The sequence below is a fragment of the Bos taurus genome, chromosome 5 (genome assembly GCF_002263795.3).
Source record: "Bos taurus isolate L1 Dominette 01449 registration number 42190680 breed Hereford chromosome 5, ARS-UCD2.0, whole genome shotgun sequence".
NCBI classification, from domain to species: Eukaryota; Metazoa; Chordata; class Mammalia; order Artiodactyla; family Bovidae; genus Bos; species Bos taurus.
In genome coordinates this window covers 101034628-101178806 of record NC_037332.1, presented here as the reverse complement: position 1 = coordinate 101178806, position 144179 = coordinate 101034628, and the positions used below count along the sequence as shown (strand labels likewise).

The 144179-nt window shown below is 41.1% G+C and overlaps 3 protein-coding genes and 1 non-coding gene across 15 annotated transcripts; 3 read left to right on the top strand and 1 right to left on the bottom strand.

The window, feature by feature from the left end:
• Positions 1 to 6023: 6023 nt before the first annotated feature.
• Positions 6024 to 16486, bottom strand: LOC132345391 (basic proline-rich protein-like). Its single transcript, XM_059887277.1, has 4 exons — positions 16470 to 16486; positions 15695 to 16035; positions 14508 to 15551; positions 6024 to 7935 (listed from the first exon to the last, which is right to left on the bottom strand). Exons 1-3 carry the CDS (start codon positions 16484 to 16486, stop codon positions 14728 to 14730), a joined length of 1182 nt encoding a protein of 393 aa, XP_059743260.1. The 3' UTR covers positions 6024 to 7935; positions 14508 to 14727.
• RIMKLB (ribosomal modification protein rimK like family member B) lies at positions 14452 to 62142 on the top strand. Of its 9 annotated transcripts, XM_059886595.1 has the most exons (9): positions 15253 to 15611; positions 30936 to 31166; positions 43473 to 43703; positions 46446 to 46532; positions 47740 to 47943; positions 51531 to 56083; positions 58286 to 58363; positions 58809 to 58968; positions 61284 to 62142. In XM_059886595.1, exons 2-6 carry the CDS (start codon positions 30992 to 30994, stop codon positions 51992 to 51994), a joined length of 1161 nt encoding a protein of 386 aa, XP_059742578.1. In that variant the 5' UTR covers positions 15253 to 15611; positions 30936 to 30991; the 3' UTR covers positions 51995 to 56083; positions 58286 to 58363; positions 58809 to 58968; positions 61284 to 62142. The 9 variants fall into 9 exon arrangements, with proteins under 9 accessions (XP_015326759.1, XP_024847745.1, XP_059742578.1 ...); XM_024991975.2 differs by having other exon boundaries at positions 15253 to 15311; positions 15529 to 15611; positions 51531 to 58968; XM_005207069.5 differs by having other exon boundaries at positions 58286 to 58968.
• Positions 62143 to 88070: 25928 nt separating this feature from the next.
• On the top strand, positions 88071 to 138330 carry A2ML1 (alpha-2-macroglobulin like 1). Of its 4 annotated transcripts, none has more exons than XM_010805531.2 (36): positions 88071 to 88262; positions 89365 to 89551; positions 90062 to 90224; positions 90939 to 90991; positions 95743 to 95763; positions 96495 to 96654; positions 97813 to 97897; positions 98591 to 98717; positions 99582 to 99696; positions 100482 to 100591; positions 102297 to 102464; positions 104154 to 104378; positions 107064 to 107124; positions 107659 to 107804; positions 108492 to 108641; positions 109180 to 109374; positions 110913 to 111006; positions 111397 to 111517; positions 112467 to 112695; positions 113239 to 113365; positions 115438 to 115559; positions 116516 to 116567; positions 116928 to 117011; positions 119887 to 120063; positions 120228 to 120309; positions 121086 to 121242; positions 124086 to 124160; positions 126945 to 127107; positions 128988 to 129202; positions 130401 to 130616; positions 130990 to 131117; positions 131263 to 131353; positions 131877 to 131945; positions 136456 to 136558; positions 137334 to 137375; positions 138192 to 138330. In XM_010805531.2, the coding sequence occupies exons 1-35, from the start codon at positions 88198 to 88200 to the stop codon at positions 137372 to 137374; spliced, it is 4377 nt and encodes a 1458-aa protein (XP_010803833.1). In that variant the 5' UTR covers positions 88071 to 88197; the 3' UTR covers position 137375; positions 138192 to 138330. The 4 variants fall into 4 exon arrangements, with proteins under 4 accessions (XP_010803833.1, XP_010803835.1, NP_001178230.2 ...); XM_010805533.3 differs by having other exon boundaries at positions 88155 to 88262; positions 111400 to 111517; NM_001191301.2 differs by having other exon boundaries at positions 88161 to 88262; positions 89368 to 89551; positions 111400 to 111517.
• MIR2284R (microRNA mir-2284r) lies at positions 91593 to 91655 on the top strand. The gene has a single exon (NR_031047.1). It is a non-coding gene; the product is annotated as a microRNA mir-2284r (primary transcript).
• Positions 138331 to 144179: the final 5849 nt, after the last annotated feature.

Genomic DNA, 144179 nt, shown 5'->3' with positions numbered 1-144179 from the left:
CACCTCCCCAAAGGTGAAGAGCTTGGGATGTTTATGAGACAAAGAAGCAAGGTGGCCTGAAGTGGGGCTTCCTAAGGGGAAAGAGACGGGAGGCAAGGTAAAGATGAAGTAATCAGTGTTCTGTGCAGGTGTATCTGATTTTCGTGCTTCTCATGGGATGCTTGTTCAGAAAACGGCAGCAGCAGCATGATCCCAGGGTGGGAGTTTTGACCCCCTGATGTCAAAGGTTATCAGGGCCAGTGGTTGGTTTGACCTGGACAAGACTAGCTCCCTGTTTCTGAAAAACAATTTAAGCAATTGTAGTGTAGCATGCATACATCAGAGGTGTAATTTATAAGGGCTGTTAAAGAAGTCTTGTGATGTTTCATCTAAGCTACGTGAAGTTTTGAGCATATGCAATCTGCAAGAACAATTAAAGCAAGCTTGGTCAATGAAGGCAGGTTACGGGTTATCATTTATTAAGCAAGTTATAGTTCAAAGGATCTCAATAGTAAATCGTGAGGTCAGTTAGTTTCAGTCCTCCATTTTGTTGTCTGTTCTTGGTCTGGGTCAATCTGTGGACATTCAGAAAATAACTTGCTGGAATTTTGATTGGGATCATATTGAGTCTATAGATCAACTGGAAAGAACTAACATCCTGACAATATTGAAGTCTTCCTATCCATGAACATGAGATAGCGACTCATTTAGTTTTTCTTTGATCTCTTTTTTCAGAGTTTATGGTTTCCTTTGATCATTTTTGTATTTAGGTTTATACCTGTGTGTTCAGTCACTCTGTCGTGTCTGACTGTTTATGACCCCATGGACTGTAGCCCACCAGGCTCCTCTGTCCATGGGAATTTTCCAGGCAAGAATACTGGAGTGGTTGCCACTTCTTCCTCCGGGGGATCCTCCCCACCCAAGGATGGAACCCTCTTCTCTTGCATCTCCAAAGTAGTTTATTTTATTGGGTCTCTGCTGCCCTCGTCTCCCTCCCTCCTAGTACACAGCACATAAAACCCTGGGAATATCAGAAGTTACTTGTCTATTCTAAGCTAATGAGATGACTGGTGCTGGGGACTCTAGGATCATCATGGGATGAATGTTCATTGCTGGGGTAATTACCCATGTGATGAGAAGGTTGGAATTTTCAGCCATCTCCCCATCTCCAAAGAGGCGTGAATTATTGTTGATGGACTATGATTTAATCCTCCCCCATGTAAGGGAGCTCCATAAAAATTACCTGATGGAAGGGGTTTGGAGAGTGTATTTTGTGGGGAATACATCCCAGTGCTGACACGGTACAGTGCCCAAGGATGGCACAAGAGCTCTGCATATTCCTCCCTTATACCTTGCCCAACACGCCCCGTCCCTTTGGCTGCTCCTGTTTCTAGCCTTTACAATGAATGGGTAATACTGAAAAAGTAAAATACTTTCTTGAGTTCCGTGAGTCATTTAACAAAATTATTGAACTTGAGGAAAAGATTGTGAGAACACTGATTTATAGCCCGGTGTTCAGAAGTACAGGAGGCAAGACTTGTAACTGGCAGCAGAAATGGAAGCAGTCTTGTGGCACTAAGCCCCAGACTTGAGAGATCCAACGCTAACTCCGGTTACGTAATTTTACAGTCTAACTGAATTGTAGGATACCCAGCTAGTGTTTGGAAATTGGGAAGTGTCAGAGAGCCAGACCCACACATTTGGTATGTAGGAAAAAAAAAAAAAAGTTTCTTGGAGTGAGACTTTTGTAGAAAAAAGGCAGAAGCAAAGCAAGAGAATTATTGCTTGGCTATAACTTAAGGCCTATATGGCTGTTTGTGGTTGGCTTACTCCTTGGAAGAAAAGCTATGACAAACCTACACAGTGTATTAAAAAGCAGAGATGTCACTTTGCCAACAAAGGTCTGTATAGTCAAAGCTATGGTTTTTCTATAGTCCTGTACAGACGTGAGAGTTTGACCATAAAGAAGGCTGAGTGCTGAAGAACTGATGTCCTTGGTCAGCAAGGAGATCAAATCCTAAAGAAAGTCAACCTTGAATATTGATGCTGAAGCTGAAGTTCCAAAACTTTGGCCACCTGATGGGTAGACCTGACTCATTGGAACAGACCTTGATGCTGGGAAAGATTGAAGGCAGGAGGAGAAGGGGCAACAGAGGAGGATAAGATGGTTGGATGGCATCAATGACTCAATAGACGTAAGTCTGAACAAATTCCGGGAGATGGTGAAGGACGGGGAAGCCTGGTGTGCTGCAGCAGTCCATGGGGTTGCAAAGAGTCTGACACAACTTAGCCATTGAACAGCAACTACGCTTAGGTTTCAGTTTCATAACCTTGAGGCATTTACAGGCTTAGATTTTGGTTTGCTTATATACAGCCACCTTGGAATTAGAGCCTCCAGAGTCTAATGGCTCCCTGCTTAATTAATTAATGATTTCTCCCTTCTGACCATCCTCTTGTACATGGGAGATTCACCAAAAATTTGGTATTAGCAGAACTTCTCAGTCACCATCAGAATTAAGTTGCTTTTGTCTCATTGTGATACTGATTAAGATGTCAGGTTCACAGAAGAATTTGTTTGGGGGGAGTTCCCTGGCACTCCAGTGATTAGGACTCTGTGCTCTCACTGCCAAAGACTGGGGTTCAATCCCTGGTTGGGGGAACTACTAGCTGCATGGCCCGGCCAAAAAGGAAAAAAAAATTTTTTTTTGGTTATTTATCTTGTTTCTGTTATGCAAGCACAATGAGACCATTTGACACGCAGCTGATGGCTATGAATGTGCATTTAAGACCTGTGAGAGAACACAGTGCACCAAGGAACCAATCATGGTTATTATTCAATTCAGTTCAGTCGCTCAGTCGTGTCTTTCTGACTCAACCCCACTGACTGCAGCACGCCAGGTCTCCCTGTCCATCACCAACTCCCAGAGTTGACTCAAACTCATGTCCATTGAGTCGGTGATGCCATTCAACCATCTCATCCTTTGTCGTCCCCTTCTCCTCCTGCCTTCAATCTTTCCCAGGATTAGGGTCTTTTCAAATGAGTCAGTTTTTCACAGACTATAAGGAGGATAATACCAAGAGTGAGAGGTATATTCCTAATCAGAACTTCCTATGAACCAAACCAGTTGTTATCAAATAAATCACGGAATGTACCTGAAGGGTCATCAACCCACCAAAGGCAAGTGGCTTATTCATTAATCTTGTGTATTTAGCACAATACCAGAGTGTAGTGGTGTTGATCCAACTGTGACAGGAGGCATTCTGCCGTGGCACAGTTTCCTCCTTGTTAAGCTGACAAGTAACGTCAAGCAATTCTATTATCCGAGACCATCCTAGCAAGAAAGCGTCAGGACTTTTGTTGTGCAACTATGACCTGAGTTATAGATTTAGGGATAATTGCCAGATTTGAGGGCCTGGCAGGAAGTGACCTTCCTTCACCTGCAAAGGCTGCCAAGAATCCTGTAAACAGGTTAGCAGACCTGTTTTTCCCAAGGGGCTTGACTGACTCCACAGAGTGGAGTGAGTCTTTACTCTGGGCTTTGAATTCCTTCCAGAGGCGAATTTCTGTTCTTATAAGGACTTACTTAGAAGGGCAAGTATGGTTGTTTTTAATCCTCAAAGAATAGGGCTGAATGAAATCAAGAGGCTGATACACCCACCCAAATACATGAATTAAGATGGAAATCTAGATTCCTGTGTTCTAGATTTAGAGCTGTGGGTCTCTGGAATGTTTTCGTAAATGCTTCCACAATGACCTCAGCATGTTTTTCTTTCCCTTTGGGTACATAGTTTCATTTTAGCTTAGGAGAAAATGCCTTTAAAAAAAAAAAAAAAGGACTTTTAAAGCTACTTCCAATTAGGCCAACTTTTGACCACAGGCCTACTTTAAAAAAAATGTAGATCTTCTCCTCCCCCCCTTCAAATATTTTGTCAGGTTTCAGCTGGGACAAACAGTAAATTTTCCTGGTAGTTTGGAACAATCCCAGGGATCCAAGAGGTGTTTCCAAAGAGGATGCTAAAGATAATACCTTCCCAGATCTGGAGCCACTTCGAAAAATAACCCAAAGACATCCAGCAACAGTAAGTAGGACCCTAGCCACAAACAGCCCATGTTTCTGTCCAGCTATATTTTGGGGCTGAAATGCCTGCATATGTCCCTAAGAACCGAAAACCTGAGTGCCCCAGGCAGGCAGAGAAACTTGTTGTTTAGTTGCTAAGTCGTGCCTGATTCTTTTGCAACACCAAGGACTGTAGCCCACCAGGCTCTTCTGTCCATGGGATTATTCAGGTAAGAATACTGGATTGGGTTGCCATTTCCTCCTCCAGGGGATCTTCCCTGCCCAGGGACTGATCCTGCATCTCCTGCATTTCCTGCATTGGCAGGCGAACTCTTTACCACTGAGCCACCTGGGAAGCAGAGAAACTGTAGAGGAGGATAAATAATTTTCCTTCTACTCTTGAGAGAGGCTGGGAGTCCTCGTTGTCTAGGGTATCTCTTGACTGGATCTAAAAGTTAAAAGATCCCCCACTCTGGCCACTGCAATTCAAGATTATCTTTGGTGAGATTAATATACTTGTTCAGTCTTAAAATTTATTCACCTGCAGGCTCACACTGGACCCAGTTGAGTTTAGGTCAGATCCAATCCCATCCCCAATCCAGTCTGGTTTTAAGTTGGACCCAGTTTGACTTTGGCTGGTTTCTGGACCCAATCTGGAAAGATGAAATGCTCAGATAAAGTCTGACAGCTCATAAGCAAGGATCCAAGAGGGTTTCAGCTACATCCTCCAAAGAAGCTGTGCCTTAAAGGGGCTAAGTGAGTACTTCTACATGGTTTCTCATTTCTCTAGGAGGCCACTCAGGAGCTCCTTCTGTTCCCTCAGCTGACAACAGAAAGCTAAGAGACCAACTGAGGCATATTAAGAGTATGTGAAAATGTTAGTTGCTCAGTTGTGTACAACTCTTTGAGACCCCATGGACTGTAGCCCTCCAGGCTCCTCTGTCCATGGAATTTTCCAGGCAACAGTAATGGAGAGGGTTATCATTCCCTTCTCCAGGGGATCTTCCCAATCCAAGGATCAGACCTCCGTCTCCTGCATTATAAGTGGAGTCTTTACTGTCTGAGCCACCAGGGAAGCCTAAAAACAAAGACACCAAGGCAAGCTACAGTCATGTGCCATGACTCAGATTTTTTAAATCTGAGTATTTTACGAGTATACATGAACAAAAATCAATTCTAATTGAGCAGCTTCAATGGGAGTTGGGGAGATTTTTATAGGGGAAAGGGAGAAGCAAGAAAATTATTGGTGGGATGTATTATGTTGGTCAAAATGTTAAGACCTTACTTATATTCTACTTGGTGGCCTTTCATCCTAATGGCCCCCTAATTTAATTAACACATGCAGATTTAGGGAGGGCTCCATGAAAGAATTGTGAGGAAGAGTGGTTGTCAAGCCTTAGTACATCAAAATAATCCAATGTACATCACAATGAAAACTCTTGAGTTTCAGTTTGGTGTGACTGGCGTGACTGGCGTGGGGATTACAAACTGCAAATGGGGTAAGAACACCTCCAGGTGGAGGTGTTCCTAAAAGCGAGGACTTCAGACTTCTTCATACCAGTATTTCTTAAACCTGAGAGCCTGAGTCAGAATCCTCTGAAAGTGTGACTGCCAGAAAAAAATGCACGATGGTTAAATAAATTTGACCTGCACTAATAATTTTAGTATATCTCAAAAACTGCACTATTTGGGATAGATCATCTGTTAGTTTAACTGAAATTCAAATGTACTTTCTTTCCAAGCATCTTTCAAATGAGTAGTTTGTGTTCCTGTCGTGACTGTTGTCTGTTTCGTCTTTTTCAGAAATTGCAAACGATACAATCTCATCAGGAGATTGTTTTATCTCTGATTCACCTACTGAATCTTCTGACCTCCTTCTAGAATCACCTCAGTTACTCAGTGGGTAACAAAAATTTCAATAAACCTTTATACTTCTTTTTTCTTAGTTTCTCCGTTTATTTTCACACTTCAGTTTGGTCTCTCCTCTGCTGTCCCCTCCTAACTCTTGTTTCTCTGCTTTTGTTCAAGTTGTCTTCATGGAAATGCCTCCCGCGGCTTTCTCTCCTTCCTTCCCTTCTGTTTCCTTTCTCCTTTTTCCTTCTCTCCAAGCCTCCCACGGCAAAATTAAACTGTGCAAACAAGTTAGTACACTAGGGACCAGGCCACAGTATTGTGTTCCAGAAGTTTCTGTTCTGACAGTCCTTTTGCAAGAGCAAGTTCCCAGTCTGGGGAAAAGAGAGCGTCAAGAAACAATCGCTTCGCCCGAGGATCTGCTGGGGGAGTGATGGATGGTACCGCAGTTACTAAACTGCCGGAAAAGGAGGGGAGTCACTGCCAGGCAGCGGGAGGGGCGGAGGTGGCTGGGAGAAAGAGCCAGTCAGGAAGAGCCATGAAAGGGGGCGGGGAATGCGCTCCCTGTGTATGCTGCCTGCAAGACCTTTCTGCAGATACTGTGTCTTTGTGAGCTGACTGCGGAGGCCATGTGCATGCAGAATGCATGTGAATGTATGCGTTGCTTATTTCAGATCGCGGGTCTATGTGAACTGCTGACTGCAAGAAACAGGAATGTACCGTTGAAAGAATTTTGCAGTCAGAGTGCTTGTTTGTGGTTGTGTGGTATGTGTGACTGACTTTTTGCCAAATGCGCTGTTTCAGATTCCAGCTCTGAGTGGAGTGGAAGTCTGGCTGACTAAGCCAAGGTGCAACAAAGTCAGAAGGAAATATGGGGGCAACTTGAGGTGGAAATAGAGAAGCTTGTTGCAACAAGAGAAAGAAAAAAAAATTGGAGAAAGGAGAAATGAATGAGAAACAGAATATAAGCACGAAAAATTCCTTACTTGGAAGAAATTTGTAAGGAAGCGAGAAAGAAAAGCAACATTCTTCCCGATGTAGGAACTATATATATATATACTATATATATCTTTAGTTCCTCTGGTACCTTGATGAGATTATTTCCTAGTTTTTCCTCCCTTATTTCTTTCTAGACACAATTCATCTTGGCAGGTACATTACACATATATTTTGGTTACACCAGGGGATAGTTTAAAACTTAACAGTTATCCAGAAACGAACATTATCAGTTCTTACATGAGAGATAGGGGCTTTTTTTTTTTTTTTGGTGCTGTTGTTAGATCAGAGAGCTATTGGCTGTAATGGAAAGATGTCCAGTTTGGGGGTTTTTTTGGGGGGAGGGGCATCCCTGGATAGGCTCAAACCAAGGACATTCAGTTTTGATCAGGAATTTGTTTCATTTTAATTCTTTATAATTGTTTAGTGATTGAAATAGTTCATGAAGTCCATGATATTTCAAAAACAGGGGTGTTGAAATACAGTCTCTGCATTCCAGAAGTAGTTATTGTTATTACTATGATTATTAACAATTTGACAGGGACTACCTACACCTGGAGTGAGAACTTCTAGATCTCCGTGGATAAATAGCATAACTTTGAACTTGGAGGTGGGCTGGGGAGGGAAGTCTTAATTGGGACCCTATTTGTTTTGCTTTGTTGCAAAAACACTACATATTTTGGATGGCTTCAAATTGCAGTCATTACGATGTCTTCCTCAGCTCTTTGCTTGCTTCATTTTTAAAACATTAGAGATTATTATAACTGTATTTCCGGTACTACTTGTCCTCCATTCATTAATATGTCTTTTATTTTATTCAGCCATCTTCTCCCTTTCTTTTCATCTGCCTTGCTCCTTCTTGTTTCTCATCATGTTTCCCTGGATTTGATTAAAATTCTCTTCACTTCTCTCCTCACCACTCTCTCCTTTATGGAAATTATTCCTTTTCAGGCTTGTCTTTTCCCTCATTCCCTTCTCTGGTGTCTTTGTCTCCAGCAGAGGGGGTCTGATGTTGATCCGAGGTAGGGAATAAGGCCTGGGAGAAAGCAGCCTGGGGGAAAAGGAGGAGGAAGCAGAGATTCAGCTGTTTCTGCCATTATCTGGTGAAAGGCAGGCTTTAAGCCGGCCTCTGTAAATTCCTCCCCTCCCGCCCCCACAGTTCCCCACCTCAAAGGGTCTCTCCACTTCTCCACCTTAAATTCCATTCCCCACCCCCAACCCTCCCCACCCCCTGCCATTTCTCGGGTGACATTACTCTCTACCAGCTCTGACTGCCAGGGACACTGACCTACTTTCTGCCCTCTCTGTCAGGCATGAACCCTGATTTGTCTAGTAAATCCTGAGTTTCTGCTAAATCCTTTTTTGCCCCAACCTATTAATGGGTCCCTTTTGAACCTCAAAGCATTTCACAATTTCCCACAAAATAGTAGTTTTTCTGTTCAGCAACTGAAGTTTGAGAAGCTTAATGATAAAAAATCTGTGACTTTAGCAAATCCATCTATGACAAATGAATTGGTACTTTGTTGATCACAGTAGAACCTATACATATTCAGACAGTAACAGTAATAGTTTTTTGGTTGAATCTTTATATGTTTGATTGATGGATTCCTAGATTCTTTGTGACAAATTCTAATACACACACACACCGTTATTTATCAATTGTATGTTATGTTAGAGACATGTCAAAATATCAGGCATTGCTATCCTAATACTACTTTACATACTAAGTAGTAGGAGGAAACTGCTGACGAAATCAACTGTGCAGTCATTGAGGGTTTATAAGAAGTTGGTTCAGAGTATGTACTTTGATGCTTGAATTCAAATCATGGCTTTGCCACTTGCTAGCTAGTAATAGCTGTGTGAGTTTGAACAAGTTATTCAAACTCTCTGTTCCTCAGATGGTTCAGTGGTTAAGAATCCGCCACCAATGCAGGAGACACAGTTTTGATCCCTGGGTCCGGAAGATTTCCTAGAAAAGGAAATGGCAACCCACTCCAGTATTCTTGCTTGGGAAACCCCATGGACAGAGGAGCCTGGAGGGCTACAGTCCATGGGGTCGTAAAGAGTTGGACATGACTGACCAATTAAACAACAACAATAATCTTGGCCTAGCTTGTCTGTCCTAATTGTCCAGAAAACTTTTGGAAAACTAGCAGGAAGGTTTGGAACTTTTATATTAGAGATTTGCCTAGTAATTGCACTGTCACTCGACATAAAATTTCTTTTTCCTTTTTTCTTTCTTTCTTTTCAGTGTTTCCTCATGCTGCCAGGATGAATCCCAAACTGAGTTTGGGCGAGTCAGGTAGAGTTTTCTATTTAACCTAAGAGAAAAGTAAGGAAGATTAAATAAATCTAGCTTAATGATCACTACAGGTTTGAAACCCAAGAGAGCAAGAATGATTTAAAAACAAAATGAAGAAATAGATATTGTTCTGTTTCTTTGCATAGAAGATAATTACATGAACTCAGACTAATGAATGGAGCTCCCCAGTCCAACTTTTTATAATTTTATTTATTTATTTACTTAGTGGGTGTACTAGGTCTTCGTTGCTGCTCAGGCTTTTCTCTGATTGCAGAGAGTGGGTGCTACTCTCCAGTTGCAGTGCATTGGCTTCTCATTTTGGTGGCTTCTTTTGTTGCTGAGTGCTCTAGGGCTTCAGCCGTTGTGGCTCCCAGCTCTAGAGCACAGGCTTAGTAGTTGTGGTACACATGCTTAGTTGCCCCATGCTACGTGGGATCTTCTAAGATAGGGATCGAACCCGCATCTCCTGCATTGGCAGGCAGATTCTTTACCACTGAGCCACCAGGGAAGCCCTAGTCTAATTTTTTAAATGTGAAAAATGCAGCAACAGGACCAGAGCAATCAAGATGGTGCCAGGTCATTAGAATGATCCCAGAACTCATTCATTCTTTCATCCATTCAATCTGTAAATATTTGTTAATCATTCAAGGTGCTACTGGTGACATTCATGGCAGATCCAACAGCTCATGTGTGGTTAGATATCATTTCTATGGTTGAAATGTCACCAAATTCAATCAGATGACTCTCTGCCCTGAGTGGAGGGTTCTCCCCTATTTCTTTTTCCCCCTATTATTTCTTTAAAGAGAACATGCTGTTACCTTTCCACATTTGCTTAGTCCATTCTCTCTTCTTCCATTCTTCCTAGACTGAGATACTACTAATAAAAGTTTACTTTTATTATTTATTACTGGGTCTTTATTGCTGTTTGGGCTTTTCTCTAGTTGCAAAGAGCGGGGACTACTCTCCAGTTGCAGTATGTGGGCTTCTCATGGCGGTGGCTTCTCTTGTTGTAGAGCATGGGTTCTAGGGTGCACGGGCTTCAGTAGTTCTGGTTCCTGGGCTCTAAAGCATGGGCTCAATAGTTGTGGCTCAGGGGCTTAGTTGCTCTGTGGCATGTGGGATCTTCCCTGCCCAGGAATCGAACCCATGTCTCGTGCATTGGCAGGCAGACTGTTTACACACTGAGCCACCAGGGAAGCCTAGATTGAGATACTTTTAATAAACTCCAGTGGATAGAGAATCCGGAGACTGGGAAATTGGCACCAATGATGTTACCTCATTGCCTCAATTTTTTCTTCTGTTAGAAGAGACTAACAATATTTACTCAACATTACAAGGTTGCTTGGGGCTTCCACTGAGTTTATAAATGCCGAGTGCTTTAAATTAAGAATATTTTACAGATGGCTTGTTTCTTTAAGACACTATTCTCAAACTTTCCTGTGTCTAAGAATTACGTGGTAAGCTTGCAGGCTATTGGCTGATTCTATAAGCTTTGTGTTTGGCGCCCCCACCCCCCCAAAAAAAATGCAGATCCTCTGGCAAATTCAGAAAGTCAAAGGTGAAGGCTAAGGAATCTGCATTAAACATTCTGTGTACTCTTGTGTAGTATAGTAAAAGAGACAGTGGGCAGATACAACTAAAGGAAGGGGACAAAAAAAACCTATATCGTGCTCTTTCTAAGTCTTTTTCCTTTACACTTTTTCCTTCTGTGATTCAGCCAATGTACCGTCTTTCCTGGCTCTTCCCACCCCATCCTCCTTTGTGTTGGCATTGCATTTTCTTAGCATAGTTAGAGGCGCTCAGCTTACTGTGCAGAAATGGAGTGGAGGGAAAGGAGGAGGGACGTGGGTGGAGAAAGGCTAGATCAGGGTTTAACTGTGAAGACTGTTGTTGCCAGGCTGGTTCTAGCCGGCTGACTCTGGGAGAGGAAGCCTGAGGAAAGCTAGACTGACTGCAGCTGCTGCTACTGTTCCTTATTTGCTTGTGTCCATTCTGATAGAAGACTCACTACCTTTTCTCCACCCACAAAAATCACATTAGATATCCTACTGGTGGACACTATTTTAGGTACTGATAACAATCCTAGATTCCTTCCTGTTTTCTCTTTACTACTTTGGGCCTTTCATTTTGATCAAATCCCAGCTGGTTTCTTTGTCTTTAACCCCAGGAGGTAAAGACATGCACCAGATGGTGGCTATGGGGTACTTAAAGATTTTTGCTTGACCTGCAGTCTCCGTGGTAGATGAGTTATGCTTTTCTGACTGATGTAACTATACACTAGGGCAACTCGAGTGGAATCAGAGAGAACCTGGGCAACTTGGTTGGGAGATTTTGTTTCATCAGTTTTATGTGCCTCCCCCATTACTGTTTTCACATTGTCCACCAAGAGCATTTTAATAAAGTCATACAGATAATTCCAGCATCTCTGTTGTCTAAACCTTGGTCTTTAGAATTCCCAGAAGTGTGTTAGCAAATACTGGTGTCTGGACCCCAACCCCAGATATTCTGATGTAAGCTCCCCAGTGGTTCTATTATGTCTAAGAACAAAAATCTGGAAATGTTTTGCTTTATGAAAAGGATGTACTTTAACTTTGTCTCACATATTATTCAGGGTAGAGTTGGTCTCACAATCAAAGGGACATCAGTAAATATGTATCTTTGTACTATCACCACATGTCTGAACATTGTATAACTTCTCTTTGGTATTTGACTATTTTGGTATCAGCCATGTATAATAATAGCTAATGTGCAGTTTCTATATAGTGCATTATATTTATGTTACCTCATGAATCCTTGAGTTTCCCTGGTGGCTCAACTGGTAAAGAATCCACCTGCAATGCAGGAGATTTGGGTTCAATCCCTGAACTGGGAAGATCTCCTGGAAAAGGGAATAGCTACCCACTCCAGTATCCTGGCCTGGAGAATTCCATGGACTGTATAGTCCATGGGGTTGCAAAGAATCCGACACGACTGAGCCACTTTCACTTTCATGAGTCCTTAAAGTTCAATGAAATAATCTTCATTTTGTTGACAAGAAAACTGAGGTGACGATCCCATGACACCAGTAAATAAAGCTAGGATTTCAAATCAGATAAATCAGATTTATCTGACTCCAGAGATGTGAGGTTACTAATAATATGGCTTCTCAAGGGAGTCAACTGACCCTCTTCTGAAGAATATTAATTTATGGGTTAAAAACGAATGGTGCATGATTAAATCAAGATAAACTACATTGTTCCTGAAGAGATGAGTCCTTACCTGTCCAGACATAACTACCATCAACCTATGAAACCTATAACTACTTCGAACTTATGATTGAACCTAAGAAACTGAACCTTGCTTTCCCACTATGGAAATGCTAAAAATACAGTGTCATGCCACTAGCTTTGTGCTTTCTTTTTTTAAAGTTATGGATTTAATTTGGCTGCACCAGGTCTTAGGCCTGTGGGATCTAGTTCCCCGAACAGGAAAGGAAGGCAGAGTCTTAGCCACTGGACCACCAGGTAAGTCTCTCACTGGTTTTGTTTTTTAAAAATATACTCCCAGGTTTGTTTTTTTGTTTCCCTGACTAGGTTACGTGAAAGCAAAGTTGCTGTGTTTTCTGAATTTCTTAGGATGTGTCTGGCACATAGTGATAGTGTATTGAATGATTGATAGCATTTTTTAAAAAGATAAGCAGCTAGTTAGTTACTAGTCTAATACTCCCTATCCACACTTTCACCTATACAACCTGGTTTTCCTGGATGTTCATGGCACTGTGAATTGGGATCCTCTGTTGGGCATGTCTGCAACCTTTTCTCTGTGCCAGTTTCCCTGGGTTTCTTGGGCTCATTGTGGTCATATCTCTGTGATCAAGCTTTGATTGCAAAATAATTCTCTTTCCTCTTCAGACTGAAGAGAAGTACTTTATGTTCCAGGAGATAGTATCACAGTGGACTATATAGTAACATTTTAGTTCTGTAGACCTTTCCCCCTTTCTCTTGAAGGTAGTAGATCATATGTATTTCCCTGTTGGCTCAGTGGTAAAGAATCCACCTGCTAATGCAGGAGATGTGGGTTTGATCCCTGAGTCAGGAAGATACCCTGGAGAAGGAAATGGCAACCCACTCCAGTATTTCTGCCTGGGAAAGCCCATGGACAGAAGAGCCTGGTGGGCTACAGTCCATGGGGTCGCAAAAGACTGTCATACAATTTAGCAGCTAGACAACAACAGGTCATATAGCACTTTTGCCCCTCTACGTGTATCTTTGATGAAAATTTGTTCACTATCCTAGGTTACACTCAGTGTCATAACATATAGTAACAGCAGTACAACACCCTAAATCATGCTACATTTCTCAGTCAGGGGACTCTGTGGTAAATAAATAAAAAAGCAGACTGTAAAGATTGGGGAAGGAATGCTGAAAAGAATTTGTTGGCTGAGGGGACTGAGAAGCTATTGTGATCTGCAAGAAGGCTGACTTGTCAGGACACAACTGTAGCACAGCTGGCGATATCTGGGGGTAAGAAATAAGTAAGGTTATTTGGAAATGACTATTTTCCATATAACTGTGGTTTATCACAGGATATTGAATATAGTTCCTTGTGCTGTATGGTATGGTAGGACCTTGTGTATCCATTCACTATAACAGTTAGTAACTGCTAATCCCAAACTTCCAAGCCATCTCTCCCCCAATTCCACTCTCTGAAGCCTGTTCTCAGTCTGTGTTTCTCTTTTGTAGATAAGTTACTTCATTTGTATAATATTTTAGACTCTGCATATAAGGGATATCATATGGTATTGGTCTTTGGTTTGACCTCTAGGGTCATCCACCTTTCTACAAAGGGCACTCTTTCATTCTTTTTTATGGCTGAATAGTATTCTGTCCTATCTATACACATCTTCCTTCCCCACTCACATTTGGGTTGTTTTCAACAGATTCATATTCTTACGCTCCTTTGCAGAGGAGTTTTTGGACCTTCCTCACCAGCGTGAAATTACCAGCACCATCTTTTAAAAAATCTGTCCCTTCTCAGCCATACTGTGAAGAAACATACTGAAGTGAACATTCCTTTTTACGCAAAGCTTGAGAATTTACAAAATGCTTTCAAGTGTATTATCACATTTCATTCTCACAGCAACCTTGGAACATACGCTGTTCAGAACAAAGCCTCAGAGAAAGTTAGGTCACTTCATTTGCCCAAGGTTTACACTGGTTTCTAAGTGGTAGAGCTGGCTGTGCCACGCGGCCCCGCCTGCATCTTAAAACCTGCCAAAAGCCCTGAGAACATAGGATATAGTTAAAAATTGGCCTCACACTATACAGAGGCATTGTCCTTACTCTGAACACGGAGAAGGACCTCAGAGGTATTTACGATCTTTGTCCCCAGATCTTTGCCTCCTGCCTCCGGAGTGGAGACCACCGTTTGAAGGGACTCGCGGGGACCGGGGTCGGCAGGGGAGCGCGGGCGGTGGGCGGGGCCGGGCGGGAGGCGCCGAGGGGTGGACACGCACACCGCCTACCGCGTCCGGGGACTCGGGGGGCTCGCGTCAGGGGTGGGCTAAGTGGGGCCCGAGGAGGGGCTGTGAGGGAGGGGAGGGTATGTACAACGGAAGGGATTCACCACGCGGTTTCGGGTTGGGAACAGACCTCGCCCCTCCACCGGTTTCCCTTTCTCAGTGAGGACGGTTTGGGGGCGGGTGGGGAAGGCGCGTCCTCGAAGCGCTCTCGAGCTCCCATAGCCCTCCGGGTGCGCGCGCCCACCGCCTCGCCTCGACCCCAGAGGCCGCAAGGGCTGCGAATGGGGACGGGGCGCCTGAGGGGCGGGTCCCGACGCAGGTGTCAGATCCGCTCGGTCGGGTTCGACTGGCTGGCTAGCTGGCTCAGCCCCTCGCTCGCCGGCCACCGCCCCCCGGCCCGCGGCCGCGCCGCAGCAGCGTCTGGAGGGCGGGGCCGGGTGTGCGCGCGGGTCCTCGGCACGCGGGCGGGCGGGCGGTGCGCGGCGCTTGGGTCTCAGGGAGCGCGGGGCGGCCCCCGCCGGCGTCGCGCGCGCTGTGTGAGAGCGGGGTCGCGCGCGCAACCGCGCGCACGCCAGGCAAGTGAGGGAGTGTGAAGGGAGTGTGAGGGAGAGAGGAGCGGCCGGGGGTGAGTGTGCGTGTGTGGGGTTGAGTGTTTGCCGGGGTGGGGGTGAGGGAGAGCCGCACCAACCGCGCGGCTGTGAGCAAGGGGGCGGGGGGTGAGTGGGCGAGGGCGTCGGGCCTGGCTGCTGGAGCCGCGGCGGCGGCGGCGGCGGCAGCGGAGAAAGGAGGCGGCTCCCGGCATCCCGACCCCCCTTCCCCTGCCCTCCTTCTCGGACTTCCAGCCCGCCCGGCCGCCCGCGCTGCCCTCAGAGGCCGCCAGCCCGGCGCCGCCGTCCAAGAGCGAGGGAGGAGCCGCCCGAGCCAGGTGAGATGGACCCTCGCGTCCCTCCCAGGGGGTCGTGGCGAGAGGTGGAGGCCCTCCCGCCCTTCGCCTCAACCCCCGCCCACCGCGGCCGAGTTGGGGCGGAACTTGCTCCGGAGGAGCGGGCCGGAGCCCGGGAGCCGCCGGGGACGGAGTCTTGTGGAGGCCGGTGGTCTCCTCAGAGCCGGGGGCGGCGGGCGTGAGGCGGACCCCGGGCGGGGAGTGCGCGCCGAGAGGGGTTGAGGATGCCGGTGCGGCAAGCTGGAGGGAGGGAGGCGGCGGCGGCTTCGGGCGCGGAGCAGTGCGGTCCCCTCGTCGAGGGGGTGTGGTGAACCGGGAAGGCGCGGCCGAGCCGCACACGCGTGGCGCTAACCTGTCCCCGGGAGCCGGGTAATCGCTGCCTCGCCTGGTGCCATCAGACGGATTCCTGTGGTGTGAGACCGAGGCGGGCGGGGGTGGTGATAGTCCTGCAGTTAATTCTGTTCTGATTTCACGTTTTCCTCCTCACGTTTTAGAAAAAGTGACAGCTATTCCCCCTTTTCCTTTTGACAGTCCTCTGAATAAGAATGGGGTGACATTTAATAATTGGATGTCCTGGTTTTTTTTTTAAAGGCATTTGACCATGATGCAAATCTTTTAACCCCCTCCCCCCATAAATACAAAATAGTTAAGAGGATAATAACTTCAGATTTGCCTTACTAATTTGTCCTCATCTCTGGTAGCAGATTTGTTTTATCCCCCGTATGTGTGTGAATAGAGATGAGGCGTTGATTCTCTTCTGGGAGTGGGATTTTTGTACTAACCGTGCTCCATGTAACCTCCTTGTAAATTCTTTCATTGTGCTGTTTTCCCATTAATTACCAGACTTGTTCCCACATCTTTGTGGAGTTGGGTTAGATTTGAAATCTGTATGGAAGCTGGGCCGCCTAATATGGAAGATTTTCTTTTTGTGGGCTTGATAGGTTGATTATGTTTCTGGAAGACTTAACTTTTAACTAACCATTAAAATGTAAATATTATTTATTTTAAACCTCACTTTGATAACATCGCATAGTTTCAAGGTCGTTGAAAAATCAGTTGATTGTCCACACACTTTAAAATATTCATTTGGATTAAAAACAGCCTCTGAAATTTCAGTCATGGAGAGTCACCATTCATTTTCTAACTTTCGGAATGAAAGGCTCTCATATAGTTGTAAGGTAGTTATAGTTTAAATTTCTTCTATATTGTTTGGTTGGTGTGTCAAAGGGAGGAGGCCTATTCTGTTTTGACGTGATCTTTTGTTTATTCCATTCTGTCTTGGTTAGCTATTAGTTTCCTTCTTTCGTGTCATGGATTTAGTTGTTAGTTTGGCAACATGGCTGATGTTTTTCTTGCTCTGTCTGCCTTGTTTTCTCTCACCTTCTCTTATCCTTACCCCCCGATGCTGGAGTCTCCTTGTTGGGGAGGTGGGCAGTGTGTGATTCTGAGAACCAAGAAGGGGAACAGCAAATTCAGTCTTCTGTTCAGTAACATTCAGAATCCTCTACTTAGTCAAGAGCCAGTTTTCTCATCCTGCCTTTCTCTCTGCAGGGGGTAAGGAGCTGTTAAAATCAAACTTCAAGACTTGTGGCTACCAGCTAAAATTCCACTGATCTTGGTTTCTGGTTATGATATCCATGCGTGCTGTGCTGTGTTCAGCTCTTTGCTGCGACCTCATGGACTGCAGCCCGCCAGACCCCTCTGTCCGTGGGATTCTCCAGTCAAGAATACTGGAGTAGGTTGCCATTTTCCACTCCATGGGATCTTTCTGACCCAGGGATCGAACCTGGGAAGCCCAATTCCTGGTTGGATAAGTTAATCATTTCTCCTGTTTCAGGGATGGAGGGGAGAGTAACAACAAGAAATTGTCCTTTTTTTTTTCCCTTTTTCCTTCTCATTCTGTCCGCTTTTGCTCACCAGAGGGAAATTACCAGCAGTATGTTATAAACATTCTAACACTTCTTAGCCATATTGTAAAGAAAATTCTAAAGTGAAGGTTCATTTTTTCCTCTGAACATCAACCAAGCTTAGTGCATTACTTTCTTGGGACACAAGATGAAACATACCTTTCAAATTATCTCCCAATTCTTACTTTCCCCTATTTGTAGTTACCTGGAATTTGCTACTGGTTAAGTCACTAGAGTGATCTCAAGTCCTCTCTCCTCCCTCTGAGCTGAAGGACTGAACACTGGGCCAGGTCAGAGGAATGGAACAGAGCAGAATTAATTGTTCCACACTTTGGGACATAACACTTTCCTCTGGGAGGCAGACAGAAAGCTAAATATAGAAAATGGGTGGAGAAAGAACTTCTGTACCCATGAACAACCCACGAAGAGAGAGAAAATTGAGTTTTATTGTATGTTGTTTGCTGATAGCTGTTTTCTTGGTGGGGGAGTACATAAGTGATGTAGATTTGTAGAGACTTTATGTAGAGACTTTATGTAGATTTGTAGAGACTTCAAAAACTGGTTAGTTTTTGAAGAGTGCTCTCTGAAAGTGGGATTATCATAAGCATTTGAGAAAAGAACTTTTAGAAGTGTTATTTAATTGAGGGTGTAGATTATGATAAGGACAGTGAAAAAAGTAGTACTATTCAATGTTAGCTGTACTGGCATGTGCAGTTGTTTCAAGAGAGGTTGAATAGGGGAGATTAGGCGCAGAGGTTGGGTAAATTGTCTTTCAGTACTTGGGAATTTTCCTGCTTGTGATATTTTTAGGGTCATTAAGAAATAATACCTTCAAAAATATCTGTATATTATATACTTTAGATTTATGTGCCGTACATATCTGTGTAAATGTTCAGCTTGCAGACAAGGACTGATTTTCTGGCTTCATCGTAACTGATGCCATGGTGTTAGTTTCAGTGTTTTCTTTTCCAGTGTTTTTTCCCTTTCAAAATTGGCTTGGAGGACAAAAGCCACAGAGCTAGCCAGCTCTACTCCCTTAGAGTCTGGTCTGCATGGAACCCTGCTTATATCTTTTTTCCTCTCCTTTCTGACCCTAACCCTAGCCCCTACTTTAATTGTTAACAAAAGTAATTATTTCAATATCAGTTGTATAACAAGAATGGGAAGTAGCAGTAGGTTTGGGTTGTTTGTTTCTTATGAGAAACTGAAAACTTAAATTTCTAAGTTACATTTAGATATTATATGGCCGTTTACTTGGTATTGGTATTTAATATTGAAAATAGCTATGTTTTTTTCATCTCCAGTTATACTTCAGTAAAACAAACTTCTTTAAAGTAACTCCCTCTTAACCCTGTCCTTTCTGAGGTTTTGTGCTTCCCACTGGGGATATTAGTTGAGAATAAAATAGATGGGGATTCTGTCCTCATAAAGTGTATAGTTTAATTTCATTGTTCTCTGTCCTTTGCCCTGTCAGTCACTTCTCTCTTCAATGTCTTGAGGAGTCTACTCTATCTGTGAATTGATGAGTTAGCAGAACAAATTTGTGTGAATATTGTTATGCCAGGTTTTTTTTTTTTTTTACTACTTTTCTTTCAAAAGTGACAGCGCACCACAAAATGTGATAGAAACAAACAAACAAAAACTGCCCCTTAAATGTTTTTTTCCCATCATCTTCTTAACAGTCCTCCTTTCTTTCTGTCTTTCTCTCTTAACCACTTCTAATACTAGCTCTTACCTTCATGTTATTAGAAATACAAAGATAGAGCATGGATTGGCTGTATAAGATCAGACCTGTTCTGTCTTACTGCTCTGCTGTCCCGTATTTGGCATTATTTCAGTCTTTTGATACTTTATCAGAAAACTGCATCTTGAAAATACATGTGAGTTTGCCCAATTATAGCAGCATTGGAATTCTTCCCTGATGTTTTGGAGTTCTCAGTTGTTAGCTTATTCCTTTGACATGTGATGTAATTAACCATATCCATAAAGTCTTCTTGAATATAATAACAGTTTCCTAATTGTTTTTTTCAGCATAGTGTCCAGAAAGAAACTTTGGAAAGAAGGCCCAACATTTAACATGTTAAATGTGATGAACTTTGAACTGTTCTGTGCATTGCATCTCAGGAAACTTTTGAAATTTTGTGCCACGTCCAGAGATACTCTGATGTAACATTTCTCTGTTAAGTGAAATCATTAGAAATGTTATTTGGATTCCAGAGAAAACATAGGTTTTCTTTATACCACAAAGTATTCTAGGAATTTTAGTAACTAACCTACAGATTATTTAAAGGTAGCATTTCAGGCCCTTTAGTTGGGAATGTGTGAGCATTTGCATGTTACTTTGTCCATGACAATTTTTTCTTTTTCCAGTTTTCTTTTTACGGTATAGTATACACCTAAATTTGACCATCTTAACAGTTTAGTGGTATTCAGTATACACATATTTTGCAACCACCACCATGGCCATCTCCAGAATTCTTTTCTTTGTCCTGCATTATTGACAACCTGTACCCATAAAACATTTAACTCCCCAATCTCTCAGTGCCCCAGCCATTAACAACCATCATTATGCTTTCTGTCTCTGTGAGTTTGAGTACTCTAGTACTGGAGCATAAGATTCATTCATGTTAAGCATGTAACAGAATCTGATGTCTTTCAAAGGCATTGTGTGTATACTGCATTTTTATTTATTCATCTGGCATAAAGGTGGCTTGCATCCACCTTTGAGCTCTTATGAATAATGCTGCATGTGTGTACAAATACCTCTTTAAGACTCAGCTTTCAGTTCTTTTGGGTATATACCTAAAAGTGGAATTCCTGGATTGTGTTTTGATTCTATTTTTAATTTTTTGAGGAACTGCCATACTGTTTTCCATAGCAGCTGTACTGTTTAACATTCCCACCAACAGTTTGCAAGGCTTCCAGTTTCTCCACATCCTCCCCAATACTTGTTATTTTCTGTTGTTATTATTCTTTTTTTCTTTTTGATAGTAACCATCCTGTGTGGGAGGTAGTTTCATGTTTTTGTTTGCATTTTCCTAGTGCTTAGTCATACTGAACACTTTTTCTTATTCATGACATTTTAACATCAGGTCATTTTTAGTTCTCTGAGGGCTCAGACTTCATTTCTTACCATGATTTTTAGTGTCTTCAGATAAAGTGCATAGTAGACACTCATTAATTAAATGTATTATGCAATTGAATGTTTACTTTTGTATATTTAGTAGTTTATCTTTTTTGACTATAAAGGAATCCCCAGATATCTTTGACATAAGTTAAACTTATTTCTTCCTCATGAAAAAGAGATAGTAAACAGCTTAAGGCTATGGCACTGGGCAGTCAAGGTCTTCTAACATGTAGCTGTGCTTTTTAGAGTTGACTTACTCCAAATGGATGTTAGAGATACATAACAACCATGGAGCAAGGATCAAGGAAGAGTACATCCCTTTAGTATGCTTCCTGGAAGTTGGAGTGCAATACTTTGACTCAGTGCTTTGATCATATTAAGTTGTTGAGAAAACCTAGGGAATACAAATAAAGGTTCTTAGTCCTATGGCACTTTGCTCAGCTAAATATCAGATACATTATTGCTGAGGAGTAAGTAGATAGTGGATATTGGGAAGCAAGTGGCAGTCTCTGCTATTGAGTATGTAGAATTTGAAGTGACTCTGGGCTCTTCCTCTTTCTAATTTAGACAAGTGACCTCTCTGCTAGTTTAGCTTCACCTGCCAAATGATGATAATAATGTGTCATGAGGATGGTTGTGAGGATTAAATGAGAAGATACAAATAAACTGTCTTAGCATTGTATTTGGTACGTGTAATCACTCAAAAGTGAATTTATTTTCTTTATTTAAATTCCCTTCGATATCTTTAAGTATCAAAATAGTTCAGAGAAATTAAAAAACTTGAATCCCGATCTTGGATCTGCTATTGTGATATCTTGGGCAGGTCGTTCCTTTAAGATGGGATATGTTATGTCTGTGTTTCTCACGTAATTATGTACGGACTAAATGACATTCACATAATTGTGTGCAGATTAAATAACAAAATATAGGGACTTCCCTGGCAGTCCAGTGGTCAAGACTTACCCTTCCAGTGTAGGGGTGTATGTTTGATACCTGGTGGAGAAGTTAAGCTCCCACATGTCTTTCCACCGAAAGACCAAAACATAAAACAGAAGCAATATTGTAGCAAATTTTCAATAAAGACTAAAAATAGTCCACAACAACAACAAAAATCTTTAAAAAAAAAAAAAAAAAGGCAAAGTGGGAAATGTTTTGTGAACTATAAATGGAGAATGTTTTTAACCCCACTTGTATGCATTGTTTTGCTTTTGTCTTGCATATGTATAAAAAGGGGAATTTATAGATGCTTGTTTATATATTTCAAAGTGTTCCCTTTCTTTATTACCTTCATTGTTTTCTGTTTCTGTGTAGACAGTGTTTTACTGTTTTTCTTATGTCTTTTGATGGAGGGTCCCTATTGAGTCTGTACAGAAAAATGGCTGTCCTCTCAATTTTTCACCCCCCAAATCATGTATATACTTTTTTTAAAAAGGGGTATTACAGATTAAAGAGCTATATGGAGAGAGTATGAATGAATGAGTCATATAAAATTTGGAAAATTAGCTATTTGCTCTGTTTTTGAGGTATACGCTTTGAAGAATAATGAGGGGACTGTCATACTTTATATCACTGTAATCTTTGATTAATACCTAACCTCCTGCTCCTGCTTTCAAAGCATTTCAGTCTACCTTCAAGTTAATGTGCTAATGAAAACGGTGTCCAAACAGTGATACTATTGTTAAAGTGGGATCTTAACTAAAGGATGAGATTGTAGAGGAAGTATCTCTACAAGTTTCAAAGGGACAGTCGTTTTGTGGGTAATGGGGTAACAGGCGTATTTCAGAAAACTATATTTATTCATTGATTTGGCTGCCCTGGGTCTTAGTTGCGAAAGATGGCATCTTTAGTTGTGGCATGTGGGATTTAGTTCCTTGACCAGAGATTGAATCTGCGCCCCCTGCGTGGAGAGCACAGAGTCTTAGCCATTGGACCACCAGGGAAGCCCCCAACACTACTAACTGATTGTTTGAGACTCTTCTGAGATTTTCATTTTATCATTCATTTTCTTTTGTGGTTGTTGTTCAGTCTCTTGAGTCGTGTCTGACTCTTTCAGACCCCCTGGACTGCAGCACCAGGCTTCACTATCCTGGAGTTAGCTTAAATTCATGTCTGTTGAGTTGGTGATGCAGTCTGACCATGTCATCTCCTACCGCCCTCTTCTCCTTTTGCCTTCAATCCTTCCCATCATCAGGGTCTTTTCCAATGAGTTGGCTCTTTGCATCAGGGTAATAAAGCATTGGAGATTCAGCATTAGCATCAGTCCTTCCAATGAATATTCAGGTTGATTTTCTTTAGGATGGACTGGTTTGATCTCCTTGCTGTCCAAGGAACTCTCAAGAGTCTTCTCCAGCACCACAGTTTGAGAGCATCATTTCTTTGGTGCTCAACCTTCTTTATGCTCCAACTTTCACATCCATACACGAATATTGAAAAGACCACAGTTTTGACTATTCAGACCTTTGTCAGCAAAGTGATGTCTCCGCTTTTTAATATGCCATCTAGGTTAGTTATAGCTTTTCTTCAAAGAAGCAAGCATCTTTTAACTTCATGGCTGCAGTCACCATCAGTTCAGTTCAGTCACTCAGTCTTGTCTGACTCTTTGTGACCCCATGGACTGCAGCATGCCAGGCCTTCCTGTACATCACCAACTCCTGGAGTTTTTTCAAACTCATGTCCATTGAGTCGGTGATGCTGTCCAACCATCTCATCCTCTGTCCTCCCTTTCACCTCACTCCTTCAATCTTTCCCAGCATCGGGGTCTTTTCAAATGAGTCAGTTCTTACCATCAGGTGGCCAAAGTATTGGAGTTTCAGCTTCAGCATCAGTCCTTCCAGTGAATATTCAGGACTGATTTCCTTTAGGATGGACTGGTTGGATCTCCTTGAAGTCCAAGGGACTCTCAAGAGTCTTCTCCAACACCACAGTTCAGAAGCATAAAGTCTTCAGTGCTCAGCTTTCTTTATAGTCCAAGTCTCACATTCATACATGACTATTGGAAAAACCATAGCTTTGGCTAGACAGACCTTTGTTGGCAAAGTAATGTCTCTGCTTTTTAATATGCTGTCTAGGTTGGTCATAACTTTTCTTCCAGGGAGCAAGTGTCTTTTAATTTCATGGCTGCAATCACCATCTGTAGTGATTTTGGAGCCCAGAAAAATAAAGTCGGTCACTGTTTCCATTGTTTCCCCATCTATTTGCCATGAAGTGATGGGACCAGATGCCATGATCTTGGTTTTCTGCATGTTGAATTTTCAGCCACCTTTTTCACTCTCTTTGACTTTCATCAAGAGGCTCTTTAGTTCTTCTTCGCTTTCTGCCATAAGGGTGGTGTCATCTGCATATCTGAGGTTATTGATATTTCTCCCAGCAATCTTGATTCCAGCTTGTGCTTCCTTCAACCCAGCGTTGTTCCATGTCCAGTTCTAACTGTTGCTTCCTGACCTGCATGCAGATTTCTCAAGATGCAGGTCAGGTGGTCTGGTATTCCCATCTCTTTGCGAATTTTCCACAGTTTATTGTGATCCGCACAGTCAAAGGCTTTGGCATAGTCAATAAAGCAGAAATAGATGTTTTTCTGGAACTCTCTTGCTTTTTCGATGATCCAGTGGATGTTGGCAATTTGATCTCTGGTTCCTCTGCCTTTTCTGAAACCAGCTTGAACATCTGGAAGTTCACAGTTCACGTATTGCTGAAGCCTGGCTTGGAGAATTTTGAGCATTACTTTACTAGTGTGTGAGATGAGTGCAATTGTGTGGTAGTTTGAGTATTCTTTGGCATTGCCTTTCTTTGGGATTGGAATGAAAACTGACCTTTTCCAGTTCCGTGGCCACTGCTGAGTTTTCCAAATTTGTTGGCATATTGAGTGCAGCACTTGCACAGCATCATCTTTTAGGATTTGAAATAGCTCAACTGGAATTCCATCACCTGCACTAGCTTTGTTCATAGTGATGCTTCCTAAGGCCCACTTGACTTCACATTCCAGGATGTCTGGCTCTAGGTGAATGATCATACCTTTGTGATTATCTGGATCGTGAAGATCTTTTTTGTATAGTTCTTCTGTGTATCCACCTCTTCTTAATATCTTCTTCTTTTAGGCCCATACTATTTCTGTCCTTTATTGTACCAATCTATGCATGAAATGTTTCCTTGGTATCTCTGATTTTCTTGAAGAGATCTCTAGTCTTTCACATTCTATTGTTTTCGTCTATTTCTTTGCACTGATCACTGAAGAAGGCTATCTTATCTCTCCTTGCTATTCTTTGGAACTCTGCATTCACATGGGTATAGCTTTCCTTTTCTCCTTTGCTTTTTGCTTCTCTTCTTTTCACAGCTATTTGTAAGGCCTCCTCAGACAGCTATTTTGCTTTTTTGCATTTCTTTTTCTTGGGAGCGGTCTTGATCACTGCGTCCTGTACAATGTCACAAACCTCCGTCCATAGTTCTTTAGTCACTCTGTCTTTCAGATCTAATCCTTTGAATCTATTCCTCACTTCCACTGTATAATCATAAGGGATTTGATTTAGGTCATACCTGAATGGTCAAGTGGTTTTCTCTACTTTCTTCAATTTAAGTCTGCAGTCACCATACACAGTGATTTTGGAACCCAAGAAAAGAAAGTCTGTCACTTTTTCCATTTTACACCCATCTGTTTGCCATGAAATGATGGGACCGGATGCCATGATCTTAGTTTTATGAATGTTGTGTTTTAAGCCAGATTTTTCACTCTCCACTTTTACTGTCATCCAGGGGCTCTTTAGTTCTTTATTTTCTGTATCTTTAATAAATCGCACACTCCACCACCACATATACATACTAAAGTGTTTCTTCCTTTCTCTCATCCTTCTTAATGCTTTTGTCCCTCTGCCTCTTATTCCCACTCTTATTTTTAACAGTAATACAGTCCCACCTCTTATAGAGACCTTTGGATAAGACAAGGAAAGGGAAAAGGATAAATTTCATATATATTCCAAATTGTGTTTTGTTGGGCTTGGAGGGGAGGAGGGAAGCATTAGAATTTATTGAGAGAAAAGCATTGATAATCAGATCATTGGTTAAAAACCTTAAGCATAAGAAAGTAGGTGTTAAAAGTTTTAATTGAAGTCAATATAGGTAGGTAGTATGATTTGGGTAGTATGATAGGTGGGTAGTATGATTTAGTAGGTTGTTGGGACTGAAAGAACATCTTTGGATATTCAGGCTATGCTGTTTAGTATCACTTAATAAAAAAAAAATAGGTGCATTTCTTAATTGTATTAATGTACGTTTCTTAATCTGTAAATGGTTACTGTAATCAGTTCAGTTTAGTTGCTCAGTTGTGTCTGATTCTTTGGGATCCCATGGCCTGCAGCACGCCAGGCTTCCGTGTCCATCACCAACTCCCAACTCCCGGAGCTTGCTCAAACTCAAGTCCATCGAATCGGTGATGCCATCCAACTATCTCATCCTCACTTGTCCCCTTCTCCTCCCACATTCAGTCTTTCCCAGCATCAGGGTCTTTTCAAATGAGTCAGTTCTTCCCATTAGGTGGGCAAAGTATTGGAGTTTCAGCTTCAGCATCAGTCCTTCCAGTGAATATTCAGGACTGATTTCATTTCGGATGGACTGGTTGGATCTCCTTGCAGTCCAAGGGACTCTCAAGAGTCATCTCCAACACCACAGTTCAATAGCATCAATTCCTTGGCTCTCAGCTTGCTTTATAGTCCAACTCTCATATCATACATGACTACTGGAAAAACCATAGCTTTGACTAGTAATACCCAAGGTTTAATTTGAAGGTAGTGTTCATTTCAGAGAAGGCAATGGCACCCCACTCCAGTACTCTTGCCTGGAAAATCCCATGGATGGAGGAGCCCGGTGGGCTGCAGTCCATGGGGTCTCGAAGAGTCAGACAGGACTGATCGACTTCACTTTCACTTTTCACTTTCATGCATTGGAGAAGGAAATGGCAACCCAATCCAGTGTTCTTGCCTGGAGAATCCCAGGAATGGGGGAGCCTGGTGCGCTCCCGTCTGTGGGGTCACACAGAGTCGGACAGGACTGAATTGACTTAGCAGCAGCAGCAGTGTTCATTTAACTTTCAGTTTTAAAATAATTCATTATTCAATTTGGAGTTTGATAAGGCATGCCATTCAACATCTTTAAACATTGTGATTCTATTAGATCATCTGTTTATAATATATATCATCACACACACACACAGTTAACTCTTAAACAGCATGGCTTGGAACTGTGCAAATCCAGTGATTCAATAAATATGTACTATAGTTCTTTGCTTGCTTAACTGAGGCAGTAGTGGGAGCACTGAGTTAGGGATGCCCATTAGGCACATTAAAAGATGATCTGAAATTCAGTTCAACTCCTGGTTGGAAAAATATATTTAGTAGGTCAATGATAGTAGTTGAAACTGGGCTGAGAATGACTTTTCTAGAGAAGGGAAAGAAAGATTTAAGAATGAAGCCCTGGGGATTATGTACAGGAGGAGAGCTGACAGGAGAAAAGAGTTAGAGAAGATAATAGGCAAAGACTGACTGTTCACACATTTGTTATTTGTGTGTATAAACCGGATCCAGCTCCTGTATTTCACATCCAGGACAGAATGATGTCATTGAAAGCACATCTGTAGTAATTGCCAAATGGAGTAAATCCTAGTTTTTATGTAAGTGTATATATGTTTTTTCCAACATTTTTTCCTTTTCTGTCTTTTTAGTCTGAGTTCATTTGATGTATCTTATCTGGAATAAAGAATTTTTCTAGTAGTAAAAAATGTCCTTAATATAATCAGATGGTAGACTGTGATTTTGCTTTTTCCTTAGCAGAATAATTACCATTGGGAAGAGGCCTCTCAAGAAAAATGAATGAAGAAGCATCTTAGGATTCTCATTTAATTAGCCTTGCCTGGACTATTGGAAGATAGCAGATAAAGATAAATTTGTGTGTTTATCCATAATTTTCACAGGAAAACTCTCTAATTTAAAATTTATAATAATATTATAATTTTATAATATAAAATTTTATAAATTTCTTCTATTTCAAAAACACTATTTTAGCATTCACTTAGGATCTGATATTTATATATCATTTTCCTTGGTACTTTTAGATGAAGAGGATGAGAGTTAGATCTGATTTTACATTCTAAGAGGAAAAATAAGCTCCTATGTGTATGTGGGCATTTGCAAATGCTGTGTTTATCTTACACTTTTGGAGAATAAACTCTTCTCATACAGATATGTTATTGGGTAGCCGGACTTACTCAGTTAAATGTCAGGGGAAAAGGGGGAAACCATTTTATTTTACAAGGGACCCTTTCTTGTCATTGATTGATTGATTGATTGCTATGTGACACAGCTTGCAAGTTCTTAGTTACCCAACAAGGGATTCACTCCGTGCCCCCTGCAGTGGAAGCAGAGTCTTAACCACTGGACCGCCAGGGAATTCCCTCCTGTCTTTTAAAATAGTGAATATGATTTGAACTTCAAGGTAGTCCTTCTATTGCCATATTTTGGGCTCCTAGACTATGTAGATTTACGGTTATACTTTTGACTTTTTATCGTTTTCCTTCATGTTAAGAGGTTGGGAAAAAGGAAAAGTAGATGTTTTAAAATAATAGGGAAGGAGACACCAATCTATTGGTCTCTGGCCCGTAGGAATGTGTTGGTGGCCTCTCAGGCCAGGAGGGGCCATATGGGTGGGGACAGTTGGGGACACAGAGCCTGTGCCTTTGTGGTTGGCGTCTCACCTGCCTGTTTCCTGGGTTACACTGTCACATGGTTAGATGTAGACTCCAATGGAACAGCCTGAAAAAGACCAACAGCCACTGTAGCAGCATCCCTGAGCACCAAGCCACTTACCTTCCTATGAAAACCGGAGTGGACCATTGGGCAAAGAAGAGGTTGTACCCTTTGACTCCCTGGCAATAAGTGGTCTCTGAAGATGACTAATATTGTAGTAGGTAAAAATCTAGACAGGTGTCATTTGAAGATACCAACACCAATGGAACAGTAAGCTAAGGATGGTTAAGCACACTTTGCCTTTTATAACCTGGTGATGCCATTTACTTGGTGTACAGGAAGACTGAGTTGGAACACAGTGTTACCACATACCTTTGCAAAACTTTACAAAAAAACCAGGGCATAACATAATATTCTGAAGATTTTTAAGTATTCTGCATGAAGATACATCAGTGCAGCACAGGCTGATAACCCCCATGTTGTCTGCCACTTAGGTGGGCTTTGAGGATCCATAGCCATTGACATCATCAATGTAGTCTCTACCTTCTTCTGCAGGGTAATAGCATTCTTCCAGTTCTACATTAGGGGGTTCAAGCACCCCTTCTTGAAAAGCTGGGGTCCAGTTTTGGCAATCTTTACTTCACCTCACCCTGACAGAGAGGGAACATCGTTTTCTTTCTTAGAACCCTGGGTGCAAGAGGATTTAGAGCCTCTTCATTAAAAAGAAAATGAAAAGAGATAGGGAGCCTAATCTGAGCATGTAGTTAGTTGTTGGTTGTGTACCAGCATAGAAACACCCAAACTTTACTACGTGAGGCTGTCAGAGCTGTGGCCATGAGGCCAGACAAAAGGTAGGCTCACAAGCACCATCTCTTAGGAGTCTGCAGACTGTATGAGACAGCAGTCTTGGGATGCCTTTTATTGTGTGATTATAGAATCATTGGAAGCATCGTGTATTACTCTTGTGGCGTGGGCATTTTCCTGAGAGCTGATTTTACCATAACTGCTTCCCACTTACCAGTGGCTACCACAGCCCCATCCTGATTTCTACTGGGGCCACAACTGAACTAGTAATGCAGGGCAGTTTCATGCAGTGAAATCAATCATAAAAACAGACAGTGGTCTAGACTTCAGCATGAGTCGAGGCACAGAGATATTGAGTATTGGAAGTCAATGAGTGGGTGTTTCAAATGTTACCATTGTAAACACTTTAAGGGCATTTTTATATTAATAGTTTCCCTCTCATTGGAAACTGGGCATCTCTCTGGTGTGACTTGTGGAGCTTTTTCTTCTAAGTGAGACCTTTTCCAGTGGTCTGGAAGCCCACATTCCACATTCCTAGTGTGTAAATTGAGCTCTAAACCTCTTTCTTGTGCTTATTTACTGGTATCCAGTGATTGATGCCTTTGAGACGGTGGGTCCTGGGGCAGGTGGGTCAAGGTCTTGACAGAGTGGGTGGTGTGAGTGTTTTTTGTGTGTAAGCATATGGTAGTGCCTCTGTCCCTTGATGTTCTGCTCTTACTGTGTGCATCTGTGGAGCAGGCCCTTCTGGTTTAGACTGGCAAAAGCACACGAATGGTACCAGTTGTAGCTGCTATGAAGCAATCTATGTGTAGGGCCATTGCTTCCCCTTGTTCTTTCCTTTTGCGTTAGTTTTGCCATGTCATGTGGAATAATACTAGAAATCTTTTATTTGTTAAAATCACCTATTAATGCTTGTTAGTAAAACTTGTAACTTTTTGCTACTTTTCATGAAAATGATTTCTAATTCTCTTACTCATGATATAAACTCTTGAGAAGTAGCACTCTCTTTTTTGGTGGCATTCTAGTAAACAAGCTATGTTTGTTTAATAAAAATTCTATTTAAAGATAGAATAAAAACATTGAGTAAGAGCATGCTGTCTCTTGACTGAAAAATAAATTTTACTGAAGAGCTTTGGCATTTATTTTGGTTATTTAAAAATTTTCCGCCACATTCATTCTCAAATTTTAATTTTGATTAAATGGTGATTGACATCAGTAGTGATGCTCATCTAGTAATATAGGTACTACCTTCTCATTTTTAAACATACCTATAAAGATGTTTATAATAAATTATACACGTGCTGTGTGTGCTTAGTCGTGTCCAACTCTGCAACCCTGTGGACTGTAGCCCACCAAGCTCCTCTGTCCATGGGATTCTCCAGGCAAGAATACTGGAGTGGCTGCCATGTCCTCTTCAAGGGTACCATCCCGACCCAGGGCGTAGAATCTGAGTCTCTTGTGTCTCCTGCATTGGCAGCCAGGTTCTTTACTACTAGCACTTCCTGGGAAGCCCAGCAAATTATACATACATGTATGGAATAAGGAAAGCAATTGAACAGTAACTGCACAAATGTACATTATTTCTTTGAGTTTGTAGTGATGGAAAAGATACAGGGATATAGTTTTTCCTATTTTTTTTTATGGTTAGTATATAATTGTAGTGTTTATTTGTGTGTGTGAGAGGAAAAAAAAATAAGATTTCTTGATTTACTTTGTATGTGTATTATTCTTTTCCATCTAGGAGGAGTCTATATTTAGGACGAAGTAATCCCAGGAAAGGAAGAACAGCAGATCAAGATGTGTAGCTCTGTGGCTGCCAAGTTGTGGTTCTTGACAGATCGTCGAATCAGGGAAGATTATCCCCAAAAAGAGATCTTACGAGCGTTAAAGGCCAAATGTTGTGAGGAGGAACTGGACTTTAGGGCTGTGGTGATGGATGAGTTGGTGCTAACAGTTGAACAAGGAAACCTGGGTAAGTCTATAGTTAAGTAACAGTTTGGATTTTTACCTAGAATTTGGTGATTCTTTTTGTTTTAGGAATAATTAGGTCAAAGGATCTGATAATAGGCTTTATCATTACTGAGTATCATCTAGTCTAAAAATCTAGTATATCTTACAGAAGAAATGAAAACAGCAGTATTTATTAAATCCCTCATTATATTATTTATTAAATAGTTGTGAGGGAAGTTAAAGATAACCTACTACTTTTTCCCCATTATTATTGTCCTCTAGTTTTTTAAAAGCCTTGTTTTTAAGATGCCTCTAAAGGAATCTGTACTCCAGTCAGTGGTCTGTCTAGTAAATTAATCAAAATCCATGTGCGATTCTTCTTTTCTTTTTTCTTTAGCAAATACTTTATATGTATAGTGTAAAATATTAATAGTATTTTTAGTGAATAAAAGTGTCTTAACTGATGAGTTTTTAAAAAAATATTTCTAATAGTTCATATTGTTTTCGGATTACAAGGGGAGGATATTTTGGAAATGTGTTGGAAATTCTTTGGGACTATCTTTCAGGACATCTTTCCTTTGGAAAAGTTAGGATTTGTTACAGCTAAATTGGTCACCTCTGTTAGGGAAAGGTGGTTACTGGTGGTGCTAGTGGTGAAGAATCTACTTGCCAATGCAGGAGATGCAGGAGAAGTGGTTTCAGTCCCTGGGTTGGGAATATCCCCTGAAGGAGGAAATGGCACCCAAGTCCAGTATTCTTGCCTGGCGAGTTACAGTCCATGGGGCCACAAAGAGTCCAGTTTGACTGAGCAACTGAGCTCGCACAATAGTAAAGCAAAGTACAGGTCTGCTATTGTAGGGTAGTTTCATTCATGAGCTAGTTAATAATAGATCCAGAATCTTGCCTGATTTATACCATGGTCTCTTGGGTTTAAATAAGTAGAATCTTTTAGCAATCACTGTCTCTTTATCTAAGTCCTCTTAACATTTTTTATTGCATTCTCATTATCTTTCGGCAGTTATTGTTTCTGTACAAATAACTGCATTAGAAATATTTCTAAATTATTTCACTTGAATTAATAAGTAGTTACTACCTTTATAAGAAAAATGCATACCATGTTATTTTCAGTCCAGTTTTTTTTTTTTTTTTAATACATGTGCCCAGTTCCAGCACCTTACACAGATTCAGAAAAATCTGGGGTAGAGCGTGTGTTATTCGTTCATTAAATATTGAGTACCCACTTTGTGCTAGTTAATTGGTATGGCATGTAAAATTAGACATTAACATTCATCAGTTGATCACACAAATAAATGTAAAATTATTATGAAAGGAATTGGATGTCACTGCACCCTCCTGTACCTATAACAGATAGATTTCTCTTGAAATCTTTTATCTAGTATCTGTTACATGCTTTTACAACTTTATAATTGTAAGGCCCATACAACTGTTGTTGAAAATAAAAACTCAAGATACTTTATGTTAGAAGCATGTTCTTGAAGTCTGAGTGAGAAGAGATCTCAAGGACAGTGTGGTATTTAGCTCACTAAACACAACTTCCACAGGGTTCTGGTGTATGTTTCTGTGTTTTAAAGGTTGAAATACTAAAGGCTGCATTTCCAAGAGTCCCCTGTGTTCCTCATGTGACCTAGCTTCTGTCAGATAGGCACATTACAGAAAGATTTGGGAGGTTAGAAGATCACTATTTTTCAGAAGTTTCATAGGTTGAAAACCATTGTGCTTGGTTTTTTCTTAGGTGCCTAATGGACGTTTTTACTTTGTTCTCAACTGTTTCCATGCCAGTCTGTCAAAACCGAATCCATGTTTTCCCCCTAAAACAGTCTTCTTATTTCAGTTTTTCTGTCTCTCTAACATTGCCTTTTGGCCTTTTAATCCATTCTTAAGAGCCATTTATACCACAAAATATTGTTGCTTTTTCCTTCTAAGCCACAACTATTCTAACTTCAACTTTTCACTGTCCTGGATCAGGGTCTTAGGGCCCAACATTTTCATGACACAACAGCCCCATATCTCTTTTTCACAGTCTTTCCTCTCCAGCCCTCTGTCATTCACAAATACTACCTTTATCATCTTAACATGATAAAATCTTGAGAAACTCTTGTTTCCTTATAACATTGAATCTAATTTTATATTAAAGACTTCATTGATGTACATCATATGAATCCAGGAATTCCTAGTTGGTTTTTTTTTTTTTTTTCACATTTTGAATATTTTTTAATTATTTAAATATCGTACCATCTTATAAGGAAGGTAATAGTATCATTTTATAGATGAGGAAACAGATGAGGAATTAAGTGGAGAAATAATAACTTAAAAAAAGAAATAATAATAAACACTATTTATATACCTTTATTGAGAGATTTATTTTTGCATACTACTTTGAGTTAACTGACACATGTCCTGTCTTTTCACTTTGCAGCTCATAAACTCATTCAATGTTTGCTTTTCTGTGAATGCGTCTTTTTTGAATTAGAATTTTGCTGGGAGTCTTAGTTGGCAGTTTTTTCTTTTAGCAGTTGGAAGATACAAACTTCCTATCTTCTGGCCTCCAAAGTTTCTGATGAGAAATCTGCCAGTGATTTTATTGAGGATCCATAGAATGTGGTGATTTGCTTCTCTCTCGCTTTTTTCAAAATTTTCTTTGTCTTTTGAAAGATTGATTATAGTGCATTTCACCATGTGTCTGTCAAAAGGTGGAGATTGTTGAGCTTCTTGAATGTTTATATTCATGTCTTTCATCCAATTTGAGAAGTTTTCAGCCGCTATTTTTTCAAATATGATCCTCCCCACAGTCTTCCTGGGAGTCCAACAATGCATAAGTTTACTGATTGTTCTGTCTGCTCAAATCCACTTTGAATTCCTTTATGTCAATTTCATTTCTGTTATTGTTCTTTTCAGCTCCAGAATTACTTATTGGTTTCTTTTTATGTGTTCTGTCTGCTGATATTAACATTTTGTTCACACATTGTTTCCTTGCCTTTTTTCATTCTTTGAGTATCTTTAAGTAGTTTCCCCCCTTAAAAAATTTTTTTTATTAGGTATGCTGCTGCTGCTAAGTTGCTTCAGTCGTGTCTGAGTCCATAGACGGCAGCCCACCAGGCTCCGCCGTCCCTGGGGTTCTCCAGGCAAGAACAGTGCCATTTCCTTCTCTAGTGCATGAAAGTGAAAAGTGAAAGTAAAGTCGCTCAGTTGTGTCCGACTCTTAGCAACCCCATGGACTGCAGCCTACCAGGCTCCTCCGTCCATGGGATTTTCATAGTTGATTTATAATGTTGTGTTAGTTTCAGGTATACAGCAAAGTGAATCAGTTATATTATATATAAATATATCTGCTCCAAATTTATCTCCACCGCCCCCCATAGTTTCTTTTAATGTCATTGTCATGCTCAGTTACTCAGTCATGTCCAACTCTTTGCAACCCCATGGGCGGTAGCCTGCCTGACTCCTCTGTCCATGGGATTCTCCAGGCAAGAATACTGGAGTGAGTTGCCATGCCCTCCTCTAGGGAATCTTCTTGACCCAGAGATCAAACCCAAGTCTTTTATGTCTCCTGCATTGACAGGTGAGTTCTTTACCACTAGCACTACCTGGGAAGCCCAGTGGAGGGAATGGTATAACAAAAAGTACTATGGCCTCTTTGTCTGCACCTCTGTGATCAGAAGCTGCATCCAGCCATCAGAGCAGAGATCCCAGATATTTTGAGGGCAGGTCATTGTACCCACCCTGACTCCTGCAGGGTGTATCAGCTGCTCCAGAACCAAGTGCACAGTATGGCTAGAGAATGGGGGATGAGTAGTTGCTGCTGTTCTGAAATTGATCAAAATTTAACTGCGTTTATGATCCCAGTCTTTTTCTGAAAGTTGTGGTCCTTCAGCAAATTGACGAGGGGTTGTCTAGATGACGAGACAGAGTCCTGATGCTTCCTCCTCCTTTATCTTCCCAGAATCCTCTCTATACTTATTTTTGATTGAGGTGTATCTTCTTGTTTTGTTGTTTTATATTTTGGGAACAAGTATCTTATAGGATTATGTGTACCATGAATATCTTTTATCTGTGGCTTGCTTTTTTCACTCTGTTAATGACGTCTTCTGGTCAGTAAAAGTTTCGAATTAAGTACAGTTTATATTTTTCCTTTTTTGATTAGTGCCTTTTGTGTTGCAGTTAAGAAAATTGTGGGTGCCCAAGCGTCTTTATTTTATAATACATGCTGAAAATCTATTTGATAAAACACAGTATTATTAGGTGAAATTATTGTTAAGAAAAGGGCATTATATATAGTGTGGTACCATTTTCTAAGGATATATGAGTGTTAACTTTTGCTGGTCTAAGAAATAATTAATAAAAGGATAAACTGTAATTTTCTAAGTATGGGCTTCTAAGGTGGCTCAGTGGTAAAAAATCCGCCTGCCAATGCAGGATATGCGGATTTGATCCCTGGGTCAGGAAGATCCCCTGGAGAAGGAAATGGCAACCTACCCCAGTACTCTTGCCTGGAAAATCCCATGAAGAGAGGAGTCTGGTGGACTGTAGTTCATAGAATCACAAAGAGTTGGATGTGACTTAGAGATTAAACAACAAGAACAACGATGATTACCTTTAGGGAAAGGAAAAGGATCAAGAGGACAGGGATGAGCAAGACTACTCTGACAAGTTTGGGCATGTATTGATAATTGTTGAAACCAGGTGATAGTACATTGGATTTATTATATTTTTATTTTCTATTTAGAATTTTCCTTAATAAAAAGTTGAAATGTTGGACCTGATGAAAGTTTGTTTGACTCAAGGATAGAAGGAGTAATTTTGGAATTTAGTTATTTTTGGTGTGGCACCTTGTTGAGTTTATAGGTTGTTCTTGCTTCCTGGATTCCCAGAATGGCCCTGGTGTTTTTTTTTACCCTGGTTTTTACATCATTTTTTTTTTTTTTCAATTCTGTGCATGATCCTATATACATCCATTATTATTTTTCCTGCTCAAGTTAAGTAGAGATATTTTAATTGCTTACAAATCAAATAAACTTCCCCAATACAAAAATTAATTCCAGAGAGCATGTTGCCAACAATAGACCTTCAGAGACTTGGTTACTTGGCATAGATAGGGCAGAAATCAATTAAGACTACCTTTCCAGAAAGGGATTCTAATAACCCAAGGCACACAGTGATGAAACTGGAGATTAAGTAATTACTTTTATTCACTTGGAACCATGGCCTCTTGATAAAAGGAGAGTGAAAAAGTTGGCTTAAAACATGCAGAAAACCAAGATCTTGGCATCTGGTCCCGTCACTTCATGGCAAATAGATGGGGAAGCAATGGAATCAGTGACAGACTTTATCTTTTTTGGGCTCCAAAATCACTGCAGATGGTGACTCTAGCCATGAAATTTAAAAACGCCTGCTCCTTGGAAGAAACGTTACGACCAACCTAGACAGCATATTAAAAAGCAGAGACATTACTTGGCCATCAAAGGTCCGTCTAGTCAAAGCTGTGGTTTTTCCAGTAGTCCTGTATGGATGTGAGAGTTGGACTATAAGGAAAGCTGAGCGCCAAAGAATTTATGCTATTGAACTGTGGTGTTGGAGAAGACTCTTGAAAGTCCCTTGGACTGCAAGGAGAACAAACCAGTCAATCCTAAGGAAATCAGTCCTGAACATTCACTGGAAGGACTGATGCTGAAGCTCAAATTCCAATACTTTGGCCACCTGATGGGAAGAACTGACTCATTTGAAAAGACCCTGATGCTGGGAAAGATTGAAGGCAGAAGGAGAAGGGGACGACAGAGGATGAGATGGTTAGATGGCATCACTTACTCAATGGACATGAGTTTGAGTCAACTCCGGGAGTTGGTGATGGACAGGGAAGCCTGGTGTGCTGCAGTCCATGGGGTCACAAAGAGTCGGACACGACTGAATGACTGAACGAAACTGATTCAAGTGTCTGTTGAAGATAAACCTTTGCAGTCTGTTAGATACTGCTGCAGAAAACTTTCAGTTTAAAAATTATATTTCTTTTTACAAACACGTTAGTTTTCTAGGAACCTACTTTTATCTTGGCCATTCTTTTCTTTAGATTTTTAGTTATTGTTAGTTACTCAGTCGTGTCCGACTCTCTGCAACCCCATGAACTGTAGCCCAACAGGCTCCTCCGTCCCTCGAATTCTCCAGGCAGGAGTTGGAGTGGGTAGCCATTTCCTTCAGGGGATCCTCCCAACCCCAGGGATCAAACCCAGGACTTCTGCATCGCAGGCAGATTATTTACTGTCTGAGCCGCCAGAGAAGCCCCCCAAAAAAGCCTGTTTCTGCCTGGCTTCAAATTGAGGACCTTTTAGGTGTGAGGTGAATGTGATAACCACTCCATTATGGAAGCACAGTTATTTTGCTGAACCTCGCCACATGCGGGACCTTAGCTCCCTGACCAGGGAATTTGCTTTTAGTTCATTAATTTCTGTTCTTCCTTTTTCTTAGATGTTAATGATTTGATTTACCTCTGGTGTTTTAGTTATTTACATCTTGTTTTAGGCAGAATGTCTTCAGACATTACGTAAAACACATGCTCTGTGTCTTAAAAAATGGTGAGAGGAATTTCCCTGGTGGTTCGGTGGTTAAAACTCCAGTGCATGGGGCAAAAGTTTGATCCTTGTTTGGAGAACTGAGTAAGATTCCACATGCTGAGTTGTGTGTCCCGCCCCTTCCATGGTGAGACAAGTTCAAATTTCAATATAATAATAATGAGTATCTACTATATTCCAGATAGTGCTGGGGGATATAGCTTTGAACAAGGTAGTATTTCTTACTCTAATGGAAATTTCTTGTTATTTTGACTCTCAGTCTCCTTTGTGCAAAAGAGGAAGATGGATAGCAGAGATGATTAAAAATTATTAAGTCCTTATTATTTGCCGGGCACTTCCAAACTAATGTTAACAAAGTTAATTCTCATCACAACTTTATAAAGGAATTACTTCTACTATTCTTATTTTAAAGAACCTGTGGCACAGAGAGGTTCAGTAACTAGCCTGGGGTTACACAGTGGAGAAATAGTAGAGCTTGGATTTGAATCAGATATGGGGTCGTTGTTGCAATAGGTCTGTTCACTTTCTGTGTTTGCCTTTGCTGTCCTTTCATTATCTACCTTTGATAATGAATGAAGAACCTTAATTTACTTACCCTGTTGGTTTCTTCAGAGTTTTCTGTATTCGGTGAGTTTAACACTGTTTCCTTCTTTGTAATTTATTATTCTATAGCTTTAAATTTTATTTAAGGTTATATAAATATATATTTATATTTTGAATTTTACATAAAAAAGTTCTAGATACCATGTAGTTATGTCACCTGCTCTACTTTGCCAAAGTAGATTGGAACAGACTTATATAGTTGACTTTAACCTGGAGCTGTTAAAAAGTTTACTCTTTTTCAAAGTAGAAAGTGAGACTTGACATTTAAAGGACACCACAAAGATACCTTGCTTCCCCTCTCGCCTTGTCATTACTAGTCTGTTGCTGGAAAACTGCAGTAAATTTTTATGACTGGCTTCATTAATAATGACTAAAATGATACACTTCCCCACTTTTCTTTTCTCTCCATATATATCTTTAACTATTTCAGAGTAGATTGCTATCTTATGGGGGGAAGAAAATGTATAGAGATAGTATTTCATACTTGGATAATAGTAAGGGAAAAAATTTCATAAAACTTTTCATGCTAAATGAGAAAAATATATTTATATCTTTTTGCTTCCAATACTGAGGCCTTATGCATCAAGTATTAAGTAAACCAAGTTTGCTTGGGAGCTGAATACAAAAGGGGATAATCAAGTTCCCAAGATATATTACTAGTAACAATTAACACATGTGCCATCAGGCTACCTCATCCTACCACTGTAAACTATAGAAAAGGTAAAGAGAATGTACTCCTAACATGCTGAGCTCAAATACCAGCATTTATAAAATGTAAGGAGTTTAATTAGAAGTATTTAGTGGCATCACATTTTTCGGTGTTTGTTATATCTTACCTCCTTTTGGGGATAGAGTTGGTTATCTTCACTCCAGATTCTATAGTTTTTAAAGGCACTTAGAGCAGAAGCTAGCCAGTCATTGCCTTCAATAAAAGATGTCTTTAAAATTAACAGTCATAATCTGAATGCTTGTTTGTTTGCTTTCTACTTTCCTCATCTCTTTCTCCTTTTCTCTCTCTCCCTCTCCCTTTTTTTCAGACACATGACTGTCAGCAGTGCTCAGTGATAATGAGGCACATGTTAAAGTAGTCCCCTTTTGTTTCTTTCTGGACCACTGATGAGGGACCTGGGAAAGAAATGTTACTGGTTCCTAGTCATTCTCCAAAGAGGACATCTTTGGAGAAAATTTGTTTTTGCTATCTGGGATTAAAAGTGAGACAAGTCTTAGAAACAAATTTGAGGGGGAAAAGGATTGCTGAGGATATTAAAGAGGGATGGTTTGATAGGAAACATAAAATTTATTTTGATGGGAAGCAGGTGAGCAGATAGGAAACACATATATATTCTCAAAAGAATGGATTCTTACATTATGCCTGGTTTTTTGATACTTGATAATTTCTAGATGTGTGAGTTATAACCCAGCCTTAATAAAGACTTTTTAAGTATTTTGTATAATTCTTGAGAATTGTTTGACCCTTGGTACTACAGATTTTCATTACTAATCGCCCTATTCTCAAAATTTGGGCAATTATTTCTTTCTACATTTTTGGGACCTGTGGGACAAATAAGCCAGTGATTTTTTATTTTTTATTTTTTTCCTTTAAGTTTAAGAAGACCTTTCTGATGTGGAGATAGACCTACATTTATGATGGGCAGCAGTCCAATGTGACCAAAGCCCTCTTGCTGCAGTCTTTTTTTTTTAATGTCCTATTTAAAATATTGAAAAATAGATTTACAATGAGTTGAGTATTTTAAAGCATTTAGAATTATGTGGTCTTTTTTTTTTTTAAGATTCTACATGTGGTGAATTTAATAGCTTTGTCAGTTAAGTAATGGATTAGTATTCTAGGTTACTGACCTAAACAACTGAATGTGAATTTAGCAGGGTGTAGGGAGTGCTCAGAAGTTATGACTCTGTTATCCTGCCTACTTGCTATTTCCAGGTAGAACTCACAGCCTGAAAAAGAATATGTTAGATTTCTGGTCCAAAATTTGTTTTCGACTACCCCTTCCATTCATGGAAGCCCTTTCAGGCTGTCTAGTGTTGTCATAATTCATCTGTCTTAAATCTTTGAGTGCTTCCTTGATTTTTGGCACAGAGATTATGTGGCTTTTAAATCATGTACAAATAGCACCTTCACTTCCAGTTAAAATACTTAGTTATGTCAGCTTTAAAAGATTCCTGAAATCCTGATGAATACTCTTGAACTCTAAAGGATGGAAGAAAAAGAAATGCCAGTCAGCAGGGAGCCTATCAGTTGTCTGTTTCTTATTCCCTGAGGATAAAAACACTTAATACTTGATCATGTAGCCAAACTAGACTCAAAAAGCACAGGTGTAGTGAGATTTCCCACTTAATTACTGGCAAGGAGATTAATATCCCAAAGGAATCTTTCTACTAGGAGAATAATTATCCCTTAGCACCTTCTCACTTTGCTGCGACAAAGCAGCAGCCTTTTAATACATAATATACTTTATACAAAAAATACAGGAACAGAAATTTTTCCCAGCCCCATTGCTATTCTAAGGTTAACTCATTACTGACTTTTGATGTTTAATCATACACTTAATCCAAAACTTACATCTAAAATATTTATATTGAAATCTCTATTGCAGTACAAAGCAAAGTTATATGAATAGCATCATAAGTTACCATTTAAGATGATAAGCAAAAAAGAAGTGGAATTGAAAGCAGAACTGAGTGGTGGCACATTCATTTGGAATGAATAGCTGTGGCCATAATAAGTAGAGTGCAATTGTACCTGTGTATCATGAATAACAGAGATCTAAGGAAAAGAGTCGTTTGCCCTGTATTTCAGTTTCGTAAGCTCTACATCAAAGATAAGTTGTATTTACTAAAAATACCCAAGAGATCAGTAGTACTTTGCCTTTTTTGGGGATTCACATTCATCTGTACCTGCCCCTGTGTTTCTGGGTAGCCTCAGATCACCTTCTGCTTGCCTGGAGTAATAAAGTGTTTTTGTCACAGGAGGCACTGAATTTCTTTCCATCCTCAGTAATAGCCATTATAGTGTACTATGCAGATCTGACTGCTTTGGGTAAAGTACTCCCGTATTCCCAGTTTTTTTTGGCAGCAGACTTAGAGTGAAATACTTCCATTACCTTTAATCCCGTCTTAAAAGTAGCAAAAACTCCAGTTTAGGGAAATGAGAAGATGAATTTTCTCTTGACAATTAAAGTATCTTTTTTCTGCTCACTCTTCTTTTTACCTTTCATGTAACAAATTTGATTATTTTCTTCTGGTAACACCGACTTTTCTTATTTTTCATAATAATACTTAAGACTAGATTTTTTGAGTTTTTTGACTGATTTTTCTTCAGATTTTTGCTTCCTTCTTGTTGCTGAGATTCATCAGGTCTTGGTCCTAGGAATTTCCATTTTTTCTTTTTCGTTTTTCAGCCTATATGTCCCTATTTCTTAAGTCTTCGGCTGATTCCTGTAGGTGCACATTCAACCCCACCTACCAGGTATGAATTCTGTATACATATGTGTATAGTTCCTATCCATACTTCAACTATTACAGAATAGTTCTACTTTGATGTCTTTATGTTATCACCAAGATCATATCTATGATCCAGAGTCAGCATCTTCTGCCCTAAACCAAATTCCCTTTTCACCTTTTTTCCATTCATTTGGTCACTAGGCTTTTTTCTGATTTCAAGGAAAATGCTGTTTAGATCTTGCCTGTTGAGGCAAGTCAGCACAAAAGCCAAAGAAATGAGAAAATGCAGGATTGCAGAAATCTGCTGCTGCTAATCTCTAGCAGCATGATTATGAGGAGAACGCCTGGAGCCATTGGCCAAAAACCTCACATCTGCTGATGACCACAGCGCTACCCATAGCTGCCCCCAGAGAATAATGACTTCTACTTTGACCTTTAAAATTGTGTGTAATTATCTTTCACTGGTGAATTTTCCAAATTGGAATCCTGCTGGTAAGGGGGTCTGGGAAGTGTGTCTAGCCACTGCCATACAGGAAAGGATTAAAAGATAGGGATGTATCAACAGGCAATATCAAGCTCAGTTCCCTTATCAGAACAGATATAGTCTCTTTGACTCAGAATTGTGGATCCCGCAGTTTCACTTCTGAATATTACTTAAAGGAAACAAAATCACTATCTTGAAGATTTATCTGTTACCCCCTTGCTCATAGCAGCATTATTCATAATAGTTAGACATAGAAACAAACTTAATGTCCGTTGACAAATCAGATGAGTGTATAAAGAAAATATGTTGTACACACACACTCTCCCTATAAAAGTCTTGGGTATGTAATATGTAGCATGGTGATTCCTGGTAGCTGATATACCTTATTTACCAATCTTCCCAACTTCTAGAAGAACCTGACACATAGTAATTAATATTTATTGAATGGATATCCATGAGTAAGGGGTTGATTATATGGTGTATCTTAAAGTATAATTCCACTGAGCCCAATAAAGCTATATTTACATTGGCTTAGATGTCTGGTATAATTTTACATGATGAAAGAAAGTGCCACAAAATGATACAAACAAAATATTTGTCAAAATTACCTACATATTTTTCTTTACTTAGTTAACATTAGGGGAAATACTAATAATAACCTGGGATGTTGGATGGGATAAATGTGTTACATTTTTATATTTTAATGTTTTAATAAGTGTATATATTTTAATGAATATAGGTTTTAGGAAGCAACTCGAGTACCTTGTTCCATTATTTGGGACCTTTTCAAAAATAGAATGGTACTGGATAAAACTGAAGAAACTGCTCTTTTAAATACTAAAAGCATATGTAAACACAAAGTTATTTGCTTTTTGAAAGCAAATCTGGACATGTTTCTGTCTTCATAGAGATAAAAAAGACTGTCATAAATCTCTTCATAGAGTCTTTTTAATGAATACATAATATTTCATTGTATTGGCATATACCAGAATTTATTTACCCAGTACATAAATTCTTCTCATTAATTTCTTTTTCTTACAAAAGAAAATCATTTAGGGAGGAATGTGTCTCTGTCTCAGTAAAATGTTAGCAGAATAGTAGATTTAGTTTTGAGACCTGAACTTTGGTATGTATCTATTTCTCTGTTTTATTGTATATTCTCCTTTGATGGTTTTGGTTTTATCCCTGTGTATTTCAGGTCTGCGTATCAATGGAGAACTAATCACTGCCTACCCGCAGGTGGTGGTAGTGAGAGTACCAACCCCTTGGGTGCAGAGTGACAGTGACATCACTGTTTTGCGCCATCTGGAGAAGATGGGATGCAGGCTGATGAACCGACCTCAAGCCATCCTGAACTGTGTTAATAAGTTCTGGACGTTTCAAGAATTGGCAGGTCATGGTGTTCCTCTGCCAGATACTTTTTCTTATGGTGAGTTTACTAATAAGACTTTATTGCCTCAGTTTTAGAGCACTGATAATATTGAAAGCCCTACTAAACTGATAGGGTTATGTGATACAAGGAAATTTGTGAACATGAAAGAACTTCTTATAGAAATGACTTTAAGTTTTAACAAACTAGGCAGTAGAATTATGAGACTTATCTTTGGTATGGAGAAGGAAATGGCAACCTACTCCAGTACTATTACCTGGAAAATTCCATGGATGGAGGAGCCTGGTAGGGGGTCACAAGGTCGGACACGACTGAGTGACTTCACTTCACTTCACTTCTTTGGTTTAGGTAGAATGGACTTATCAAACTCTTTCTGTAAAGGGTCAAATAGTGAATATATTTGGCTTTCCAGGCCATATGTTCTCTTTTGTGACTCTCAGTAAAGCTGTTGTATTGTGAAAGCTGCTGCTGCTGTTTTTTTGTTTAGTTGCTAAGTCGTGTCTGACTTTTTTGTGACCGTATGGACTATAGCCTGCCAGGCCCCTCCTGTCCATGGGATTTCCCAGGCAAGAATACTAGAGTGGGTTGCCATCTCCTTCTCCAGGGGATCTGTTGACCCAGGGATCGAACCCATATCTCTTACATTGGCAGGTGGGTTCTTTTACCACTGAGCCATCAGGGAACCCTGAAAGCTGCAGTAGACGAAGCTTAAACAGTAAACGTGGCTATTTTGTAGTAAAACTTTATTACAAAAAGGCTATGAGCCAAATCTGTCCTCAGTTTGACAAGCCCTGAGGTAAAAGAATCTGATAATCGCTCTATAGTTTCTGATTATCTTCATTACCATTTTCATGTTAATGCTTCATAAATATTTTCATATTTTGAAAAAAATGAAAGAAAATGACACTAGATACGCTTTAAACCATTGCTTCTGAAGTCGTCTGTGGGAGAGGACCATTTTTATATTTTTTAAAAAATTTACTGTGGTTTTTAATACTATAGTGCTCTAAAACCAATTTACAGTATGCATAAAGTACTGTAAAAATATCAGAACAATGCCAAATTGTTTTCTTGTGTTTACTCTTCTTATATTTTTCTGGACACATATCAGTAGCAAAGAAGTCACAGAGGCAGGGGTTCCTGGACCACACTTGATGAAGTAGCACTGTTATAAACGTTGTTGTGTTAATATATTCCTGACTTTCCAGTTCTTCTAGTTTGGAAAGAATCAGGCTTACTATAAATCACTGTAGTTTTTCATTAAAATGTCCAGCCGAATGCTTGAAAAGTTGGAGAGGCTTTAAAAAGAAATTCCTGTCCTCTTGTTATTTTTAATATTTTAAAGAAGGGAACTCCACCAGTTTGTATGGCATATATAGATACCATTGCTATTTTTAGCAATTGCACAAGAAGAGACAATTGAATAATTCTTTCTTCCTAACAGTTCTTTCTTCTTTTAAAATGTTGCAGCTTACCTCATCAGTCTACAGTACTGATTTTAAGAGAATGGAAAGGAGCAAAGTATATTAACCAAATCTGGCTTAAAATGTGGAGACTGGCTAATCATAATTTCTCTTAAGCTACAAATTTATGATATTGCAGTTGTTTAATGAACTTTTTCTTAGTCTGATTATTCAGTCAGCCATGCTGGTTTTTTGCAACTACAATCCATTTTTGCTCTTTATCATTTGTTTCTGCTGCTGCTGCTGCTAAGTCACTTCAGTTGTGTCTGACTCTGTGCGACCCCATAGACGGCAGCCCACCAGGCTCCCCTGTCCCTGGGATTCTCCAGGCAAGAACACTGGAGTGGGGTGCCATTTCCTTCTCCAATGCATGAAAGTGAAAAGTGAAAGTGAAGTTGTTCAGTCGTTTCCGACCCTCAGCGACCCCATGGACTGCAGCCTTCCAGGCTCCTCCGTCCATGGGATTTTCCAAGCAAGAGTACTGGAGTGGGGTGCCATTGCCTTCTCCGATCATTGGTTTCTAGGAAGTATAAACAGAAAGAACAAGATATAACCTGTGGGTTACCTGAAAAGCTCATGGTAGAATGAACTCTAGTTTATAATAGAGAAAAGAAAAATTAATTTGTGTAGTTGATAAGAGCAAGAGCACACACATGCATGCATGTTAGCATTTTTTCAACTTTGGATGTCTTCCCCACTGACTCACTCTTCTATTTCTTAATCCAAATAGAATGCTGTATACTAAAGTTGATCTTAGGGCTTCTATTACTTGTGTGGTGGAAGAATAAAGGATGAAAATATGAAAAATAGAACTTCCCTGGGGGTACAGTGGATGAGAATCTGCCTACCAATGCAGGGGACAGGTTCAACTCTTGGTCTGGGAAGATTCCACATGCTGCAGAGTAACTAAGCCTGTGTGACAGCTGCTGAAGCCCATGGGCCTAGAGCTTGTGCTCTGCAACAAGAGAGTCCACAACAATAAGAAGTCCTACAAGGAAGAGTGCCCCTCACTTGCTACAACTAGAGAAAGCCCACATGCAGCAGTGAAAATGGAGTGCAACCAAAAATAAAAAATTATAAAAAATGTTAATAAAACTAGGAAACTTTGTTTTAACTTCTTTGATTTGGATATTACAGTGTTTATAGTTTAATAGTTTTTATCCACTTAAAAAGTAGTTTTAAACTGATAGTTAACTGAAGACAAAATTGAGCCATTAAGTTCTTACCTTCTACCTTCTTTGTCTTGCTGACTTTAGATAAAATTTATCATAAAACACCTCTGCTGCTATTCTTAAATTTTATTTTTTGCTCAAACCAGGTGGTCATGAAAATTTTGCTAAAATGATTGATGAAGCAGAAGTACTGGAGTTCCCAATGGTAGTGAAGAATACACGTGGTCATAGAGGTGTGTATGAATTGTTGCTATTATACATAATATTGAAACTATTCTTCAGAACTTCTAAAGAATTGTAGGGAAATTGCTAGGTGTGTGGTACCTCAGACTTGTAGAAGGCTTTTGTGAGTTGTTGAGTTCTGCTGGAAGCTATTTCTGTTCATTAAGTGGTTATCTTGGACATTTTAAGATGCATACTTAATTTAGACTGAGTCTCAAGTTAATGATCTATCTTCCTTTTCAACAGTACAAGGATTCTAGATCACTAACACCATCATCCTCATCCCAATTTATGTTGTTTGAAAACAGTATATAAAATATCTTAATAACTTTGGATTAAGTAATGATTTTTTTAAGGGGTAAAATGATTCATAAATCCAAGTACTTCCAAGCTTTAGTGCCTTGACAGATAACTGGATGAGGGTTCAGCTGGGACTTCAATGCACTATTTCTACCTGACTTCTCCAGTCAGCCAAGAAGTCTCAGGCCTCCTACAGTGACTGCTCCAGTGAACAAAGAATCTGTGTGACCTTTTACACCCTAGCCTCAGAAGTCAGATAGAATTCCTTATTCTGTATTCTGTTGGTTGAAGCAGTTACATCCCCTCCTAGATTCAAGCAATGGGACATAGATTCCCCTTCCTCTTAATGAGAAGACTGTCAGAGTATTTATAACTATGTTTTTTTTTTTTTTTAATTTAAATTTATTTATTTTAATTAGAGGCTAATTACTTTACAATATTGTATTGGTTTTGCCATACATCAACATGAATCCGCCACGGGTGTACACGTGTTCCCAATCCTGAACCCCCCTCCCACCTCCCTCCCCATACCATCCCTCTGGGTCATCCTAGTGCACCAGTTTTAAAAACAGACACTTCTCTTGGCACAAAAGTAGTAATGTAGTGCTATCTTACTAAATGCAAATATAGTATCTTAATATTGTATAATATATAAAACATACGTTTTAACTCAGAACAATGTTTTACTGATAAGTGAGGCTAGTATTATTGGCTAACCTGAAGAAATACAATTCACAAGAACCCAGCCTCACAATATATACCGGAATAAATTCTGTTAAGAGATTGGGGAATGCGAGAGTGACCATAGACAACTGATTCTGAGAAAGTAGAATGGGAAACAAGAAGATATAGGTAGCAGATATCAACTGCATATAGTTTGATGACATACTCATTTCTTACTCTCTTTTTTGGTCACAGGCAAAGCGGTTTTCTTGGCTCGAGATAAGCACCATTTGGCTGATCTAAGTCACCTTATTCGCCATGAAGCTCCATACCTGTTCCAGAAGTATGTTAAAGAATCTCATGGAAGGGATGTACGTGTCATTGTCGTGGGAGGCCGTGTGGTTGGCACCATGTTACGCTGTTCTACAGATGGGAGGATGCAAAGCAACTGCTCATTAGGTAAAAAGCAATGCAGGAGTTTTTCTATGATATAAAGTAGTGTTATTTAAGCTTATTCAATGAGTATTTGTATATAACTCAGATCCTTTTACCTAATAAGTTGCTAAATATATCTTTCACATGTAAATATCATTAATAGACTTAACACGAACATAATTTATGTATGTATAAATTTGCTTTCACCCAGACTCAATTAATAAACCAATTCACACACTTATGAAGTGTCTACCAGTTTCCCTCTTTGGTTTTATATTGAATTGGCCAAAAAGTTCTTTTGGGTTTTTCTGTAAGATGTTACAGAACAACTTTTTTGGCCACCCCAGTATTATTTTCTGTATAATTGAGGTTCATTTAAGCTGTGTCCTAACCTATTTAACCTGTTGGTCCAGATAATATTGCTGATTTTCATTTGTTTAAATGTATATTTTCTGAGATCTTTTATTGTTGAAATGCCTCAGAGCATAGTCTGGGTGTTGTCCTCTTCTCTGTTTATTTTACTTTCTTAGTAATCTTACTTAGCTCGTGGCTTTAAATGCCATTTATATGTTACTGTTCTCAAATTTATCTCTCCACTTTAGGCATTCTTCTTGAACTTGGGCACACATATGTCACTGCTTGTCAATAGCGCCATATAGATAACTGTTAGAGATTTTCGTCTCAACATGTCCAAAACTGAATTCCCCATCTAACTACTTCTTCCAGTATGTCCCACACACTGTTTTCTCCTTATTGTTTATTGGCAGCTGTATCTTTCGAGTTTAGACTAAATCCTTGGAGTCGTCCTTGATCCCTTCACTAGTGTAAGACTTCATGTCCAGACTCCTTGAAATCTCTACTCTGAAAATGCACCACCTCTTATTCCCTCTCTCCCCAGTGAGAGGATTAGAACAGTCTTACTTTCCTTCCTGCTCCCCTCCTCTTGATTCATTTATTCACTGAACAAATATTTTTGAGCATCAAGTACTGTTTTAACAGTATTTTGTATATAACATTGTACAAAACAGACAAAAATTTCTGCTTTCCTGGGCTTTATATTCCATTGTTCTGGTGAAACCATTTAATAGTTTTAGTTCAAGTATGGATTAGAATTTCTTTTATTGAGTTATCTCTTCTGTTTCAAGAATCAAGAGCTTACTTTATCCATTCCTAGGCTGTCTTTATCTATGTACGGTTAATTATACCCATATTGGGGCTTCCCCAGTGGCTCTGTGATAAAGAGACACAGGTCGATCCCTGGGTCAGGAAGATCCCCTGGCGGAGGGCATGGCAACCTACTCCAGTGTTCTTGCCTGGAGAATCCCATGGACAGAGGAGCCTGATGGGCTACAGTCCACGGGGTCCCAAAGAGTCAGACGTGACTGAAGCAACTGGACATGCCCACACACATACCCATATTGCAAGAATTATTACTCATCACTCTTTATTCCCCAGCTGCTCCTTCCCATATCTTGAGTTTTTTAGTCATTTGCTGTTAATATCTTTTCTAGATTATTTTCCCTGGATGATGTATGTAAGTGATAGATACCTCAGAGACTGCTTTCTTTTTTAAGAGAGGATGATGTATTGGCTGAGATAGGATCCTGATTGTAAAAGTCTTGCTTCAGTTCTACTGGTTTATAGTTTATGTGTGCATGCTTAATCACGTCTGACTGTTTGTGGACCCATGGACTATAGCTTGCCAGGCTTTTCTGTTCGTGGAATTTTCTAGAGAAGAATACTAGAGTAGGGTGCCATTTCCTACTGTGAGTGATCTTCCCGACCAAGGGATCAAACCTGTGTCTCTTGTGTCTCCTGCATTAACAGGTGGATTCTTTACCACTAGTGGCACCTGAGAAGCCTGCTTTATAGTTCACACTTTTACAACTGAATGTCCAAATCTACTCTGATTGGGCAGCGGGGGTGAAGTGGGGGGGTAGGTAATATATATTCTTTGTAAGTTTTTTGTTTTGTTCTCTTATTTTTGGTTGTTTTACTTGAAAAGCTCAATGTTTTGTCAGGATTTTTTTAGATATGTGTCTCTTCTCAGTCTGTCCAACCTGGATTTTAGTAAGGTGTTTCTATCAGACCTACTCGTTTTAAGCCTCAGGAAAACTCTTCTTTCTTTCTTGGGGAGTTTTTCTGATTCAGTTAGCAAATTTTTTGTTTGTGGCTTCACCTCAGTGTTTTTGTATGTGTTTCAAAATATTTCTTAAGCTAGATTTTCCAAGTTATATGTTATACTCACAAAAGCAACTCTCCTTCATTTCTGCTACGGAAGTTTTTAAGTTGGGTAGTCATTTTTGTTTTAGTCCAGAGAGTTTTTTTGTGCTAAACTTGAACTTAATGCTTTTCTTTTATTCAAATTGTAGGTGGCTTGTTGTTTTTGTTCTTGTTACTCTTCCATCACATCAGAGCTCTGCTCTGGTTATTTGGAGCATTGCAAATGGTTACAGAGCATTAAAGATCCATCAGTACTGTGGATGCCGAGAAGCAGTCTTTAATTCGTTTACTAGTGTGTCCACGAAGCCCTCCTATTTCCTGGGCTTCTCTCCCTTACTCTTCCAGCCTCACTGGTGGTGGTGGTGGTGATAGTGGTGGGCAGGTGGGGAGGGGTACCTGAATCCTACTCATGTGTGCAAAAGACTTTTGGTCTTTTCAGGGTCAGGCAATACTCATATAGTAGTGAGGTCAACTTTCCTTCTGTTGAGCTCTTAAAGCCAAGGTTTTGTCAGAGTTCTTTTGCTTTCTGGTCCTTATCTAAAGCTTCCTGAAGCTGGTCACCAAATTAGAAAATCTAGTTCTCATTTTTTTCTCTCAGATACCAGCAAAGAGTTCCCCTACACTCAGCCAACTGCATTAAGCCCCAGGATCCTTTCAGCTTAGGGATGACACATAGAATAGGGGCAGTTGAGCAAGAGAACCGTGTTCCTAGATTCTGTTCTCTGTTGCTGCTGCTGCTGTGTCGCTTCAGTCGTGTCCGACTCTGTGTGACCTTAGAAACGGCAGCCCACCAGGCTCCCCCATCCCTGGGATCCTCCAGGCAAGAACACTGGATTGGGTTGCCATTTCCTTCTCCAATGCATGAAAGTGAAAAGTGAAAGTGAAGTTACTCATTTGTGTCTGACTCTCAGCGACCCCATGGACCACAGCCTACCAGGCTCCTCCGTCCATGGGATTTTCCAGGCAAGAGTACTGGAGTGGGTTGCCATCGCCTTCTCCGATTCTCTGTTATGCATCTCTATTATTTTTAGAAATCAAAATCTGGAACTGAGAGAAACCAATAACAATATTAGTTTAACTGTATTTTTGCAAAAGTTCCATGTTATTGCAAGTAAGATAGGCTTTAGTCAAAGTTCATTGTCTTCAGAAAATATAACATATTGAAAAAGTACTCCTCATCAATTTGTTAAGAGACTGGCTTGGAAGAGGATTCCCTAATGAAGGAGTTCTAGACTTCAGAGTCCCAGTTTTACATTAGCATAGCACTTTTGTTTTTGCTGTTGATTTAGAAGATTTTGAAGAGATGGTTAACCTTAACGGGGTTACCTTTAAGGTCCGCTTTAGTTTTACTCCAAAAATGTATCACTTCTTTTTTTCTCTTTTGCCAGGTGGTGTCGGGATGATGTGCTCATTGAGTGAACAAGGGAAGCAGCTAGCTATCCAGGTGTCTAATATCCTAGGAATGGATGTGTGTGGCATTGACCTGTTGATGAAAGACGACGGCTCCTTCTGTGTCTGCGAGGCCAATGCAAATGTAGGTTTCATCGCCTTTGATAAGGCTTGTAATCTAGATGTAGCTGGTATCATTGCGGACTATGCCGCCTCCCTTCTGCCCTCTGGCCGGCTCACCCGGCGTATGTCCCTGCTCTCCGTGGTGTCCACGGCCAGTGAGACTAGTGAGCCGGAGCTGGGTCCCCAAGCCAACACTGCTGTCGACAACATGAGCGCAAGTTCCAGCTCTGTTGACAGCGACCCTGAAACCACCGAGCGAGAGCTGCTCACCAAGCTCCCAGGGGGCCTGTTCAACATGAACCAACTGCTAGCCAATGAAATCAAACTCCTGGTGGAGTGATTCCACCGGTAAATAATTAACCAACAAAAACCCTTGTAAAACTTTCTTTTTCTTCTTTCCTTTTTTTCTTTCTTTTTTCTTTTCTTTTTTAAACCAACTTGCAATGCTGTTCATGAAAGATGCTCAGGAAGATGAGAAAATTGAGTAGGAGTAGTTAGGAGGGAAGAAGTGGGAGATAGACATGATCTCTGCTATTTGTTACTTTTATTTACAAATGCTACAGATAGAGAGGCAGAAGAGGTGAGACACAGAAAAATGTCAGGCTCTTGTAGTTACTCTTTTAAGTTACTCAGAAATGTGTAGGCTCTCAGGCCATGAAGATCATAATTTTTTTCATGGTCCCTTTTGTTTTTGTACAGTTGGTACAAATTTCACAGGAGTGTAATTTCATATTGCATTTTAATGGATGAGGTAAACATCCACCTAAATTATAATTTTTTCTTTTTTAAAAATCTGAAAATTCAGCCTATACACTATTAACTAGCAGCTTTATCTTCATATTTACGAAATCCTGAGGGACTCTTTTAGCGACTTTTTTCAACCCTTGATATGGGTGGGAGGGCAACGTGAGTGTGACCCAATAAAAATTTCCTTTAATGACAAAATTGGCATGTTTGCATGATAAAAGGGAAATGAACAGTATTGCAATGTCTGGCACACAAAATAACATTTACTCCATTGTAGATAAAATTGCACTAGTTAAAAATATGTGCATTGACTTGTATTTGTTAGTGTTTTAGCCTTTTTTTGAAAGACATATGCTCTGTTAATGTTGCATTTTTTTTAATACATGCTAGTCTTAACATTCCCTGATCTATGCCTGCATCTTTAACAATGGCCAAAGTGAAGAAAATGCTACCTTTTTTGTTAACAAGACACTGACTTGAAACATGTGCATTTAAGCCTTTTATTTTTTCCTTTTTTCTTTTGGTGGTTGGGCATTTAAAGAATAAGGACAAGGAAAAATATTTTGGGGGGGGGGGCAAATCAAGGGCCTATAAGTTCCTGACTATAAAACTGAAGTGATTCCATCATTATTTATTTGCATTTTTCACATTTTAAGAGGGTGTTGTGTGTGTGTGCATGTGTGTGCATGTGCTTGCACACGCATGCATGTTTATGTGTTTGCTTTTTGTTTACACCAACCAATCAAAAAGAATAGATACTAGAAAATGGAGCATGATGGGAAACACAGTTTTTTACTTAAAAAAAAAAAAACAGTCAAGTTGTTTTCATAACTGTACTCTGCTGGGTAGAGGTACTCACCTGAAGATATGAGGAGAATAGATGCTTTTTAGGCTTTTGTGTATATGTGTGTTGTTTGCTTTTTTTCTTTGATTCTAGACTGTCCAGTGTATGATTTATTCAAGGCTACATGCTTTCCCTCTGCTTCTTGCTGTGCATTTTTTCCTGTTACACATAGATTTTGCGGTGGGGTAGACTGAACATTTTTTGTTTGGGGACTTAGCAGTCTCTTATAGCCCTAGTCTGAAGCCTTCAATATTCTCTTTATATTTCTTTATTTCTGAATTCATAAAAGCCCCCAAACTGCATATAATATGAGCCTTTAAACATGGGAAACTATTCCAACGAATGGTTTGGAAGGTGTGTTAAGAAGTAGAGATGATCCAGAGTTCAACGTAATTTTTTTAAGCAGCAAGTTCCACCTCCCTACAATCCTCTGAAGCTTTTTACCCAAGTCCTTTCTTGCCTCTCCAGTGCTTTTTTTCCTTCAGATGGACCTTAAACATAATTTCTTGGACACTTACTAGAGAGACTTCGAGGCAATAAGATCAGTATTAACCAGTTCTAACAGAGGTTTGATCATGCTTATTGTACAGTTTTTCCCCCATTTAAAAAAAAAAAAGGAATGTAATAAAATTTGTTTTCTTTTCCATAGAATTAAATAATATTAAAATGGAGTGAAAGGTTGATTGTTGACAAATAGAATAGTACCTCTAATCTGTGCAGTGTCTCATTTCACCTTAGTAAAAGATGTATAAGAGGAGTTTCTGGTTTACTTTAGGATATTCTAATCTCATCTAAAAGAATTTGACTTGTACCAGGTTATCGTGGGACATATTGTGGCATATATAAGTACCTCTGGCTCACTTGGTACTTGTTTTACTGAATGACCGTACTTTGAAAGATGCACACTATTTGGGATAGAGAACTGAAAAGGGAGAACATTTAATTAAATCATAATTCATACGTGTATAGAGACCATCTGGTTGCCACATAGATTATGACACATATACTTGGAATAGTTACATATCACATGTATGTAGGTCAGTGAATTTTAAAACACAAGTAGAATACCCTCTCTATTTGATGAAAAACTCAAGGTTTCTGTTGGATGGGATAAGGCACCAGGAAAGATACAGGTTTAGCCTTGTAAAAAATTATCAAATTGACCAACTGCATTAGAAAAAATATCTGAGATTATTTCACTGTTACTTTTGCTCACTGTCCATCTTTTGTGCATTCACACTCTATTAAAACATAGCCTTACCAACCTACTTCTAGATCATACACTCATATGTTAGAATGAGAAGGGCAAGGATGGTCATCTTAGAGTTAAAGAACACAAATGTCCTCTTGAATTCTCTCAAAAAAGTAAAGACTATGAACAAACCATACTGGAAGAACCCAAATAAACCAGCCCAGATATTTAAGTGAAAGTTAAATATATTTTCATATTGTTTAGTAAATTTCTTAAAATCTTTATTGCTATTATGAGAGTTAAAAATGTGTATTAACTAAATATGTATAGTTGTTATCATGCAAAAATCTGAATTATTGTAAAACTATTATATATTGTTAAAATTGTAATTCTGAATTGTATTTAAACATAATTCTTTCTGATATTGCTTTTATGTCACCCATGATGAAAAGCGGACTATATATATATATACACAAACATACAGATATGAACTATTCCATTTAAAAGTTTTCATAGTTATTTTCTTTTGATTGGTCATTTCTGCTGGCTTTAACTCCACTGAACTTTGAAATATTTCTGTATATGCTATCAAATAAGAAAACATCCTGGAATATTTAGGAAAAAAATCCATTGAGAGACTTGTTTTCATCAACCACTTTATCAGACTTTTGAGAAGGTATTGAAGACATTGAAAGAAGTCATTGACTTTCACCATCATCTCTTCTTTTTCTCAAGAAGAAAACAAGGAAAAAGAAATTCTCTTCCTTCAATGAATCCCCAGTTTGGGGTCTGGGGCGCTTAGAGACATTGTGAAATCCAATCTTGTGTTACATTTTTCTCCTGGCTCACTCACTCTTTTTGAGAAGGTTTATGGGCTATATGGCTGGTGAGACACGATCCCCTCCTAAGAAAATGTAGGTGCTCAGACAGGTAACCTCTGCTGCTACTGTTTTTATTTGTTTGTTTGTTTGTTTAATTTCTTTTAAAATTTGTTTTTGTTGTACTAGGATATTTTTTAATGTAATATATTGCAGGATTTATAACGAGGTACTGCTTTCTTTCTTTCTTTCTTTTTTTTTTTTCTTAAAAAACAAAACAAAACAAAATTTCATTTAAGATACATTTAGGCGCCTTTGAAGCTTGGATTTTGGAATGTTTCAGTAGTGGACAGAAATCTGCTGTTGGAATCTCCTAGTCTTCCAGGTTTAATTTGAAATGTTTTTAGTTTTGTTTTGGATTTTTGTGTGATATTTTATTTCCTTTATACCAATTGCCCTTTTGCCATGCTGTTTTGGGGTGGCTGCCTAACTCTAGTGACAGTTCTTTCTACATTAACGAAAATGTGGTGTTTTAAATTCCATAATGTTTTGCATTTTTTAAATTGTTTTTAAAGAAATATTCTAACTGCTTGCACTATTACTGTTCTTTGCCAGCCTTTTCAGGAGCCAAAAAAACAAAAACAAACAAACAAAAAAATACCCAGAGAAAAAACTTTCCTTCTTCCCCCTTCCTGATGATGAGTGAGAAGTATTGAGAACTTTCGGGGTCAGTGCCCTTCTAAACTCCCCTTCCCCCAATAATGCAGCTGTAGAGTGAATGGTAAATGCAGCGGTTTGGATTCAGGCACAACCCCAGCCTGCTGGCAGGTAATTTGATTCTCCTTTTTTTTTCCATCACAAGGCTAACCTTACTTTCTTTTTAAAAGTTCCTTTCTTTATGTACTTTGAAGGCACCCATGGGTTTGTAATTACTTTTGTTTCAAAAAACAATGTGTAAATTCATCTAGCAAATAATTTACTTATAGAAAAACCTTTGGGGGTAAAGTTTGAATTAGTTGGGATGAACTCAGAACTTTGGGGATTTGCTTTAGCCATTTAGATCTTTCCGTTTCTTGCATATACGTCTATGATTATTTCAGAGTGTGACTTTTTTGGCTTTGTTTTTGTTTTGGGTTTGTATGTTTCTTCCATTGTGCTACTCTGGCTTAAGCTTTTTCAGAGGTTGGTGTTCCGAATACACAGTGAGCTCACAGTATAAAGACATCAATTAGGAGTTGACAGGTATGGAAAACTAGAGTTTTGAAAAGGTAAAATTAGGTTCTAGGTTATATATATGGTAAAAACTCACCATAGCCCTCAGTTGACCTTAGTAGTGCTTCTCTTTCTCTGACTTCATTATAAAAGTGAAAGGTAATGAGACCAAGATAATAGAGAGTGTTTATTTCAGGAGCAGCATGATTTCAGAACAAATGATTTTAGTGTTTCTGAAACACTAGTTCTCACAAAGAGGTAGATGTCAGCAGACATCATAAAGTAATAGTTTAAACATTCAAAAAGTTATAGGTTGAATAGATTGGAGGGCACTTCTGAAGCACAAGATCTTGAAGCAATTTATTAATTCCATGAAGTAAAGTTAGTGGCAGAAACAGGAATATAACTTAGCCATTTTAACATCCTTCCTGTTAGTTAATATACTATCCCCTCCTCTGTCTATCCCAGTCCACCTATCCTTTTCCTTCTTTTCCCTGTCCTTCCTGAAGTTTCAGCTCTAATATGAGTTTTGGGAGATAATCCTCTATCTGATAGGTAGGATTTTAGTGGCAGAAGTCAGGACCTTTCCAAACTTCTCTTTGGATGTCCTATCCAAGAAGACTGTTAAGTCTGATAACCCTCCAAGTTAGTGAATAGGGAATCCTGGCTTGTAATGTGGTTTCTACTGCTAAAGGCATATAATAAGTTACTAACTTGTGCTTCAGTTCACTCCTGTGAGGTAGGGATAATCATTCCCGTAGCATCTTAAGATTTAAAATATTTATCTCTTGAACTGAAATTTACTAACCAAGGAATCCCACTGCACTCCTGCAGTAATTTATGATGTATACTAAATAGGCTTGAATGGAAGGACCTTGTTCTGTTGCTGATAAGAATGGCCAGCATTAGAGTGTATGCACTGTGTGATTACTTCGAACGTGGAGGATTTGTGAACCTCCATTCTGCTGCCTTCCCAACTTCCCCCTCCCTGAAGATCACTTACATGTTAAGAATGATTATTTTCAGATTTACCATATTCAAACTATATTAGATGGTCCTTATATAGCGTATATACCTGGCTGCTGTTGTGTGGTTTGGGAACATGAGGGGTGGGGTGAATTGTTGTTGTTTTAGGTTTCAGTCAGACAGCCATCCCTGTGCCCCAGTTCCCAGAAGCACAGCAGGCCTCTAGAAGCATCCGTGGGAACGGCGCAGTCCTGACATCAGCAACTCTCCTGCTCAGGCTCATCCCATATACAGAGGTCAAAGGGTGGGGCTTGAGATGGGGGAAGGAATGAAAAAGCAGAAACAATGTCACTGCAGTGCCACTGTTGACCAGCCTTTCTTTAGTGCTTATGTCAGTGTTTGCTTTATTTTTTTTAAGTTGACCAAAAAAGATTTTACTTCGGGAGTAAAGGTAGTGGGAGGGTGGAACAAAAACATGCCATTTTTACTAGTTCATTATTATCACTAGCTCATTCTTGCATATTGTTCTTCAGTAGCTAATAAAGAATAAATGAAACCTAGACCTCAGTAATAAGGAGAATGCGAATACAAGTGAATCTCAGGATACTAAAAAAGAGAAAAAGCATTTTTGTGGTATTAATTTCCAGTTCTACAACAGTTATTACATTTGTCACTGTGTCTCCCTTTTTTTGCCCTAATTCTTCTATGTATGTTTACAGTATGAGAAAATGTGCCTTTTTTTTTTTTTGGTGGTCCTTTTAAAAAGACCTAATGAAATTACTACTCTTTTGCAAAAAAATATACACCCATTGCTTATATGGGCATACAAATGCTACCCTATTTTAAATGTAGGTGGCGTATGTGTTCGTGTTTTAATGTATTCAGAGCCATTGGGCAATAAGCAGTCCAGAACATTGAAAACTCAAGCAGGTAAAGCACCTAACACCCTTAGTTTCTAGAATTACTTTTAAAAACTCCTTTATTGCTGCATCTTCCATGAGTCTTTTGGTAGTCTCTGAACTTAAAATTTGCAGGAGTTGTAGACTACCTAGTCAAAATGTTAAGTTATGCATTTATTATTTGTAGGGACAGGTGAAGAAGAAAAGTTAACAGACAAGAAATGGCTCCTTGAGATGGCAACTGCTGAGTGTCTGAATCTCTCCCCCTCCCCCTCCCCCAGCTCAGCATGAACATTGATCATACCTGTTTTGATTTTCTGTGATTGGGATTTTTGTTGTTTTAACTTCTGGCGGGGAGGTTTCAGGGAAACAGGAAGTTCATGCACATGTGAAAATATGAAATGTTAAACAAAGGAAGCTTTCTCTTTAATGTGACTAGTAAGCGAGAACCTTTTCTATATACTCTTCTGCTGCAGCAGAGAAATAAACTGGTAGGTGGCAGCAGAAGAAAGAATTCTTCAGATTGATGGCTACTGGCAGTCTGCATAGGAGAAGAGAGAGAAGGTGACATACCATGTCCAGCAACAGGGCAGAAATGGAAACAGGACTGCAATTGCTGATCTTGACTCTAAAATGGTAAGTTAATTTCAAGAATGTGTTTTCAGTCTGATACCAGTTTTCCATAAATTACTGTGGTGTGTAACCATGAATGGCTATAAATTTTTGATGTAGAATGAATTTGTCCTAGACTACTATCATTCTTTAAATTAGGGGAGAAAAATAACAATATTTGTAAAATTAGAGATTTCCAGTATATTGATACATGTAAATTTTTTTTATCTCAACTTTATTGAGGTATAAGTGACAGATAAAATTTTAAGAAAGTGTACAACGTGGTAATTTGATACTTATTGTGAAAAGATTTCCCCCATCAAGTTACTAACATATTCCATATGGGATCTTTAATGATGGTAAAAATTTATGCTATCTCATAGTAAATATAACCTCTCATTTTTAGGGGGAGCATTAGGGGGATAACTACAGAAGTTATGTAATTGTCAAGTTTGGGGCCGAAAATGATCTTGCCATCTCTTTCCTTTCTAGTCCCATTTCCTTATCACTGTCTGCCCATCAGTCCCTTCTGCACATCCGCCTTCTCTCTTGCTTATTTGGATCTTCCTTCCCTCTCCTCTTTCTCTGGTTGTGCTTCCATTGGTTTGGTATTTCTCCTACCTCTGTCTCTCCGTGTTTCTCTTTCTCACTCAGTCCCTGTGGATTTTACTTCATCTCCCCTCTGGCCTACCTTTGTTTCTGTTCTGGGAAACAAAACAATCTGCAACAAAGATAGAACATTATATTCTGAATTTCTTTTTCTGACAGATTTCTAGGCTAGTAATGGAAGAAGTAGATAGTTAAGTAGACTGATTGTGTATACTTGGAATAAAGGATTTACAGTAACATGAAGCTGAAGTAACTGATATCATCATTTAAATACATGGTGAATTTTCTGTTTTTTAAAAATGGTATAAAAAGTCACCTATTAAAAATCAATTAATGCTAAACACAGCTTTACATATATTAGAATGGAACATAAGAATACATGGCTTCAGTTAATAAGATTATAGTTTCTAAATTTTTAAAAAGAGTTCTGTCACATTTTGGTTAGTATATGAAGATGTCAGTGCTTTAGAGATGAAAAAAAATCAACACCTTGGATCTTAATCAGAGCCAAAATTTATTGCTTATTGAATAACTTACAGAAAATGTAGTCTGGAGCACTAGAGGAAGAACCTTTTAAGTTTAATTTTGTTTGTTCAGGCATTTTGTTGCAGTAACTTTTTGTGATATTTTTTCTCTTCTTGGTGCTGACTAAAATAAAACACTGTTGTCTATACGATAGGATTGTTAGGGAGTAATATTACTGACACATTTTTTGTGTAACTGTTATTTATAACTTAATATAAAATTCAGTGTCTAAAATTAGGTCGATTTTTGTACGATAGCACATATCTCTCTAAAGTGAAGTCGCTCAGTCGTGTCTGACTCTTCACAATCTCATGGACTGTAGCCTACCAGCCTCCTTTGTCCATGGAATTTTCCAGGCAAGAGTACTGGAGTGTGTTGCCATTCCCTTCTCCAGGGGATCTTCCCGACCTATGGATTGAACCTAGGTCTCCCGAACTGTAGGCAGACCTTATAAGCCACCAGGGAAGCCCATATCTCTATAGTACAGTTTAAATCAGTCATTAGAAAAATATGCTTACTTGATGTCTAACTGAAATAAGTCACAAAACTCCAGGGACAAAAACAAAATTTTGGCTGTGGTATTGGCAACATCTTGAAAAAAATAGATAAAATAATGGACCTATAAGTGAACTGTTGATTGCAGAGAGAAAATTCCAGGAAATAAGAATAGTTTATCCTGAAGAAGAGTCAAGTAAATTTGAGAAGTAAGAATGATATACCTTAGACCTTTCGTCAGTTGAGATCACCAAGGTAAAATGTGGTGGTTACAAAAAGATATGGTTATGGTTTTTGGCAGCAGTCTAGACAATTTACTTGGAGAAGGCGATGGCACCCCACTCCAGTACTCGTGTCTGGAAAATCTCATGGATGGAGGAGCCTGGTAGGCTGCAGTCCATGGGGTGGCTAAGAGTCGGACACGATTAAGTGACTTCACTTTTCACTTTCATGCATTGGAGAAGGAAATTGCAACCCACTCCAATGTTCTTGTCTGGAGCATCCCAGGGACGGGGGAGCCTGGTGGGCTGCCATCTATGGGGTCTCACAGAGTCGGACACGACTGAAAGTGACTTAGCAGCAGACAATTTACTATTTTTTATTGTTACATTAGCTACTCTGTGTATCTTCTTTTTCTTTTTTCTCATCCTATTTATAGATACTATTTAAATCTGTGGTTTGAGTGAGCTGTATGTGTTTTTGCCCTCTAGGTTCTTTTGGTCTCACAGAATGGATGAAGATTGATCTTGACTGGATACTTTTTCAAATGGAGGATAGAAGTAACACAAAACAAGGCAACAGTAGCTCTCCAGTGTTTAGTTCAATGTGCTTTATTTCTAAAATAAAAACACCAGAACTGGGAATGAAACAGCATGGGGTGTAATTCATTCTTCTGTCAGTTATCCCTGCCCACTGCATTTTGTGTGAATTCACTTGAGTCCGTATTTCTAGGTTTGTTCCACATGGGTCATTCCTTGTTTCTCTTCTTCACTTTTTGCAAGCTGAAACTCCTTGGTTCTTGACAGACTGGTCTCTGTATAATATATTCTGATATGATTATTACTTTTGGCAGAAAGACAGACACTAAAATATGTATTATGTGGAATTTCTCCTACCCCTTTCATCTCAGTATATCTGTCCATGCTGAATAATTGTTGCCATGTTTTTGTCTCTGAAGAAGTGCAGCCTTTTTCCTATTATTCTGACAAGGCTCTGGCACACACCTGTCATAGCACTGCTCACTACGTTTTAATCTTGTGACTGGAGACCATGTCTGACCTAGTTTATTTAAACTGTAGGGGATCTGATAACATACATGTATACACAGAGGCAGCTATCATACTTTTGGTAAAGAATGGCCTTTGTATTTGATACAAATTCTGATTTCATTACTTACTGTTTACATGGCCTTTGATAAGTTACCTGCAAGCCATAAAGGAGTGTTTATAAGAAAAATGGAAATAATTGTACTTGCTTTACTAGATTAATGTCTAAGTAGTAGCTAAACTATAATACATGTATAATTCTTAGCATATAGTTGAGTATTTAATAAATACTGTCCTTGAATTCTGTAAATTTTGGTTATTGAAATCTTATTCAAGACCTGCTGAATCTGAATTTTTCTTGATTTCCTTTCAGTTTTATTATTTAAGCTCCTTGCACATGATCTTTTGGTTGGATCACTATGTGTGTGCATATGTGTGTGTGTGAGAGATTTCTCAATACAGACAGGATTATTCCGTATTTCCACATTTCATTGGCTAAGGAATTTCATATTAAAAAACAACAACAACAACTTTTATCTTGGGACTTCCCTGGTGATCCAGTGGATAAGACTCCCAGTGCAGGGAACCTGGGTTTGATCCCTGGTCAGGAAACGTAAGATCCCACATGCCAAGACTAGGCCCAAGTGCCATAATTACCGAGCCTGCATACTGCAATGAAGACCCATTGCAGCTCAGATAAATTAAAACACAAAACCCTTTTATCTCCCCCCCCCATTAGCTCATAACAAAAATATTCTTTTCTTTGGATTTGCCTGGTCATCCAGTGGCTAAGACTCTGCACCCCCAAAACAGGGGGCCTAGGTTCCATCCCTGGTCAGAGAACTAGATCCTACATGCTACAAGTAAGAGTTTGCATGCCACAACTAAAACAAAGCCTACATGCTGCAGCTGGGACCTGGCACAGCCAAAAAAAAATTTTTTTTAATGTTTTTGTTACATGCAACCAAAGAATTCTACTAATGATACAGGGAAGGAGACTGAAGGAAGAAAAACCTTGATAGATTTTTCTTAGGGTAACCAATTGAAAAGAATTTGAGCATAAATTCAACCTTGCTAGAAGAGCTAGTATTTTCAGGGGGGAATATGTATACTAATGGTAAAAAATGAAGCACAAGCTGGAATCAAGATTGCCGGGAAAGAGATCAGTAACTTCAGATATACAGATGACACCACCCTTATGGCAGAAAGCAAAAAACTAAAGACCCTCTTGAGGAAAGTGGAAGAGGAGAGTGAAAAAATTGGCTTAAAAGTCAACGTTCGGAAACCTAGGATCATGGCATCTGGTCCCATCACTTCATGGCAAATAGATGGGGAAACAGTGGCAGACTTTAATTTTTGGGGCTCCAAAATCACTGCAGATGGTGACTCTAGCCATGAAATTAAAAGACACTCCTTGGAAGAAAAGCTATAACCAACCTAGACAGCATATTCAAAAGCAGAGACATTACTTTGCCAACAAAAGTCCATCTGGTCAAGGCTATGGGTTTTCCAGTGGTCATGTATGGTTGTGAGAGTTGGACTATAAAGAAAGCTGAGCACCAAAGAATTGATGCTTTTGAACTGTGGCATTGGAGAAGACTCTTGAGAGTCCCTTGGACTGCAAGGAGATCCAACCAGTCCATCCTAAAGGAAATCAGTCCTGAATATTCACTGGAAGGACTGATGCTGAAGCTGAAACTCCAATACTTTGGCCACCTGATGCGAAGAGCAGACTCATTTGAAAAGACCCTGATGCTGGGAAAGACTGAAGGCGGGAGGAGAAGGGGACGACAGAGGATGAGATGGCTGGATGGCATCACTGACTCAGTGGACATGAGTTTAGGTGGACTCCGGGAGTTGGTGATGGACAGGGAGGCCTCGAGCGCTGCAGTCCATGGGGTCACAAAGAGTCAGACATGACTGAGTGAGTGAACCCTGGAAAACTATAGCTGGAGCTTTCCATGGTTATGTTCAAAGAGAATCCCACAGTTTGATCATGTGATTTATTATCAAAGGATGGGGGGAAAACATGAGTTTTAAAAAGTAATGGCTCAAGTCCACAAGCCTGACAGATTATTGGATTGGCCTGAGTGACACTAGATCTGATGGAGGATCACTGGCCCATAATAGGAATGTGGTAGGATTAAAGAATTGCCAGATCTAGTTAATAACCAGGGGCTAAGGTGCCAGTTGGAGAAGGCAATGGCACCCCACTCCAGTAGTCTTGCCTGGAAAATCCCATGGATGGAGGAGCCTGGTAGGCTGCAGTCCGTGGGGTTGCTAGGAGTTGGACACGACTGAGCGACTTCACTTTCACTTTTTAAAAAAAATATTCTGAAATTTATTGTAAATATAGTGCTTTTATTATGCTCACAATACTAGTATTGATATTTTTTTTTAAATTTTATTATTATTTTTTTACTTTACAATATTGTATTGGTTTTGCCATACATCAACATGCATCTGCCACGGGTGTACACATGTTCCCCATCCTGAACCCCCCTCCCACCTCCCTCCCCATACCGTCCCTCTGGGTCATCCAGTGCACTAGCCCCAAGCGTCCTGTATCCTGTATAGAACCTGGACTGGCGATGCCATTCTCCCAAATCATCTCCCCACCCCCACCCCCGCCCCCCACCACCACCACAGAGTCCCGCTTTCACTTTTCACTTTCCTGCATTGGAGAAGGAAATGGCAACCCACTCCAGTGTTCTTGTCTGGAGCATCCCAGGGACGGGGGAGCCTGGTGGGCTGCCGTCTCTGGGGTCGCACAGAGTCAGACACGACTGAAGCGACTTAGCAGCAGCAGCAGCAAGATGGTAATAGGGATAGTGAAGTCATTTGTACCAGTTCAATAAAATCAACTTGAGTATTTAAGCACACACGGAATATTTGCAACATCCATATTTGCGTAATTAGGGTATTTTATACTAAAAGCAGAAAAAACAAAGTTGCCAGTTAAATATTTCCAAAACAATTTTTATTATCTCTTTCTTTAAGTATGTACTCCCATCTACTGGAAAACCCATTTGAGTGAAAACATACGCCAACATTAGTCAGAAACTATATATATTTGCTAGCACAAGTAATAAGCTTTTTATAAATTCAATTTATATGTAAACAGATGGATTAGCATAATTCCAGACCGCTTTTTGTAAGTCATCTCTGCCAAAGAGCCTGAAATATACTGGGGCTGGTTTTCGCTGGCCAGTCCTGACTTAGGATAACACAAATACATTATACCTAGAGTAGATTTATACAGATTTCTAAGTTCAAGGAACTTGCAATGAAGTGAAGTAAGACCAGTCAAGCCTATTGTCCAATAGTCTCTATAACCCTAGCCTAATCATTTGACAAATACTATCAAAGTCAAGTTAAAACTGAGTCTAATGTTTAGCTTTGCCACATGCTAATTCTGTGATTGTGGAGAATTTATCTTTGCACCAATTTTTCCATCTGCGAAAATGATCAGTGACAAGTTTTTCTTAGATTGTAAAGTAAGCCTAATAGCATTTGGAACTAAATACTAAATGGCTCAGCTAGAATTTCTCCCTTTTTCCCTGAACTATAAGTGATAATCTCTGTCTTCCACTATCCCAAAATTCAGCTGGAAGATGGAAAGAAGAAAAGACATTGTGAACAATTAAATTTGCATAATATCAATGATAGAAATGGGAGAAAATATTTGCAACCCTATATCTGGTAACGGAGAAGGCTATGGCACCCCACTCCAGTACTCTTGCCTGGAAAGTCCCATGGATGGAGGAGCCTGGTAGGCTGCAATCCGTGGGGTCGATCAGAGTCGGACACAACTGAGCAACTTCACTTTCACTTTTCACTTTCATGCAATGGAGAAGGAAAAGCAACCCACTCCAGTGTTCTTGCCTGTAGAATCCCAAGGACAGGGGAGCCTGGTGGGCTGCCATTTCTAGGGTCGCACAGAGTTGGACACGACTGAAGTGACTTAGCAGCAGCAGCAACAATACATAATAGAATGAGTTTTCCACAAGAATAAAAGGGAAAGGGGGTGGTTTTCCTCTCTAAAAAGAGCCAATGAATGGAATGAAAATGGAGAATAGTAATATAGAGATTATTTTCTTGTTTTACTGGAGATACAATATTTGAAAGGTTAAGACAGATTTAGAAGATTTAAGTGATCTTCCAATGGATACACAGTAGCAAAGCCTAAGTATTTAAAAAGTACCCTTAGTCACTGTTCTCATAGTGGGAATTTGAAGCATTTTGGTTTATTTTATGAAGATCTAGTAAATGGAAATGAATTGGAATAGCTCTGGATACTCAGAGAAGAAAGATATTTCTTCCTTTAAGCCCCCAAGATTCCCATCCTCTGGTATGTGTGTATGTATTAGTCGCTCAGTCTTGTCCGACTATTTGTGACCCAATGGACTGTAGCCCACCAGCCTCCTCTGTCCATGGAATTTTCCAGGGAAGAATACTGGAGTGGGTTACCATTCCCTTCTCCAGAGGATCTTCCCAACCCAGGGATCAAACCTGGGTCTCCTGCATTGCAGGCAGCTTCTTTACCGTCTGAGTGAGGGAAGCAAGCTCTTATTTCTCTTTCGTTTTTATAAACTTTTATTAGTTATTAATTTGGCTGTACCAGGTCTTCGTTGTGGCATTTGAACCCTTGAGTTGCGGCATGCAGGATCTAATTCCCTGATCGGGAATCAAAGTCGGACCCCCTGCATTGGGAGCACAGAGTCAGCCCCTGGACCATAAGGGAAGTCCCTATCTTTTTCTTAACATGTATTTATTCATTCATTTATTTTTGGCTGAGTCTTAGTTGCAGCATGCAGAATCTTGTTGTTGTGTGAGTGCTTAGTGGTTGTGGTGTGCAGGCCTAGCAGTTGTGGTGCGCAGGCTTAGTTGCCCTGTGGCAAGTGGGATCTTAGTTCCTGGAGCCAGGATCAAACTCATGTCCTGTGCATTGGCGGGCAGATTTTTAACCACCGGGCCACCAATGAAGTCTATATTTCCCTTTCTTTAAATGGGACCTGTGTATATGGTGACATAGCACTGTGTGATTAGGTTATGTTGTATGACAAAGGTCCGGGGACTTTGTAACTATAAGACCTTCAATCAGTTGGCTTTAAATTAATCAAATGGCAACCTAGATATCCATCAGCAGATGAATGGATAAGAAAGCTGTGGTACATATATACAATGGAATATTGTATTAAAAAGAATACATTTGAATCAGCTCTAATGAGGTGGATGAAACTGGAGCCTATTATACAGAGTGAAGTAAGCCAGAAAGAAAAACACCAATACAGTATGCTGCTGCTGCTGCTAAGTTGCTTCAGTCGTGTCCGACTCTGTGCGACCCCATAGGCGGCAGCCCACCAGGCTCCCCCGTCCCTGGGATTCTCCAGGCAAGAACACTGGAGTGGGTTGCCATTTCCTTCTCCAATGCGTGAAGGTGAAGTCGCTCAGTCGTGTCCCACTCTTGGCAACCCCACGGACTGCAGCCTACCAGGCTCCTCCATCTGTGGGATTCTCCAGGCAAGAGTACTGGAGTGGGGTGCCATTGCCTTCTCCGCCAATACAGTATACTAACGCATATATATGGAATTTAGAAAGATGGTGATGATAACCCTGTATGCAAGACAGCAAAAGAGACACAGGTGTATAAAACAGTCTTTTGGACTCTGTGGGAGAGGGCGAAGGTGGGATGGTTTGGGAGAATGGCATTGAAACATGTATATTATCATATGTGAAATGGATTGCCAGTCAAGGTTCGATACATGAGACAGGGTGCTCGGGGCTGGTACACTGGGATGACCCAGAGGGATGGGATGGGGAGGGAGGTGGGAACGGGGTTCAGGATGGGGAACACATGTACACCCGTGGCAGATTCATGTCAATGTATGACAAAACCAATACAATATTGTATAGTAATTAGCCTCCAAAACAATAAAGTAAAAGAGAAAAAGGAGTTCACTAAATTATAAAATAATAATTCAGAAGTGAAAAAATTAAAAAAAAAAATCAAATGGGATGAGATGGCAGTCTGCTGACACCCTGAGCCCACTTGTGCCCAGACTCCCTACCCATTAACTGTGAGATAATAAATGTGTGTTGTTTTAAATACCTAAACTTATGATAGTGAGTTATGTAGCAGAAGAAACCTAATAAGGACTTCCCTGGTTGTCCAGTGGTTAAGACTCCAAGCTTCCACTGCAGGGGGCATGGGTTTGACCTCTACACAGGGAAATTCTGAATACCTTGTGGTGTGGCCAGAAAGGAAAGATAAAATCTACTGTATGTATACGAAGACTAGGTCTGAAGAGAAGCAGTAGAGACAAATTTATAAGACAGACTGAGGCATGAGGACAAGATGATGCAGTGGTGGGGAGATGGGAAAGAGAGAACTTAGAGAGGTCAAGTCTGGAAATCAAGGGAGAAGTGAGCTTCTCCATGCAGCTGGGATGTGTTTTAAGAAATCGAACTTGCCAATTTGGGACCACTCAAAGGACGACAGGCAAAAAATGTTCTGTGCCTTTTATAACTCTGGCCTAAATGGGAACACCAAGGTAATTACTACCCTGAAAAGCGGAAATCATGTTTTAGAGCTTCTATGGGTACCGCATGCTCCTCTGTCTCCAGCAGAGACCTCAGCCCACACAGACAGCTGCTGGCTTCACATGAGGTGGCCCTCCGTGTAGAGCTCCACCTTTGTCTAGGCCAGGAGAACTGGTATTGGCAGCTATCACAGAATAAAAGAATGGAGGACCTGCCAAGCAGCCTTCCTAGTAAGGTATATTTGAAAGAAAAATGAGATCTGGCGTTACGAAAGGAGGTTGAGTCTAGCACACGTTTTTCTACTTAAACAGAGCTGTGAGTTTTTCTACTTCAAAGACAGAACACATGGAATTAGATGGGCCTCTGGGCTTCATTTACACTTTCTCCTGGTTTTACTTATATAACTAATCCCTTCAGGATACGGAAGGAAGAAGTTTCTTTTTAAGCCAACAATTGTATATGTAGATAAATACTTTTAGAAAAAAATTATTGTTGCACTTTTTTTTTTCCTTTTAAGAATGGTGGTATTGGGAATTCCCTGGCGGTCCAGTGGTTAAGACTCCAAGCTTCCACTGCAGGGGTCACAGGTTGAATCCCTGGTCAGGGAACTAAGATCTCACATGCCTCAGTGGTGTGGCCAATAAATAAATGAAAAAACTGATCAAAAAAAAACAAAGAAGGGTGGTATTGAAACCGTCTGGAGATGGATAGTGGTGATGGTTGCATAGCAATGTAAATGTACTTACTGCCACTGAACTGGACACTTTAAAGAGGCTAAAAAGGTAAATTTTACACTTCCTTTAATTTAGCACATTTTTTTAAATTGAAAAGTTTACAGTTCTACCGTTAGTTTCTAAGGCCCCTTTTCACATCTTCAGTGGCATTAAAAATCTTGACGAATTCAGTTTTTAAAGGAGCCTGATGGTATTATATAGCAAGTCTTCAAATATTTCTAGTAGGAATAGTATTTTCCAAGTACACATCTGAGCTTCTCCTAAAGTTCTGTTAGACATATTTACCCTTTGAAGTTATGTTTTTGAGGCATTTCAGGCTGAGCTTAATATCAGATCCTGCTTCCCACAGTTTGCGTCACTTAGCCTAATCTCTAGGTTAAACTCTGATCTCTAGTAAAAGCACATTAAATAACTCTGGTCCAACAATAACACTTGGCCTCTAAGAATCTTTTTTACTGGCAAGACTCTGATACTGTACTCTGTTTTCGATAACCAGATCTCTGTTTTGTCTCTTGTGGCTGAGTGTCTGTTCTGTAACCTTACTAATACCCTGAATGCTCTATGATTAGGTTTAGAGTCTCATTCCACAAATATTTACGGGATCTACTAGGTGCCACACACTATTTTAGATGTTTGGGTAAAAATCAGCAAAAAAAATGAAAGAAATCCTCATCATCATTTGCTTTTTTTTTTTTTTCCCCCCCATCATTTGCTTTATATTACAGTAGGGGAAACAGATAGTAAATGGTAAATGTTATTAAGCTGGAAGTGAGCCTGGAATGTTTGAGGAACAGCAATGAGGCCAGTATGGACGGAACACAGAGAGCAATGGTAGAAGAAAGGTAATTAAGGGCTAGATTAACAGGCCTTAAGAAAACTGTAGAGACATTGTTTTATGTTGTAAGAAATTGAGAAGCATTGAACAATTTTGAGCAGAGAAGTAATATGGTCTAACATACTTATAGGTTTTTTTTTTTTTTTGCTATGTGGCATGTGGGATCTTAGTTCCCTGACCGGGAATCAAACCCAGCCCCTTGCATTGGTAATGCTAAGTCTTAACCACTGGATGGCCAGAGAAGCCCCTACAAGGGCAACAAAGAAGCACCTAAAATTATTAGTAGGAACAGTCCCCCAGGTTCACAAAAGGACTTGAACAGTTTGTATTCCCACCAGCCAGAATGGAAAACTCAAATATATCATGGGACCAAAAGTAGGGAACTCGGAAGTGTATTGCGTCAGCAGTGGGAAAAAATTGTCATAGTTTAAAAGCCATTCGACCACACTTAACAAAGCTCACCAATAAGCCTTACCAACAAAGACCTACTGTATAGCACAGGGAACTCTACTCAGTATTCTGTGATAACCTATATGAGAAAAGGATCTTTAAAACATGAATATGTGTATATATATAACTGAATGACTTTGCTGTACCCCTGAAACTAATACAACATTGAAAATCAACTGTACTCCAGTCAAATGAAAATATATTTTTAAAAAAGCAGGTTTTTTCCTCTTGTTCCGGTGGCTAAGACTCCATGCTCCCAATGCAGGGGATCCAAGTTTGATCCCTGGTCAAGGAGCTAGATTCCACATGCTGCAGCTAAGACCTGCCTGCTATGTAAAATAAATAATGTTTTTAAAAAACCAAACTTTGATCACAGCTGGGGTAAACAATAGATTAACCAAAAAGCTTAAAAGGGAAAAGCTGAAGAATGAATTAGCCGTAGGGGCTTTGAAAGCTTCAATATATCCTGGAATCTAGGAGGCCATATGAGTCAGGCTGTACATGTGTTCAAGAAAGACATGAAGAAGAAAAAAAGACGAGAAAAAGGGACCGCCCTGGTGGTCCTGTAGTTAGGACTGGGCGCTTTCACTGCTGTGGTCGTGGGTTCAACTGCCGGTCAGGGAACCAACAACAGTGAACTGGGAAGAGGGAGAATCTGATTGCCAAAGTTGCTACATTATATTGTTTGATAAACCCAGTTTCCAAAAAAATATTCAGTTCAGTCACGCAGTCGTGTCCTACTCTTTGCGACCCCGTGAATTGCGATTCACCAGGCCTCCCTGTTCACCACCAACTCCCAGAGTTCACTCAAACTCACGTCCATCGAGTCAGTGATGCCATCCAGCCATCTCATCCTCTGTTGTCTCCTTTTCCTCCTGTCCCCAATCCCTCCCAGCATCAGTCTTTTCCAATGAGTCAACTCTTCGCATGAGGTGGCCAAAGTACTGCAGTTTCAGCTTTAGCATCATTCCTTCCAAAGAACACCCAGGACTGATCTTTAGGATGGACTGGTTGGATCTCCTTGCAGTCCAAGGGACTCTCAAGAGTCTTCTCCAACACCACAGTTCAAAGGAATCAATTCTTCAGCACTCAGCTTTCTTTATAGTCCAACTCTCATATCCATACATGACTACTGGAAAAACCATAGCTTTAACTAGACGGACCTTTGTTGGCAAAGTAATGTCTCTGCTTTTTAATATGCTGTCTAGGTTGGTCATAACGTTTCTTCCAAGGAGCAAGTGTCTTTTAATTTCATGGCTGCAGTCACCATCTGCAGTGATTTTGGAGCCCAGAAAAATAGTCTGTCAGTTTCCATTGTTTCCCCATCTATTTGCCGTGAAGTGATGGGACTGGATGCCATGATCTTAGTTTTCTGAATGTTGAGTTTTAAGCCAACTTTTTCAACCTCCTCTTTCACTTTCATCAAGAGGCTCTTTAGTTCTTCTTCACTTTCTGCCATAAGGATGATGTCATCTGCATATCTGAAGTTACTGATATTTCTCCCGGAAATCTTGATTCCAACTTGTGTTTCGTCCAGCCCGGCATTTTGCATGATGTACTCTGCATAGAAGTTAAATAAGCAGGGTGACAATATGCAGGATAAAGATAGGAGGGAGTGGAGCTATGTAAGAGTAAAGTTTCTGTAAACTATTGAAATGGAATTTGTATTAATCCAAGACAGATTGCAACCAATTAAGATGTTAATAATAATTCACAGAGCAACCACTAAACACACAATTTAAAAATTTGTAGGGAATTCCCTGGTGGTCCAGTAGTTAGGAATCTCAGCTTTCACTGCCAACGGCCTGGGTTCCATCCCTGGTTGGGGAGGTAAGATCCTGTGGCCAAAAAAATAAAAGTACATAGTAAAGAAACAAGAACATTTAAGTGACCCACTAGAAAGCTATAACAAAAAAGAATGCAGTAATGGAGGAACTGAGGAACAAAAAGACATAGTAAACAAACGGCAAACTGGCAGACAGAAATTCTAACTGTTCCTTTAATACATTCAATGAAAGTAGATGGAATTATCAAAAAGCTGAAATTGGCATACGGATATATAAAAGGAAACACGTGATCCAATTATATGTTGTCATGTTTGATTCAAAGGTGCAAGTAGATTAGAGGTAAAGGAACAGAATAGGCTATGCTGTGAAACAGTAACCAAAAGAGAGCTAGAGTAACTATACCAATATCAGACAATGCAGTCTTGAAGACAAAAATCGTTACTAGAGAACAAAAAAAGATGTAATGAGAAAAGGTCAATCTATGAAGAAGAAGTAACAATTATAAACCTATGTAACTAAAACAGGTCTGAAAAATAAAAATGGACAAAATTGAAGGAAGAAATAGACAATTCAACAATAATGACTGTAGAATTTAATACCCCACTTTCAATAATGGTTAGAAGAAGTGCAAGGAGAATCAACAGGGAAATAGACTTGACCAACTTTACATCTAACAGACATCCATGGACTACTTCAACACCCAACAGTAGCAAAACGCATTTTCTCTACTGCACATAAGGGCTCTCCAGGTGGCACTAGTGGTAAAGAACCCTCCTGCCAATGCAGGAGATATGAGAGATGCTGGTTTGATCCCTGGGTCAGGAAGACCCACCTTAAGGAAGGCATGGCAACCCACTCCAGTATTCTTGCCTGGAGAATCCCATGGACAGAGGAGCCTGGTGGGCTACAGTGCATAGTGTTGAAAAGAGTTGGACATGACTGAAGCAATTTAGCAAAAACAAAAAAAGTGGGCATGTAAAACATTTCCCAGGATAGAATACATGTTTTTCAACATCAAAATCTCTATCTAGATCCTTTAAAATTTTTTTCTCTCTCTTCTCTATTTTTTTGTTGTGGCTGCAACCCTGCACCATATGGGATCTTAGTTCCCCAACCAGGTGATCAAACCCGTGCTCCCTGCATCAGAATCCACAGAGTCTTAACTACTGGACAGTCAAAGAAGTTCCCCAAACTTTCTCTTTATTGATATTCTCTATTTGATGAGACATCATTCCCATACTTTAGTTAGTTCTTTAGATGTGATTTGATCACATTTAAAATAATTGGGGGTGTGGGAGCGAGGCTCCAGTGGGAGGGGACACACTATACTTACAGCTGATTTACAGTGTTGTACAGTATAAAGCAACACAACATTGTAAAGCAATTATTCTCTAATTAAAAACAAAAATAACTAACACAAAGTTTTTACCTAGTAAGTACAACATCTGGACTTCCTCAATGACTATTTCTATTGATTTTTTCCCCTGTGTATAAATGATACTTACTTATTTCTCATAAATGTTTTACTGAAAACCAAATGTCTCAAGGAGAAGGCAATGGCACCCCACTCCAGTACTCCTGCCTGGAAAATCCCATGGATGGAGGAGCCTGGTAGGCTGAAGTCCATGGGATCGCTAAGAGTCGGACACGACTGAGCGACTTCACTTTCACTTTTTCACTTTCATGCATTGGAGAAGGAAATGGCAACCCACTCCAGTGTTCTTGCCTGGAGAATCCCAGGGGCAGGAGAGCCTGGTGGGCTGACGTCTATGGGGTCACACAGAGTCGGACACGACTCAAGTGACTTAGCAGCAGCAGCAGCAAACGTCTCAAATAATAATACGGGGCAGCTCTGCGAAGTAGATTCTGCTGCCTCCTTGAGGTTTATCATTTTGGTGCTTCTTAAACTTGTTATTTGTTTGTTCTGTGGTTTTTAAAAATAATTCCAAATAAATTTTCAATGTCAGGCTTTTTCAAAGCCCCTATGGATACCTCATTCCTCAGCTTTTCTTTTTAAGCTTTGTGGTTAGTCTATTATGTGTATCAACATTTCAGGCAGCTGTGATGTTGAAACATTCAGCAAATGCTCTTCCCTCGGTCCCCAAGGTGGTTAGCTCTGGGCAAGTTTGTGTGAAGTTAAAGAGCCTTGCCAGTGGTCTTCCAGGGAACCCCTAGCAAATAGATCAAATAATGACGTTTCTTTGGGAATAAGATCTCTTCTGCTCCCCCACCCCCAGATGGCGCTAGTGGTAAAGAACCCTCCTGCCAAGGCAGGAGACTTAAGAGACACCATCCATCCCTGGGTGAGGAAGATACTCTGGAGGAGGACATGGCAACCCATGCCAGTATTCTTGCCTGGAGAATCCCACGGTCAGAGGAGCCTGGCGGGCTAAGGTCCATAGGGTCGCAAAGAATCCGACACGACTGCGACTTAGGACGCAGTCACGCACGGTATTAGAAACGCAGGCTTTATTTTTAAGGCTGCCACAGAACTGGGGAGTGGGGAGTGGGATTAAGATAAGTTAAAATGCTGCAAAGTTCATTGCTGTTACCAGGTTTGGCTCTTTTTCTTTACTAAATGTTCCTTGGATACATCGTTACCATTTGTGCCAGGCTTTTTTGGTCGCTTTTATGCAAGGACAAATTTTTGGAGGGTCTTACTGTATGATTTTTGCTAAAATTACCTTAATTTGCTCTCATTTTTTTTTCACTCTTTCATATTTATTAAATACCTCCCACAGCAAGACACTGTTTTAAGTGGCCTGAGCTTACAGCCTGTTCTTCCTTGGGGCTCACATATTATTAATACATAACCACAGTAATAAAATAGTGGTGGCTGGTGTAGAGTGTCCAGTATCTTTCTGTGAAGTGTATAGGTGCTATTGGTTCACTTCAGCAGTCAACAATAACATATTGAATGCTTCCTATGTGCCCAGCATTGCTGACTTTCTAGGAAAACTTTTGTTCTACTCTCATATCAATCTCTTATAGTGTGCGCCTCCAGAAGGAAGGTTATGCTTTACTGGAAGCACTTACATCTGTTTTACTCCTCCTTTCTCTCCTTCCCCCTCTCCCAAATCACGTTGAAGAAGAGTACCTTAATATAGATAAATCAGTGCCTCATAGACAAAATAATATGGTTATGACTGAAGAGGAAGTTCCTGTCTTTCAAAATGGAAGATGTTCTTTCTTTTTGGTTTAGTAAAGGATTTAAAGTTAAAAAGTAAGAGTGATAGGGCTTCTCCGGTGGCTCAGTGGCTAAGAATCCACCTGCCAGTCTTCCCTGATCCAGGAAGACCCTTCATCACACAGAGCATCCAGGCCTATGCTCCACACAAAAGAAGCCACCGCAGTGAGAAGCCCACTAGAGAGAAGCAACTGGAGAAAAGCCCGAGCAGCAATGAAGAGCCAGCATAGCAAACAATAAATAAATAAATAAAATTACATATAAAAAAAATTAAAGGCCATGAAAGTCCAATGAGAACCTGTATGAAAGAGGTTCCCTGAAACTTCTCAGTCACACGCTATATTCCTTTGACCTTTTCCTTTCAACTCTAACCCAGCCCACAGATTTGTCTTCTAAACAAGTATTATCAGTTGCATGTTTTAGATATTAAATCATTCCAGGGATGGAGAGGGAGCCCCCTGCAGTGGAAGCGCAGATTCTTAACCACTGGACCACCAGGGAAGCCCCACAAGGCATTTCTTTAGTACTTTTTTCATTCATTATTCAACTTTTCATGTGTACGTTATGTTATGAAGTATTTTCTTCGAAGTCAAAGAAAAGGTCTTTGAATACTTTCCCTATTATGTTTAACATGCTGAAGATGTCTTTTATATATAAATCAAATTCACATACACACACACAAACACGATTTACAATTGGCTTATATGATTGTGGAGACATGTCCAAAATCTTTAGGTTCAGCTGGCAGACTGGACCCCATCTCCAAAAACAGTCACACTCTGAGGTATTGACTGGGGATAGGGCTTCAGCATACAAATTTAAAGGGAGCGCAATTCATCCTATAACAGTGACCAATAGATATTTATTGGAAAAAAATCCTTCTCCTATGTATAATCTGAGCATGTGATGTCTCTGTTTCTCCTTTGCCTCTTGTAATAGGCACGATCAGTTTTTTTTTCATGTCTTACTTCAGGAAACTAAATGTTAGTTCAGGTACTGTCGAAGCTTGGGTGGGGTTGCATGGGAACCACATTTGCCCTGATGCATTCATATCTGAACTTTGACACGTTACATCCTTTGCTGGAATGGATTTGGAAAAGAAAAGAGGTGACCTTATAATTAATCGAGCAGGGTGGAGGAGACACAGAAGCAAGCAAGGAGTGGCCCAGCCCCGGGCGGTTCCTCCCTGGTTTTTCCCCCAAAGCAGGACTTAATTTAGTTAGTCCCTGCTCTCCAGAGGTAGTCTCAGCTCAGCAGACTGCGAGTGGGACAGAAACACACCCCTGTCTTCATTCTTCTTCTCAAATGAGGACAGCAGAAACCTAGCTTGCTGAGAATACCATAGTACCAACATGTATCCTAGGAGACTAGCAAGCAAAGAAAGCTGGTCACATTTGGACAACGAAATTTTCAAAGAATATGTTAGCAGATGGAAGATCAAAGAATATATGTGAAAAAGTGGAAATAACCTGAAAATGAGAAAGGAACATTCTGGAGCAGAAGGGTGTGGGATAAAATATATAGAAAAGGATTGGGAATGCTGGGAGAACATAAATTTAAAAAATTCCCTACACACCAGAACAAATTTTTTCCTTAGCTGTACTGAGTACTTGTCGTTTAGTCACTAAGTTGTGTCCAACTCTTTGTGACCCCATGGACTGCAGCATGCCAGGCTTCCCTGTCCTTCACTATCTCCCAGAATTTGCTCAAACTCCTGTCCATTGAGTCGGTGATGCCATCCAACCATTCATCCTTTGTCGTCCCTTTCTCTTCCTGCCCTCAATCTTTCCCAGCATCAGGGTCTTTACCAGTGAGTTGGCTCTTCGCATCAGGTGGCCAAAGTGTTGGAGCTTCAGCTTCAGCATCAGTCCTTCCAATGAATATTCAGGATTGACTTCCTTTAGGATTGACTGATTCGACCTCCTTGCTGTCCAAGAGACTCTCAAGAGTCTTCTCCAGTACCACAGTTTAAAGCATCAGTTCTTCAGTGATCAGCCTTCTTTATGGTCCACCTCTCACATCTGTACATGACTAATGGAAAAACCATGGCTTTGACTATAAGGACCTTTGTCAGCAAAGTCATGTCTCTGCTTTTGAATACGCTGTCTAGATTTGTCATAGCTTTTCTTCCCAGGAGCAAATGTCTTTTGATTTTGTGGCTGCAGTCACTGTCTGCAGTGATTTTGGAGCCCAGGAAAATGCAATCTGTCACTGTATCCAGGTTCAATACATGTAATGTAGGGACTTCTCTGGCAGTCCAGTGGTTAAAACTTTGCCTCCCAATGCAGGGGTTGCAGGTTTGATTGGGAGACTAAGATGCCACATGCTGCATGGCCAAAAACAAGCAAACAAAAAATACTTGTTGTGTAGATCAGCACCCCTCCCTAGCCTAGGCATTACTATGTTTTCATTGCACAGTCAATATTTTACTGGATATGCAGCTAAATCATTCTTACTTCTTACCCACCTCCATTCTCATTTTTCTTTTAGATCCACAGGATTAGAAGATGTTCAACAAAATCCCACAGGTAATGAATTTTATCTACTAAAATCAAAGGGCCAGAGTAAAAGATCGTTGGCTGAAGAGAATGAAGGTGTATTTCTGGGATTTTAGAAAAGGAGAGAGAAGTAGACGGGGATAGTGGTGGGCTCTGACATCTTACAAAGGGAAGAAGTGGAGAAAAATTTAGAATCAGAAAATTCAAAGTAGGAGGAAAGAAGGAAGAGATACATACCAGAGGGCTTATGATAAGCAGACTCTACAAAGTTTCTTTCTTCATTATTTATTTCTTCATTTTCGGCTGTGCTGGGTCTTTGTTGCTGGGCAAGGCTTTCTCTAGTTTTGGGGAGGGCAGGCTCCTCTCTGTTGTGGTGCAAAGGCTTCTTATTGTGGCTTCTCTTGTTGTGGGGTACAGGCCCTAGGCACGCAGGCTTCAGTAGTTGTCACACAGGCTTAGTTGCTCTGAGGCATGTGGGATCTTCCTGGACAGAGGACTGAACCCGTGTCCCCTGCATTGGCAGGCAGTTTCTCATCCACTGTGTCACCAGGGAAGTCCTCTTCATTTATTCATTTTCAGTCCCTTTGTTTTGACATGTTATAAAGTACCTTACTCCTACATTACAGCTCAGAATGAATTATTTTTTGCTTTTGGCAGTCATTTGTCTTTTAGAGTGATTTAAATTGATCTATATGCCTTTTATATTTTGATACCATATCCAGAGATCTGCATTTATTTGTGCAGTTTCTGTATGATGTCTTATTCTAGGAGTCAGCACCGTTTTTCTGTAAACGATGAGGTATAAATAATACAGGCTTTGCATGCCACATAGTCTCTTAATAATCCTTCAGATCTACTACAGCACAAAATAGCCACTGATAATGTGTAAGCAAATGAATATTACTGTGTTCCAATAAAACTTTATTTGGAAAACCTGTGAAAGGCTGGATATGAACAGCAGGCCAGTTTGTCAACTCCTGTTTTATTTCTTCTGCCTTAATTAAGAACTCCCTTTAATGTTGTTTGTAGAATGCATCTTCTGGCAATAAATTCTCTCAGCTTTTGTTTGTCTGAAAAAAACCTCTTTTCCCCCTTCCTTATTTAAAGATACATTTGCTGAGTACAGAATCCCCACCCCCTCTCCCTTCTTTTGATGCTTTAAAGATGTCAGTCCATTGTCTTCTGGATAGTTATGTTTTTCAAGAAGAGTTTGCTGTAATTCTGACCTTTGTTTTTTTAATATGCAATACATATATATATATTTTTTTTTTTTTTTTTCTTTCTCCGCTTTGGCCACCTGCAGGACTCCCTATTTATCTCTGGTTTAGAGAAGTTTGGACATGATGGGTTAGGTGTGTTTTATTTGGCATTTATCTTGCTGTGATTCTTGGATTTAGTATTTGATGCTTTTCATTACTTTTGGAAAACTGATCTGTTATCTCTTCAAACATTTCTTCTGCTTGTTTTTTTCCTCTTCCCCTAGGATTCTAATAACATGTACATTAAACGATTTGATATTGTCCCACAGTGCTTGGATACTCTGTTCAATTTGTTTGTCCTCTTTTTTTTCTTGATGTTTCAGTTTGGGTAATTCCTATTGACTCATTTCAAGAGTAGAAATTGATTTATTATTTCCTCAGCTCTGGCAGGTTTACTAATGAGCCTTTAAGAAGAGTTGCTCATCTCTGATACCATAGTTTTTATTTTCAGTATTTTTATCTTTTATCACTTATGTCTTTCTTTTAGAATCCCCTATCTGTTCATAGATGCTGTCCACATTTATCATTAGATCTTTTTAAAAATTACTTATTTTTTTGGCTGCACTGGATCTTAGTGTGGCACGTGGGATCCAGTCCCCTGACCAGCGATGGAACCCAGTTCTCTTGTGTTGGGAGCTCAGAGTCCTAGCCACTGGACCACCAGGAAGTCCTTACCATTAGATCTTTTATGAAATTTCTCCTAGCCATTTTAACTTCCCTCTTTGATATTACTAACACACAGATCACCTCTGAACCTGGTTCTGTCAATTGTTTTGTATTTAGAAGGCAGGGGGTTTGTCTTCTTTGTTCTTCTTCTTTTGATAGATTGTATAATTTTTAAAAATATTTATTATTTTTATTTATTTGTTTGACCAGGTCTTAGTTGGCCAGGTCTTAGTTGTGGTATGTGGAATTTAGTTCCCTGAGCAGGGATCGAACCCAGGTCCTGTGCATTAGGAGCACAGAGTATTAACTCCTGGACCATCAAGGAAGTCCAGATCATATAACTCTTGATTGAATGCCAGACATCTTGTGTAGAATAGGAGAGATTTAGGTAAATACTATTTGTGCCTCTTCCCAGGCAGTTTAGCTTGGTGGATGGAACCGTCTAGTTAAAAGGTGAGGTGGAATTAGGTTTTGCTATTGCCAAGATTACTTCTAGGGCACCGTAATTTTCAAATTCCTCTTATGGTGTCTTAGGCTTAGGGTGGGGTCTGAAATGATGGAAAGATTTCTCAATGTTTGTTCTCCACCCTCAATTCTCAACATTCTTTATACGCCTTGTAGGCTTATACAGAAGTAGTTTCTCTCCTTGTTCTTGCTCCTCTGCCAGTGGCGGATGCTACTACTCATTACTTGGTGCTTAGATAGCTTTTATATACCCGGGCCCTGGACAATGAGGTTTCTCAGCATTCCTGCCTACCTCTGCTTTCTGTCTGTGGCAGGTCTTGTGTGGGAAGGATTTTCTTGCCCCTCCTTTGGTTTTAGGAGATCTCTAAAAGCACTGGCAGGACTTCCCTGGTGGTCCAGTGGTTAAGAATCTGCTTGCCAATGCAGGGGCAAACAGCATTCGATCCATGATCTGGAAAGTAACATGCTATGTGCCTCAGAGCAACTGGGCCTGTGTGCCACGACCACTGAAGCCTGGGTGCCCTGGAACATGAGCTCTGCAACGAGAGAAGTCACCACAATGAGCCCTTGCTTGCCACAACTAGAGAAAACCCGCATGCGGCAATGAAGACCCAGTGTAGCCAAAAATGAATAACATACATATATACATACATGCATAATGAATGAAAACACTGGCACAGAACTCTCCACTGAGGACTGTTTCTTTTCCCTCCCCAGGGTAGATTTTTTTTCCCCCTTATTCCTTCTATTGGCAACAGTGGCTTTTTGCTGTTCCTCCTCAGAGGCTTAAGACTTTTGAGAGAGGAGTAAGGGGAGCTGGCCCTTTCAGGCGGGGATAGATAATGTTGTCCTCTATGCCTATACTACTCAGTGAGCCTTACTTTACTCTGTCATCCTCACTTAGTGTTTCTTGTGAGCACCTGGTCAAAGTCTGGGGAAAGAATCTGTGAGTAATTACAAGTTCCCTTCCTTCTTTGGCACACACAGAATTTTCTTGGGAGTTACTCAAGCCCACAGTTCAGTTCAGGTCAGTCACTTAGTCGTGTCTGACTCTTTGGGACCCATGGACTGCAGCACGCCAGGCCTCCCTGTCCATCACCAATTCCCAGAGTTTACTCAAACTCATGTCCATTGAATCGGTGATGCCATCCAACCATCTCATCCTCTTTCGTCCCCTTCTCCTCCCCAATTCAGTCTTTCCCAGCATCAGGGTCTTTTCAAATGATCAGTTCTTTGCATCAGGTGGCCAAAGTATGGGAGTTTCAGCTTCAACATCAGTCCTTCCAATGAATATTCAGGACTGATTTCCTTTCTTGTTGGATCTCCTTGCAGTCCAAGGGACTCTCAAGAGTCTTCTCCAACAGCACAGTTCAAAAGCATCAATTCTTCAGTGCTCAGCTTTCTTTATAGTCCAACTCTCACATCTGTACATGACTACTGGAAAAACTATAGCTTTAATTAAACGGACCTTTGTTGGCAAAGTAATGTCTCTGCTTTTCAATATGCTATCTAGGTTGGTTATAGCTTTTCTTCCAAGAAGCAAGCATCTCTTAACTTCATGGCTGTAGTCACCATCTGCAGTGATTTTGGAGCCCTCCAAATTAAAGTCTGTCACTGTTTCCACTGTTTCTCCATCTATTTGCTGTGAAGTGATGGGACCAGATGCCATGATTTTAGTTTTCTGAATGCTGAATTTTAAGCCAACTTTTTCACTCTCCTCTTTCACTTTCATCAAGAGGCTCTTTAGTTCTTCACTTTTTGCCATAAGGGTGGTGTTATCATCTGCATATCTGAGCTTATTGATATTTCTCCCGGCAATCTTGATTCCAGGTTGTGCTTCTTCCAGCCCAGCATTTCTCATGATGTACTCTGCATGTAAGTTAAATAAGCAGGGTGACAATATACAGCCTTGGCATACTCCTTTTCCTATTTGGAACCAGTCTGTTGTTCCATGTCCAGTTCTAACTGCTGCTTCCTGACCTGCATATAGGTTTCTCAAGAGGCAGGTCAGGTGGTATGGTATTCCCATCTCTTTCAGGATTTTCCACAGTGTATTGTGATCCACACAGTCAAAGGTTTTGGCATAGTGTTTACTAAATGCCGAACACTGTTCTATATGCTTTCATTTATTAATGCATGTAATCCTCACAACAGTACTACAAAGTGTGTATTACTGCTATCCTTATTTCACCGTTAAGGAATCAAAGCAACACAGAAGAGAAGTAAATTGCCAAAGATTACACAGCTGGTAAATGGGATGATTTGAATCAAAGATGGTCTATAGCCCAGGCCTAAGTATATACTCACCATGTATTATAATATAATTAAAATGTAAATACTGAATTTCTGGAATTTGGAAGGCAAGAATTCCTCTAATTTCATTATTACAAATTGTATTTACTTAATTTTCTTGTAGTATTGTTTTAAATTTCAATTATAATCTTACTTTTTTAGTTTATTTTTACATCCTTTTGATCTATTACTAGATATCACAGATCCTTTTCTGATTTGGAATGAGTCTGTTGTTCCATGTCCAATTCTAACTGTTGCTTCCTGCCCTGCATATAGGTTTCTCAAGAGGCAGGTCAGGTGGTCTGGTAGTCCCATCTCTTTCAGCATTTTCCACAGTTTATTATGATCCACACAGTCAAAGGCTTTGGCACAGTCAATAAAGCAGAAGTAGATGTTTTTCTGGAACTCTCTTGATTTTTCGATGATCCAGCGGATGTTGGCAATTTGATCTCTGGTTCCTTTTCTAAATCTGGCTTGAACATCTGGAAGTTCATGATTTATGTACTGCTGAAGCCTGGCTTGGAGAATTTTGAGCATTACTTTACTAGCGTGTGAGATGAGTGCAATTGTGCGGTAGTTTGAGCATTCTTTGGCATTGCCTTTCTTTGGGATTGGAATGAAAACTGACCTTTTCCAGTCCTGTGGCCACTGCTGAGTTTTCCAAATTTGCTGGCATATTGAGTGCAGCACTTTCACAGCATCATCTTTCAGGATTTGAAATAGCTCAACTGGAATTCCATCACCTCCACTAGCTTTGTTCATAGTGATGCTTTCTAAGGCCCACTTGACTTTGCATTCCAGGATGTCTGGCTCCATGTGAGTGATCACACCATCATGGTTATCTGGGTCATGAAGATTTTTTTTGTGTAGTTCTTGTGTGTATTTTTGCCACATCTTAACGTCTTTTGCTTCTGTTAGGTTCATACAATTTTTGTCCTTTATTGTACCCATTTTTGCTTAAAATGCTCCCTTGGTATCTAATTTTCTTGAAGAGATCTCTAGTCTTTCCCATTCTATTGTTTTCCTCTATTTCTTTGCACTGATCACTGAAGAAGGCTTTCTTATCTCTCCTTGCTATTCTTTGGAACTCTGCATTCAAAGGGGTATATCTTTCCTTTTCTCCTTTGCTTTTCACTTCTCTTCTTTTCATAGCTATTTGTAAGACCTCCTCAGACAACCATTTTGCCCTTTTGCATTTCTTTTTCTTGGGGATGGTCTTGATCCCTGCCACCTGTACAGTGTCACAAACCTCCATCCATAGTTCTTCAGGCACTCTGTCTATCAGATCTAATCCCTTGAATCTATTCCTCACTTCCACTGTATAATTATAAGGGATTTGATTTAGGTCATACCTGAATGGTCTAGTGGTTTTCCCTACTTTCTTCAATTTAAGTCTGAATTTGGCAATAAGGAGTTCATGGTCTGAGCCACAGTCAGCTCCTGGTCTTGTTTTTGCTGCCTGTATAGAGCTTCTCCGTCTTTGGCTGCAAAGAATATAATCAATCTGATTTTAGTTTTGACCATCTGGTGATGTCCATGTGTAGAGTCTTCTCTTGTGTTGTTGAAAGAAGGTGTTTGCTATGACCAGTATGTTCTCTTGGCAAAATTCTATTAGCCTTTGCTCTGCTTCATTCTGTACTCCAAGGCCAAATTTGCCTGTTACTCCAGGTGTTTCTTGACTTCCTACTTTTGCATTCCAGTCCCCTATAAAGAAAAGGACATCTTTTTTGGGTTCTAAAAGGTCTTGTAGGTCTTCATAGAACCGTTCAACTTCAGCTTCTTCAGCGTTACTAGTTGGGGCATAGGCTTGAATCACCGTGATTTTGAATGGTTTGCCTTGGAAATGAACAGAGATCATTCTGTCGTTTTTGAGATTGCATCCATATACTGCATTTCGGACTCTTTTATTTACTATGATGGCTACTCCATTTCTTCTAAGGGATTCTTGCCCACAGTAGTAGATGTAATGGTCATCTGAGTTAAATTCACCCATTCCAGTCCATTTTAGTTCTCTGATTCCTAAAATGTCGATGTTCACTCTTGCCATGTTCTGTGATCAGGGAGATGACACTCAAGCCCACATAGGCCTTTAATAGTTAATGTGAGTGAGTGAGTGAGTGAAAAGTCACTCAGTTGTGTCTGACTGTCTGCGACCCCATGGACTACACAATCCATGGAATTCTCCAGGCCAGAATACTGGAGTAGGTAGCCTTTTCCTTCTCCAGGGGATCTTCCCAACCCAGGAATTGAACCCAGGTCTCCTGCATTGCACACAGATTCTTTACCAGCTGAGCCACAAGGGAAGCCCAAGAATACTGGAGTGAGTAGCCTATCCCTTCTCCAGCAGATCTTCCTGACCTAGGAATCAAACCAGGGTCTCCTGAATTGCAGAAGGATTCTTTACCAACTGAGCTACCAGGGACAGTTTATTACAAAACTTCAGCTGGTCCAAAATCTGGCTGCCAGTGCAGGGGACATGGGTTCAGTTTCTGGCCCAGGAAGATTCCACATGCTGCAGACATACTAAATCTGGATGCCCAACTACTGAAGCCCTCACGTCTTGGAGTCCATGCTCTCCAGCAAGGGAGGGCAAAGCCATGAGAAGCCAGGCACTGCACCAAAGAATGGCTCCCAATCACTAGAAGTAGACCAGATTACATGCACAGCAATGAAGGCCCAGTGCAGCCAAAAATAAATAAATACATAAAATGAAAATAAAAACGTTTAGCTGTATTATTCTTACTGCTTCTATGATGGCTCCAGTCCTTCCCATGTACTGACACAGATGAAACATCCCATCTTTGCTCTGGAGGAACTGTGCCTCCTTAGGTTTCAGGCTGTTTAGTTGATGTAACTCTGACTCAGCTCTCTGATTCAACTTTTTGGTTCAAGAGAAGCTGTGATCTTGCAGTTTGTCTTGCTTTTCATCACTGGCATTTTTGCAACCATAGAGGAAGTGGAAATTTCTAAAAATTAATTGTCTTGTTATTTCCTCCCCTCACCCCTTCAATTAATATTACAAATGATTCTCTTTGTCACAAAAGCATTATTTTAAATAGCTGAACTGTATTAATTTATATTACTATGGCAATGTTTTCAACCAAACTCATATTATTGGGCATTATAATAGACTTCATATTTTTTCCCCCAGCATCTTTACCCCAACCCTCTTCTTTCTTTAGAGAGTTTCTCCTCTCAAAGTCCATGTGGTTCGATGGGGCTATCAATCACAGTAAGCCATAATGCTGGTCTCAGAATGACCCAAGAACTCCCTATCATGGTATAAGTAAGCAAGTAAGTAAGTTCAGTTGTGTCTGACTCTTTTGCAACCCCATGGACTGAAGCCCACCAGGCTCCTCTGTCCATGGAATTCTCCAGGCAAGAATACTTGGGTGGGTAGCCATTCCCTTCTCCAGGGGATCTTCCTGACCCAGATACTGAGCCTACGTCTCCTGCATTGCAGCCATATTCTTTACTATTAGTGCCACTTGGGAAGCCCTATCATAGTATCCTGGCTACAATAGTTGATTCAGAAATGAGTGTGTGAAACTCAAGGAACAAAATCTTTCTTTAGAAATTTATATAACTTAGATGAAAATTTTTGTCCACTAAAATCCTAGAGCTGAAGGAATATGGATTGAGGACATGCAGTTGCCATCTTCCTCATCACTTAAAGGAAATCCTCTGTGTGGCAGGAGATGAGCAAATAAGATGGAAAAATTGGGGGTGGGGGAAATGAATCCTGGCAGCATCGAGGCTCCAATCCCAGGCCATAAAGTTTTCAGAGTTTCTCTGGTTCAGTTCTTTCTTTTATTTGTTTATTTTTCTGGGTCTTAGTTGCTCAGGATCTTTGATCTTTATTACTGCTTGCAGGTTGGACTATAAAGAAAGTTGAGAGCCGAAGAATTGATGCTTTTGAACTGTGGCATTGGAGAAGACTCTTGAGAGTCCCTTGGACTGCAAGGAGATCCAACAAGTCCATCCTAAAGGAAATCAGTCCTGAATATTCATTGGAAGGACTGATGTTGAAGCTGAAAACTCCCATACTTTGGCCACCTGATGTGAAAAACTGATTTATTTGAAAAGACTCTGATGCTTGGAAAGATTGAAGGCAGGAGGAGAAAGAGACAACAGAGTATGAGATGGTTGGATGGCATCTCCGACTCAGTGGACATGAATTTGAGTGAACTCTGGGAGTTGGTGATGGATAGAGGTCGCACACGACTGAGCAACTTCACTTTCACTTTTCAGTTTCATGCATTGGAGGAGGAAATGGCAACCCACTCCAGTATTCTTGCGTGGAGAATCCCAGGGACAGGGGAGCCTGGTGGGCTGCCGTCTATGGGGTCGCACAGAGTTGGACAAGACTGAAGCGACTTAGCAGCAGGAGCAGCAGCAGAGGCCTGACGTGCTGCAGTCTATGGGGTCACAGAGTTGGACACGACTGAGCGACTAAACTGAACTGAACTGAACTGAACTACTGCTTGCAAGATCTTTAGTTACTGCATCTGGGATCTAGTTCCCTGAGCAGAGATTGAACCTGGCCCTGTGCATTGGGAGCATGGAGTCTTAGCCATTTGACCACCAGGGAAGTTCTCATTCTTTCTTTATGTCTGAAAAGTGTAAGTGTGAGTTTCTCAGTCATGTCTAACTCTTGGTGACCCAATGGACCATAGCTTGCCAGGCTACTCTGTCCATGGATTTTTCCAGGCAAGAATACTGGAGTGGGTAGCCATTCCCTTCTCCCAGGAATATTCCCAATCCCAGGATTGAACCTGTGTCCCCCGCATTGCAGGCAGATTTTTTACCATCTGAACCACCAGGAAAACCCTTTTTTTATGTCTTATTCTCCCCAATTATTAAAAACTCTTTTTTGTTTAAGTAGGCTTGATTCAGGTTGGTCACTTGTGTTAGAAAGTATCCTAACTAATTTATACTTTAGGTGGCTTTCAAGTCTTGCCATTGTAAAGAGCACTGGGAAGAAACTCAGTGGATATATTTTCTGCATACGTGCCTGCTCTAGTTTCCCATAAAAATATGTTCCGAGAATAAGTCATTGGGTCAAAGAATATGCAAATCAGTGAGGCTCTTGACCAGTATTGTGAAATTGCTCTCTGAAAGATTGTCCAGTTTATATTTTCTCTATGGTGGATATAGTTTCCTATTTTCATACAGTCATGATAATCATGAATAGTATTAAAAAAAAAATCCACCATTAGGTAAACGCCTACTGCTTTGAATTGATACTGCTCCTGTGTTTCCAAATACGTCTTAATAGAATAATAAGAACAGGAAAAAAAAAAGATCAAATGTGAATGGGAATTTGGAAAGAAATCAGAAGGAAAGGGAAGGACCTCAAATGTGTTCTGAGAGGTTTACCGCTGTGAATACATCAACCCTGGTTTTTCCCCTAAACAGGTTTTTGAAACTGGCTGAGCCAGTATGAATGTTTCAGGGAGAAATAAATTTTAAGACATGAATAGAAGCCCTACCCTGGTATACCACCTCTGCCCGAGGCCCCAAAAGGTGATTGGCTGTGGCATCCTCATTGCTCCACATCCTACCTGGGGGGTAGCATATATATGCTACAGGGGGTGAGCCAACCTCTGGCTCCTGCTCCTAAGGACTCTGTCACCCACAAAGATGTGGGCTCAGCTCCTTCTAGGAATATTAGCCCTGTTGCCAGCCTCGGCAGGAAAATTTCTCCCGTAAGTGCTTGGTGTGTCAGGGTTGATTTAGGGCAGGTGGTGTCTTCGTCCATCTTTCTAAGACATAACTACAGTGGGCAGGAGATAACTTTTGGTTTATTTTAATGCCCTTTCATCTTTTTCTTTCTTTGGTTTTATTTCTCCTTTACCCAGAGAGAAAAGCTAAGATGCCAAGAAGAGACTTTAAAAAATATGATAATATCAAAATATAGTAGCCTCCCACTGCCCTGATCTCTGTTGTTCTGGTTGTTCAGTTCTTGTTGCTTTTTATGTCTGAAAAGGGAAAGTGTGAGTCACTCAGTCATGTCCGACTCTTTGTGACCCCATGGACTGCAGCACTCCAGGCTTCCCTGTCCTTCATCATCTCCTGGAGCTTGCTCAAACTCATGTCTGTTGAGTTGGTGATGCCATCCAACCATCTCAACCTCTCCTCTTCCTGCCCTCAATCTTTCCCAACATCAGGGTCTTTTCCATTGGGTTGGCTCTTGGCATCAGTTGGCCAAAATATTGGAGCTTCAGCTTCAGCATCAGTCCTTCCAATGAATATTCTGGATTGATTTCTTTTAAGATTGACTTCCTTTAGGATTGACTGGTTTGATCTGCTTGCAGATCCCAAATGGAACTTACTTCTCCTTGGTACCCTGGGCCTAGGTTCTCCATGGTGGCCTATGGTAGGGGCGGGGGGAAGGGTGTGAGTATAAGGCTGAGTTATTTGTTATTTTTCTCCTTCTCCCTTATAGAAAATAAGGGTCATAATGGCAGGTGCTTTGTCTCTTTAATTCATTGCTACATGCTGAGTACTCAGGAGAGGGATTAATTAATTTTTCATTGAAGAGATGAGTCATTACTCCCCTGAAATCCTTTTGCTTCTTTAGTAGAAGTATAGTTCTGATAGCTTAAATGGTAAAGAATCCACCTGCAACGCAGGAAACCTACGTACGATCCCTGGGTCGGGAGGATCCCCTGGAGAAGGGCATGGCTACCCACTCCAGTATTCTTTCCTGGAGAATCCCATGGACAGAGGAGCCTGGTGGGCTACAGTCATGGGGTTGCAAAGAGCCAGAGAGACAGTTAGTGACCAACACTTTTTCCCTTTCTTTAGTAGAAACTATCTGGTGGCATTGCCAGCCCTTCTTAAGTTCCCCTCTACTCAGAGGGTTTGCTTGGATCTGAGTCCTGGGTACGACAATGTAAAATTCACTGTTACTCTGGAGACCAAGGGCAAGACTCACACATTGCTGCAACAGTTTGGGCTAAAGACGAGACACTTACACTGCTCGTCCTTTTTGGTAAGTACAGGCCTAGCCCAACTCTCGTCCTCAGTTTTCCTATTCTCCTCCCCGGATGCACTATAATTTGTCTTTAAGTATGTTTTTTGTTATCTTACTTTTTGCCATGGCTTCTAAACTCATCTCTCATCAACTTCAATTCCTGGCCATAACTTCTGATATTATTCTCTGGAAACATTTTTTTCTTTCTTTAAAAAAAATTTTTTTTTTTAATTACAGAAATGTATGATAACACATTTACAGGTGACTTGGAAAATACAGAACAAAGTTACATAGAGTTCCACTAAATATTACAATTATTTTTTTAAGTAGATAAATTAAGATTTTTACTTGGAGTTTTAATATCAGACTTCTGGCAACTTTTTCATGGCTCCAACCTTGCCACCTCCATCAACTCATTCCTTTCCTTTTACTCTCTTTCTCTTGAGTTAAGACTAGCTGGTTCTGTCCTTCCCCCACCACACCCCCAGTCTCCTGCTCCTCTCCAGAGCTCTCCCCTGTCTTGGCCAGGTACCACTTCCTTCTGGTGGCACAGAAGAAGTAGCCACCGTCCGGGTGAGAGGAATTGGACATAATGTCTACTTTGAGGAGAAGAAAAAGGTTCTGATTCAGAGGCAGCAGAATGGCATCTTTATACAAACTGACAAACCTGTCTACAGCCCAGGGCAGGAAGGTAAGAGGCACACAGGTGGGATGAGACAAAAGCCAGGGAGTATCTTCACACATTCTTAGAGGGGCTTTGCAGATTGGTGGTAGCCCCATGGACCAAGGAAAGAGATGGAGGGATGGAGGAAGCCTGGAGGGATAAACGGTTATAGATGCTGCATGCAGGCAGTGCTGTACAAGCAAGAGTAGTGGGTGGAGCTGCTACTGTGTGTGTGTGTAAAACAAAATACAGGGAATTCCCTGGCAGTCTAGTGGTTAAGACTCTGCATTCTCACTACGGTGGGTCCAGGTTCAATCCCTGGCTGGAGAACTAAGATCCTACAAGACCCACTGCATGGCCAAAAAATTCCCAGTAAATAAGTAAAACAAAATACAGATTTCTCCTGGAAAGGAATTTGGTGGGTGTAACTGAATCGCTTGGTCTCATAGCAAGCTGCCTGTGTAAGAATCAGAAAACAGTCAAGGGCATTTGGCCCAAGCCCTAGGATTTATATTTGCTCCCTCTTCTTTGAAGCAGATTCCATCCTGAACTTTCAAAGTCAGGAGCCGTGACTGTTGGGGTGTTAGCTGTCTCTCAGACTCGGTTTTATTTCAAAAGTAAAACCTGGTAGGATTTTGCTGACTCAGAAGTATGTATGAGGAAGCAAAAAGGTGGAAAAAAGAAAGATTCTGAGGTGGGGGGTGGAAAGCTCTTTTGCTAATGACGCCCATTTCCTTCTAGTGCATTTCCGTATTGTCACCCTCACCAGCGCCTTTGTTCCAGTGAACGACCAGGTAAGAGTTTCACTGGGAAGAAGGACCTGGGAAGGGAACGCAGGAGGGCAGACTGGAGCACGAGGGAGGAGAGACTCCTTCCAGGGGAGGAGGCCCTTTAGAAGCAGAACACTTGTGGGTTCTACAGTCAGGGAGCTAGTCCAAATCTCCCAGCCCCCATCTGCCTGAAAGCAGGCAGCGGCATCTTGCTCTCAGGTTTGACATCTGAAAGCATCAGTTAGGTTAACATTCTTAAGAGATGGTTCCATTTGCCTCTGTTAAGAGCTTTTTCAAACGTCAAGACGTTCCCTCCAGGAGTGACACCTAGTGGCTCTGCAGTTCAAATACAAAGAAGTAATTCAGGAATACTTTTAACAAAAGGAAGAAATAAGGATCTTTTTTTTCTTCTTCTTCTTCTTTTTTTTTTTTTACTACGAGGCAAGGTAATTTATAGCATAGACAATTTTCTTAAGGCAACGTTCTGTGCCAAAGGTAAAAATGCGGTAACATTTGGCGAATACTTAAATTTTCCTCGAACAATTGGATCACTAGAATCACAAGTCATATGATTTGGTTTGCTCTGAACTTAGCACTGTGTCATTTCTACACATGTTTGAAATACTGGGTTGGCCCAAAAGTTCGTTCGGATTTTACATGCCATCTTACGAACTTTTGGCCCAACCCAATACCTCTCAGACACCCCCAGCTGCCTTCTTTCTCCTTCAGTCACAGCCCATGTGTTCAAATGAAAAATTTAAAGATAGTCATGGAGAAAGCATTGCTTATATTTCCATCTCTATGTTCCCAGACTGCTGTTTCCTTTCCTGATGTACAGGGAAGCTATAAGTTTATTGTTGATCAGTAGCCTCCTCCAACTACTACTTTCTTTCCTGATTTAGAATTGATTTTTTAGTTTCTCCTTCCTATCGCCTGTATTCTTTCCTTATCACTTTGGTATAATATTAAGTTTTTGTTTAGTCGTTCAGTCATGTCCGACTCTTTGTGATCCCATGGACTGTAGCCCACCAGGCTCCTCTGTCCATGGGATTCCCTAGGCAAGAATACTGGAGTGGGTTGCCATTTCCTTCTCCAGGGGATCTTCCCGACACAAGGATGAATCCCAATATTCTGTTTGGCGTGGATTCTTTACCACTGAGCACCTTGGAAGTTTTTATTCTAGAGCTGGGATGAGGGTCAGTTCAGTTCAGTTGATTAGTTGTGTCTGACTCTTTGCAACCTCATGGACTGCAGCATGCCAGGCTTCCCTGTCCGTCACCAACCAGACGAAAGGGTCAAAGTGTGGCCACAGCTAGAGTTATTTTAGACTCTACTGCCCCCTGGATGTTGATCTCATTAGCTACCCCTCTTACATTGTCTTGCCTCTGTTCAAATTGTGCTGAACTATAAGTACTCTGATTTCTGTACTTCTGTGCTCTCTTTCTGTTGTCAAATTACTCTTTTTTCCACATACCATTTCTCTAGTCAGCCCCCGCTCCAAGTTGTAACTTGGAGCCCTGAAAATCTGAAACACTGAATTTGGAACTCCAAATGAAACATGCAATTAACTAAAAGTGTTTTACTAAGAAATGGAGTGGTAGGACTCCCCTGGTGGTTCAGCGGCTAAGACTTCACGGTTCCAATGCAGGGGGGCCCAGGTTCAATCCCTGGTCAGGGAACTAGATCCCACATGTGGCAACTAAGAGTTTGAATGCTGTAGTTATAGATCCCACATGCTATAGCTAAAGATTCCCACATGCTATAACTAAGACATGGCACAGACAAATAACTTTTTTTTTTTTTAAAAAAAGAAGGGGAGTTACAAAAACTGTGAGTTTACAGAGTTCAATATTTCATCCTCAAGCAACAAAAGTATACATGCTAGTAACTGATTGTATCTAGCTTTGTTGCTTACCTAATTATTCAGAAACTTCAGGTAGCTTCCAATGAAAATGCTACCTTTCTGGTTGAACACTTACTGGTGTCCAAAGCTGCTTCTTGAGTCTTTAAAAAAATGATTTTGTTCTCGAAGGAACTGTTTTTTCACCCCCTAGGATTTATAGCAATGGCAGTAATCTCGATGACACTTGCCTTCTTATCATGTATATAGCCTGGTTTGTGCATGTCCTATTTTTCTCTTTAGGAAGAGGGGCAGAATGTCCCCCCACCATACCCCCCAGCCCCAAATGTACCACTTGGGCATGTGGATTCTTTTGAGCTGAAGGCTGGGTTCACCAAGAAAAGAGCTGTTACTGAGATAACTTTTTTCCTTCCAGTCTTATTGAGATGTAATTGACGTACAGCAATGTATAAGCTTAAGGTGTACAGCACAATGATCTGACTTATATACATCATGAAACAATGACCATAGTAAGTCTAGTGAACATCTGTCATCTCATATGAGAACCTGCCTGCTATGTAGGAGTCACAGGTTTGATGCCTGGGTCAGGAAGATCCTTTGGAGGAGGGAGTGGCAACCCACTCCAGTATTCTTGCCTGGAAAATCCCGTGGACCAAAGAGCCAGGCAGGCTATAGTCCATGGGGTTGCGAAAGAGTTGGACATGACTTAGTCACTAAACAACACTCATCTTATATAGATACAAAATTAAAGAAATAGAAGACAATGTTTTTTCCTTGTGATGAGTAGTCCCATTTAAAAAATTTTGCTTGTGTTCCCCTTACCTGAGGAGACATCTCCAATAAAATATTACCAAGACCAATGTCAAAGAATTTACTGCTTGTATTCTCTTCTAGAAGTTTTATGGTTTCAGTTCAATTGTTTAGTAACATATTGGTTAGACTCGATGTGGTGTTTTTTTTTTTTTTTTTTTTTGTAGTTGATTTTTAGTCTCATAGTGTTATGGTTGAATAAGATTCTTGATATGATTTCAGTTTTCTTAAGTTTACTGACTCTTTTTGTATTCCATCATGTGTCTATCATGTTACAATATTCCATTTGCACTTGAAAAGAATGAATATTCTGGTTTGGGATGAAATACTCTATATTATATAGAATGTTCATTGTGCCTAATAAATTGCCAAAGGCTGTTGTTTACTTACTGAGTTTCTCTCTGAATGCCTTGTCCTCTGATGTACATGGGGTGTTAAAGTCCCCCACTATTGTTGTGTTACTGTTAATTTCTCCCTTTATGTCTGTTAATGTTTGCTTTCTTTAGGTGCCTGTATCTTTTAAAAAGAATATCTTAAAGAAAATATTATTATAACACCTGAGGAAATTAACAAAAATTATTTAATATTTTTCATATAATATTAATTTGTGTTTTCCAACTAACACATTTTTTTTTCCCAAACTAAGCTCTGATCAGATTCATGCATTATATTTGGTTGTTACATTTAAAAATGTTCTCATATTCTAAACTAATCCCCCTTATTTTCTTATTAGTTTGACTTTTTTGAGAGAGAGAGCGATGATGTCAGGCTAGATGACTTATAGAATGTTTCCATTACGGAATGTGATATTTACTTTTGAGGAAGCCTGGGTGGCAGGGCTTCCCAGGTGACGCTAGTGGTTAAAAAAAAAAAACAAACCCACCTGTCAATGTAGTAGGCAAAAGAGATGCAAGTTGATTCCTGAGTTGGGAAGATCCCCTGCAGAAGGGAATGGCTACCCACTCCAGTATTCTTGCCTGGAGAATCCCATGGACAGAGGAGCCTGGCGGGCTATGGTCCATAGCGTCTCACAGAGTTGAATACAACTGAAGCAACTTAGCATAGCAGCGTAGTTGTCTTATGGAATATCCAATAGTCTTGATTTGCCTGATTATTTCTTACTGTGTAATATAACTTGTTCTTTTATCTTCTGAAGGCAGTTCTGAAGTCTTAATTAGGTTTAAACTAAACTTTTGGTTAAAATATTTGGTTATAAAGATAGGTAATGTTGGGAACCTCAAATATATCTCTTCAGGAGGTACATAATGTCAGCTTGTCCCATTATTAGTGATAGTGAGTTTGATTACTTAGTTAGGGTGATGGCAGACTAATTTCTCCAGTGTTAAGGTGTGTCCTTTTTTTTTTTAAATTAACGAGTAATTTGAGGTGACACTTTGACACCTAGCACAAGGACTCATTCTCCAATTAAACCTAGTGGTTTTTGTGTCCATTTCCTTGAGGAAATGACACATGATCCTTTGATTGAGCTATTTCAAACATTTTTTTAAAATAAATTATTTTGCATTGCTTGAAAGTAAGATTCTTGCCCACTGGTGTTCAGAAAGTAGAGGAGGAGGCTAGGAGATAGTTGGCTCCCAAGAAGAGGTTCAAATATGAGGGAGTCTCCAGAGAATGAGATGGTGGATAGCATCGCCATGATTTGATGGACATGAATTTCAGCAAACTCCAGGAGACAGTGAAGGATGAGGGAGCCTCATGTGCTGCAGTCCATGGGGTCACAAAGAGTCGGACACAAGTTAGTGACTGAACAACCACCACCACTACCAGATACTAATACTTTCTTTTAGGACTTGTTGTGAAAAAACTCAGTCACAGAGCATTGAAGGGTGCTGAGGGTCAGAAGTTCCATTTCTTCAAAGTTTTTGGAGACTGGCAATCCCTTCAGGAAAGCTCTTCTTTCTCCTCTCCTAACCAGTAAGCCTTTGCCCTGTTGTTACTCTTACCAAGGCACGAAAGAGCCATTTAGAAAGGAAGGGGTAGGCAACAGAGAAAGAGAGAAGCCTTTGTGAACTTTTTGCTTTCAGCAAGCCTACCCTTATTGCTAGCTCTGCTTTAACCCTTATCATCTGGTTTTCCTTTTCAGTACTCCATTGTGGAACTGCAGGTAAGTAGAAGTTTCTTTCTTTTTTGCTGTCCTCTATGGAGAAGGTGGTTGGTGCTAAGCCCCAAAGCCGGCAACAACTGTGGGATCTTGGCCCAGAGCCTGAGACTTTGCATTGGCCCCAAGTGCCCCGATTCCACCTAAGCTGTGCATGTTCTCCTGCCTCTGCCCACCCCGCCCCTCAACCTCTGTAAATAAGGACAGCAACCTCTATAGTGACGAACCTCCCTATTCTGATTCCTGCAACTTCTCTGTGCTGTGTCAGTCCAGCAGAGCTTGGTTCTGTACTCCTCTTAGTCTTTGGGATGGCTAATATCACAGACAGCCACTGAACATGACAAGGATACCTGTGAGAAGTGTTAAGAAAGAGGCAAGAATTCCCCACAATACCCTCTCCATTTTTCCATCAAATTAGCTCTCTTTCAGGTATCTTACAGTCAGTCTTTCAGAGTTACCTGTCTTAAGGGACCAAGAATTAGCATTCTTTGTAAAGAACATCTTACATAAACAATGTTATCCTGGATAACATTCTGAAACTGGATAACATTTTAAAGAACCTAGTCTAACTATTTGAATCCACCGAGGGTTCTTTTCTTCCTGGATGCAGACCACAGGGGCTATGAACAGTGGGTGGGATTCTTTACTCGCTTTTTGCTTCTTTACCTGCTTTCTGCAGCACAGGGTGGGAATCAAAGAGGCAGGCGTGTCATGAGATTTCTTTTTCTTGGGCACAGGATCCAAATAACAATAGGATTGCACAGTGGCTGAACGTGGTGCCCAAGCAAGGCATCGTAGACCTGTCCTTCCAGCTGGCACCAGAAGCAACGCTGGGCACCTACAGTGTGGCCGTGGCTGATGGCAAGACCTTCGGGACCTTCAGTGTGGAAGAATATGGTAGGTGGGAGAATTGGTAGGTCAGAGTGTTGGACTTGATCTTGTGTAAAAACCAGCAAAGGTCAAGTGAAACTTACTATGGAACTAGGTCAAAGATGGCAGAAGAGTTTACTTCCAGTGGAGCCTCATCACCAATCCAATGGACATGAACTTGGGCAAACTCTGGGAGATGAGGGACAGGGAAGCCTGGAGTACTGCAGTCCATGGGGCTGCAAAGAGTCAGACATGACTTGGTGACTGAACAACAACAACAAGATACACTCATTGTAACACATTAGCATAAGCTAAGTGACACACCCACTAGCGCCATGACAGTTCCCAGGCTGACCATCAGAGATAAGAAAGTGGGCTGTGAACCAGCCTGCAAATCTCCATCTCTTCCCCAAAATAGTTGGATTACTCTTCCTGCTCATTAGCCTATGAAATTTTTGCTGTTGTTTAGTTGCTAAGTCATGTCCAACTATTTGGTGACCCCATGGACTGTAGCCCTCCAGGCTCCTCTGTCGGTGGGATTTCCCAGGTAAGAATACTGGAGTGGGTTGCCATTTCTTTCTCCAGGGGATGTTGCTGACCAAGGGATCAAACCAGCATCTCCTGCATTGGTAGGTGGATTCTTTACTGCTGAGCCACCAGGGAAGCCCAGCCTATGAAATTACCTAGTCCATACAAACTAACCATCCCATATTTTCATGCCTCTCCCCTTCTGAGATGGCTCACACTCTGTCTGTAGTATGTGTTTCTTTTTAAATAAATCTAATTCTTACTTAAAAAAGGGGGGGGGGTTATTTATTCATTTTGGTGCTAAATCAGTAACTTTGGGAGGATTTTACCTTAATAATGCCCTGTTAATTTAATTAGCTGGGCTTCCTAGGTGGCCCTAGTCGTAAAGAATCCTCCTACCAATACAGGAGTCCTGGGTTCCATCTCTGGATCAGGAAGATCTCCTGAAGTAGGAAATGGTACCCCACTCCAGTATATTCTTGCCTGGAAAATTCCAAGGACAGAGAAATCTACAGTTCACGGGGCTGCAAAGAGTTGAACGTGATTGAGCAATTTAATTAGATAATTATTATCACTGTTTTATACCCCTCTGTTCACTACCTGTGTAGTCAAACTTTCTTCCTCTTCATTTTCCATCTCTCTTTCCACTCTTTCCAGTGCTGCCTAAGTTTAAAGTGGAAGTGGTGGAACCCAAAGAGTTATCAGTGGCGGAAGACTCTTTCTTAGTGAAAGTTTGTTGTAGGTAAGAATCAAGCTCTGGATCCATTGAGGATGAAAGCTATATTGAGAGATGTTGTGATCGAGTGTTACCAGGAGAGGATTGTGGAGGTAGTGGTTAAATCTTGTGATGTTTTATGTGGCTCAGAGTCACAAGTTCGGCAAAAACACACTTTTAAAAAAAACTGTTTCTTATGTGGACCATTTTTTAAAAAGTCTTTATTGACATTTGTTACAATATTGCTTCTATTTTATGTTTTGGTTTTTTGGCCATGAAGCATGTGGGATCTTAGTTCCTGGACCAGGGATTTAATCCGCATCCTCTGCATGGGAAAGTGAAGTCTTAACCACTGAACCACCAGGGAAATCCCAGGGACACATTATCTAACTGCATTTTTGTGCTTACTTGCCTCTGCTTTCTCAGCTGGCATTATTGGTTTAGAGTCTACTTTGTGCAGAGCACAGTATTGAATCCCATGGGAAGTAGGAGTAAGGAAAAAGAAAGACACTGTTGTCCTTTGGGTGGTATTTATTGTGCAATGGCAATACTCTAAAGCTTTGAGTAAAGCAGAGATGTGAATGAGAGCTGGAGAAAGGTGGGACTGTCAAAGCGCTTTCAGAGATGGGCATGCGGAAGAAAGGAAAATGTTTAGGGGAGGAGGGCCTGGATCACAGGTGGACTTGCCCCTCTCTGATTCCTCGTGTTTTTCTGGGTTAGGTACACCTATGGAAAGCCCATGCAAGGAGTAGCACACGTATCAGTGTGTCAAAAGCCATATACTTACCGGTATCCGGATCCAGAACGGGAACATTTACCTGACAGATGCAAGAAAGTCTCTGGACAGGTGAGTAAAACAGGATGTAGGAAAGGAACCTTATTCTTATGTCCTAAAGAGTAAGTAAGCACCAATATAGAAAAGTGGTTAAAAACACCCAGAGTAGAAATAATTTCATGTGATTAGTACCTCATTCCTAAAGAACACAGAAGTCTTTTTATCCCCTCAAAGATAAAGCTCTTTTAGAATCTGCCTTGGGATCAAGAGATTAACCTAAACCCTTGGAAGATACAATTTTCCTGTTCTGAAGGTGGTTCTTTTCTCCTTCTCATATCTTGGAACTTCCAAGTCATGTATGGGTGTATGCTTCATGTTGTGGAATACTTTTCTATCTTAAAGATGGAGAAACTGGGAATTTCCTGGTGGTCCAGTGGTTAGAACTCCATGCTTTCATTGCCAAAGGCCCAGGTTCAATCTCCAGTTGGGGAACTAAGATCCCATAAGCCATGTGGCACACACACACACAAAATTGAGAAACTGAAGTATAGAGATAAGAAATAATTTTCTTCTACAGGACATCATGAGTTAGAAGTAGAGATTAGGGTCTTCCCTGGTGGTCCAGTGGTTAAGAATTTGCCTTCCAATGCAGAGTATGTGGGTTCAATCCCTGATCAGGGAACTAGAGATTCCACATGCTGCTCAGCAGCTAAGCCTGGGAGCTGTAACTATTGAAACCCTGCACCACAACTAGAGAGCCCGTGTGCCCTGGAGCCTGTATAATCACAACAGATAGCCTGTGCGCTGCAATGAAAGATCTCCTATGTCACACCTAAGGCCAGTGCAGCCAAGTAAATAAATAAATTTAAAAAGAAGTAGAGATTAGGTTATTCACCCTCTTTCTTCCCCCCTCTCTCTCTCTGATTGCCTCACTAGATTGACAAAGCAGGATGCATTTCAACTTCTGTGGCCATGTCCATGTTCAACCTCACTGGGTATTTTTACAGACAAGACATCAATATCATGGCTACTGTGGTGGAGGAAGGGACAGGTAAGTGGGATGCTCCTCGGTTCATTAAGAAAAGGGAAAGGAAAAGAGTTGGCCAAGAGAGAGACCCTGTATAGTCAAAGCTATGGTTTTTCCCGTAGTCATGTGTGGATGTGAAAGTTGGACCATAAAGAAGGCTGAGTGCCAAAGAATTGATGATTTCAAACGGTGGTGCTGGAGAAGACTCTTGAGAGTCCCTTGGACTGCAAGGAGATCAAACCAATTGATCCTAAAGAAAATCAACCTTGAATATTCATTGAAAGGACTGATGCTGAAGCTGCAATACTTTTGCCACCTGATTCAAAGAACCAACTCATTGGAAAAGCCCCTGATGCTGGGGAAGATTGAGGGCGAGGAGAAGGGGGTTGACAGGATGAGATGGTTGGATGGCATCACTTACTCAATGGACATGAGTTTGAGCAAACTCCCGGAGTTAGTGAAGGACAGGGAAGCTTGGCATGCTGCAGTCTATGGGGTCTCAAAGAGTCGGACATGATTTAGTGACTGAACAACAACAACAACTCAGACGACTCAAGACTCGCCTTCATCAGTGCTTAGAAGGGACTCCGTTCTAAGTTCACAGTCAATGGGAAATGTCAGATTTCATCTGCTATCCATTCCCTACTTCCCCAAAAGTTTGGGAAGGAGGAGTTGGTTTAGATCTTTGGTCAGAATGATAGTCATCTTCTCACTTCCTGTGGCACCATCCTTTCAGGTAGTCTTATGTTAAACATGAAGATGAGGATGTTAGGTATTTAGATCATCATACACCTGGTTTCCCTCTGCAGGAGTGGAGGCCAACACCACTCGGGATATATACATTTCTTCACAAATGGGATCCATGACCTTTGAAGACACCAATGATTATTATTACCCCAATTTCCCCTTCAGTGGAAAGGTATGTTGAAACTCATCTCTGCTCAGACAAAAAACGCTTAACCACCCTGTCAACTCCTTCCTGAACACATATTAACTTAGCATTTTTCTAAGTACTCTGTATGTATTCACTTTAATCTGTACAACAGTCCTGAGTTAGACATTATTATTGGCCCCATTTGACAGACAAAAAGGCTGAGACACAGAGAGGTTAGTGAGGTTAGGTGATTTTCCCAAGGTTATACAGCTCGTAAGTGGTAATTATGGTCGGAGCTGGGCAGCCTGCCTCTAGAGCGACAGTCCCCAACCTTTTTTGCATCAGGGACCACTTGTGGAAGATGTTGGGGGGATGGTTTTAGGATGATTCAAGTGCATTACATTTATTGTGCACTTTGTTTCTATTATTAGTACATCAGCTCTACTTCAGATCAGCAGGCGTTAGATCCTGGAGGTTGGAGACCCCTGCTCTAGAGTATGTGCTTAATTCCTGGCACTGTGTGTCCTTAATCTCACATGAGATGTGCCTAAAATACTAATGTGACTTCAATGACCCTCCGAATGCCAGGGGTTCACCTCCTCCTGTGTCAGTCTTTGAATTTTAGAGCTGCAAGTTACCTGGTGAGATCCTCAAGTCTGAGTTTCTGCATCTAGGCAAGGTTAATATCAAACTTCCTGCCACAGCGAGCCACTGATGGCTCCTTAAGCATCGTCTTTAGAGATTTAAAAAATTGAAGTGTCTTCTCTCTGATTCCTAGCATTCCACCCCTCTCTCTAGCTTATCTTCTTCACTTCCCAAGTAATTGTTGAACACTATAGTATTGTACATATTCAGATCTGTTATTCCTTGGTCATCTCTTCTTTAGACCAAGAGTAGATCCAGACTGTCTTAGAGCCTAAGGATTATACAATTTAGGAGTGGAAGAGGATGCTCTGTAGGAAAATGAAAGCAAAAAAATATACAGAGTTTTGGCAGTGGGGTATGAAAATGAGGGGCCCTGATGTGGCGTGCTGCGATTCATGAGGTCGCAAAGAGTCGGACACGACTGAGCGACTGATCTGATCTGATCTGATGTTTCCTAAGCCATGTGGCAAATCTACTTCTTTTTTGATCATTCATTTGTTTTTTTAGCATTTTATTTTGTATTGGGGTATAGCTGATTAAAAGTGTTGTGATAATTTCAGATGAACAGCAAAGGGACTCAGGCATACATATACATGTATCCATTTTCCCCCAAAGCCCCTTCCCATCCACTGTTACATTATGCTGCCACATAACATTGAACAGAGTTCTCTGTGCTATACAGTAGGTTCTTGTTGGTTATCCATTCTAGATATAGCAGAGTGTACATGTGCATTCCAAACTCCCTAACTATTCCTTCCCCACCACAACCTTAAGCTGTGAGCCTCCAAGTCTGTGAGCCTCTGTTTTGTAAGTAGTTCGTTTGTGTCATTTCATTTTAGAGTCCACATATAAGGGATGTTATATGATATTTCTCCTTCTCTGTCTGACTTACTTTACTCAGCATGACAATATCTAGGTCTATCCTATGTGTGGCCAGTCTACTTCTGCTCCAGGTCAAGCTACTTCTGTATGTTTCTCAATTCCTCGTAGATCCTCATTTCCGACTCTTCGCATCACATTTATCTTCTTCTGGACTCTTCCTGAAATGTCTCCTTAGAATTTTGAACATACTCCAAAACTTACTCTAATGACCTTCACCCCTCAGATAAGAGTTAAGGGCCACGATGGCTCCCTCCTCAAGCATCATTCAGTGTATCTGGTGATTCATGGAGAAAATGGAGACATCAACCAGATCCTAACTACTGACAACAATGGCCTCGCTGCCTTCAATCTAGACACGGCTAATTGGAACGGGAAAAGTGTTTCTCTGGAGGTAAGCACTGGGAGTTCCCCTTTCCAGCACAGACCATCTGAAGGAAAACTTCAGAATGTCCTTGTTTCTCTCTCTGCCCTCCCGGTAAGTCCATCACCCCACTTAGTTACCAGTTCTGCCCTCCCCTCGATAGAAAGTTTTTCTTAGACACCACCATTTAAAATTCTCATCAAATAGATGACCCTTCAGATTAAAAAAAAAAATTGCTATTTCTATTAATTCATTTTATAACTTAACTGCCTCTCTATCTGGTTCTCTATTTGAAATCAGATTAGGGAGGAAAAAATGGTTCAGAATCATCTTCTTCCTCTTACTCCCCCTTTCCTTCTTCTTATTACTCATAAAAACAGCAAAGAGAATTCTAGATTTTGCACAACTTGAAAGGTTATTTGTACCACTTATCAATTGCTGCTTCACAAACAACTGCAGGGTAATTCCCTGGCTATCCCGTGGTTCGGACATGCTTTCACTGCTGAGGGTGACGGGTTCAATCCCTGATCTGGGAACTAAGAAACCAAAACAAAAAAAACCAAACTACAGAACTTCAGTGTTACACAACAGGAAGTATTTACTGGTCTTGTATCTGGGTAGTCTGATGGCGTCTCTGCCCATCTTGGTGGAGTTCCTTATGTCTGTGGACCAGGTGACTGTAGGCTTGTACTCCACAAGTCTCATGATCTGCGGAGACAGTACAGGTATACCAATGGTTCAGTGGGTAAAGAGTCCACCTGCAATGCAGAAGACACAGGGATGTAGGTTCGATCTCTGGGTCAGGAAGATTCCCCTGGAGGAGGATATAGCATCCCACTTCAGTATTCTTGCCTGAAAAATCCCATGGACAGAGAAGCCTTGGCGGGCTACAGTCCACAGGGTCTCAAAGAATTGGACATGACTGAGTGACTAAGCACATACCCATTCTCATGGCAGTGAAGAGATGCAAAAGCAAAAGACATGCAAGGACTTTTCTGAGCCTCTACTTAGCTCACATATTTGAATATCCATTCCCCAAAACAAGTCACCTGGTGGGTCCACAGTTAGACCAAAAGGGTCTATGATTCCCTGGTAGAGGATGTTGCTATGGGGAAGGAGGAAGAATTATAGCCCATAAGCAAATATGTACTATTTCTGTTGTGACTAATTTGCCTATTTCTGTACTCTAGGCATCACTCAATCACTCCTCTTAGAAACGATTATTTTCAGTCTTTTTTTGTATGTGTGACTGTTGGGCATGTAGGATCTAGTTCCCTGACCGGGGATCAAACCCATGCCCCCTGCATTGGAAGCATGAAGTCCTAACCACTGGACCACCAGGGTAGCCTGATATTGATTGATTGCTTTTCAGTCTTATTATCCTCTGTATCTAGTTTTCTTAGATTTGAGATACATTCTTTAATCTCTTAGTCAAACTTGTCTCTCCTTTGCATCAGTGTGTGAAGGTATATTATCGACAATTTTCTATTACCTGACAGCTATATATCAGCCCTTACTTTATACCCTGACATACCAAAATGTTGCTGCAAGTCACCACTATTATGGAGTCCTCAAACATTCTTGGTTGGACCTCTAGCGAAATATCTACACGCCACTGTTAGGGAGTACAGATTTGAGAATCACAACAGCCCTACCGGGTTGATATAGTTGGGGTACATGCCTTTAAAGGTCTTTTTTTTCTCTCTCTCTCTTTCTCAGGGAAGGTTCCAGTTGGTAGAAACACATGATCCAAAGCAAGTGCCTCGTTACTACCAAAATGCCTACCTGCACCTGCAGCCCTTCTACAACCCGACTCGCAGCTTCCTTGGCATCCGTCGACTGAGTGGCATCTTGGAATGTGGCCGGCCCCAGGAAGTGCTGGTGGATTACCACATCGATCCGGCTGATGCAAAGCCTGACCAGGAAATCACCTTCTCCTACTATGTGAGACTGGGAGATGGGGACTGGAAGGAAAGGGAATAAGGACAGTGAGTCAGAGCAAGTGAACAGTCTGGATAGATATAAGACAGGACTTCCCTGGTGGTCCAATGGTTAAGACTGCTCTGCCAATGCAGGGAGTGCAGGTTCAGTCCCTGGGTGGGGGACTAAGATCCCACAGGCTGTGCAGTACAGCCAAAAGAGTTTTGTAGAAAGCTGTAATGCAAGCCATATAGGTAATTTCTAAATCTTTATTTGCCACATTAAAAAATTAAAAGAACAGGGGAAACTAACTTTTAAAGGATATTTTATCTAACCCAACATATGGTCATTTCCACATGAAATCAACATAAAAAATCATTAATTAATATTTTACATTTTTTTGTTTCAACCGTGTAGCAAAGTATGCATTAGAAATTCAAAGTATGTATCTTATACTTAAAGGAGTTTGGACAAGTCACATTTCAAGGAATCCAGGAGTCATATGCGGAGAAGGCAATGGCACCCCACTCCAGTACTCTTGCCTGGAAAATCTTATGGACAGAGGAGCCTGGTAGGCTGCAGTCCATGGGGTCACTAAGAGTCGGATACGACTGAGCGACTTCACTTTCACTTTTCACTTTCATGCATTGGAAAAGGAAATGGCAACCCACTCCAGTGTTCTTGCCTGGAGAATCCCAGGGACAGGGGAGCCCGATGGGCTGCCGTCTCTGGGGTCGCACAGAGTCAGACACGACTGAAGCGACTTATCAGCAGCAGCAGCAGGAGTCATATGTGCCCAGTGGCTACCATGTTGATATAGGTATAGAAGATGGGAGGACATAGGTAATAAGGAGATTTTGAACAGGAGTCCAGGGAAATTGTGTGAGGAAATAATACTAGGAATTAATGAGAAAATGTTGCTGACAAGGGCTGAAAGGGAGCTGGGTGGGTGGATGGGAGGGAGACTGAGGAGAGGATGTGGACTCAGAATAAATTTCCTTATGTGTTTCATTGGTCAGTGTTTTAAAATAGATAATATAGGGTTAACTTTGATAGCAACTTTGCTGGAGAAATATGATTACAACTTGTGGTCTGGAAAAAATGTATAAAGACAAGCAGTTTGGTGCCTTGCCTGGTGGTCCAGTGGTTAAGAATCTGAGCTTCCACTGCAAGGGGCATGGGTTTGATCCCTGGTCAGGGAAGTAAGATCCTGCATGCCCTGCTGTGCGGCCAAAAAAACCCCCCAAAACAAAAAGAAAAACCAAGACTAACAGTTTTACTGGTCACCCTGAGTCCAACTCCCCAGGAAGTCCTCAAGAACTGGACTCCTGTGAACCTTGGGTTTGATGGTCCAGAGTTTTTTATTCCCTTATCATCTTCTTAAAGTCTCTGAAAGACTTTCTCCCCCTAAATCATTTCAGTGTCTCCATCAATCTAAAACAATCATCCAAATGACAAAATGAGGAGGGGTGGGTGGGAAATAATAAGGCAGAGTTATAATATATGTACTGAGTTCAGGACAGAAGTGTGGGAGGCTTACGAGAAAAGTGGAATTGGAGCAGATCAGTGCGGACTTGACTGAAGCCTGAGGAGCTGGCCTACTTAGAAACCATTGCACGGAGTTCATTTTCAGGGGAGAGTGAACAGGAAGGGAGAGATAAAAAGAGATTTCTTGCCAGAAAGTCAAATGTCAGAGGACTCAAGACAGTTTAAGATGTATTCATTTCCACTGAATTCTTTAAAAAATTTTTTATTTATATATAGTTGATCTACAATGTGTTAGTTTCAAGTATTCAATTACACACACACACATATGTATATATATTCTTTTTCAGATTCTCTTCCCTTAGAGGTTATTACAGAGTATTGAGTAGAGTTCCCTATGCTATACAGTAGGTCCTTGTTGCTTATTTATTTTATATATAGTAGTGTGTATATATTAATCCCAAATTTCCAATTTATCCCCAACCCCCCCACCTTTAACTTCCACTGAATTTTGAATTGAGTGATAATTTTTTTTAAGTTGTAAAAACAGAAACAGACTCACAGAAATAGGGAACAGATTTGTGGTTGCCAAGGGGGAAGAGACTTGTGGGAGGGATAGATTGGGTGTTTGGGATTAGCAGATCCAAACTATTACATATAGAATGGATAAACAACAAGGTCCTATTGTACAGCACAGGGAACTATATCCAATCTCCTGGGATAACCATAATGGAAAAGAATATTAAAAAAAGAATGTATATATGTGTATAACTGAGTCACTCGGCTGTCCAGCAGAGATTGGCACAACATTATAAATCAACTGTACTTCAGTAGAAAAAAAATGTTTTTTAAAAAAGGTCGTAAGGATGGATTTTAGTGGACATTATGTTACAGGGATCATAAAAGAATAAAACCTAGAGATCTTCAAGAAATGGTGTCAGCTATCTGTTGTGAAGAATGGTTTCTGGTTCCAAAGCCATGGTGGCCTGTGTCTCCTCCCACCCCCCCCCCCCCGGTCCTTTGCAGACCCCCAACTGGAGGAAGAGTCATCAGGATTCTGGGTACCATCCAACATTTGACAAACTGAAGGATGCTCCACAAAGTACTTACCTGGACTCTTGAACTATGAAAGAAGCCTCTCCTTACAGAGAGATGTAAGGATTGGACCAAGGCTAAACTCCTCTAACTTCTATGTTGTTGATGATTTTTATTTTTTCTCTTTAGTTAATAGGGAAAGGAAATTTGGAGATGGAGGGGCAGAAACACCTGAAGTCCAGGATGAAAGGTGAGTGTTCATGAATCTCTTGGGAGACTTAAACTTTAACTTTCCAGTTGAATTGGTTTATAATGCTTTTCAGATCTCCTTTGTGGTAGTTTCCTTCTACTTTTTTGTATATTCATTCTATTAATTTTTGAGAGTTTGATATTGAAACTCCAACTGAAAATCTTCATTTATCTACTTAAAAATACTTGCAATATATAGTGGAACTACATGTAACTTCATTCTGTGTTTTCCAAGTCTCCTGTAAATTTACATTACATTTGTAATGTAAAATTGTTTTTACATTAATTCAACAAACAAAAAAGAAAGAAAGAAAAAAAAAGAGAGACAAGAAAAAACTTTAAACTTCTAGAAAACAGTTCTTATACTAGAAGCAAGAGCAGGAGTAGCAAGAACAGAACAATAACCACAGATCAGAAAAATGAGGAACAACTTGCCCGTGGCTGGCTCAGGGAGAAGTGCAGACACAGGTTGGATGTCATTGGTACACATAAGAGCGTGTACTCTTATGCCTGAAGATCCCCTCTTCTCTTTCAGGACTGAAAGGCTCCTTCTCTCTCCCACTGGTCTTCAACTCTAGATTAGCCCCTGATCCTTCCCTGGTGGTCTACGCTGTTTTTCCCAATGGAGGTGTCATAGCAGACAAAATCCAGTTCTCAGTGGAGATGTGCTTTGACAATCAGGTAAAATGGCAGTTAAGGCGGTTGAAGGAAAGGTCTGGGCAGAGAGAGGGAGCTTGTGTATCCTGGGCGTGGAGGGAGATAAGACAAGGCCACTAGGGAAGGCAGGGGATAATGTTGAAGCTGGATGTCATGTTCTGTATCTTTAGCATGGTTTGTTGAACTGTCTCTCCTTCTTCTTTTAAAAGGTCATGCTGGGAAGTCACATGTTCTGTAGATCTATTCCATAAATTCTCTTTCTACTTTCTGTCTTTTAAACTTCCTGTATTATTCTACTGTGCTGCTTACTTTTTCCAACTGTATCACAAGACACTGCTTCTAAAGGGCAAGACTTTACAAAGAAAAATCAGTATAAAAGTGAAGGACTCGGGGGAATTCTCTGGCAGTCCACTGGTTGAGACTTCATCTTCCAATGCTGGGGGTTTGGGTTCAATCCCTGGTCAAGGAGTTAAAATCCCACATTCTTCATGGCCAAAAAAACAAAATATTAAACAGAAGCAATATTGTAACAAATTCAATAAAGACTTTAAAAATAATCCACATCAAAAAAAAAAAAAAAAAGACAAAGTGACCCTTAAAAAAAAAGTGAAGGAGTGGGCTAGGGACCGTACTTAGGGCATATGGCTGATGACTGTTTCTCTTCCTCTCTAGCCTGACCTGATCCCCATGTTGTCCTTTTCTCTACCCCAGGTTTCCCTTGGCTTCTCACCTTCCCAGCAGCTTCCAGGAGCAGATGTGGACCTCCAGCTGCGGGCAGCCCCTGGGTCCCTGTGTGCAGTCCGGGCCGTGGATGAGAGTGTCTTGCTGCTTAGACCAGAGAGCGAACTGAGCAATAGCTCGGTGAGTGGTCTGCTGACATGGCAGGGGTCGACAGAGAAGATAGACTGGCTGCATCAGGATAAGAGATGGATTCCAGGGAGCAGGAAAGAGAGTCTCAGGGAAACAGTGCCTCACACAAGGGGGAGGCAAAGCTGGTGTGGACATGAAGGTAGAAATGATGATATGGGAAATTCCTGGAAATCCAGTGTTTAGGACTCAGGGCTTTCACTCCTAGGTCCCAGGTTCAATCCCTGGTCAGGGAGCTAAGATCCTGCCAGCTGCTTGGCATGCCCCAGCCCCCGAAAAACACGATATGAGAAGGGCATGGTTAATATGATCATAGGGATCAGAAAAGATGAAATAAGGAGATAAAGATCAGATTATGAGAAAAGATGAACTAGAGGAAGGGACTTAGGATGAAAGAAATTCTGGAGTAATGAAGACAAAGAATACAAAGACAGTAAACTGTGCCACAGAATCTGAGAGAAGTGATTTCACTGTGTCAATATTTCATTTGCTTAAGAAAAAAAGATTAATTTCCTTTCCTGTCTTTTCTCAGGTCTATGGGATGTTCCCATTCTGGTACAATCACTACCCCTATCAGGTGGCTGAATACGATGAGTGTCCAGGGTTTGATGGTTGGAACGTTCCACAGCCCCTTATTCAGCCAGTGCTCGAGGAGCGTTGGAACAATCGTCTTGTCATGTGGAGGCCTTGGATCTCTGAAAAAACAGACCTTTTCAGTTTGTTCCAGGTGGATGTTCTTACCCATTTTGTTCTCATAGAAACAATGGTGGTGGGAGGGGGAAAGGAAAGTCCATATCGACAAAAGCATGTGGGCTCAGGTGGGCACTGACAGGGGCAAAATCTTGAAAGAAACTCCTGGTGGGCAAGGAGCCTCTCTTGGTTCTTATGCTTGAAGAAGTTTCCCACATGTGAGGCTATATACCTATCCTCTCTCTGGGGTCTGCAAACATTGACTTCCATGGGATCAGTACAGAAGGAACACACACACACACACACACACACACACACACACACACACACAAAGAAAGGTAGACCAGAAGTCTCCTATTACGAAAGATTTTGCATTTATTTTATCAGCAAAGTTTTGGAATGCTTTGGCCCATGTCTGGCCATTGATTCTCTGAGGTCCAGAAGCAGGTCTTGTTCAATCTTTTTGTTCTCTCTAATACTTTATCCTTCAATATATTTTTGAGCCTGATCCACTCAATATATTTTTATTTAATTGATCAAGCTGATATGGTCTCTGCCCTCAGAAAATTCATTTCAAATCAAATAATAAGGATACAGTGACTAATATTCGGAAGAAGTATTAAACATATCGAACAATGAAGTAAGTGGAATACTACTATTTAGCCAAAAAAAGAATGAAATCTTGTCACTTGCAACAACCTGGATGGACCTTGAGGGCATTATGCTAAGTGAAATAAGTCAGATGGAGAAAGACAAACCTTGTATGATCTCACTTATACTTGGAATTTAAAAACAACAGTTAACAACAGACTCGTAGATACAGGAAAGAGACTGTAGTTGCCAGAGATGGGAGACAGGGGACGGGCAACATGGGTAAATGTGTTCAAAGGTGCACGCTTCCAGTTGTGAAATGAACAAGTCTTGGGAATGTAGTGTACAGCATAGTGACTGTAGCTAGTGATACTGTACGTGGTTGTTTAGTTGCTCAGCCGTCCAACTCTTTTACAACCCTGTGGACTGTAGCCCGCCAGGCTCTTCTGTCATGGGATTTCCCAGGCAAGAATGCTAAAGTGGGGTGCCATTTCCTTCTCCAGGGTGTCTTCCTGACCCAGGGATCAAACTCCTCCATTGCAGGTGGATTCTTTACCTCTGAGCCCCTGGAGAAACCCAATGATACCGTGTAGCATACTTGAAAGTTGCTAAGAGAATAGATCTTAAAAGTCCTCATCACAAGAAAATAATTTTTTGTAATTATATATGGTAATGGATGTTAACTAGACTTATTGTGACGATCATTCTGCAGAAACGTATGCATATGTGTGTATATACATATGCATAATACATACATATATATATATATATAAATACAATGAAATAAGTTTTCACTGAGAGACTTTCATGCTGGCTGGAATAGAAGTGAACCAGTCTTGGTGGTTGGTATAGGTCTCACAATTAGTAGGCAAAGAATGTGTTGGTTCAACCCTTTGAGGGTGAAATTTCTAAGCAGTAGCCCTTGTAGTAAGGGAGAGGACCCCCTCTAACACTTCATTCTCTGGTCCCTTTGGTGCCTATCAGAACATGGGCCTGAAAATACTGTCCAATGCCAAAATCAAGAGGCCAATAGATTGCAGTCACCAGAATTTAAGATACAGCCATACGATGGCTGAAGGTAAGCTGCCTCTGATTCACTGAAATATTTAGAATCATGGAACTCTGAAAGCTCCCTCTTTGCCTCCTCTTCTTGCTCTGAGCCTCTAGCCAGGATGATAATGGATTGTGGGTTATAGATGCAGGCAGTTTCCCCAAGGATTTCACTCTCTTTCTATGGGGAGGGCTTTTGAAGCCTGAAGTTCTTATCTATTCATTCTCTGGGCAAACATCCCCACCTGTCACTTTCCCCAATAGCCTTGTGACTAGTCAGTTCCTCAGTGGTCCTTCCACCTCATCTATGACTTGCATGTTTTCCGCTTCCCTCTGAATGTCTTCCCTCTACTTTGACTTATTGCGTGACACAATTGAGTGACACCTCTGCTTTTTCCCTTATTCCTGGTCTCCTTAGCAGTGAATGAAGCTCGTCCAATGGCTTTCAAGCCAGCTCCATTCCAGCCAGTTCAGCCGGAAGAGTCTCAGGTTCGCCAGTACTTTCCAGAGACTTGGCTGTGGGATCTGTTTCCTGTTGGGTAAGTGATACCTCAAAGGTATAACAAGATTATATATATACAGTGTGGAGTCAGGAGAGAGCCCAGACTCAGATAATTGTTTTAAATTAATTAATTTGACTGTACTGGGTCTTAGTTGTGGCATGTGGGCCCTTTAGTTGCAAAATGTGGGATCTAGTTCCCTGACCAGGGATCAAAACCAGACTACCTGCATTTCGAGCTAGACTTTTAGCCACTGGACCACCAGGGAAATCCCAGACTCAGATAATTTCTAATGAACCCAAGTCTCAAGCCAGAGAATAGTAAGGAAAGATAAGAAAGCCTTCTTAAGTGAACAATGCAAAGAAATGGAGGAAAGCAATAGAATGGGAAAGACTAGAGATCTCTTCAAGAAAACTGGAGATACCAAGGGAACATTTCACACAAAGATGGGCACAATAAAGGACAGAAAGAGCAAGGACCTAACAGAAGCAGAAGAGATAAAGCAGAGGTGGCAAGAATAAACAGAAGTCTCAAGCCAAGAAGGTTTAATGGAAATATGAGAACGTTTTTCTTCCTCTGGATTCTTAAACAATTGTAAACGATCATTCAAAACAAATCCACACATCTTCACATTTGTGCAGTGCAGACAGGGCAGGGCCACACCAACAGAAAGGCACATCTTGATGTTAGTTTGGTTTGTGCTCACTCCTTTCCTGCTTGTCCTGACAAACCATAAGGATGAATATTCTCACAGATTCGGAGGGCACTGGGCTGTCTTACAGATATGTTTACACACATACCGCCTCCCCCAATCCTCAGACACACACTTTTCCCATACTTGTACAGCCTCACCTGAAGACTCACAGTCTGAGATTCACTTAGGCCTCCAGTCCAGTTGCTTCCCTCCCACCCCACCCGCCATGCACAAGAGCAACAAAATATTCATTTCTGCAGGCGAATTTGTAGCTGAATTCTTGTGTTCTCACAGCTACTCGGGAGAGGAGTCTGTCCACATCACGGTTCCTGACACCATCACCACGTGGAAGGCCATGACTTTCTGCACCTCCCAGTCCAAGGGTTTTGGCCTCTCACCCACCGTTGGAGTGACTGCCTTCAAGCCGTTCTTTGTTGATCTGACGCTCCCTTACTCAGTGGTTCGTGGTGAATCCTTCCGTCTGACTGCCACCATCTTCAATTACCTGAAGAAGTGCATCAGGGTAAGAGCTGGGGATGTAGGAAGCAGGTATCAGCCCCTACACTGGAGGCATACCCATCTCCCCAGAGAAGAAGATGAGACATCAGTGTCTTGGCCCTCCCATCTTCCTAACCTTCTGTGCATTGTCTGCTTTACTCATATCCTTTATTATTTTTTAAAACTTATTTTAGTTAATAGATTTATTTTGGCTGTGCTGGGTCTTTGTTGCCACTTGGCCTCTCTCTGGGAGGCTTTCTCTAGTTGCAGTGAGTGGGGGCTACTCTTCATTGTGGTACGCGAGCTTCTCATTGTGGTGGCCACTCTTGTTTCGGAGCACAGGCTCCACGCGGGCTTTAGTAGTTGTAGCATGAGGGCTCGGTGGTTGTGGCTCCTGGGCTCTAGAGCACAGGTTTGTGGTGCATGACCTCAGTGGCCCCTCAGCACGTGGGATCTTCCCAGACTAGCGATCGAACCTGTATCTGCTGCATTGGCAGGCAGATTCTTAACTGCTGGACCACCAGAGAAGTCCTACTCATATCCTTTGTCTTTCAAATATCCTCTTTAGGTTCAGACTAACCTAGCTAAGTCAGAGGAGTACCGAGTGGAAACGCAGACAGCCACTCGGGCCTCCACCTGTCTGTGTGCTGACGAAGCAAAATCCTATCACTGGAACATCACGGCTGTCAAACTGGGTAAGAGCAGGACGTGGCAGGTAGGCAAGGAGAGAACAGAGGTTAAGAATACTACCCTTTCCTCTGCTACATTTGCTTTGTTTTCTCCTTCCTCTATGTATATTTGCCTCTATTTTTCTCCCTCTTAAGTCTAGGTTATAAATAAATGAGCAAATATTCTTTGATAGATGACTCCAAATTATCCACATTGGACTATTTCAAGTGTGAAAGGGTGAGCTTTTAAAATTTATACCAAGGACTTCCCTGGTGGTCCAGTGGGTAAGGCTCCACACTCCCAATGACCAAGTTCAATCCCTGGTCTGGGAACTAGATCCCACATGATGCAGCTGAGTTCACATGCCACAACTAAAAAAATACCCCGTGTGTCCTTCCTGTCACAACGAAGAAGATCAAAGATCCCAGGTGTGGCAACTAAGACCCAGTGCAACCAAATAAATAAATATTTTAAAAATATATTTATGCCAGGACAAGGGATATAGTTTCATGTTACTAGTCAGACACTAACTATGGGTCAGGCATTATCCTAACTGTGTTACATTAATTAGCTCATTTAATCATCATAATTTGGGCTTCCCTCATGGTGCAGTGCGGAGAAGGCAATGGCACCCCACTCCGGTACTCTTGCCTGCAAAATCCCATGGAAGGAGGAGCCTGGTGGGCTGCAGTCCATGCTAAGGGTTGGACACGACTGAGCGACTTCACTTTGACTTTTCACTTTCCTGCACTGGAGAAGGAAATGGCAACCCACTCCAGTGTTCTTGCCTGGAGAATCCCAGGGACGGGGGAGCCTGGTGGGCTGCCATCTATAGGGTCGCACAGAGTCGGACACGACTGAAGTGACTTAGCAGCATGGTGCAGTGGTAAAGAATCAATCTGCCAGTGCAGGAGACACAAGAGACCCAAGTTCTACCGCTGGGTTGGGAAGATCCCCTGGAGAAGGAAATGGCAACCCACTGTAGTATTCTTGCCTGAAAAATTCCATGGACAGAGGAGCCTGGTGGGCTATAGTCCATGGGATCCCAAAGAGTTGACTGGTCGAGTGCACATGTGGGCACACACACACACATACAATCATCACAATAATCCTTTCAGATGTCATTTGCTCTCAGATTAAATCCTTGCAACTAAAATTGTGATCAATGGGTGAATTAGTGATCTACTGCTGCTTAACAAATTACCCTAAAATTTAGCAGCCTTAAAGAACATTTATTATCACAGTTTCTGTAGGTCAGTGATTGGTATGGTTTAGCTGAGTGCCTCTTGCCCAAGGCCTCTCATGAAGTTCAGCCAGGGCTGTGTTCTCCTCCAAAGATTTGCCCAGGAGAGAACTTTCATCTACAGTTATTCCAGAGCCTCTGATCCTCATGGGCTGTTAGACTGAAGGCTGCAGTTCTTGGCCTCAGGTGTTGGTTGGTGGGCTCCCTCTGTTTCCTAACCCATGGCTCTTCTCACCCGACTGCCTCCTGACATGACAACTGGCTTCGTCCACAGTGAGTGTCTCAAGGGGAAAAGGGAACCCAAGACAGAGCTACAGTCTTTTTTTGGCTGTGCTGGATCTTCATTGCAGCTTGCAGACTAAGTTGCTCTGCAGCATGTGGGAACTGAATTCTCCAGCCAGGGATCGAATCCACGTCTCCTGCACTGGAAGGTGGATTTACAATCACTGGATCACCAAGGAAGTCCCTACAGTCTTTTTTTAACCAATCTCAGAAGTGACATCTCACTGCTTCTGCTCTATCCTCTTCTTTAGAAGTGAATCACTAAATCCAGCCCACAAGCAAGGGGAGAAGATGACAGAGCAGTGTAAATATCAGGATGCAGGGGTTGTCAGGGCCCCTTAGAGGCTGCCTAACACGCTAGACCAGTATCAGTGACTCCTGGAAGCTTGTTGGAGCTGCAGACTGTGGGCCACACCCCAGATCCACTGATGCAGAGCTCTTATTGTAACAAACCAGAGCTGCAGGTGACTTGCATGTATCAAGTTTAAGAAGCAACAGTCTAGTGGGGAAGAGACCTCATTGGTACCTGTGCCAATGGGGCCAATATCTTCCTTTCTCCCTCTTTCTTCTCAGGTCATGTAAACTTCACTATCAGCACAAAGATTCTGAACAGCAATGAACTCTGTGGGGGCCAGAAGGCGTTTGTTCCCCTAAAGGGTGGGAGTGACACACTCATCAAACCAGTTCTGGTCAAGGTGAGTTTTCTGCGGGTCTAGCTTCAGAGGCAAAGGCAGCTACCAAGCCAGGGATGTTCAGCATGTGTCCGACCACATCAGTGAGTCTGTTGCAGCATTCTAAGTCCAGCTGCCATCAGGTAGCTCACCTTTATCCTTCCCTGAGCCATTTCTGCTCTTAAATACTTGATAAACCCGTACCGATGGCCTATGAAAGTGTCTAATATAGTACCTATACTTTTTTTTTTTTTAAGAAAGAAATGGAAAATTTTATTCAAGCCAGATTTGAGGATTATACCCTGGAAAGAGCTTCTCAGAAAGCCCTGAGAACTGTCCTGCACTTTGGAAGTCAAGGCACAGTTGCATGAGTTTTCTTTGAGACAGAAGACTGTATATCAAATGATACATTATTGACAATTTACATAATCTGGATATAAGGGTCATCATAGTGGGTCATGTGACCCCTTATAAGATTAAGAAGGAATGTTATCTTTTTTTAAAAAATTGGAGTATAATTGCTTTACAACGTTGTGTTAGTTTCTGCTGTACAGCAACATGATTCAGCTGTATGTATACATATATCCCCTCCCTCCTACTCCTCCCTCCCACTCCTCTGATACTTGGTACTTTGGAGACATTCAATGAATGTTAGTTTCTCCTATGAAAATCCCTATGTCAGCATTAGCTGCGTCACATCACTATGAATTCCATTGCCCATCCTGTCTCCTAGAAGTGTCCCAAACTTGTCTTTAGCTCTAGCCCAGAAAGAATCTTACTGAGAGGCCCCTCCCTGGGTTGAAAAGGAGTCCTTCTGAATGTCAAAGAGAAGCTCTGTTCTCTCCAGTTGTGAGCGAAGCCCTCAGGGCACAAGCAGGGCCTCTTTTTCCCATTTCCCTTCCCTTTCTTATCCCTCCAGGGCCACCTGCCCTGATACTCATCTAGTTTTTCTCACCCATCCTTGTCTCTTTTCCTGTCAGCCGGAAGGAGTCCTTGTGGAGAAGACACACAGCTCACTGCTGTGCCCAAAAGGTGGGTGAACACAGAGAGGGGTTGATGTGAGAATTCCCTTAGCAATAGATTTTCTTAGGCAAAAGGAGGAATCTACAGGACAAGAAAAAAATAGGAGAGTCTAGGGGTGCCCTTCCCAGGGGAGCCAACTAGCAGAGAGGCAGGAAAAGAAGAGAAATCGTACAGCACATTATGATGCTGGCTGGAATTTATTTTTTGCAAAGACCGCTATGAATAGTAATAAAAAAATCTACCTCCAACCCACAGAAAGCAGTGGTTACAGAAAACCCCGGGTGATGGCAAGTTTTTCTATGGTTTGGGCTCAAGAAGCCCCACTACTTCCACCTTTCTAGTGTTTTACCCTTTCTCTGTCCCTGACAGGAAAAGTGGCTTCAGAATCTATCTCCCTGGAGGTCCCTGTGGATGTTGTTCCTGATTCAGCCAGGGCTTATGTTGCTGTTCTGGGTAAGCAACCAGAGATTCTTGGCTCAAAAAGGAAAAAGTGGGGCCAGCAGCTATCAAGGTGTGGTGTGAGTTGAAGCCTATGGACCTACCTGAAGGAAGGTGTGGTAGACTGGAAGAGATGAAGGAAGAAGAGCTTATTTTATAAACTGAGCACATACAGTTTGGATGCAGTACGGATGGGATTATATAGACATATACCCAGTTAAAAACAGGAATGAGGGACTTTCCCAGTGGTCCAGTGGTTAAGACAGCATGCATCCACTGCAGGGGGCCTGGGTCTGATCCCTGGTTAGGGAACTAAGATCCCACATGCCGTAAGCCAGGACCCAAAAAATAGAGAAACAAAGACAAAAAACAGAAAAGAGACTGGGAAGAGGAAGTTAAAGCTCATTAAGTTTTATATGTATTTAGGTTTAAGTCTATAAACTGAGTAGAAGGGAGACAAAATGTTTGTGGTAACCATTTAAGAATAATAACTTTACCCATTTGAATATAATTTTGGGAAGATTCAACCATGTTTAAAAGGGTATGCCACTTCTTTGGGCAAGAAGAGGGAGCAAGTAGGAAAACATGAGCTTGAAAATTGTAAAATTGTATCAAACTGATTTAGGATCTCAGTTATGCCATTTAATAGCCATGTGACTTTGGATAAGTTAGTGAACGATTTTGGTCCCTCTTTTCCCTTCTGTAAGAAAGGGTTAATAACCTACCTCTCAGGATTGGTGTAAAGATTAAATATAATATAATATCAAGTTCCCAGCACAGTATCTAGCACATAGTAGAAGGCTATATGTGTTATTCTTTCTTTACTCTTACCCCCTACCCAGATCCCTTCCAGGTTAAAATGTCCATTTTTTTCTGCATTTGATTCTAATATAGCACTCACCATCCTGAATTATAACTCACTATCTTTTTGTGTCTTCCACACTGCATTGAGGACTCCTTGAGGCTAAGGGTCCTGTCTATTTATTTACTTAAATTTTTTTATTATTTATGTTTTGGCTGCCCTGGATCCTCGTTCCTGCACGAGCTTTCTCTTACTCTCTAGGTGTGGTGCACAGGCTTCTCAGTGTGGTGGATTCTCTTGTTGCGGAGCACGGGCTCTAGGGTGCCCGGGCTTCAGTAGTTGTGGTGCATGGTCTTAGCTGCCTCGTGGCATGTGGAATCTTCCCATATCAGGGGGATCGATTCCCCACATTGGAAGGTGATTCTTTTTTTTTTTTAAGTGGAGGATAATTGCTTTACAACATTGTGTTGGTTTCTACCATACAAAATGTGAATCAGTCAAAACTAGGCATATGTCCCCTCCTTCTTGAACCTCCCTCCCATCCCCTACCCCATCCGACCGCTCTAGATTGTCAGAGCACCTGCTTGAGCTCCCTGTGTTATAAATCAACTTCCCACTAGCTCTCTGTTTTACATATGGTAATGTATATGTTTCAATGGCAGGCAGATTCTTAACCACTGAACCACCGGGGAAGTCCCAAAGGCCATGTCTTTTTCATTTTTGTTCTTGGAGCAGTTCTTGCAGTTGACATTCAGGACATATTTATACATTCAAATTGAGCTCAATGACTGAAATGAAGATGTTCATGAATCACTTACATCAGGCTTCCTGGGTTGTGAAGTATATGGAGGGGTTGGGGAATTTAACGTGGAAAAGCGTGCCAGGAGGATGTGTGTGTCTGAGTGAGACGTGGTGATTCGAAGGGTGATGTAGTTATACGCAGTGGAGGCGCTTAGAGACTGAGACTAAGAATTGCAGGTTTTGGTACATCCCTCATCAGCGTTTTAAAGCCTTGCACTCCTTCAGGTGGCCTATGTATCTGTCTGTGTACTCTAGTACCTTGTACATACCTAATGTTATAGTACTATGTTATAATTGCTTATAATAAGTTAGAATAGTGATGTAGGGACTTGCCAGGTGGTCCAGCAGCCAAGACTCAGAGCTCCTAATGTAGGGGGCCCAAGTTTGATCCCTTGTCAGGGAACTAGATCCCAAGAACTGTGGGACTTCCCTGGTGGTCCAGTGGGTAAGAATCCACCTTCAGTGCAGGGAAAGTGAAATGTGAAAGTGAAATGTGAAATGTGAAAGGATTCTACCAGAATCCTAGAATGGATAGCCTTTCCCTTCTCCAGGGTATCTTCCCAAACCAGGGATGGAACCCAGGTCTCCTGCATTGTAGGCAGATTCTTTACCAGCTGAGCCACAAGGAAAGCCCAAAAATACTGCAGTGGATAGCCTCTCCCTTCTCCAGGGGATCTTCCTGACCCAGGAATCGAACCAGAGTCTCCTGCATTGCAGGCAGATTCTTTACCAACTGAGCTGTCAGGGAATGTGGGTTCAATCCCTGGTCAGAGAACTAAAATCCCACATGTCTCTGGGCAACTAAGCCCACATGCCACAACCAAAGCATAGCCAAAAAAAAGAAAGAAGAAAAAAAAGCCAAAACAAAAGAATTGCAGTGTATTGTAATTGCTTGCCCCACTGACTATGGGCTCTTCGAGGTAGAGACTGTTGTCCCTGGGGTCACAGAGTAATGACTCACAAAATGCTAAGTAATATGTGTTTTTTGGAGGGCTTCTCAAGTGGTGCTAGTGGTAAAGAACCCGCCTGCCAATGCTGGAGACATAAGAGATGTGGGTTCCATCCTTGGGTAGAGAAGATCCCCTAGAAGAGGGCATGGCAACCCACTCCAGTATTCTTGCCTGGAAAAATCCCATGAACAGAGGAGCCTGGTGGGCTACAGTCCATGGGTTCTCAAAGAGTCAGACATGACTAAAGCGACTTGGCACACATGTATTCATTGAATGATAACTCTTCAGGGTCCCTGCTTCTCCCACCATCTTCTCTCCCTCTCCTTTTGGACCCCAGGAGACATCATGGGCACAGCCCTGCAGAACCTGGACAACTTGGTGCAGATGCCAAGGGGCTGTGGGGAGCAGAACATGGTCTTGTTCGCACCTATCATTTACGTCCTGCAGTACCTGGAGAAGACAGAGCTGCTGACGGAGGAAATCTGGTCTCGAGCAGTGGGCTTCCTGAAGCTGGGTGAGCTGGCTCACCCTTTCTTCTTGGACACTTGCTTTGGGGCCTATGGTTGGGTTATTAAGACACAGGGAATTTTGGTATCTGAAGTGTCCCTTATCCTTGCAAGCCATGGGAGTGTTTTGTGAAGTTATCGCTCTCCTCTAAAACCACATCTGGCTTCCCAGGGTACCAGAGGGAACTGATGTACAAACACAGTAATGGCTCCTACAGTGCCTTTGGGGAGCAAGATGGAAATGGAAACACATGGTAATGTTGCCCAATTCCCAGTGAGTTCTGCTCCTCAGAGCATAATTCCAGAACCCTTTGGAATTATTCCTCTATCCTCCCCTGCACCCCATTCTTGCTTTCTATCCTTTACCACTTAAACATATTTTAAAAATAAATTTTATTTTTTTATTTATGGCCGTGTTGGGTTTCTGTTGCTCTGTGGGCATTCTCTAGTTTTGGTGTGTGGGGTTTCTCTTGTTGTGGTGTGTGGGTTTCTCTTGTGAAGCACAGGCTCTAGGTGTGGGCTCAGCAGCTGTGGTACATGGGCCTTAGTTGCACTGTGGCATGAGGAATCTTCCTGGACCAGGGATGGAACCCATGTCCCCTGCATTGGCAAGTGGATTCTTATCTGCTGTGCCACCAGGGAAGTCCTCCTCTATCACTTTAATACTATTTATTTCAGCTTCATGTATGGTCAAACCCCTTACCCTTCTCCCCCACCTTGAACCTACCAGTTCTTGTCCCCACGAAGGCCAAGTAAGGCCTCCCTTTTCCAGGCTTACTATGGCATTATGTTTCCTCAACTCCTCTTCTGGAACCACACACCAGAACAAGCTGTAGAACTGTCACACACCCTGGAGGAGGAAATGGCAACCCACTCTAGTATTCTTGCCTGGAGAATCCCATGGACAGTGGAGCCTTGTGGGCTATAGTCCATGGGGTGGTGAAGAGTCGGACACTACTGAATCAACTTAACACATTGAACCCTCACCTAGAAATCTGCCTTAATGTGCATTTCCCTCTTTACCATATAGGCTGACAGCCTTTGTCACCAAATGCTTTGGCCAGGCTCGGCAATTCATCTTCATTGACGACAAGAACATCCAGGATGCTCTTGAGTGGATGGCAGGAAACCAGCTCTCCAGTGGCTGCTACGACAACGTGGGAAAGCTCCTTCAAACATCTATGAAGGTGCGGCCCTGCCCAGGGACCTGGAGTCCCTGAGAAGAACTTGACCTCTGATTGCACAGAATCAAGAGAGTGCTGGCCCGGGGTTTGGTTCTTTAGGTCTCTGGCCTGGCTAAGGGGTGACCTTGGTCAATATTTTTAGCCAGTCTGAGCCTGAGCTTCCATGTCTGTAAAATGAGAGAATATACTAGGATATGGTTCTCAAAGTGCGGTCCCCAGGTTCAGCAGTACCGGCACCACCTGAGAACTTGTTTGAAATGCTAATTCCAGCTCTCACCCCAGACCTAGTCAGAGGACTCTGGGGGATGTGGGCCAGCATTTGTATTTTAATGTAGCCCTCTGGGTGATTCAAACACTTGCTAAAGTTTGAGGACCACTGGACTAGAAGGTCTCTGAGCATTTTACGAACTCCCTAAGTATGAAGCAAAGCCATTTGCTCTGGTGGGGATTCCTAGGCAGCCCAGTGCCTTTTTTTTTTTTTTTAAATAATTTTGCTATTAAAAAAAAGTAATTATTTGTTTATTTTGGCTGGGCTGGATTTTTGCTGCAGCACAGGCTCAGTAGTCCTACACACAGGTTTAGTTGCCCCAGGGTATGTGGGATCTTAGTTACCCAACCAGGGATCAAACTCACATCCACTGCATTGGAAGACAGATTCTTAATCCACCAGGGAAGTCCCCAGCCCAGTGTTTATTGTAAGGGGTCTACTCCCTTCCAGGCACTATGTACTCCGTTTATTTGATGTTTAATGTTTGTTGTTGTTTAGTTGCTTAGTCGTGTCTGACTCTTTATGACCCCATGGACTGCAACCCTGCCAGGCTCCTCTATCCATGGGATTTCCCATGGGTTGCCATTTCCTTTTCTGGGGGATCTTTCTGACCCAGGGATCGAACCCGTGTCTCTTGCATCTCCTGTTTTGGCAGGCAGATTCTTTACCACTGAGCCACCTGGAAAGCCCATTTAATGTTTACAACAAATCAATATGCTAAGTCCTAGCATGGGGCTTCCCAGGTGGCTCAGTGGGTAAAGAATCCACCTGTGATGCAGGAGATGTGAGTTTGATTCCTGGGTTGGGAAGATCCCCTGGAGAGCATGGCAACCCACTCTAGTATTCGTGTCTAGAGAATCTCATGGACAGAGGAACCTGGTGGGGCATAGTCCATAGAGTCACAAAGTGTTGGACACGACTTAAACGACTGAGCACACACACACAAGTCCTGGCATACCATTTTTAATTCCATTTTACAGATGAAGAAACTAGGTGCAGGGGTTAAGTAAAGTGCCCGAGGTGATTGTTTGTGGGCGCAGGACTGTCATTTGAACCCCAGCAGTTGGACTCCAGGGGCATTGCTCGCCTCCATTCACTGCAATGCCTGACCCCTCCCAACACAGGGTGAGGTGCTGGGGTGTGAGTAGCTCTTGTTCGATTCAGAACAGATCCAGTGAAAGAAAGACCGAACCAACTTTCCTGGAGGGATCATTATTGCTATTCCAGGCCCTGGATTAAAAATCTTGAGTGTTGAAAACAAAATCTTTGTATGATTCATTAGTATTCCTTATGCAAGGTCCTTGCAGTGTCCCCCATATGTATAGTACAAGCCTGGATGTGACTAGAACAAGATTCTAGAGGTTTTTCCTCCTCCTATCTTACCAGAGCTGGGCAGTCTGTCAAGAAACACATCATTCGTCTTGTCAAGTTTGGTGGTTTGGTCCTTAGCGGGAACTCTGGACTTCAACTCCTTGGGCTCAAATCCCAGCCCTTCAGCTTATTAGTTGTGTATTCTTGAACAAACTATTTCACCTTTTTAAGTGTTTGTTCTTTTATCTATTGAACAAAGATCATAATTTAGATTATATATTTTTTTAAAGAAAAGACTAATATTCTTCTGTGAACGTCATTAATCAAGGACAGGTGTCACCGAATGTCTCCTGGAAAAGAGGCTGGGCTTTGTGCCACTTGAGGAGAACATTCATCTGGGGAAGCTCAGATTCAGTAAAAACCTGAGAATAAGAAATTCTCAGATTCTTCGTATCCCCTGCTTCCTTCTTTAAAAAAAAAAAATCTGTTATGCTTCGTAACCACTTCTCTTGGGTTTCCTAAATACCCACTCAGAGCTGAAGACCTCATGTTACTTCTTGAAGGTTACTTGAAGGTCACTGTTGGAGGCTGTGAGTCACTGAAGTCCCTCCAGTCCTCCTCCCCGCGCCCACCCACTGTCTGTCCTGGAGTCTTGAGGTCGAGTCAGCCTGTGGAAAGGAGCACTTTTTATTTTAATTCAAAAATTGAGGAGTGGAATGGGGTGGGAGGTGGGACAGAGGTTCAACAGGGAGGGAACATATGTATACCTATGACTGATTCATGTTGATGTATGGCAGAAACTAACACAATATTGTTAAGCAATTATCCTTCAGGTAAAAAATAATAATAAATAAAAAAATTTGTTTTAATTGGAAGATAATTGCTTTACAGTGTTGTGTTAGCTTTTGCTGTACAACAGTGGGAATTAGGTACGTCTCCTCCCTCTTGAGCCTTCCTTCTACCTCCCTCCCACCCTCCCACCCCCATCTCACTCCTTTAGGTCATCACAGAGCACTGAGCTGAGCTCCCTGTGCTATACAGCAGCTTCCCACTAGTTATGTATTTTACACAAACTAGTGTATTATATGTCAATGCTACTCTCCCAATTCATCCCACCCTTCCCCTGCCCCTGTGTCCACATGTCCATTCCCTGCATCTGCTAATTCATCTGTTCAGAGGGGACACCTTTTTGTAGTTTGTAGTTTGCACACAATTTTTGCACGTGCTGGCTGCAGCCTTGACTTCCTGTCTCCCTTTCTCCTTCCAGGGTGGAGTTGATGATGAGGTCTCCTTGACTGCCTACATTACAGCTGCATTGTTGGAAATGGGCAAGACCATAGATGTGAGTTTCTCTAGCGCCTCCCCTTGACACTCTCTGGATCATGCCTATTTCTAGAGAAAGTTAGCTAGTTTTGTCCCTCTCCAGCCAATAAAGGACAGAAATGATAGGGACCTAACAGAAGCAGAAGATATTAAGAAGAGGTGGCAAGAATACACAGAAGAACTATACAAAAAAGATCTTCATGACCCAGATAATCACGATGGTGTGATCACTCACCTAGAACTAGACATCCTGGAATGTGAAGTCAAGTGCACCTTAGGAAGCATCACTATGAACAAAGCTAGTGGAGGTGATGGAATTCCAGTTGAACTATTCCAAATCCTGAAAGATGATGCTGTGAAAGTGCTGCATTCAATATGCCAGCAAATTTGGAAAATTCAGCAGTGGCCAAGGGACTGGAAAAGCTCAGTTTTCATTCCAATCCCAAAGAAAGGCAATGCCAAAGAATGCTCAAACTACCGCACAATTGCACTCATCTCACACACTAGTAAAGTGATGCTAAAATAAAAATATATTACATTTTATACTTGAAAATAACATAAAAGACAAGTTGTAAGGGATTATACAAACAATAATAGCAGGTATCTTGAAGTGATGTGGTATAGTGGGTGTTTCCTCCAGTCTCTACTTTCTAAAATTTCTAAACTATTATTTGGAAATTGTATTACTGTTTTACTTTAACAACTAAATGACAGCCACTCTTTACCAGATACTTATTATGTGCCAGGTACTTCATTGCTTTTTCTCATTAGAACCTCACACTAATCTGTGAGATAAATCCTATTTATTCACAATTTACAGATGAGGAAAGGAGGATTGAAAGAGGTTAAGAAACTTGCCCAAGGGCACAGAGCTCCTAAGCAGAAGAATCAGGATGAGACCCAGACAAGTGATTTAAGACCAGAACAGTTGTGCTATTTGCTACATGACAAATGCTTGGATGCCCCTTGTTTAAATGTCAAAAAGGAGAGACACTTCTAGCTTCCTGGAGAGTCTAGATAAACCTATACATCTGGGGAGACACCGAGGACCCTCAGCTCGCCTACCACACTTCACAGGTCTTGAACTGAGAACAAAACGTCTTTTCTCCAGATCTCTACATTTACATGATGTGAACAAATGAGACAGTTTTGCAAAGCAAACCCCATTTGCCCGTACGGGGTTGAAAGGTCCACTCCTCCACTTTTCCCTGAACTTTCACATCTGAACCGATGTGAAACAAGGGTACTTTTTAAAGAGGAAGCAGGAAACTCAGTGGTTCAACTTTGGCAAGCACAAGAATTTGTCAGCAAAGCTTGGGTTATGCTTAGGGACCTCCAACTTTGGAAACACAGACTTTCCTTTCTGATAGGCCTGTAATGTTCCTATGCATCTTCCTTATTAAATTATGTCTTTTCACTGAAAAATAAAATAAAATAAAATAAAATTCTCCAAGCCAGGCTTCAGCAATACATGAACCGTGAACTTCCAGATGTTCAAGCTGGTTTTAGAAAAAGCAGAGGAACCAGAGATCAAATTGCCAACATCCACTGGACCATTGAAAAAGCAAAAGAGTTCCAGAAAAACATCTATTTCTGCTTTATTGACTATGCCAAAGCCTATGACTGTGTGGATCACAATAAACTGTGGAAAATTCTGCAAGAGATGGGAATACCAGACCACCTGACCTGCCTCTTGAGAAACCTGTATACAAGTCGGGAAGCAACAGTTAGAACTTTTGCTTGGAACATGCAACAACAGACTGGTTCCAAATTAGGAAAGGAGTAGGTCAAGGCTGTATATTGTCACCCTGTTTATTTAACTTATATGCAGAGTACATCATGAGAAATGCTGGGCTGGAGGAAGCATAAGCTGGAATCAAGATTGCCGGGAGAAATATCAATAACCTCAGATATGCAAATGACACCACCCTTAGGGCAGAAAGTGAAGAAGAACTAAAGAGCCTCTTGATGAAAGTGAAAGAGGAGCATGAAAAAGTTGGCTTAAAGCTCAACATTCAGAAAACGAAGATCATGGCATCCGGTCCCATCACTTCATGGCATATAGATGGGGAAACAGTGGAAACAGTGGCTAACTTTATTTTTCTGGGCTCCAAAATTACTGCAGATGGTGATTGCAGTCATGAAATTAAAAGACACTTACTCCTTGGAAGGAAAGTTATGACCAACCTAGACAGCATATTAAAAAGCTGTCATGAAAAGAGACATTACTTTGTCAACAAAGGTCAGTCTAGTCAAGGCTATGGTTTTTCCAGTGGTCATGTATGGATGTGAGAGTTGGACTATAAAGAATACTGAGTGCTGAATAATTGATGCTTTTGAACTGTGGTGTTGGAGAAGACTCTTGAGAGTCCCTTTGACTGCAAGGAGATCCAACTAGTCCATCCTAAAGGAGATCAGTCCTGTGTGTTCTTTGGAAGGAATGATGCTAAAGCTGAAACTCCAGTACTTTGGCCACCTGAAGCGAAGAGCTGACTCATTTGAAAAGACCCTGATGCTGGGGAAGATTGAGGGCAGGAGGAGAAGGGGACGACAGAGGATGAGATGGTTGGATGGCATCACTGACTCAATGGACATGGGTTTGGGTGGACTCTGGGGGTTGGTGATGGACAGGGAGGCCTGGCTTGCTGTGGTGTATGGGGTTGCAAAGAGTCAGACACGACTGAGTGACTGAACTCAGAACCGAGAGCCTTTTAAACTGAAAGGAGGGTATGGTGACTTCCTTATCACCTCCACTTTTTAAAGGAATGCCTTCTAAATTCAGTTCTTTATCTTTACCTTCCAGGACCCAATGGTGAGTCAGGGGCTGCAGTGTGTCAAGAGTTCTGTTTCCTCTACCACCAACCTGTACACACAGGCCCTCCTTGCTTATACGTTCTCTCTGGCTGGAAACATGAACATCAGAAACATTCTTCTTGAAAAGCTAGATCAACAGGCTATTGTCTCAGGTATGTTGGCCATGTTAGCTTTTGCTTTGTTTTTTGCCACACTGCATAGTATGCAGAACTTCCCAGACCAGGGATCAAACCCACTTGGATGCCAGGGAAGTCCTTTTTATTTTTTGTCATGATGTGTGGCTTGCAGGATCTTAGTTCCCTGACCAGGGATCGAACCCAGGTCTAAAACAGTGAACCCAGGTCTAAAAAGCTCTGAGTCCCAACCACTGGACTCCCACGGAAGTTCCAGTTTTTTTGAAATTGTGAAAAGATGTGAAAAATTTCCCTAGTCTCTGTAGTCGCGCACATGTTCAGTTCTAGGATTCATTTTAGTAAAAGTTAAGTCATAAAATCACTACTAAGAGGTTTGTGGGAAAACCCCTGAAAGTCCTCAAAGAGCATGTTATATTTTTAACATGAAGAGAAAATAGATGGTAGAAGCAGGTCAGAAAATGTACTGGCATTGGAGAATCCCTAGTTTAACAGTTCTTTGGTGTAAAGCTACTGAGGCTGATGGGGTAAGATGAACTTAGAGATTTCTCGAGGTCCTTCTCAAACTTTGGATGTATTTAAGAATAATTTGCAATATTCTGGGAATTTGCTATTGGTCCAGTGGCTAAGACTCAGCACTTTTACTACTCTAAGATCCCTAAGATCCTGCAAGCCCTGTGGCATGGCCAAAAAAAATTAGATATTCTAACAGATCTTGTAAATAAAATATTAATGCTCTTTATTTAATATTATACTTCCAGGCATAAATTTAATCTCAGCTTTCATTTATACAAGTGTCATTGCTGAATTGTCCTCTCATCAGGGCTCTGGGTAGATATTTGGCCTGTGTATAAGCAACTCCAGTCCTGGAACGGGGGTCTCAGACAGTGGGTGGAGTTATACCTGCTCAGGTATATATCAACTTAATGTAATCATATTTTGCTCATTATCTTGCATTGTAGGCTCACATGTTTTCTTTTGTTCTTCCACTTAGATTACCTCCTTTGGGCTATGTATTTATTATCTCTGAACTTATATATTTATATTAAAAATTTATTTTTTGGCTGTGTCAGGTCTTAGTTGCAGTATGCAGGATTTTTCGTTGAGGCTCACGGACTCTCTAGTTGCAATGTGGGCTTAGTTGCTCTGTGGCATGTAGGACCTTAGTTCCCTGACCAGGAATCGAACATTTGTCCCCAGTGTTGCAAGGCATATTCATAACAACTGGACCACCAGCGAAGTCCCTAAACTTATATTTAATAAGACTTCTAGCTTCCACTCCTCATTTCCACTTGTTGTTCTTTATCTTCAAGTTACCGTTGTGGCTGTCACAGAAATGGGATTTGACCTCATCATCTACTTGCTTGCTCTCATTAGCATTTCTTCTGTGGTTTCTCAGCATTTTTATGCATATTCTCCCATATGTTATCATTTCTGGAGGCATTTATTGATGCTCCCAGCTTCACCCAAGGGAATTCTGTGTGGGTGTACACACATGCACACACAGACACAAATTCTTGCATATACATTATGGCCAATAAGTCAGAAGATTTGAGAAATATTTTTTTCTGACTGATGATTACTTTTTGGTTGTTACTTTCTCTGATTTGGGGCTTCCCAGGTGGCTCAGCAGTGAAGAATCCACCTGCCAGTGAAGGAGATGTGGGTTCGATCCCTGGGTGGGGAAGAGCCCCTCAAAAAGGAAATGGCAACCCATTACAGTATTCTTGCCTGAAGAATTCCATGGACAGAGGAGCCTGGTGGGCTACAGTCCACAGGGTCACACAGAGTCAGACATGACTGAAGCAACTTGTCACACTTGGTGCACACACATTTACAAAGTGAAAATAGGAAAGTCATTTCCTTCCAAGACTTTCCTAATCATGCGTTTTTCTCCATAGGAGAGTCCACTCACTGGAGCCAGAAACCTGCTCCGACTTCAGATACCAGCCCTTGGTCTCAGCCTGAGGCTGTGGATGTGGAACTCACGGCCTATGTATTACTGACCTTGCTTAGCAAAGATGACCTGACTCAAAAGGAGCTAGGCAAGGCCACCAGCATAGTGGCTTGGTTGACCAAGCAGCAAAATGCATATGGGGGCTTCTCTTCCACTCAGGTAAATAGCTTGTTCTTATGCCATTTATCAGGTAGGATTGGATCCCACATGGAGAGAGAGGAAAAACGATCACCCTTGCCCTCTAGGTCTGGGGACTAATCATTCTACAGCAAGGGAGAAAATCATGTTTGAAAAAGACATAGAAGGATTCATAAAATTAGGTCATATGAGCACATAAATAGTACTATACGTATTTAAGTCTTACTTTGTAGAGTATGAAACATCACAAGATCCATGTTTTACATGTAAAGAGGACATGTATAATTATGGCTAAATTTACATAGTCACAAATTGGAAAGCCAGTTATGGGGTCTGTAAGCATAAAGGCATGACTTTATGGGCATACCTCCTTCTATTTCAAGTATTGGAAATCTGGTAAGACATAGTCTTTAAAAAGTTTACAATCTAGAAGGAAAGCTAGGAAAAGTTGTATATACTACAAAGTAGGATCTGTCTTATTCCCAGATGATGAAAAGATTGTCACATGGCATAATGGTTAAGGGGCTTCCCAGGTGGCTCAGATGGTAAAGAATTCGCCTGCAGTGCAGGAGACCTGGGCTCAATCTCTGGGTTGTGAAGATCCCCTGAAGAAGGGAATGGCAACCCACTCCAGTATTCTTGCCTGGAGAATCTCATGGACAGAGGAGCCTAGCGGGCTTGAGTCCATGGGGTGGCAAAGAGTCAGACATGATTGAATTACTAACACATACACACACAGACACACAATGGCTAAGAAGGCTTGTCCTTCAAGGATGGATTTTCCAAGGATCCCCTGATACCCTGTGTCACAGAAGATCTTTATGCAATTAAATAACTTGGAAGAACATGCAGTTTTTAGGGCTATCAAGCTACTGCTGTTTCCTCCCCAAATAAGGAGACTGCAAAACAGATATTAAACAATGATCCACTCACTCCTAATAATAACCTGTTCGGAAGCTAGGCTTCATTGCTGAGTATAAATACATGAAATTAAACCTGACAACCTATGATGTCTGATAATAACTTGATGGTGATTTTCTATGCAGGTAAGATGTGATTTCTATGTGAGCTTTCCCAGCATGGCTAAATGTGGATCTTAGAGTCTTAGAGGAGGTATCATTCAAACTAGCAAACACTAATCAGGTGTCTAGGCTTGAGGGTTGTTGAAAGTTACTTCCAGTGGCTCACAAAACAGTAAGTACATGCCTATTGTTGTCAGGACACCGTGGTGGCTCTCCAAGCTCTCGCCAAGTATGCCACCACTGCCTACGTGCCGTCGGAGCAAGTCAACCTGGCAGTGAAATCCGCTCAGAATTTCCAGCACACCTTCAATGTTCAAGCTGCCAACCGTCTGGTGTTCCAGCAGGAGATGTTGCCCCATATCCCTGGGGTGTACACCTTGGAGGCCTCAGGCAAGGGCTGTATTTATGCGCAGGTAAGCAGAGCTCTGGGCTTCCCAGGTGGCTCAGTGGTAAACTATCCACCTGAAATGCAAGAGACACGGGTTCAATCCCTGGGTTGGGAAAATCCCTAGAAGAAGGGAATGGCAACCAACTTCAGTATTCTTGCCTGGAAAATCCCATGGACAGGGAAGCTTGGTGGGTGACAGTCCCTGGGGCCGCAGATCAGGCACAACTGAGAGACAAAGCTGAGCTCCAGCAGGATTAGTGTGAGTTGGGGAGGAGAGTCTGAGAGTATCTCAACCTCCAGCAGAATCTTCTCTATCTTATTTGCAAGGAAAACCATACAATCTTTAAAATTCTCCCCAACTCTGATTTCTCCAACTGTTTTTTGTTTCCTCCAACTAGACGGTGCTGAGATATAATATCCTCCCTCCGAAAAGTCTGGAGGCCTTTAGTCTTAGTGTGAAAACAACGGGATCTCAGTGTAAGCAACATACTTCACTTGGATCCTTGGTGCTGACGATCCAAACCAGGTGAGGAGAGCAGAGAGGGGTTGGGGGACATCTAGAATAGGGTGGCTGAGCTGGAGTGTGTGTGTGTGTGTGTGTATTGTGAACACACAGGGTGCTGAGAGGGAAGACAATGGGCTGACACAGGTTTGCTTCTTTCTGCCCTCAGTTATGTGGGGAGTCGCAGCTCTTCCAATATGGCTATTGTGGAGGTCAAGATGCTTTCTGGATTCAGTCCTGTGGAGGGCACCAATCAGTTAGTAAGTTGCTTCTGTTTTCTAGTTTTGAAGGGAGACTAATGGTCATAGCTTTTAATTATCATTAAAAACTGGTGAGTTGGGCATGATGGTTTATACACGCAACTAACTCATGATTATAGTTTCTAAATGGGCTACAAAGATACATTGAGTATATGAGATTGAGGGCAGGTGGAGAAGACGGCAACAGAGGATGAGATGGTTGGATGGCATTGTCAACTCGATGGACATGAGTTTGAGAAAGCTCTTGGAGATGGTGAAGGAGAGGGAAGCCTGGTGTGCTGCAGTCCATGGGATTGCAAAGAGTCATACATGACTGAGTGACTGAACATAAATAGTCTGATATGTTTAGTTATATCAAACTGATATGCCAGTTACTGTCTTGGTTCCTTTTTCTTATGTTTTTCCACATTAAGAAAACATATATTGCTTTTGTAACCATGGCAGAGCTTTGCAAGATGACCTTAGAGATAAGAAAGGCTCTGGCTCTCAGTCTCTCTCTTTTTTTCCATCCTTTCTTATTCAGCTTCTCCAGCAACCACTGGTGAAGAAGGTTGAATCTGAAATTGACACACTCAACATCTACTTGGAAGAGGTATGGGGTCAGGAACTGATTGCTGTGTGTCTTTTCACTCCCCTTCTAATGTACATGTACTAGTGTCACACACATGAGTTTGAGCAACCTGAGAGGGTAAGTGTTCACAACCACTTTGGAGTAAGCCTTGTGTAGTTTCTTTTGGAACAACTCTGGTGAGTGAACAACTTTGGGGCTTCCCTTGTGGCTCAGATGGTAAAGAGTCTGCCTGCAATGCAGGAGAACTGAGTTTGATCCCTGGATTGGGAAGATCCCTTGAAGAAGGGAATGGCAACCTACTCCAGTATTCCCGCCTGAAGAATTCCATGGACAGAGGAGCCTGGGATCACAAAGAGTTGGACATGATTGAGAAACTAACATACACACACACTGGTTAGTGTATCAGGAACAACCCTGAAATCATGATGCTGTAGTTTAAATGATGTTTTCATACACACCTTCCCCGAGTCTCACATACCACCCCTCCTTCTATATAAGGAGACTGAGGCTGAAGTGATCGAGTAGGTGTGCTTCTCAACTCAACCTTTTTGTCAGGAGTCAAGGTGGGAGTTGAGCCTGGGGATACTAATTTCCACAACACCATTCCTAAGACTGCAGTGGCCAGATGGTCTGTGTACCAAGCCAGATTTGTCAGTCAGCTTCTAACTCGAGACATCAAGTCTAATGGTCTAAAAGCCAATCATGATTATATCTGTGACTATTTCCTTTTTTCTGTGTATCTTTTCCCCTTTTCTCTTTACCAATATCATCAGAGGGCAATCTTATTCACGTTTAACAAAAGTTACTTTTGGCTTTCTTTCTCTTCTCTGTTGTTCTTTGTTATTTGATTATTTGCTTTTGGTGCTCTGTTTAATTAATTTCTTCCTTTTTAAAAATTATTATTATTTTTGGGCCCAAGACTTGAGGGATTTTAGTTCCTGGACCAGGGATTGAACCTGGGTCCATGTAGTGAAAGCACTGTGTTGTAATCACCAGACCACCAGGGAACTCCTTCTTTGTTTTGGGCTGAAGACAGGAGAAAAGGATATTTTCTGTCATTCCTTTTCTAACTTCTTAAGTTGAATGCTAAACTTGTTTATTTTTAATCTCTCATTTTCTGATTAATTTAAACTATAAATTTCCCTCTAAGTATATTCTTTATCCAACAATTTTTGACATGTATTGTTTTCTTTAATGACTTACTTTATATTTTAATTTTTTGAAAATTCATGGGATATTTAAAGCCACTTTTTTGTTACTAATTTCTAAGTTGCACTATGGTCTGAGATCATGATAGTGAGCTTCTAAAATGCATTGGGTTGTTTTTTTTTTTTGTTATCTAATATGTGGTCTGTTTTTGGAAATGTTCATTGTGTGCTACAAAAGAATATCCAGGTCCTTTCTCTTGGGTCGGGAAGACCCTCTGGAGAAGGAAATGGCAACCCACTCCAGTACTCTTGCTTGGAAAATTCCATGGGTGGAGGAGCCTGGTAGGCTGCGGTCCTTGGGGTCGCAAAGAGTCGGACATGACTGAGTGACATCACTTTCTCTTTTTCTTTCTCTTCTCTTGGGCATGGATTTATCTAGATCTAAAAGTCCAAAATGATTATTTCTGTTGTTCATGCCTTTGTTATCCCTGCTTATTTTTTCTGCTCCATCTATCAGTTTTTGGAAATTTGTCAAAATTTGTAATTACAGTGGTTGATTGGTCCTTTATCCATTTAGCTATGCTATTCTGTCAGTCATTTCTTGATATATTTTTTGATTATATAATTAAGGTTGTATGTTTTATGAACATATCTTTTTAAATTTCCTTTTTATTAGTATATACTGTCCTTCATTTACATTATATATATCTATATATATTTCTTTGCCTTAGATTTCTACACACATGTGCACTTTTTTTCCTTTGCCTTAGATTCTGTCTGATCAGATATTAAGTCTGCTATCCCAGCTTTCTTTTGGTGTATATTAGTCATTTGCTTTAAATCTTTATGATAACTAAATGATTGATGAGAGCAGTGGTTCCAAAGATGTTTTTTCAGGACCCCTCTATACTCTTAAATGATCTCAAAGAGCTGATGATAGTGTGGGTTACATCTGTTTATCTTATTAGAAAAGATAATGTCTTATCTTATTAGAAACTAAAAATGATAAAAACATTAAAATATTTATTAGGCTATTTAAAAACAATAGTAATAAGCTCACAACATTTTAATATAACATTTCATGAAAAATGTATTTCCCAAAACAACAAAAAAATTAGTGAGACTAGCAGATTGTTTTACATTTTTGCTTTAATATCTAGCTTAATCAGAGAGAGTGAAATTCTCCGGTCTGCTTTGGCATTCAATCTGTCGAAATATCACACATCAAGTAGTCCCCTTCCACTAGTACAGTGAAAGAGAATGAGAATGGAAAAAAGTGAATACTGTCTTAGTATTAGCCCTGGGATTTCTTTGGAAGGAATGATACTAAAGCTGAAACTCCAGTACTTTGGCCACCTGATGTGAAGAGTTGACTCATCGGAAAAGACTCTGATGCTGGGAGGGATTGGGGGCAGGAGGAGAAGGGGACAACAGAGGATGAGATGGCTGGATGAGAGAGTGACTCGATGGACGTGAGTCTCAGTGAACTCCGGAAGTTGGTGATGGACAGGGAGGCCTGGCGTGCTGCAATTCATGGGATCGAAAAGAGTCGGACACGACTGAGTGACTGAACTGAACTGATTATTCCCAAAATAATTCTGCTTTCACAAATTGCCAGATAGTCTTGGGCATTCCTGAGAATTCCCAGACCATGTTTTTAGAAGCCCTGTACCCACTCCAAGAGAAGGCAATGGCAACCCACTCCAATAGTCTTGCCTGGAAGATCCCATGGATGGAGGAGACCGTTAGGTTACAGTCCATGGGGTCGCGCAGAGTCAGACACAACTGAGTGACTTCACTTTCACTTTTCACTTTCATGCATTGGAGGAGGAAATGGCAACCCACTCCAGTATTCTTGCTTGGAGAATCCCAGGGACAGAGGAGCCTGGTGGGCTGCCGTCTATGGAGTTGCACAGAGTTGGACACAACTGAAGCGACTTAGCAGCAGCAGCAGTACCCACTCCAGTATTCTTGCCTGGAGAATCCCATGGACAGAGGAGCCTGGCAGTCTACAGTCCATGAGGTCTTGAAGAGTCAGACAGAACTGAATGAATAAGGACACAGAACATACCTAAAAAAATCTCTTTCAAAATTTCTTCCACTTCAGCATTTATAACTTCACGTCTAAATTTATAACATAAATCTTATTTTTTCTATTAGAGTAATTTATGCAATTGTCTTGAACTCTCCATTCATTTATTTAACAAACAGTTTTTGAGTGATCAACATATACCAGATACTCTTCAACATGATAGAGATGTGGCAATAAAAGTCATAGACATGACTCCTGTCCTCATGGAGCTGATATTCTAATGGAGAGACAAATAATATGCAAATTAAAAAATACATATATATGCACAAACATACATATTTAGGAATAGTTTTAATAGTCATTAGTGCTATGTAGGAGTGTGGTGGGGCTAAGCCAGGATATGACTTTTATTTTATTTTATATATTTGCCTGCACTGGGTCTTAGTTGTGGCACTCAGGATCTTTGAACTTCATTGTGGCATGCAGGATCTTTAGTTTCGGCATGTGAGCTCTTAGTTGCGGCATGTGGGATCTACTTCCCTGACCAGGGATCAAACCCAGGCCCCATGCATTGGGAGCTCAGAGTCTTAGCCACTGGACCACCAGAGAAGTCCAGTGTGACTGTTTTAAAGTCAGGTGGCCAAGAAAGGCCTCTGTGAGGAGATGTCATTGGATCAGAGAGCTGAATGAAGAGAGAAAACCAATCGTGTATATAAAGCTGTTTAAGGATAATGGAAGCTTCTGTTCCTTTGGCCACTGCACTTAATTTAGTAGAGGAGCTGTAGCTTAGACCAGACCAAGAGTGGACCCATTTTACAGAAGGACCAGGAAACTGTAAGATGCTGAGAAGAAAGCCAGAAAGACAGCAGGAGGCAGTTTTGGGAGTGGCAAGAAGCAGAAGTAGAAGGGTTTCAGGAAATCTGTGTGAAGACAGCAAGAGTCTTTCTTTTTTTTTTTCCATTTTTTAATTTATTTTAATTGGAGGCTAATTACAATATTGTGGTGGTTTTTGCCATACATTCACATGAATCAGCCATGGGTGTACATGTGTTCCCCATCCTGAACCCCCCTCCCACCTCCCTCCCCATCCCATCTCTCAGCATCATCCCAGTGCACCAGCCGTGAGCACCCTGTCTCATGCATTGAACCTGGACTGGGGATCTATTTCACATATGATAATATACATGTTTCAATGCTATTCTCTGAAATCATCCCACCCTCGCCTTCTCCCACAGAGTCTAAAAGTCTGTTCTTTACATCTGTGCCTTTTTCAGCAAGAGTTTTTCAGTCTCCACATTGCAGAGATGTTATTTTCACTTTTGTTTTAATGGGATGTTTGTCTGTCTTATAGCTCGGGAAGGAAACTCAGACCTATACCTTCACCATCAGCCAAAGTGTGTTGGTCACCAACCTCAAACCAGCAACCATCAAAGTCTATGACTACTACCTGCCAGGTGAGGGCCCAGATTTACCTGCATCTCCTGACATATTTCTGCCTCCTTTTTCATGATCTCTCTCTTAATTTTCCAAATACTCTTTTCCAAGCCAAGTGCACATCATTATCTGATCTCCTAACACACTTTGATTCAGTTATATGCCACTTTTAAAAAGTCTTCTGAACTAGACATATTTTATACAATGTGGTCCATAGACCAAAAGAACAGTATTCTCTAATGACTAACCATTCTTAATATGTTTGCTTAGATGAATAATTTACTGCAAGCATGCAAATATTAGTCATTGAAAACGTGCTGTATTCTGAATATGCTCATAACCTATAGAAATCTTTTGGAAAGGGTTAAAGCGGTAACTTTTGTTCTAAATGGATTTTTTTTTAACAGTAGCTTTTAAAATTTATTTATTTTAATTAACTTATTTTATTTTTGGTTCTACTGGGTCTTCATTACTGTGTGTGGGCTTTTTATAGGTGCAGCGAGCAGGGGCTACTCTTTGTTGTGGTGTGTGGGCTTCGTATTGCGGTGGCTTCTCTTCTTGTGGAGCTTGGGCTGTGGAGCGCCGGCTCAGTGGTTGTGGCCTACCGGCTCAGTTGCTCTTTGGCATGTGGGATCTTCCTGGACCAGGGATTGAACCCGTGTCTCCTGAACTGGCAGGCGGATTCTTCTTATCCACTGTACCACCAAGGGAGTCCTAAACCGATAACTTTTATGTAGTTTCTCTCTGAATGTGTGAGGTCTGCAATATAATGATGTATGTTGTTTAATTTTACAGATGAACAGGCAACAATTCAGTATTCTGATTCCTGTGAATGAGGTAAGCCCAAAAGAGAGAAGGGTGGGCTTTGGGGATTGGGTGGTAATATTTAAAATTTCGGAGAAGGCAATGGCACCCCACTCCAGAACTCTTGCCTGGAAAATCCCATGGACGGAAGGAGCCTGTTAGGCTGCAATCCATGGGGTCGCTAAGAGTCGGACACGACTGAGTGACTTCACTTTCACTTTTCACTTTCATGCATTGGAGAAGGAAATGGCAGCCCACTCCAGTGTTCTTGCCTGGAGAATCCCAGGGACGGGGGAGCCTGGTGGGCTGCCGTCTATGGGGTCGCACAGAGTCACACACGACTGAAGCGACTTAGCATAGTATAGCATAGCATTTAAAAGTTAAGGAGTACTTCTGAGTTACTAGTATTATCTTTTGGAAGCTTATATTTGATAAAAATAAACTTTCCTTTTTTGTCCTGAATTCTTTTATTTAAAAAAATTGAGGTATAGTTGTACACTATGTCCTGAACTCCTGGAAAAAAGAGTAATCATCTCTATCGTTCACACCAGAAAAAGTTAATAGTGGTAGTTGTATGAAGGGGTTCTATGTGATTTTTAAAACCACTGGTTTTTTATTTTTCCTAGCTGAAAAATTTTCTAATTATTAATTATATATCTTTTTATATAAAAATACTAAAGCAAAAGTAAAGATGACTTGATTCTACTTCCCTGAGATAACACTCTTACTAATAATCCCATCCCGTGTTTTGAGAGATTCTTTTTTTTTTCCTAGACAGAAAAAAGCTCCTCTATAACTGTGAAGACTTTCTGAGTATCATGATATCTTCTGTTTTTGTCTTTCCCCCAGGAGAGAAGTTGGAAAGAGACTAAAGAAATCCTCCATGATGTTGTTGAACAGCATTCTTCTGTCTCTGAAAGCAGAACTCATTCAGTCAAACAATTTGATTTCTCTTCTCAAGAAATAAAATGCAACCAAGTTAAATGAAGATTGAGTTGACTCTGTGGGGTGATTAATGACTTGGGCAGCATTCCACCTAGCAAGCAGAAGGATGCGCCAAGGCATTGTTGTTGTTGTTCAGTCGCTAAGTCCTGTCCGATTCTTTGCGACCCCATGGACTGCAGCACCCCAGGCTCCTCTGTTCTCTGATATCTCCCAGAATTTGCTCAGATTCATGTCCACTGAGTCGGTGATGCTGTCTAATCATCTCATCCTCTGCTGCCCTCTTCTTCTCTTGCCCTCAGTCTTTCCCAGCATCAGGGTTTTTCCCCTGTGAGTCAGCTCTTTGCATCAGGTGGCCAAAGTTATTGGAGCCTCAGCTTCAGCCTCAGCCCTTCCAATGAATATTCAGAGCTGTACAAAAGGAAATTAGCAAAAGAAAGGATTATTTTTGGGCCAGGACATCTTCTTTTAGGGAGAGAATGACAAGGGTTTTACCACATAGATGGATGGAGAGGGCCCACGTGGCAGATGATCTCATTGGTGGTGAGCAGAAAACTCTGGAATAGTTGATTAAGATTACATTCTGGGGGAAGGTCAAGACTGCAAGTAGGTCAGGTATTACATTTAGGGTTGGTATCAGGAGCTTTAGCACAAGTGATACCATTTTGGGCCTGTGGTTATTCTCTTTAACAGTCTGACTAGTGAGTGGGTAATGGATGTGCAGATCTGAACCTCAGCTACTTTCTATGGCTTCACAGGTGCAGAGGTGCCAGAATAAAGTGCTGGGGAAGATGGCCTAGGAATCACCACACACAGGAGGAATTGTACAGGAAAGCTCCTTGGGGTAGGATCATTGGTTTAACCATAATGTTGAGCCATCTGGGAGTCTCCAGAAAGGAGATGATGGTAGAGGTGTTCCAGGGAACACAAAAATGTCTTCCTGGAGTTTAAATCTAAGGGAAGATGTGATTTAGGTATTTGGGAATAGACTAAAAAGATTCTTTTTTCTTCTCTTTGAAAAGAAAATTTGTGCACTTGACTGCATATTTCCATGGATACCAAAGGTTCTGTTTAAATCTGATGATTATTCTTTAACAAAAACTCACATTATAGTTTCTTCTTTAAAACTTTTGACCCAGACTTCACCAAGAATCGAGTTAAGTATTCAGAGAGCAATCCAAAGAGAATCGTAATTAAGGGCTTGCATTCAGCCAGTTGTCACTGCAGGGCAAACAGTGATCAATAACAAGAAAAGTGGCTGCCAGAGTTCCCTTACTTAGTGGCTTTGCTTTTGTTCAGCCTTTTCCCATTTGGGTTACCTGTCACAGGGTGATCTTCCTTGGGGAAATGTTTTTGTTTTGGAAACAAGTTTGGAGGCAATGGGAATAGCAGTGGAAGATAAATGATATTTAAACAGAGAAGATTCTCAAGGTAATTACACCCTTTTACCCTGGCTCTCCACACTCTGATCTTGCTCCTCTAGGTCAGAAACTCTGACCAAAGAATCAGGGAAAAGTAAGTCCATGATGTAGAGATATTTCCCTAAACCCAAAGGAATAAACTGTTTGTTCCTTATCTCCACCACCCTAGAGGTTGCTCTGCTCCTCCTAGGAGTTCTCAAAGTGAGAGAAGATGGAGAATGTATCCCAGAAGGCCATCTCTAATCCTGCCTTACCCTTTGGTATCGTGGGAAGAGAACAGAGAACCCTAAAGAAGGCAGTCATGGGACTTCCCTGGTGGTCCAGTGGGTAACATTCTGCACTCCCAGTGTAGGAGGCCCAGGTTCAATTGCTGGTCAGGGAACTGGATCCCACATGTAACAACTAAAGATTAAAGATCCTAAGTGCCGCAACAAAGACTTGCACAACCATATAAATATAAATAAATAAATATTAAAAAAAAAAAAAAAGGAAATCGTGAATGCTCCTCCTACCCAATGAAAGTTCCAGCCCCCTACTTTTGGGTCTGTAGTTCCTGCCAAAACTTCTCCTTTTTTGCAATGGACAGATGCAGTGGTCTTCAAGATTTAGGAAGTTATGTCTGGGCAAAAAAACCCAAATCAAATGATTATAAGAACAATTCTTGTATCTTTTGGATGGAAAGAATTATCTCATGATTTAGGACCATCAACTATATTGAATGAAGAGAGGTTCATGAGAAAATTCACGTCATTCAACTTATTGAAATATAAACATTTGTGCATATTTGAGAAGCAAGGTGATTTTAAGGATTAAATAGCTTTGCCTGGAGAATCCCAGGGACAGAGGAGCCTAGTGGGCTGCCGTCTATGGGATCGCACAGAGTCAGACCTGACTGAAGCGACTTAGCAGCAGCAGCAGCAGCATTAAAGTGATAGGGAACTTTCCTGGTGGTCTACTGGCTAAGACTCCAATGCAGGGAGCCTGGGTGTGATCCTTGGTCAGGGAACTAAATCCCACATGCCACAACTAACAGTCTATATCCTGCAGCTAAAGATCCTGCATGCTACAATGCAGACCCAGAACAGCCAGATAAATAACATTTTTTAAAAAAGTGACAGTGTTCTAGTATATATGGTTAAATATTCAATACATGCCTTTATTAATATGCCAGGTACTTTGCCTGTCCTGGGAATACAAAGATAAACGAGGAGCTCACGGACTAGTGGAACGAGAAAACAAACACATTAACAGTTGTGATACAGTGTGACAAAAAATAACGATAGAACAAGTACACAAAGCTATGGGAGTAGAGAGGAGAGGTGCCTTCCCAGGCCAAGGTGATGGGGTGTCAGGAAAGACTTCTTCAGATTGGTGCCTGAGCTGGATGAGCAACAAGCAGAAAAAGAGGGAGCAAGTTTGGGCAAAGTGAGTAAAGTGAAGTGAAGTGTTAGTTGCTCAGTCACGTGCGACGCTTTGCGACCCCATGGGCTGTAGCCCGTCAAGCTCCTCCGTCCATGGGCTTTTCCAGGCAAGGATACTGGCATGGGTTGCCATTTCCTTCTTCTGGGGATCTTCCTGACCCAGGGATGGAACTCGAGTTTCCTGCGCTGTAGGCAGTTTCTTTACCATCTGAGCCACCAGGGAAGCTTGGGCTACATATGAAAGACAAAGGAGGAGAAGAAAGCATGGTATTTCACCGGAGTAGTTCAGTGTCCTCCTGTGTGGTATATTTGTGTGTGTGTGTGTGTGTAAGTAGTAAGAGGTTAGGTCAAGAATTGCTTTTTAGAACGATCATTCTAGCAACAGAGTAAAGAATGGAGGAGAGAATGGTAAAGCTGGGACTTCCCTGGTGGTCCAGGGGTTAAGACCCTGCACTTCCAATGCAGAGGGCAAAAGTTCAGATCCTGGTGGGGGAACTAAGATCTCACACGCCTCAAGGCTCAGCCAAAAAAAATAAAACAAAAAGAGTAAAACTGAAGTCCTCAAAATCATTTAGGAGGCAATACAGCAGTCCAGGTAAGAACTGGTAAACTGCCAGTGGGGGTGAAGAGGAGGGGACTTATTCAAAAGTTACTCACTGAGGAGACAGCCTCAGGAAGACACAGGGATATCAAAGACAAAATATACCAGGCAATTAAGCAAATGGTTTTATTCAGGCTGTTGCAATGGAGAACATGTTCATTAACGAAGACAGTCTCATGGGAAAGAAAAGGGACCTGAGATTTTACAGAAGGAAAACTTAGGGCGTCGTGTATGGAACTTACTGCAGTCATGAGACTTTTCAGAGAATATACAAGAGTAGTATGATTCTTTGCTTTGAGCTGTTTTCCTTGACACCAAAGGTTTTGGGGTTTGGAAAACAAAAGGATGGTAGGATTTCTTAACTGGCTTATTTTCCAGGAACACAGGCTCAGATAAAACTTGATCCTGTCAGTGACTGATTGGATGTAAGACAAGAGAGTCATGGAAGTGTCTGGGAAGCTATCAGGATGCTAAACTGTAAGAGGAAAATCTTTTCCTCTACCCTCTTAGATTCAGTGACTGGGGCCTGGGAATAAATTGGCAAAAGATAGATTAACAGGAGAAAAGGCTTATTTCGTGTTCACGTCATTGTTTGAATGGAAAAAAAAAAAAGGAAAACCCAAAGAAGCAGTCAAGCCTAATTTAAGAGAAATGACAAAACAAAGGAAAAGGGATTTAGGCTTCTAGGGGTTGTCGATGGTGGGATGGTAAATATACAGGCAAAAAGGACTAGGAGATGAGGGTTATTTTAGTAAGGTTTTTTTATGAAGATGAAAGTCAATGCCACTTAAAAATATTTATTTGGTTGTGCCAGGTCTTAGTTGTGGCATGCAGAATTTTCACTGTGGCATCCGAGATCTTTAATTGCGGTATACAAACTGTTACTTTCAGCATGTAAGATCTAGTTCCCTGACCAGGGATTGAACCCAGGCCTCCTGCATTGGGAGCTCGGAGTTTTAGCCACTGGACAACCAGGGAAGATCCAACCTTTCCAAATTTTTGCATAGGAATTACTCATAGAATTTCTCAGTACATGGTCATCATCTTGAATATGCAAGAATGTATCCTGTGACAAAGCCCCTCATCAGTGCAATCCTCCCATATTAGTGGTCTTGAGTCTATGGGGTCGCACAGAGTCGGACACGACTGAAGCGACTTAGCAGCAGCTCTGTACTATTTTTCAGTTTTTAGGAGATGTGATTTAGACTGTTTTCTGAATCCTGGATAAAGTTCATGAACTGCTGACCATTGGCAGAAGATAGAATTATAGTTTATTTAGAATTAAAAATGTCTTTAGAATCATCTAGTAACTAAAAAAATGAAGAAACAGACACAAAGAACAGAATTCTTTATTATATCCAAGACTAGCTGAATAGGAGACCTGAGGGCTGTGGAAACTGAACAGGCTGTAGTATCACAGAAAATCTAATGTGCTAATGAGTCTCCCTAACAATGGGCTTTCTGCAGTGTGTGGAAGGTGGAGATGATTTGAAACAAAGGACAAGATACCTTGGCTCCTTTAAAAAACCAAAAAACAAAAACAGAAAAACTGTTTCTCTGGAGAAATTCTGGACAAATGTTCAGAGAGGGTCTCTTACCCTGGGGATGAGGAATTTCTTTAATTAGGTCTCAGTTTTGTTCCCCAGGAAGGACGCACCAGTTCATGTTCTCTGAGACTGTGGCTCCACCCTCTGGGAGATCCTTCTATGCTAATTTCCTCTTCGGCCTCATCTGAAGAGAGCATCGGACCACTGAGCAGGTTTACATCACCTGCAGAAGCTGAAGTCCAGGAGTCATTATCCAATCCCAAATACTCACAGATTTCTTTTTTTTAAATTGAATTTTTATTTTCTATTGGGATATAGTTGACTTACTCCCAAGTTTCTTAATTCATGGTCATGGTTTCAAAATTTAGGTGGCTTCCTAATCTTCTTAAAAATTAAAAAAAATTTTTTTCTTTTTTTTGTGGTATAGTTGCTTTATAAGTTATGTTAGTTTTTGCTGTACAACCACATGAATATATATATACACACACACACACACACACATATCCCCTCCCTCTGGAACGTCCCTCCCACCCCCCTTCTTATCTTTTTATTCTTGTTAGCTCTATATGTCAATAGTCGTATCTGTATTTCTTTTTTCTAAGACTTACCTCTTGGGACTTCCCTGGTGGTCCAGTGATTAAGACTCCATGCTCCCTATGCAGGGGGCACAGGTTGAATCTCTGGTCAGCAAACTATGATCTCACATACTGCACAGATCAGATCAGTCGCTCAGTCGTGTCCGACTCTTTGCGACACCATGAATCGCAGCACGCCAGGCCTCCCTGTCCATCACCAACTCCCGGAGTTCACTCAGACTCACGTCCATCGAGTCAGTGATGCCATCCAGCCATCTCATCCTCTGTCGTCCCCTTCTCCTCTTGCCCCCAATCCCTCCCAGCATCAGA

Coding starts and splice junctions, on each gene's coding strand:
- LOC132345391 (XM_059887277.1), bottom strand. Junction 15,552..15,694: donor TCCGCCCCAACTCGGCCGCG/GTGGGCGGGGGT, acceptor GCGGCCTCTGAG/GGCAGCGCGGGCGGCCGGGC.
- RIMKLB (XM_015471273.3), top strand. CDS start 30,992: ATGTGTAGCTCTGTGGCTGCCAAGTTGTGGTTCTTGACAGATCGTCGA. Junction 31,167..43,472: donor AGTTGAACAAGGAAACCTGG/GTAAGTCTATAG, acceptor TGTGTATTTCAG/GTCTGCGTATCAATGGAGAA. Junction 47,944..51,530: donor GCAAAGCAACTGCTCATTAG/GTAAAAAGCAAT, acceptor CTCTTTTGCCAG/GTGGTGTCGGGATGATGTGC.
- A2ML1 (XM_010805531.2), top strand. CDS start 88,198: ATGTGGGCTCAGCTCCTTCTAGGAATATTAGCCCTGTTGCCAGCCTCG. Junction 102,465..104,153: donor GGAAAAGTGTTTCTCTGGAG/GTAAGCACTGGG, acceptor TCTCTTTCTCAG/GGAAGGTTCCAGTTGGTAGA. Junction 117,012..119,886: donor GGCTTATGTTGCTGTTCTGG/GTAAGCAACCAG, acceptor TTTGGACCCCAG/GAGACATCATGGGCACAGCC.